General features: G+C 46.3%; 2 protein-coding genes across 2 annotated transcripts in view; one reads left to right on the top strand and one right to left on the bottom strand.

Moving 5' to 3' along the window:
• Positions 1 to 16,618: 16,618 nt before the first annotated feature.
• On the bottom strand, positions 16,619 to 104,842 carry CNKSR3 (CNKSR family member 3). The gene is made up of 13 exons (XM_037520632.2): positions 104,752 to 104,842; positions 53,412 to 53,575; positions 44,196 to 44,398; positions 43,571 to 43,658; positions 36,438 to 36,479; positions 33,865 to 33,984; positions 31,462 to 31,521; positions 27,648 to 27,716; positions 27,257 to 27,403; positions 25,755 to 25,879; positions 22,136 to 22,344; positions 21,547 to 21,636; positions 16,619 to 19,301 (listed from the first exon to the last, which is right to left on the bottom strand). The coding sequence occupies exons 1-13, from the start codon at positions 104,801 to 104,803 to the stop codon at positions 19,009 to 19,011; spliced, it is 1,662 nt and encodes a 553-aa protein (XP_037376529.1). The 5' UTR covers positions 104,804 to 104,842; the 3' UTR covers positions 16,619 to 19,008.
• Positions 104,843 to 135,763: 30,921 nt separating this feature from the next.
• The window catches only part of LOC119253005 (E3 ubiquitin-protein ligase RNF113A-like), a 7,619-nt gene continuing 6,384 nt past the window's right edge, over positions 135,764 to 136,998 (top strand). Inside the window, 2 exon segments of the mRNA XM_054697943.1 lie at positions 135,764 to 136,145; positions 136,148 to 136,998. The exon segment at positions 136,148 to 136,998 is cut by the window's right edge and continues 445 nt beyond it. Of these exon segments, the coding sequence (XP_054553918.1) occupies positions 135,797 to 136,145; positions 136,148 to 136,668 (870 nt within the window). The 5' untranslated portion in view covers positions 135,764 to 135,796 and the 3' untranslated portion in view covers positions 136,669 to 136,998.

Raw genomic sequence — 136,998 nt, 5'->3', positions numbered from 1 at the left:
AGGAAGATCTGGTGGACACACAGGATGGAATATTACTCAACGATAAAAAAGATGAGCTCCGGCCATTTGCAACATGGATGGACCTGGAGGGGTTTATGTTAGGCAAATAAGTCAGAAGAAGAAAGACAAGTACCAAATGGTTTCACTTACATGTGAAATATAAAGAAACAAAATCAAAGGTCATTCAGAACCAAACCAATGACAAATCCTGGAAACCTGACTGTAGAATTTAGGCTACCAGAGGAGGGGGTGGGTTGAAAGCAGGGTATGGAAGGGACCCAATGGGCTGTGTTGGAAGAACGATGGGTGTGTTGATGATGGGTGTGGTGTGGTGATGTACTGTGGGGGGGTGTCATCCTATACCCTGAATATATACACTGTTGAAAATCAATGCTATTGGGCGTGGGTAGGGAAAGGGGTGATTAGCGAGGGGAAAAGAGGGAGAAACAAGGCATTTGCCCTCAGGAGCACTATCTTTCCTGTTGCACATCCCCATTCATTTTCTACTGACCGCACATCCTTAGAAAGCCAGCCATGCCTACCACCGGGGAGGCCTGCCGAATAGGAGAGATAGCTTCGCTGTGATTGCTGCAAGGCTGGTGGGGTAGCAGGAGGGTTCTTGGAGCCACCTGGCAGTCCGGAAGGCTAGGAAAGGAAGTCTGTGCTTTGGTGACTTTTGCCTCTGGTCTCGCGATATTATCTGCATCCTTGCTATAGTCTAAGGGAGGACTATAGCATATCCTTTTTCTTTTTTCTATTGTTCAAAGAAAAACGTATTTATTCTCCTTGATAATTAAAACTATCTTTGCATTTTATAGACTTGACTTTACATTGACTAAAGAAAAGGATAAAATGACTGCCTGGTAGTCAAGGGCTCCTGCTAATCTCTTGAAACTTCTATTCAACTAATGTTTGTTATATTGTCTATGCTGCGCTCAGATTTAGTTGCTGCCTTCGTATATACGTACTGTGTATTTTTATCACCCGTGTCTCTCTCTTCTTTCTGGAGTACTTTCACGCTTCTTTCTTTATTTTAAGAAGTCCTACCCTCAGGAAACAACTGTTGTTGTTTTGGGTTTTTTTTGTTTGGTTGGTTTTTTCTTGACATCTTTAAATTTGTTTTCCATGTGTGCACATGTTCCCCTCACCCTCCATTAAACCATCGGAGCCCTACCCTCTCTGCCTCCTCAACAAATCCTATTTCAGGCCACCCTGGTGGTGCAAGGGGTTAAGTCTCATCACTATGAAGCCACTGCAGCACAAGTTCCATCCCCTGCCGGCCAGGGAGCTACCCACATGGCGCAGCAGACCTCTCCTCTCTCACCCGCTGCCCCCTTCAGCAGTGTATTTCAGTAAATCCACCTGTTCTGGTCCCCACTCTGTCTCTAGCAAATCCTCTCACTCCCCCATACCCCAGTTCTTCTATGCATAAATAAATCAATCTTAAAAAACACACACAACAAATCCTATTTCAAGTGCCATTACCTTGTAAGAGTTTTATTATCTATGATGTTTCGAATAGTTGGTAGTGGTTACCTGAATTTCTGTGTTGAAGAAGAAGTTGGGGGTTCTTTCTAAACTTTTCAGGAATGCAAGTTCAGTTTCTTCTGCCTGCAGGCATGTGATGAATGACAACTTAAGAGGAATTTAGCCTTGACAGCCCAAGTTCCAACCAACCTCCGCATTTTTCAGATGAATATACTTTGCTTAGTATTTAACTCCTCAAAGATTAACCCTTGCTTACTTTGTTCTACCTTTTGAGCCCACTATTAATAAGGTTGTAGGAATTTAGAAACAAACATCTTCTTGTCTCTTCATTTGTTTTTTTTTTTCTGCTGTAGCTGCTGTACTTCTTACAAACCAGTCTCCCCAAAATCAAGGTTCTTCTATGACCTTGAGTTCCTAAACCCTAGCAAAATATTATGTGGTGAAGAAATGCTTCATTTTCTGTATTGTGTTTCATCTCAGATCCTATTATGATCATTTTTAATGATGAATTCTGATTCTGAGATAAAACTCATTACTTGGTATATTAGTTATCTATTATTGCTGTGTATCAAATCCTCTAAAATTTAACAATTTTTAAAATCAATGAAAATTTATTTTTGCACCTAGTTGCTATTCAAAATGTGGCGATGGTCAGTTAGGTGACTAAGGATTTTATATGAGGCTACTATCAAGATATCATGTGACTGGAGCTGACATCTGAAGACTTGGCAGGGGGAGGATCCACTTTCAAGTTAGTTCACTCACATGAATGGCAGGTCAGAGCTGGGAGAAGCAAGAACCCCAATTTCTTGGCCCACGACCCCCTCCACTGGACTGCTTGAGCATCCTCGGATCCCAGTGATGCAAGAGAGAGCCAGGTGGAAGGTACTACATCTTCTATTACCTGCCTCAAAAGTCACATATTGTTTTTTCCACAATGTCCCTATTAATGTCACCAGACTTCTCTAGCCAATGTGGAAAGAAATTACCCAAAAGAATGACACTTGGTGATAAAGATCATCAGGGAGTATTCCTGTGGGCTGGCTACTTTTTCTGCCTAATACTCTTCCTTCTAATAGATTATAAAGCCAAAGATCCCCAAAGCCTCAAGCTTGATATTTTGTAAACTATTCCAATGTGCTAAGTAAAAAAGCAGAAAACAAACTGTTATATTTCCTTGGATACTTCACTTTTTTGCAGGAGATCTCATCTCTTTGGAGTTTATTGCCTTACATCCTTTTTGAGATGCCAGAAGTGAATTTCATCTCATCTATTCCTGTCCAAATATATTGTGCAGATCTTGAGAATGTTCAAGTGATTATATAGGCTGATAACCTATAATAATAAACTTGCAATAATACAAAGCTGGACGCAGAGTGATAAAATGAAGGAAGGGAATGACACCTCATGACTGAAGAGTGAGGAACAGGAAGGTGATGGAAACACTGGGGTCAGGGCAAAAAGTTGTTATTCAAAGTTTCCTAAATCTTCTCTTGAAAGTTGTTTGCTTTAGTTATTTCCCATAGAATAACAAGCACACGTCACTGAAAAATGCTGCTGCCCTTCTGCTTCTGACAGTAACTGTCTTCATAGAATAATGCAGACCGTATTTTGTTTTGTTTAGCTTGGCTTTCTGGAATGCCTGATAGGATAACCCCACAGAGTGTCTGGAATTCCCTTTCGATCTTTTAAGGAGGTAGAAAGCCGTAGCCTAATTATAAAACAATATTAGCCTGGTCACTGCTAGGTTCACAGCAAAGCAGTAGGTTGATTTATATAAAACATTGTTGAGTTGCCAAACCTTTGAAGAACTGGTGGGTTTTCCCACAAGGTGGGAACACCATCAAGTCATATTTTCTAAGCCCCCTCCTCTTCCTGAATAATCAAATTCATGAGGCATTTATGAAAGAATCTGGCACCAGAATGTGCCAGGCCTTTGCCCAGAATTTCCAGATACCAAGAAAGCTGAGATTCTGTCTTCCTAGAGCGAGCAGATCTCTGCTCAGTGTGGGAAATTCTTGGCCCAGTGTAGGTTTTCAGGGTTTTTGTGCTCTTTTAATAAGATGGAGAATCCTGTGACACAGGATCCTGCCAGGAGGCCACCCTTACTCTGCCCTCTACCTCCCCCTCCTGCTTTCCTGTGAACAGCACACCTGGGGAACCTGGGCGTCTGGTTCCTGGAATGGGGTCCCTCCAAATCAGGAGATGCCTCGCACCCTTGTCTCAGGTTTCCCCAAACCCACTCACCACGTGTGTGAGTTTTCTCCTTTCAGATTTAGCCCCTGGGTCCTACCTACTGCCTTTTACAGCATAACAGCCAACAGCAGTGAATCTGAGGCCTACACAAGGCTGCACCCAGGGCTCAGCCACAGCTGGAGAGCTGGGAGTGGCTCTCCTAGGGGTAGCCAGAGAATGACCTCCAGAAAGAGGAGAAGCAACTGTTTTCTTGAATGGACTCTGAGGTTTCATGCATCCTAGAACTTTCTTCTTTTTCTGAGGAAAAAAAAGTAATCCTACCCCATCCAAACTAAAGACTCACTCACTTTTCCCCTCTTTATATGCACCAGCTGCCCTTCTGCTCTCTCATCTGCCCCTCAAACCACACAGAAGGCTTTGAAAAGAACGCGGCATGATGCATAGATTCATGAAGGAGAACACTTATCTGCTCCTTCTTGAAATACCTAAATTTCTTAAGGACATTTTCTGTGTTTCAGATTAGCCCTCCTAAAAACTTGCCATTTAGAAGCAATTTTAAAGCACTTGTGGATTGCACAGATTCATGTAAAATGATTAGCACTCCGCCTCCGTTGGGCCTCTTCCCAACCTGGAACTTACTTCCACACTGTCCTTCTCCCTGTCTGTTCTCTAGGACCAAAACTGACAATTTGAAAAATTTCATTTTTCTTTCTGAACATCCCGAGAAGTCTCAAGGCAAGTTTCTCCTGCGAACCTTCTTTGCTTGATACAGGAATTACCACGACCTAAAAATTTAAAAACAACCCGAAAAAGGCCTCTGAACAAATATGGTAATCGTGAAAACAAACAGACTTCATTCTGTCTGGAAGAGAACTATGAGCAATGTGCTGCCCGTTGCAGTGACGGCCCGAGTGCTCAGGTAATGTCCATTTGTCTCTTAAGATCTGCTGTTCGTGAAACTCCTCCTGACCCCGGCCTCAGCTTCAGCCTCAGGAAGCTTCCTTCACAGGCCTCTCCCTCAGTGGGACTCCATGGCTTCTGGCTCGGTCCTGCCAATTGGAGGTCTGACTACTGACGAGAAAGGTCAGAACACAGTCTCCTCCATTTCTTTAGCTTCTCTCTCTCTCTCTCTCCCCCCCCTCTTCATTGACTGTGATCTTTGAAAGGCCATGAATCCCATGGGCCTCCCCTGCCCTCACTACTCAGGCATCCTCTCTGGACTCCAGAGACTTCTCCCTTCCCTGGCCGCCATGTCTCTTGCTGGTCCTGGAAGCTTCCCCCTTCCTTGTGGAATCTGAATCTGCCTCTTTTGTAAATAACCTGTTCTTGAGACTTTCCCCCATGGCCCCATTTGAAGGTGCCAAGTTTCACTGTGGGGGTCGGGAGGGGGGGACCACATACTACACACAACTGACATTTTTGGCCTTTACATAAATACATCGAGCATTTTACTCTTTTCCAAATGAGAAGAAAATTATAAAAGAAAAGAATCACTAACCATAGGGTGCACAACTTTACATAGCTAATGCAGTAATTTAGGCATTGCCACAAAGAAAATTAAAGAAAGATGTTTTATTGTGTACATTATTTAATTGAGACCATCGGAAAGGAATGTTAAGAAAAGCAGGCCTGATTGTCAAGTTCAGGGTCCAAGATAACCACAGATTGCTGCACAGTTTAGACATGTGACCATTTCACAATGGATGTTGTGCACACGAGTATGTAATAATTTTACTGTTAATGAAACATGAGAAACTGCCAAGCCTTGAAAATTGGAAACACACGTATTCGATTTTTTATTAGGCTTTATTTAAAAAATAATAATTTCTATAGTCAAGTCTAGCCTACATTGTTTTTTTCTATAACCAAATCTATTGTACATTATTTTTTAACATTTGAAATAATGGTTCAGGAATAAAATTAGCCTGAAACATAATATTTGAATTTTTACAGGCGCTCTTGATCATTTTTCTCCCCCTCAAATAGGTTTTAATTAGATTTTCAAAATAACCAGCTAATTTCCTGGGTATAAGGAAGAGTAAGTGTTCTCAGATTTGAAACGCAGCTGCCATTCTCATTTTACAGAAGAATAAACTCAGGAACACAGAGTCGAATAAACTCTAATCTTTGAATCCTTATACATCATTATCAAGGGCCCACACATCCTTCTACTTTAGTTCATTTTAAAAATAACAAAATATTCTGATTAAAAAATAACAGAGATGTAACACTAATACAATGAATACCCAGGTACCCACTACCCTAACCAAGAGCTAGAATATTGATGGTTGGTCACAAATCTCCTGTGCCCCTCCCATCCCCTCAGGACCACCCAGCTCTCAGCCCCTCACCCCTTGCTCCACCTCAGCGCCTGTTCAGGCCTGACCCACTCGCCCAGCTACTCAGTTCCCCACCCAGAGCTGACTGGGGCTAGGTGTCCCCTTGGATGTCAGCTGTGCAACCAGGCCACGCCTCTGCCCAGAATTTCCAACTTCTTTTTTTTTTTTTTAGATTTATTTATACAAGAGCTGGGGTACAGAACAGAGGTGCGGGAGAGTGAGAGGATTCACCAGAAACAGAGTGGGGAGCAGAACAGGCAGACTGACTGAAAGTACTGCTGAGGGGAGCAGTAGGCGAGACAGAAGAGGTCTGCCTCACCATGTGGGTATCTCCCTGGCCCGCCGGGAATTGAACCAGCACAGCAGAGGCTGTCGACAGCCTCACAGTGCTGTTCTCAACCTGCTGCGCCTGTGGGGAGACCCAGATTTCCAACTTCTCCAGCAATTTAGAAAGTCCACCCACGGGTGTGGGCTCCAGCATTCTGGGCAACCTCCAAAGAGGTCTGGGTGACCCAGCATGCAAGCACGTCCACTGAGCAAACTCTGCCTAATGGGAGGCAGGAGCTGGAAGGCACCAGAAGCTAAACTCCCTCTTCATCCTCACTGCCTCCTTCCAGCTTTCCCGAGAAGCCCTACCCAGTGGGACACGACCCCTGGTGAGCCATGTGCATGGCAGCTCATCTCCCTGTGTCACCTGGAGATGCTGAAGACCACTTGGCCTGCTGGTCTTTTTGCGCTGCCATGACAAAGTACCCCAGAGTGGGTGACTTGCTCACTAGAAATTATTTGCCCGCAGCTCTCGAGACCAGAAATCTGAGATCAGCAGGGGGGTTTCTCCTGAGGCCTCTCTCCAGGGCTTGGTGACCCTGTCTTCTCGTGGCCCTTTCTCCATGCACACACATTTGTGTCCCACCTTCCTCTTACAAGGACACCACTTACACTGAATTAGGATTGAATTACTCCACTAAAGATCTTATCTCCAAACATGGTGACATTCTGATACTGGGGATCAAGACTCCAATATATAAATCAGGGTGGAGTGAGGGGCACGGGGAGAAGGCACAATCCAGTCAGTGACTCTATCGCTTCACATCTTTGGCCTCTCTCACATCCTGTCTCACTCTGGTTGCCCTGAGATTTTCCACCAAATAAAGAATCAGCACGTGTATTCCCGACTCCAGCTCAGTTTTTAGAGGATTGGGTTAATGCAACTACCCACTAACTACATCTACCTGTGGGTTCTTTCTTTTCTCATGTTCTTGCTGCCCCACCAGAGGTCACCAACACCTGAACTTGGTGATATCATTCTCTTTCTTTTCACCTGTTTCCGAATGTTGTGAAGCACGTTATATGTTGAACACTGGCACTTCACTTTTCCACTCAACATTTTGTTAACAAAATTCATCTCTTTGATCTGAACAGTTTTAATTCATTCGTTTTCACTTACAGTCGAATATTCTGCTGTACAAGTAAAACACGTGAACAGGTTTTTGTGGGTGGGCTTTGGGTGGTTTGAGCAAACAAAGGCAGATGGCCAAGTAGCACACTTGCCAGAACTCCTGGAAGTCCCTTGTGGGGAACACTCAGGAAAAGAAGCAGTAGAAGGAGTGCAGGTGCCCTGTGGTCAGCCTCTCCAGGACGGTAGACAGAGGCCTCACTGAGTCCAACCTCAGTCTCTAGGAAAGGGTCCCTAAGGGTTCCTAAATTCTTTAAGGCTTGTAAGCCACGTGATTAAGGACAACACATTCCTTCCCCTACCATCATCATGGCTCTGTTTGCATCTGAGTGGAATCACCAACTCGCAGCAGGATTTGTTTTACTAACTCCATGGTGGAGGATGACCCACCTTTCCCTCAACTGCTAGCACCAGGAAAATGGGGTCTAAGCTTTGCAGTCAATCAGATTCCATTGTCCTAAATAATAGGTGAAGACCCTCTTCCATGGAGTAGTGCAGGAGCCCGACCACTTTTCTAAGAGACCAGCTTATAAGGGATCAGACTTTGCTACATTAACATTTGCCTCTCAGTGGTTACCATTTTCTCCTCCAGACTGTACGCCAGGAGGACTGCCCCATCGCAGGGACTCTGGCATCAGTGCTAATCCACCTGACACCAGCACTGCACAAGCAGCCCCACTCACGCGCCTCGTGCATCCTCCTATTTGAAGTTACTTCGCTTTCGTCATTCAGCTCCATACAGAAGCCTGTGTCCCTGTGGTCTTGTTCTCTTTGATGACTAACAGGGATCTTTGCCTGAGTATGCGGGCCATTTGCTTCCCCTTTTATAAAAGGCTTTTTTGTTCATTTTTGTGATTTGTCTTTTTAACCAACTTGTAAGAAATTTTACATTCTTGATGCTAATCCCTAGGATTTGTTATCTTCTCTCAATTTGTACCATTATTTTTATTTTCTTTTGATGAAAAAGTCCTTAATTTTAACGTAGTTGAATTTATCAATTTTTTTTCTTTTAGACCTTTTTATTGTCCTGTAGAATTGTCCTTTATTGTCCTTTCTGATCGCAAGTTCATAAGAATATATAAACCTCGGGCCTCCCCGGTAGCGCAGCAGTTGAGCGCTGGGTTGCAAAGCTGCCTGCAGCCTCTGCAGCGCCGGTTTGATCCCCGGCTGTTCCCAGCGGAGGGTCCCACATGGCGCGCAGACCTCTCCTGCCGCCCGCTGCTCCCCTCAGCAGTGTTCCTCGGTCCTTCTGCCTGCTCTGCTCCCCGCTCTGGTGAATTCTCTCACCCTCCCGCACTTCTGACTGTACCCAGTGCTTGTATAAATAAATAAATCTTTAAAAAAAAAAGAATATATAAACCTCAAAATGATGCATGGACCAAAGAATTGAGTGAATTGAGTTGGTTGGAATTGAGTGATAAAGAAAAGACTACGTGCCAACACTATGAAGTATGGCAAAACTTGTGTTTCAAGAGACACTAATGGTCTTAAGTGTTAATATTAGAAAAGCTATATATTAATGAGCTAAGCATTCAACTTAAAAAACGTGGCTGAGGCCATGAGTCCCCACCAATCTCCCTTTCCCAACCTCCCCAGCAGTGAAAGTCATGTCTAGGCCAAGTTGGCCAATGCTGCCATTTCATTTCTCACATCTCACCGCCCCTGTCCCCCACCACCTTTCAGATGGAAAATGCCATGGTAAGCTTGAAGCCCAAGTTGGAGAAACCATAAGACAGGACGGCCTGAGCCCCTGAGCTCTGAGTTGGAGGCGGACCCTCGTGGAGGTCACCCCATCTGAACACGCACCGTGGAGTCTGCCTGAGGGAAACCCGGTCTCTTTGTGTGTTGTCACTGGGCTATTGGGGCTGTGTTTTACTGAATCAGCTTCATACAAGAGTTGTGCTTGTTGTTTTGTTTTGTTTTGTTTTTTTAACTCTAAGGGAAAAGAAGGAAGGAGAAAATAAAAAAGCAGAAATCAATGTAATGGGAAACAAAGAAAGCAAAAAGCTCAACAAAGGGGCAGCTGTTCCTCCCTGAACCTAAGCAAAGTTGCCAGATCCCCGCCCAGCCCTGCCTTTGGTGTCCTAGCCAAGTGGGTTTTCAAAAGAACGCAGAGACCCTACATATATGAAGCTGTGTGGGCTGGATTTACTTGTCGCTTATTCCTCCAACTGCCAAGTAAATTAGCTATATTTTCTCCCATCGCTGGGAGAAAAGTAAAGGATGGGAAATGGACAGCATAGAGAGCAGCCCCTGGGCGTGGCCTGGGCTGCAGCAGGAAAACATGAAGGGAAGGAGCAGAGCAAGAGGAGGGTCAGAAAGAGCAGAGTCTGAGAGTAAATGTGAAAATGGGCCAGAGAAGAAAGGAAAGCAGAGTGGGGGAGCAGGGTTTCCTGGGGGCTCAGGAGAATGCTCCTCCATGCAAGGAGAGGACAAAAGCACCGAGTATTGGGTGCACCAAGTATTTTCCATGACCAGGAACAGAATTCAATCCCATTTCGCATGCAATAAGTGTAGTCTACATTTTTAGTTAATTCTCTGTGACAAAAGTGCCCAGAGGTGAGGATGCCAGGACTTGTGATCGGCAAGTTGACTTAGTCTATGCAGTCATCAGATGTTCCTTCCTTTCAATTTTCTTCTTTGTTGATCTGCATGTGCTCAGCTGAACATCTCCTATGACTTGCCATTCTTTTTGGAGTGTAGGGTGTGGGGGGAGCAGTTTCTGCTTCTTTTCATGTATCAACAAAGCAGAAAACCACACACTCAGGAGAGCCCAAAGTAGCAGTGAGCAGAAGACAAAATCATTCTAAAAGGACTTTCTTGTTTCCTGACAATGTCAGCAGCATTGTTGGTTGTCTCTGAAACTCAGCAACACTGTTCTCAGTGGTTCCATCCTTCTGCCCCTCCAGATGAAGTTTCTTAGTAATATTTCACTCTCTACTCAACAGTTTTAGTATTTAGACACTGGGTTTTCTCCGGTCCAAAATATTCTCCTTTAACCAAAAGTCATACAACCGGAACGTTCTTCCATCTTGCCTAAATTTATAGGAACATTTTTTCACCCCTACTCCCCACTATTAATTTTTCTATGGCTAATTTGAGACTGCCCGTGTGAGTCGTAAATGGGTCCGCTGTCGTCTTCTGAAAGTGCTTACATTCTCAGCAGTAACTGTAATCCTGTAACCAAAGAAGCTGTTGTTGATGGTCCAGGTTTATTCTTCCTATAAATATGATGGAGTTCTGACACCTGGCACAATGTTTTTCTTTAGACTAAGAGCCAATATAATGAAATTCTATATGCAGTAGTCTGCAAAAAAGAAACTTAATATAGTCATTTTTCACCAAAATAAACTTTAATAATTTTTTCTAAGTTTTCCCTTACTTCACAGTCATTAATTTTACCATCTAGTTACTTCAATAATATTTGCTCTACCTACCATGTAAGTTATACAGGCCCTGATTTAGGAAGGCTCATAATCCAAGCTGAAGAACCAGACATCTACTTCACAGGATGAGTCAATGCTTTAGAAAAATAGGAGGCACTGATTGACTCTGCCCATAGTGGGGTTTAGGAGGGCCTCATAGGGATGACCATGGGAGTCACCTTGGTGACTGGACCTAGTAGGATTTAAGAATCCATTACCAAGTGTAAATAAGAGGTTGAAGAACATTAGCTCAAATGAACTGGCTGTTAGATAAAACCAATACACAAGCCAAGTTTACACTATTGTCCAAAGAGCATAATTCAAGAAACATCTTTGAACACCCTCTCAGGGGTATTAGTGGCATTCCTTCATTGAGGAGAAATCTAAAAAGGCAGTAGCACTTCTTATAAAATATGGTCCTCTAAAGATTAATTTATAATCCATTAAAGATTAACTTTAATGTTCTTCCATTTATTTGTTTTTATTTATTTAATTGCCCTAAGAGCAAAAGGGAAAGAGAATCTTGAAAGATAATTCTTCTCCAAAATCAGGTTTTAGTTTTGTTCATGTCATTGATTGGCTAGTTTTCTTATCCTTTGCTCATCTGGCCTAAATGCTTACCCAACACCTGTCAGTCCTTGGCATTCCAGGAGCACAATTGATATCAAATGTCAATTTAGTCAATCCATCATGATTGTCTTAACTTCCCTCTCCAGGAATTAAAAAGGTTTTCTGATGAGTAAGACCAAATTTGAGGTTTATCACCTGGTTAGAGTAGTGCAGGTGGGAGATTTAGGGAGGGAGACAATTAGTACAAAAATGCAATGGTGTCTCAGGGCACCAAACAGGAATTGGCTCCTGCTGTATCTACTAGTGTGCATCGTATAGGCTGTCGATTGTGTAGGTTTTTATTTTAATGTGGCTAAGTATTTACAAATTCATAAGGCTCCATCTAACAGAGGAGAAAGACAAACACCTTAGTACAAACAGGAAGGGTCTGGGAAATTCACAATATAAGATGTAACCACAGTCCCACCCTGGGCTCATGGCACAGAACAAATCTCAACTCCTGGGCAATAAGAAGTGGACCATATCGAATACAGTTCTTCCAGAAACAAGTCACAACTGCTGTGTCTGTATTAACATTCACTAAGCATTCACGGGTCTGTTTTTCTCACGGTCTGGCTGGCAACACATCCATGCTGGATCCAGGCACACCTCTCTAAGGAAATGAAAGCCGAGCCTCAGCCCCATGTTGTAGTGCCCTCTGCCTGTCCATAGGTTCTCTCTCCCTATTTCTCCCTGGACTTCCCAAATCCTTAGTTGGGGAGACACCCAAGGCCAGTTCCGTGCAGCTTCCACAAAGGCAACACAATCTATTAGTTCTATATTTTCATCAATGTTCCTTTCCATGAGAATTTCCAAAACAGTTACCATTTTATATGATTCCCTTTCTTTAAGCCATATGTGAAACACAGGAATAAGCCAGGGTGGGAGGTAAATGCCATTCTAGCCAGCCAGGAAATGGGGAAACACGTTCAGTTTCCTTTGTTTTCATGCATCATTTTATCGAAGAAAGATGGGGGGCGGTTAAAGAGGGACACTGCACTAATGATAAATCAAGTCAGTGTCGAAATAATGCTCGATTATTGAGTTTATCCAACCAGAGACAGACTTCTCATTGCTTGCATTCTGATGCAGACAAAACTTCTGGTAACAGATCTGCACCAGTAAAAACCTTATTTCCATGCCACGGATCACAAAGCAGCCTCCCGACAGCGTGACAACTGCATTATTTGCTGGTATAGATAAAAGAATGAGCGATTCCATGTTGACCAGCTCCGCCTTATGTACTAGAGATTAAAATGTCATAAACCTTATCATCAGAGTCCTAAAACATGTAGTGTCGGAACTGAATATTACCTCAATGAACATAATTCTAAAACCCCACTGGCAGTGGAGCATTCCAACAAGAGTCAACACGTAGGAAGCGCTGTGTGCTGTGTGTGCTGGGTAATACTAACAAACATTATCTCCATTATTCCCCACTAAGCCTATAGAGTCTATTATTAGCCCCATTTCATAGATAACTGGGGAGCAGAGATAAGTGGCTTGTTTCAAATCACAGAGGCTTTAAGTGATAATGCGGAGATAAAGATTATCTGACTTCAAAAGCAGAGGCTCCAATTGCTTCCAATTTCCAAAAGTCAGATTTCTAAATTAGTACTAATTCCTGAAATCCCCCCCTCTTCTTATCCTAGGACAGCCTCAGTAGAAAGACTGAAAAGATCTATGTGTAAGAGACAGAAACCGACACGTAGAACATTCAAAGGACGGTATCTTACTTACTGCACAAAGTAATTTTATGTTAAACTTCACTTTGGAGGCTCTTTCGCGTTTCTTCACAATCATCAAAATGTTCAGACTAAGATATTTCAAAATGATGAAGGAACCTCTCGTAGGACAAGGTAAAAAGTATCAGGCTTTTCTGCCCTCCCGCCATTGGGCTTGATGGTGGATCCCTGTGGTCCTGAATGCATGCCTGAAGGCGGCACCTGGAGTAGGGTGTGGGCCTATGTGGCTGGGATTCACCTGGGCTGAGACTGGGCTTTTAAGGGCGGCGTCAAGGCTAGCCAGCGGAATGAAGAGAAGAAGCAGAGAAGCAGGAGAGCAGAAAAGCAGAGAGAACACGAGAGAAGGCGGCAGAGTCCAGAGAGAGTGAAGACTTGCTGGGGGCTGGGAGTCCTGCCCGCCTCCTGGCCCCCCAGCACCCCTGCCTGCCGTGTGCCTGGTAAATCCCAATAAAAGCCTGCAAAAGCCACCGAGGGCTCCAGGACTCCTTTACCCGGTCTGCCGGATTAGAAAAGCTGCACTGTGTCTTCCTGCCCCTACACTCTCAAGACCAAATCCAGTCTTCACCCCCAACAATATTGTTCAATGGTAAATGCCTTTCCGTGGGTCAGCTCAGAGGAGGAACAAAGAGGGGAAATGTCATCTTTTCCAATGTTTAATCATTTCTGCACCAATGTGAGGACTTAGATGCTCCAGGAGAGAGAAAATGAGACTATCCCTAGCCTACCGTGGTCCTCGGGCTACACACGTGATCACTCCCATCTTCTTTGAAACACCTTGGAGGTTTCTTTCTCAGTGGCCTCCTCAGTTTGCGGTTTCACGACTTTTCAGAGAAACAAGCAGTTTGGTGAGGAGAGCTTGGGAGACCCAGCTGTGAAGGTGAGCGAATGTTCGGGCTGGGAAGGTCTTCCCCAGGGCAGGCTTCCAGGGTTGGGGGGTCCAGGAGAGAATGTAGGACGAAGCCACCTTCTTGGGCTGTGGCGCAGGAATTTCACTCCCAAGTCTGCTACAAAGGGGCAGCCCCTGATCAGACTCAACCCCTGATCAGACATCAACCCCTGATCAAACTCAACCCCTGATCAGACTCAACCCCTGATGAGACATCAACCCCGAAGACGAGCATCGTAAACTTTGCATAAAGTTGTAGAATCTGCCTCAGGATGATGCAGTGACACCCAGAATTAGTCCCAGGGCACCACACCATGTGCATTTGTTTCTACGTAGGAGAGGCAGCCTGGCGGCCTCCTGGCCTCAGCGATGGTCTCTTGTGGATTATGAAGAGTATCTCCTCTTTTCTAAGCAGTGGTCATACGTCTCCATTGCAGGGCACTTTTGCTGTAGCAAAATGTCTACACATACACACACACACACACACACACACACACACACACACACAGTTTGGGACACTCCTCACATGCCTAAAACTAGAAAAAAACACCACCTGCCAGCAAATCTAAAGTTGATGGAATCACTTCACTTGTGCTAAGCCTCACTTTTGTCAAACCTTGTCACACCAACACACAAAAACAAAACCCTAAAGCTTAATTTAGCAGTTGAGAAATTTCCAGAACATTACAACAAAATTAGTATTTTCTCTACTCCCGTGTCCCACCATCCCTCTGGGAGTCCCACCAGTACAGCATGGGAAGCCGCTCATATGGTTGAAGAAACATCAGCAAGGTCAGCTTTTGAGCATTTTTTAGGTCAGGTTTTAACTGATAGATTTTTAAAATACTCACCCTTCAGGTGATCGGCAGGAACATATAAAAAAAAAAATAGAGTAACTCCAAAAGTGAATAAAATCAAGTATCATTGGCCAATCAAAAATGGGCATGCAGGGCCTCCCTGGTGGTGCAGGGTTGAGCTCAGTGCTGCAAAGATGTCCGCAGCCCCTGCAGCGTGGGTTCGATCCCCTGCCAGCCAGGGAGATACTCACATGGCACAGCAGACCTCTCCTGTCTCGCCCGCTGCTCCCCTCAGCAATGTATTTCAGTCAATCTGGCTGTTCTGTTCCCCACTCTGTCTCTGGTGAATCCTCTCACCCTCTCGTGCCTCTGGCCTGTACCGTAGTTCTTGTATAAATAAATAATCTTAAAAAAAAAGGCATGCAGCAGCATGTGCCCACCGGGCGCCCATCTCTATACCGTCCCCCAGGAAGGAGTGCACAGAGGTCTCCTCCTGCAGGGGGTGATGCGCTGTTTGTGTTCCCAAGGGCAGGAGCAAAATATGCACCACTGGCCTATAAAGACAAATCACAGGTCGGAGATGTGGAAACATCCAAACCCCATGGCACCGTCGCGTTTTCGCCTGTGGCAGCCAACAATATTCTAATGTCAAATAGATTTACTTACTCGAGCTCTGGGAATGAAAAGATATGTGTCAAGTAACCCTTAGGGTTTCCTGAGGACCAACAAACTGAAACTTGGGGATTTCAGGCAGAAAACAGGCGGCAACAACATCCCTCACAAAACAGAGTCTGAAACTTCAGGTTTGCTGGAGAAAGAACTAAGGCAAGAGAAGCAGCGACAGAAAATGGACAGACACAGAACATGAAGACTGAAATACCCCGTCTGCAGTACCGGATTTCTTTTAAATCGCCTGTTCTCCGATGAATGGTATCGCCCCGTAGAGGCAGGTTTGGAAAAGTGCGGGCTTCTGCGATGTCCACGATGGCGAGGCCGGTGACTTGCATTGAACAGGTGGATCTTGATGCTACAATAGCCCTGTGGATAAGGCCCCTCCCGACAAAGACCTGCACCCATCAGCACAACTTCCAGTCGCCCTGCTACACTTAATTATGCAGACGGAAACCCAGTTTAGAATCATCTGAGGCTATAATCTAATTTCATTTTATGTATAAACACACAGGGAATTTTTAGCCCAGTTTTAACATGGGTTGGATTTTTCAGGAATGCAAGTATTCTTTAAACTGAACATTAAAGTGATTATGAGCAAGAATGTCAGAATCAGACTGCTTTGATTTTAATCCAGCTCTGCTGCGATTGGCTACTTATTCTTGTTTAACTCCCTTGTGAATATGGGAATGGCATCGCCCACCTATTAAAGTAGTTTTGTACCTAGAAAAATGCTAGGCACTCTATGCATGTAGCTATTACAGATTTCTGCTTCGTGTAGAACTTCATCAAGAAATGGCCGCATTTTACAAAATCACATTGCTGACAGCAATCCCGTTGCTGGTGTTGAGTTGCTAACACGGCAAGCCTCTATTGGTCTGCATTTGTAGATGCCACAGCCTGGTGATTTTATAGAGGGACACAAGTCTGTGCTTTGTTTCATTATTTCATTATGTCTCATAAAATAGTCATGCTGGAGCACTTACATATTAAAATAATTATGTCATTATAAAATACATTTGTGTTTTCTTATATTTCAGTAAGCACATTAAATGGATACCTGTGTCGAAAACTGACTACATCACTATTATCTTCACTTTGCAATAGTAAACAGGGGTGATGCCTTCATGTGTGAAGACAGCTGTCATCATTCATGGTTTTCAGTTTATTGTCATGATGTTATAAAATATTTATTGGAAAATGGGGTGGGTATTGGGTTGGGTCTGGAATCACCACTTCAAAGTATCCGCTCAAAGTGTGTCATCATTCTGCACTTTCTTTTGATAATACATGCCAAACATTAAACCTGGGTTACTACTGAGGCAAGCAGTTTCCATTTCTAAGAAATTAGTATTAAAATACTGTTTATAGACCTCAACAGTAGAGATACACAAAATTTTTTTTAGCTGCAATCTATTTCTCCAACACAATACAGGAGGAAATGCCAAAGAAAAATTAAAAGGCAGTTGTTGGGGGCGGCGGGGTGCGGTAGGCAGTCACTGAAGGTGAAGGACCCAGAAGTTTCTCTGGTCTTTCTTGGGGGCTTCAGAGAACAGTCTGAAAAACACCATTTGGTAGGGTCAAGGAGGTCAAATCAGCCCATAGTTAATACTGACTTCTGGAAATTCACTTTGATCACAAGTGGCATTTTCTCCACTGAGAAGGGGGTAGCCTCCGGCTGAGGTCTCCAAAGCTATTTAACTCATTACTCAGCTGAGCGACACCACTGATCCCTCGCCTAAATCCAGGAAGGGAGAAGAGATGTTGCCACCCGATTTTCCAGGCCTAAAGCCAGCTCAAGCGAACAGTACGTTGGGCGATGGCTGCCCCCGCCTTCCCCAGAGCTCCCTCCAGGTCCGGGGGGCCCTACTACCAGGCCTGCCCAGTCCCACCTTCAGCCTTATGCTGTGTTGTTCAGAACCCAGTGAGTCCCACAGTCCTGCCTCTTGTACCCCAGGTTTGCCAACATCCTTTCTATTTGCTGTGAAACACCGTGTCTCGCTGCGTTCCTGTAGAGGCTAAAGACAGCCAGCCACGAGTGATTGCTGGTTCTCTGAACCCCAGCAGGGGCGTTTTAAAGGGACGTATGTTGACTAATTCCAGGGAATCTCCAATTTATTGAATTTCAGGAGGTTTTAGCAAAGTAAACAACTTCAGGGGTGTGGGAGGAGGATATTTTTTGAGTAGGCACAGTTCTGCCTGGGAATTCGCCTCAGGTAATTCCCTGGATGTAATTTTACTTTACACATGGTTCCTCATTGCCCCATTTCCAATGCCAAAAAAATCCCAAAATGCTCGCGAGGATTTATTCTGTTTCTTAACAACGGAGGCCATGTGGTCACCCCGAGAACTTGACAACACCTGGGACACTCTGGTCAGCTTCACGTATGACGCAAAACAGAAACATTTCCATTCCACGTGACTAGGAGTAAGAAAAATATACAACTATATTTAAAACACTTAAATTAACAAGATAGTGCTTTTCCATTCTAACAAAATATCATACATTCAGTTTAAACAAGAGTTAATATCAGACACACTTTCTCAAAATACCTGATGCTAGTTGAAAATGAGTGACTGTGAGCCTCGCCAGAGGTTTCTAACTAGCAACATGTGGATAATTTTGAAGAACTGTCTGTTCTTTTCTAGAAGATAGACATTGAACAGCTCAACATGCAAACTGATGACTCTCCCCTCAGCCTAAGTACTGTGGCTTCACTTCTGGATGAGACTTTGGCTGTCAGCAAACCTTATAGCTTCTTTTTTCCTTAAGGACAACAATACAAAATGCTATGACGCCCCTCAAAATCACCATCAGCTTCCTCGCCTGGAATAAGCACCCCCAAACATGTTCACGGGTTTCCATTTTCAACTGACCTACACAGAGATGGTTATAAAGGGGATAAGAGGTGTAACAGGCCTGGACTTCGACTTCTGCTTTGCAAGTGCATCGGATGACTTGCCACGTGTCTTTGATATTTCAAAGTCAAAGCCGCTACAGTTACAAGTAAGTATAGAACTTGGAAAAAAAAAATCAAAACAAATGCGTTTTCTCCACTGGCTTTTCGGGTGAAGAAGTTGGACCACAAACCAACACAACTTCCGTGTGGCCATGGCCATGGCCACTGATTTCTGTCCCAAGACCTCTGCCATCCGGCCGACCCGTTTCACCGGGTGTCTCTGAGTTCCCACTCGGTGTCCAAACTCTCCCTCTCTCTCCGTCCACGTGCACAAGCCAGCACTTAAGATCCTCGGCAGTGGTTCCCATCCCGTATACAACTTCCAAAAACAACGCGCTGCGGTGCACAAGGCGGCTGCATCACACTGTGGCCGAGTCCTGGGGGCGCTCGCGGGGGACACAAGGCACTTGGTGGCGGGGGGCAGGCGGGGCGCAGGGCTCAGTGAGTCAACAGTTTGAGGCGCGTGAGCCAGCTGGCCAGCAGGGAAGGTTCTGTGGAGGAGGACTTGGCCCCTGAGGAGACACATTTCTTTTTGGAGCCTTCCTCCTGGAAGGGGATGGTGGCGCTGCCGTGCAGATCCGCTGTCACGCAGCAGTGGCTCCCACGGATGTAGTCTGCGCCCCGCACCAGGTGCCGCTCTGGCCTGGAGAACCGGCACGGGGGAGAGGTGCTCTCCTCCATGATGGGGGGGATCCTCTCATTGCTGAAGTACCGGCAGAGCGCGTCCTCACCTGGCAGGAGACAAAGCCCACCGGGCATTAGAAGGAGGAGGCACAGGGTCCCGGCCACCTTTGATGTCCCCGGGTGCCTGACCCCGCCAGGCCCTGCCCTCCCACCCAGCGATGGGCATCAGGCCAGGCCAGCCCCGCGGGTGTTTACATGGCAGACATGGGGAAGATCCATCACCCCTGAGAAGTAGCACAAGAACAGAGCAGAATCAGGGCAACCCCATTTATTTTCACCAGTGCAGTTTTTTCATAAATTCATATGCAATCAAAAAGCAGAGAAAAAGTCATGGAATTCTAGAGCTCAAGACCTGCAGCATGGAGCACCCTTAAGGAGTGTTATAAAGTGGGGTGCCTTTGGTTATGACCCTGAATGGAGGGCTGGCTCTATTCACCTTTAATCGAGGGGATTCAATGATTTTCATGCTCTGCAATGCTTGAGACATTTCTGAACAAGGAGAATGACCCCACCCTAAAAACAAGAAAACCCCCTGGCTTGAGGGGAAAGGGTGTTTAAGAAACTGAAAAAAATCTACACAGCAGGGCACACTGGCAACATGTAGTGGTCTCTGGATCCAGAAATTTCACTCCAAAAAATTGTGTCAGGATCTATGTACAAGGATGCTTACTGAAGCATTCTTTATAACTCGGGAGGAAAACAAAAATAACCTAAATATCTAACAGGAGCAAAATGAATCAGGAGGAGCTACAACCACAAAGTGGATTGCTAACACAGTTATGTAAAAAACACAGGTGGTTTAGTATTACTTAACATCTACTTCCACGTGGCACCTTTTTACTGGGTGTATAATATGTCTCTCTGGGAGTGAAAAGGAGAAACAAAACATTCAGAGTGATTACTTCTAGGCTGGGGAAACAGATTACAGCTGAGTTCTATTTTCTTGTTCCTTCTAGCTGATTTTCATTATAATTGTTTTTGTACATCAAAGGGGAAAATTTACTTTTAAAATATGCCCATTTTCAAAAACCCACATATTCTATGAGTCTGTGTGAGATGTACAGAATGGGCAAATCCATCCAAGAAGTGGATGAGTGGGTGTCAGGATTGAAGGAAGGGGGATAAAGAATGATTGTTAATGGATCTGGAGTTTGTTTTTAAATGATAGAATGTTCTAGAATTAGATAACAGTGTTAGACACACAACTACATGACTACACCAAAAATCACTGAATTATACATTTTAAAGGGTGAGCTTTATGTTGAGTTATCACTCAATAAAACTGTTACTTTTTTAAGTGCAGAAACCTTTCATTCTAAAATGAACACACATGAAAAATGTGGACTGGACCAAGTGTTTCTTCCATTTACCCATTTCACACACTCTTCCCAGCCCACCCCAACACACACACTGACAATATGTAAAGGAAATAAAAGGCTAAATCAAGGTTTAAATGGCTAAAAGAATGGCTATGAAGATGGTGACAGCTCTGAATCTAAACAAAGGACAGCCCTGCCACCTGCTGACTGTTCCACACATTTTCACTTGTCAGCTAAGGGTGTCCTGGAAGGACCTCAGACAAGCGACAAGAGTACGTAGGTGACAACCTCGACCAAGTCCCAGGAGATGTCAGGGGTTGATCACTTTGGAAGTTGGGCCTCCAGAATTTTGTCTTCCTTTTACTATGTCAAGTACTGACTGGACTTGAACTTCTCCCCTGCCCTTTGTATCAGCACTACAAAAGCAAAGTTACAATGCCCCGCCGGTGTCGATAATCAAAAGTAATCTCACCCCAAAGTGAGAATATTTAAAAACATCCTCCATAAGCCTACTGCAGAAACCAGTCAGTTTAATCACAGGGTGAATGAAATACAAATTTCTATCCCAAAAGTAATCACTTTGCAACACGAGAAGAATTTGGGAGGGAAAAAAAAATCCATGTATGTTCATCAAAAACCAAGTAGAATAATAATAGTAATCATAAAATTTAGGATGAGATTGTTTAACAAATATTTCTATCTGTTTAAAAATTAGAACATTAATGTCTATGGCTATTCAAAAGCACATAAGGCTAAATAGGAGATGTACAAACACTAACAGGGTCAGGGAATTCTGCCATTCTCCAAATAAAGAGGATGAGGACATCAGCAGCCCGCCTGATGATGAGCTGGGAATCGGAGGCACTAAATCTTCCCTCTAGTTACCACAGCACACTGAGGAAAAACACTGAAATGAGGGCCTGGATCTCCTGATGCCCCGCTTGGTGCTTGGGGCTCGTGTGAATGAGCTTACCTTTCCTCCCGTGGCCTCGAGGTCTGGCAAAAGGGTCCACAATCCCCATCCAGCTCCCATCGGCAGGCATTGACAAGGGCCGGGGTTTGCCTTCCGAGGGAGGGAAGGAAGATGACAGGTTGATGAGTTTAGGGATTTAGAGAACCCCTTTTTTATTTACAATGTAATCCCTCCCCCATCTTAGCCCTCGCTTAAGCTGAAGCACTAACGTATTTGAAAATAAGGAAAGCGTTTTTAAGCATCGTATTTCCAGAGCCAGCAATTAAGACAGAGGCCGGCTGAACTTGAGTCTGTGGGTCTACACAGCAAAAACATTCCAAGTTAAACCCAGGCCCTGAAAGTTAAAACGGTAACATGATCTCAGCCCCTGGGCTCCGATGCCAAGCCGAGTAATGACTCAACAAGGCTTCACTTGAGAGAGATGAATAAAGGTCTCATACTTAGAATTTCATTGAGGTTTATGTTTTCCTTGGATTACCCTTGATGTCTGCCAAATTCATCCAACAAGTCCATATAAGGAAGGGGGTGGGGGGAGAGAAGAAAAGGAAAAGGCAAGCTGGCCGAACAAAACAAACACTCGGAAACTTACCATAAGATGGTGTTTTTTCTCTCATTTTTGGTGGCAGAATATTGGTTTCCACGGAATACCCAGGCAACTGATCGGAATCAGCGATGGTAAATCTCCGCCTGCGGCTCTCCTGGTCCAAGAAGGAATTTGGAGACTCAGAACCCTTCCGGCCAAGCAATGCTTGTTTACACCGACTGGATCCTCCGTAAGCAGAACTGCCCTTCTCAACGCTGGAAAATAATGGGCCAGAATTAAGTTGCTCACAAAGATTCCCCTGCATTCCAGGCGACGCAGACCTCCAACATATAAGAAAACTGAAATCCCCCTTTGCCACAGGCGCAAAAGGCAATACTTTTTCATTGCAGTTCTCTCCCAAATACATACAGATCCTACTACATAAGAGTAGACATCATGATCCCACTAAAGAATCCATGAAATTTCTTCCTCCTATATGTCTACATGGTACTAATGTTCCTTTGAAAAAATAACTTTGGTTTCCCTGTTCTGTCCTGAAATGGAATCTTCTATTTACCGCAGGAATCACAAGTTAAGCTCTGGGCTCTCATGCCCAGAGCAGTGTCTCTGCCAAGATCCAGCAAAGAAGACACTTGAGGTGCAACGGAGTTGCTAGATTTGAAAATTATGTCAAAAAGCACAAAGGAGCCTTTATAGTCACCAACAGAGAATGTCTATTTTCTGGACTAAGCACAGAAACTGGCAAAAGTTGGATCAGAGATTCCAACTTAATTTTATCCAAATGTCAGTTTCTAATAAAACATAAAGGCAATTTCAGCTGAGTCCAAGTTACCAGCTGGTTAAAGTTTTACACTTAGTAAATTCCATTAGGTGACCACTGCTAGACAAAATACAGAACCAGCTGAGTCCAAAAATATTCTCAAGATTAGCCTTGCCTGTGAGGTGTCCCAGGTCAGCCCCCGGCCTGCAGGCACTTCCCCGGGAATCCAGCTCCTTCTCCACTTTTAAACTGGTATGTGTAGCTTCCCCGTTCACAGAGTTTTCATGACTCAATACTCATTCTCTGAAACCATTTGCATTTTTCATTCCCTAGTGAATATCCTTCATTAATGGCGTGCATGCGTGTGTGTGTGTGTGTGTCTGTCTCCCCTAAGTAGATTCGGTACTGGTTCTCTCACTACCTACAGGAGTACCCTTTCCCTTGCTATTGCTCCTGTGACCCCTCACTGAGGCCAAAAGGAAAATATTCTGGGCTGGAGGGAGAAAGTGTTTTTTTTTTTTTTTAAAAAGATTTATTTATATATGCATACAAGAACTGGGGTACTGGCCAGAGGTGTGGGGGGTGAGAAGATTCACCAGAGACAGAGTGGGAAGCAGAACAGGCAGACTGACTGAAATACACTGCTTAGGGGAGCAGTGGGTGAGACAGGAGAGGTCTGCTGCGCCATGTGGGTAGCTCCCTGGCCAGCCAGGGATTGAACTTGTGCTGCAGAGATTGCAGATAGCTTTACTGTGCTGTGCTTAACCCCTTGCGCCACCAGGGAGGCCCCAGAAGTGGGGGTCTTCCCTACATTTTTACAGAATGATGCACACAGCAGTCAGCAGTGAAACTTGTGTTCTTTATGCACAGAGGCAATAACCATCTGTAGCTTAAAACACATTTTAGATCCCAGGGTCACACACTCCGGCCTGTGGCTGCGGGGAAGAGCCCTGACTACCAACCAGAGAGCCCACTGCCCCAGAGCTGACTGCTCTACATGTACAATAATGTTTTGGGCAAACTGAGACTCAGAAGAAGAGAATGACACTGAGTCTTCTTTGTACCCAGGGAAGAAACTTAAGAAAAGCACATTGCTCAGCTTAAGGCAAAAACTCCAAAATAAAGTAAAACACCAATGTAAGTTCAGCCCGAACTTTGTCCTATGAAATATTATAGTTTAGGCATGTACTTCTCAATTTATCCTTAAACAGTTGACTTAAGACATGCGCAGTTCTCTGGCATCAAGAACGACATCTGGTTTGGGTCAGATGGAACCCAGGCCTGAGGCTCAGTAAATGCATGTTGAACAAATGAGCCAGGTGCTCTAGTCCTACTAGCACCAGTTGATTGGAGTTATGTACATTTCATACCTAAATGATCCTCTACAGGCCATCTATCAGCATTATAACATCTAACTTTTAAGACAGTCATTATAAAACAATGATCTTTTGGGCCTCCCTGGTGGTCAAGGGGTTAAACACCGCACTATGAAGCAATCTGTGGCCTCTGCAGCACGAGTTCGATCCCCGACCAGCCAGGGAGCAACCCACATGGCGGGATAGACCTCTCCTGTCTCACCCGCTGCTCCCCTTAGCAGTGTGCTTCGGTCAATCTGCCTGTTCTGCTCCCCACTCTGTCTCTGGTGAATCCTCTCACCCCCCGCATCTTTGGCCTGTATCCCAGCACTTGTATGTATAAATAAATAAATCTTTAGAAAAATAAATAAAAAATAAATAAAATAATGATCTTTAAAATTTTAAATAAACACCCCCCACACACAAATCCACACAGCACAAAGATGGAGGGCCCCCACCTCCATGCACAGGGCTTCTTTTAAAGTCCTATGAAGAACACATCACCCCCAGCAAAATAAAGCTGTAACTTTAATCTCACAGAAGTATTTATTCTCTTCCTCCCTGGACCATATGTTTCCATAAAGTGCCCCAACCACCCCCAAACTACACAATGTCAAGACCGTGTAACCTGGACCTGACTCTGCACTTTCCCTGGAGTTTTACTGAGACGTAACTGGCACGTGACATGGTGTTCCTGGAAGGTGTATCACAAAATGCCCTGGCCCGTGGAGACCCTGCAAGCCCCACTGTGAGTCAGCAGTCAACACCCACCCCCTCTCGCAGTCACATCTCTCGTGTGATGAGAACCTCTAAGACCCACTCTCTCGGCAAGTTTCAGAGCCACAACACACCAATTGCTAACTACAGTCACCACCTGTACACACATTCCCTGAAAGTATTTATCAAAGGTCCAAAAGTTTGTATCTTTTGACCCCCTTTATTTATTCCCATACCCCCATGTCTAGGATGCCACATTTTTTTAAAAAAATTATTAAATTTATTTATTTTCTTATATTGCTGTTCATTTTTTTGACAGTATTTGACTCTCCCCTCAGGTGCAGTCCCCGTGGGTTCTCCCACCACCACAGCAACCATGACCATCACCACTGTCCCTTGTGCTCGTCCCTCCCGTTTTGACCCTTCTACCCACCCTCCCCTGCGCTGTGCCTCAGCTCTATGGTCAGCTTGCAAGTTTTGTCTTTTTCCTAACCCTTTGTTCGGTTTCTCTATATTCCACATGTAAGTAAGACCACCCGGTATTTATCTTTTTCTTCTGACTTATTTTACTTAGCATCATCCCTTCCAGCTCCATCCACGTTGCTGCAATGGCATGAGTTTATCTTTTTTGATTGCTGAGTAGCATTCCATTCTGTATATAGGCCACATCTTCTGGATCCATTCACAGGATGCCACATTTTAAACCCAGTTCAAGACTCAGCCCTGTCACACTGGAGTTCAGCTGCTTCCCCTCTTGAGATCTGCAGGGTCTTCCCACCACCACTTAGAATCCCCGCCCATGCATGCACACCATGAAAGTGACAGGACTCACCGAGGGGAGTAGGGGACGGCTGGAGGAGGAGGGATATACAGATCCAAGATGGCTGGCTTCTCCTTCTTCAGCGAGGTATCCATAGTGCTCTCGGGGGACTGGGTTGTCGTGGGTGGAGGTGAGGTCTGAGGTGGGAGCAAGTGCAAAGTGGGGAGGTTAATGTGGAGGTTATTCTTATTGCTCAGCTTCTCTCTGTCCCTCCAAAACCAACACCAGCCCCCGTGTAAGATGGGCCGAGCTCAGTCATGAGACTCTCCAACTTGCATTCTGTTTTGACACTCTCAGAATTAACTGGGGCTGGGAAAGACCAGCTGCAGAATGAGAAGTAAAGGCTCAGGAGCCAGGTGCCTCTGAGCAAATCCCTTAAAGATCCCTGCCTCAGTTTCCCTCCACTTGCTCAGGAAGAGGTGCTTCGCCTGCCCTGTCCACTCTCCTCTCTGCCTCCTTCCAGACCCAGCACTTATCTCTGCACCAAGCAGCTGGCAGAGCTGGGGCACAGTGGGCACTCAGGTATCAATGATGAATTCATAAAGCCTCTATGAGATTCAGTAACACATCCTGGGAATGTCAACAAAAATTGAAGCTGCTACACCTTCTCCTGAGCCATGCAAATTGAAGCAGCAGGAGTGTGGCTGATAGGTTCAATCGTTTAAAAAGTGATTTTAATTACAGGCCCCTCCTTGCTCCAGCCTCCAAGTCCTGTCATTTATTTTCAGCATCCCCGTAAGTGCACATGTGGGCACCTTTCCAGAGCCCCGGGCATCTCGAAGTGTCTATCGATGGCTTGAGATTCACTTTGTTCTTCCCTTTACATATGTCTGATAGAGTCATAGTTACAAATAAATTACAACCTCTGTCTTCGAAAAGGACATTAAAATGTCATTGCTTTTCATTCCTGTTTTAGGCAATGATGCTGAGGATGGAGGGTACAATTAGGGATTGGCCAGTGAACTCGGTCCACCCAAGTGTAGGCAATAAAGGAAGTTTGGTAGAGAATTTATTTAAATACTATTAAATAATAAAGTTCACCAAAAGTTGGTCTTCCCATGTCTGGCAATTCTACACAATGTGCACCATATGCAATGATACAGCTTCCCGCGGGGGGCTGGTCCCCAACACCCCCTTGGTAAACAGCTGCTAAGGACTCAACTGCATGTGGTCCCTCTAGGGTCAGTGCTCAAAGTGTGGGAATTTCTAGAAGTGTGCATCTGCAATGAGAGGAGAAGGACTTGAATGGCCCTTCTGCAGTGAGGACTGACCATTGAGGTCACAGCCTCTGCACTGGGGCGAGGCTGAGGAAGTGAGCTTTGAATCCCTTTACTTCCCACAAATCCAGAATTAGATGCGCCCCTAAATAGGATTATGTGGTGATTTTTATTATGCATCTATAAGTCCCTGATACCAGCCACCTCCAACTGTTCATCCTTGCTATTGAGGACAAAGCAGACCTTGGACACCACCCACAGGCAGCTACAACTGAAGGCTGGCAACAGGTAACACACCTGCACGAGGGGTGGCTTCCACCGGAGGTTCTTCAGGGGGGCAGGAGTGAAGTTGAAAGACCCCGAGGGGCGCTTCTTAAGCAGTAACACAACTCCAGTAGGATTCTCTCTCAATTTTTTCACCAGGTTTTTTAGCTGCCATCCCACCTTCAAGGAAGAAAATGAAGAGAGATTCACTCACAAGGAATGAAAATCAAACCTAGGAATGTACAACAAGGAGTGGGTTGCAAGCAGGGAGAGACGAATATATTCATCTCAGCACTACTTAAAGTGATGAGAAATTGGATAACAATGGCTAATTTAAAAAATGCCAGCAAAATGACCTTGGACGTAGTTAAAGGTTCTTGAGGGGAATGTTCAAGTCTCACAGGGTCTCAACGAACAAACTCACCACAGTTTGCCGATTAACTTGAATGACTTCATCACCAGCGTGGATCTTCTGAGATCTGTCTGCAGGAGACTAGAAACAAAGACATGATCTTAATTCTCTAAACTTTCCACTTCTTTCTTCCTACTTTGGACAATGAGCAATAAAAATAAAAATTTCTCAAGATCATGTACTTGAGCTTCCTGAGGCCAGTCTGCAGAACCTGGCACGTGAACACCCATGTCACCTATCTGAGGATGACAGGTTATAATGGGTCATCTCTCCCTCTCACAGCTCCTTCATCTCACCTACCAGAGAGAACAGGACACACAGCTGACTGACGAGCTGTGGAGAGAGCCCCTGGTTCACTAAAAGATACCTTACATTTATCCCCATCCAAATCAGTTTGTAAAAGGTGACCAACTGCTTACCTTGAAAAGCTCATCCATTTCCTTTCAAGTGATCATTAAAAGTAAATTTTATTTTGATTCAACCTTGTTTTATCACAATGCTATGAAAAATGGAAAAGACAGGACAATATACAATCTATTTCTTTAGGGAAAATGAATTTCACTTTTTTCTTTTTTCAGGTAAAATTCAAATGAGTGCAGTTTCATTACCAAAACACAGGTTTGACTTCACTTCCCCAAAATGACACTTGTCCATAAACTTGCAAATGTATGCACATAGACCTATACCGCCACAGGTGTGTGTATAGATAGGTTGGTACAATCTCCTTGTCAGTCATTTTGCCTATAGTATTGTTGTTTTAATCAAACCAGTACTGTTTATGTTTAAGATTATCTCTTATGACCAAAGACAAGGAAAGGTTCAAATTATAATCAAGTGTTATCTAGACAGAGTATTTTATTTGGTAACTTATGTAACTGGCTGAATCTTCAAGAAAACTTACAACTATCCTTTAAAAATAGCACCTTTAAACACAGGGAGGGAGAGAGCGACCAAACTCAAGACACACGTGCTGAATTTCTCACCCAGCTGCTATGCTAGGCTCCTCGAGAAATGAGCCAACTGCATCCCACTGTAGAAATCCTCCCTTTGACTTGTGCAGGTCCAATTCAGGGCACAGAACTGTGGCCATTAATTTTAAAAACACTCAAAACTGCAGTCATAAGCACTAGCAGTGCCTCTCCTGAGAGATTGGCAAGGTGGGCATCACAGGACGCTGGTCTTCTGAAATCCCTTTCTCTCAAGGTGCTTGACCAAAGAAAGTAGCAATGTCTGTGAGCTCTTTTCTGCCCTGTGTGTCAGACACTCAACCTGTCCTCCCCTGCAAGTGAGCTGCACTTCATGAAAGATGGCGCCGAGGCCAGAAAGACCCTGGTGATGGATGTGCAATCTTATAAAACAAGCCCCAATGTCCTGAGTTGACTCCCGTGCTGAGGCTCCCCGTGCATTCATTTCATGCATTCATTCCTCAGATGTCCCACCAAGGATTACGGCTGTGCTTGGCAGCACACCGGTAAAGGGAGAGCTTGATACCAAGAGTCTCCCGGGTGCGGAAGCTCTTGCCCATCTTCCCCATGAGCCAGACTGTTGAAAAATGATGTTGTTTGGTTTGCTGCAGGTAACCTGGGGAAGAAAGCAGCCATTCTTCAGCAGTGAATCTAATCGTACTTCATCTCTGGGGTGGGGAGTAGGAGAATGGATGGACTCCCATCAAGACTCCTGTCAAGGTCTTGAACAACATCAAAAGAGAAATCAGATAGAGAATCGCCAGCTACTATTCGGCTGACCTTGGCAATGTCCTGGCTTCTCACCTAACCTCCAAACAAATGGATTGGAGGCCCGAGGTGGCCTGCTGGCACTGCTTCAGTCAAGGGACGGCTCAACAGGAAGACAATTTGCCCAGGACTGCAAAGGCTGGTTTCTATGCACCACCCAGCACGGGGCTTCCATTAAAAGGTTCTGACTCTGATGTCATAGTGACCCTGAGTGGTGGCTGGAAAGCTGCTCTGAGCTGGCATTCTGCATTCTCTGCCCTTAAAGTGTAAAACAGCCAGCATTAAGTACAAAATATCCAGAGTAAGCCCTTGAGAAGTGGGCTCTTCACTAACTTCTCACTTCATCTTTAAGACTTAGCAGGAGCTCAGCATGTTCTGGGTACACAGTGAGCACAAGTTGAATGAACGAAAGGGTAAGTGACATTTTCAAATGGATGAACAGATGGAATCAGATAAGTGTTCCCTTTTTTGATCTTTAACAACATGGAAACCACCTCTCTCTGGGATGTCTTATGAACATCCCTGAGTGGGGACACTAGGATCAAATCTTTTATTCAGTCTATGGGTCTGGTAGGAATTCTGGGAAGTATAGCATTGCATTCGACATTTCACTCAATTCAAAAGCAGCCTTGTTTTAGCCTTTCATTCAATTCATATCCTTAAAACACAAAGCTGGGGGTATGGGGGGGGCATTGCTGAAGAGAGAAATCTGTGTGCCTTCTGGTAGTAATACCATAGTGAGCTACACATTTACCCCAGATGAAACTGCTTCAAGAAGACCAGAGAGACGTCTGATTGCTAAACAATGCAATCACCAAATTGCTAAATGCATAATCTCAACCTTTCCAAAACTAAAACCATCCTTCTGAATCCATCCAATTCCAAAACAAGGGGCTGAGTGGTACACGAGTATGTTCTTAGGACGATTCAGCTAAACTACGCAAAGTCTCTGAGAAGGGCTGTACATTGTGTGGCCTTTTCTTTTGCACCATCCCTGGTCCTAAAAACAAGATGGTCTATGATATTACTCTCTATCGGGTGACATGGTAAACGTTCTTAGTTGTTCTCAACAAAGAAGGCTTAAAAACACTACCATCTTCTACGCATCCATCTGGCAGAAACACACAACATATATATAATTCACTGACGTCTTTAACAATGTCATTGTTTTCTTACAATGTCACTGTTTTTCTTACTACAAAAAGGAAGCTATGTCAAAAACACTCACTAAAGATCAGGCCATTTTAGTTTATCAAAAGACCTATCAACACCCATTTTCCACCAAACAGATTACAAAAGGAGTTACTCAACTTCTTATTTTTTTTTTAATTATTTCTCCCTGTCTCCATTGATTAAATAGTGGGTTTATTCCAAAGACACAGGCTGCTTTTACACAGATCTGGAAAAGCTATTGAAACATTTTGAACTTTACATCATTGCCATTCAAAACTTGGCCATATAGTAAGTTATAAGAAAAAAATCATTCAATTGCTCTATGTTTTACAAATTCAAAATATCAGAAAAACCTTTCATGTAGCAGAACTTTTGAAAGAAGGGAGAAAACAGTAGAAGGAGCCTTGCTTTTTCTATACAAAGCACTGGGGGAAAAACAAAATTTCAGTACCATGCCAAATATTACAAAACACAACTCTATAAACAGAATCTGTGTCATGCAAATATCCCAAAACTTCTGCTTTGGTGACACATATAAATTCCTTTAAACAAACAAAAAAACATATTTCACACATATGGCCACAGATTCCAGTTCTTCTCAGAGCGATTCTCAGCAAAATTAGGTCATTTTGTTGTATTTATGGGTTGCAACATCCAGGAAGCACAAGGAATGATTAATACAAGAGTGAGGGGTCAAAATTGGGTGAGGTGTGTGAACAAGAGCAATCCAAGACAATTTAAATAATAAATTGACAACAGCTGGTATTCACTAGCAACAGAAGTAAACAAAACAGACAAGCAGGTCGCTCTCACTGCAGATAATAAAACAGCCTGCATACATTTAAATGCAAAGTACAGAACCTCCGCATCAAATCTGTTTAAACACATCACAGTGTTTGCACTGATGGCTACACACTCACGTTTTCCGTGGTCCCGGTGATCACGTGCAATCCATCGTAGGTTGATTTGATGTACATGCCCTAGAGTGAGTCACAGACACAGTAACTCATTACTCCAATATTTAGGAATACAGCCGCGAGTGAGACTTGAACTTACAAAACATTAAAGGCAGACCCTTCAGAACAATACTCATATTTAAACCACCTGAGACCCAGAGAAACAAGATCCGAAAGTGGTGAAGGGGACTAGACAACCCGCAATACCAGCCAAAGAAATGAGCGGTGAGATCTCCCTGGTAGTGTAATTCCTGGCGCAGGGGCACCAATGATCCACAACTCTGGGGACTTTGCACCCCTTTCAGACTCGCAGTATGAATGAGGCATTGTGAACAAGGCTGGGTCTCCCCTGCCTACCTCTGTGCCCAATGGCATCACCAACTATTCAGTTCAACTTGGCGTCAGCAATCATGTCTGAGTGACTTATACGAGCCACGAATAACCCAGACCAGGATTTACGAGTGAGGTGCATGAGTGTCGGAGTGGGAGGTGTGTCAGAAAGAGGAGCCCCTCCATGTAAGGGAAGCATAAAAATAATTCCATTCCTCTCTAAAAGGCCTGACAGGTGGATGCCAGATCACGAGAAGACACTTGTGAAATTTAACACATCGCATCTAAAAGCAAGCTTAAAAAGCTTAGCAAAAAAAAGCTTTTTAGCTAAGCTTTTTAAGATGGGGAAAGAGTACAAAGCAGACGGGACAAGCTAGAGGTGTACCCCCCGGATTGCATATAGTGATCCCGCAGCTCCTCCTCAGAAACAATTCTGAGCCTGATGTTGCCCTGCTCTGTCACGAGAATCTCCTCAAAGACTAACGCCTTCAAGGCTTTCCCCATTTCTCTCCTTTCTGGTTACTTTCTGGGGCAGAGTCGCCAGCTTCTTCCCACACCCAGCACTCCTCTCCCCGGGGCATCTGCTGGTCTAGCCAGCCTTCTGAAATGCCACCTTCATTTCTGCCCAGTCGGCGCCTTCTTCGCTTCCATGCTTGACAGTAATTCAACGACATCTCCCCGACCTCATCTACTGGAGTCCTTCACTTACTCTGCACACTGCGGTGTCAGGAAGCACGTGTCTGCTAAGAATGTGGGCTCAGAGACACTCAGTTGATCCATTTTTCTGTGTGAGCGAGAGGCTACAGCGAGAGGCTGTCTGCAGCCCACAGTCACTACCCATGAGCTCCTCCTGCTCCCCCCCCCGGCCCTCCTTTCCTTCCTCCTCATCAACAGCAGCAACAACAATTGCAGCCACCAACAATCGCACATGTTCTGTGCGTCCAGCAAGCGGTGCTCGGTATTCATCCTCTAACCTAACAGCTTTCAACCACCCTAGGAGACCGTTATTGTCCACGCCTAGCAGCTTGGGAAACGGACAGGTAATGAGGTCCGGTCTCTCGAGAACTGGGATTCAAACCCAGCCTTCTCTGACTCAAAGCCTCCAGGTTCATCAATGGTCTGATGGTTTCTTCACTTCAATTTCAGCAACATAATCCCAGCAGAGGCCTGCTAGGGCCTGGAGAGCTGGGCATCCGGGTACTGACCAGGCAGCCAGGTAGCGACCTGTGTGTATTCTCGGGATCTGCTGTTACACAGCTCTTGCATTAGTGATGAAACTTGTTTTTTTTTCATTTTTTAATGTATTTTTTACATCATTGTTCATTTTTGCACAATGTATGCATTTTTATCTTGGTTATAGTCCCCATACAATTCCCACCCCCCACCCCCGTAGTGTGTCTGTGGTTTATAGTTGCTTTTTCACTTTATTTTATTTTTACTTTATTATAATTAGTCTTTTTCCTGGTCCCTTATTTAGGTTTTCTAAATTCCTGCTATGAGTGAGACCATCCGGTATTTTTCTTTTTCTTTCTGGCTTATTTCTCTGAGCATGATCCCTTCCAGCTCCATCCTTGTTGTTGCAAATGGCATGAGTTTATCTTTTTTGATTGCTGAGTAATATTCCATTGTGTATATCCTTTTCTTCCCACCAGCTTCTTCTCACATTCCTGCTAAGTGCCAAGAGAGACGTCTAGGACGATGTTGTTTTGAACCCACAGAGCATTTTTCCTTTGTGTAAATGTTGCCTATCACCCTGCATTCCTCAGCCTTGTTTTATTTTTAAAACGATTAAGGCAATTCCTTCAAGATATGAGTATAGAGTTTTATAACTGTATTTATACTTATATTTTGAAGACAAAACATTATCAAGTGAGTTCAAGATGGCAAATCCCTAAATACATAGTGGAAGACAATTTCACTTAATGCTACCACTAGGACTTGGAGTATTGAAAGCAACCGAAATTTTATTTTTCAGTCTTTCATAAATGCTGATGGGTTATTATTTATAACTAAAACAAGTGTTGCCCACATGCTCACCAGGCCTTCCCCGGGCTTCACGTCTGGCAAGTGTACCTCCTCCAGACACGCACACTGGCTCATCATAGGATCCGCCGCGGATCGGATTGTTTTGTCGCAGATGCCATTCAAAACCTTGACCTGGAGTTGGGGAGACGAACAGTCAGGAAACGTTCAATCATTAACCGAGTTTATCTCAAGCTGAATTTTAAAGAAGTGCACTTCACCTATAATCTTCAGCTCTGGCTGGCAATCGTTTTGATAGCACTGGTCAATGCATGCATGGCATTCGGACTCCAGATATGAAACAGCACCAGGATTTCAGCATTGTTTAAAAAGTGCACCTCATATTCAGTTACGACCACTGAAGAGCACAAGCAGGCAGAAGCCCCTTTCAGCAGTTACAGAGAATCACCTGTTCCCAGTCATCTGTATGGCTGTTCAGTCTTTGCTTTCACATTCTCTGCATACCAAATATTGACAAGGTAAAAAAAAAAAAAAAAATTGCCTGCACCTGTTTTTTTCCCTTTTGAATTGCTTTAATTTCTTTTTAAAGCAATCTTAGGTTTACAAAAAATTGGAACTGAACGTGCAGAATTCCTGTGATTTCCCTCTCATCTCAACACAGGTAATAACAACACAATATAATTAATATTTTGCATTAGTGACACACTTATTACAACTGATGAGAGATCATTGAGACTGATGGAAAATATCAAGACATTTTTATTAACTGAAGTTTGTAGTTTACATTAGGGTTCACTTTTGTGGCATACAGTTGTATGGGTTTTAACAAATACACAATATCGTAAGATTGCAATATAGCAGTGTCACTACCCTGAAAGTCCTCTGTGCTTTACCTATTCATCTTTCTCCCTCAACTCTAGCAATTACTGATCGCTATGGTTTGCCTTTTCCAGAACATCAAATAGTTAGAATTATACAATATGCAGTCTTTTCAGATTGGTTTCTTTCATTTCATAGTAAGCATTTAAAATTCCTCTATGTCTTTTCTCGGCTTGAGAGCTCACTTCTTTTCAATGCTAACTAATATTCCATTGTCTGGCCATACCAGTTTGTTTACACGGACACCTACTGAAGAACATGTTGGTTGCCCCCAGGCTTTTCACAATTATGAACATAGCTGCCACAATCAAATATTCTGAGCAGGTTTTTGTGGCTGTAACTTTTCTATTCATGTAGGTAAATTGCCAGAAGCACAAGTGCTGGATCGTAGGGTAAATGCACGTTTAGTCTGATAGCGGCCCCACCAGCTGCTCCTGATGAAAGCTCCTATTCCTCCACATTCTTGCAGCATTTGGAGTTGCCATACCTTGAATAGCTGTGTGGTGCTATCTCGTTTTAGTTCTTAATTCCCTAACAAAACACAGTGTTGACTCTCTTCTCCTATACTTATTTGCTAGCCGTAGATCCTTTTTGGTGCAGTGTCTGTTCATATCTTTTGCCCATTTTTTAATAGGGTTGTTTATTTTCTTATTATTGAGTTTAAATGTTTTGTATATTTTGGATACAAGTGCTTAATCTGATACATGTTTTGCAAATAGTTTTCACCAGTCTGTGGCTTGTCTTTTCATTCTCTTCACAGTGCATTTCATGAGTGGAATCTCTGAATTTTAATGATGCCTACCTTAACAATTTTTCTTTTATGGATCATGCTTTTGATGCTGTATCTAAAAACTCACCGCCAAATCCAAGGTCATCTAGATTTTGTCCTGTTATTGAGGACTGTTATAGCTTAGCATTTTAAATCTGGGTCTATGATCTTTTTTACAACTGCCCACATTCTCTAAACACCAAACATAATCAAAGGAAGATTTCGGAGACAATATGACGATTTCTATTAAGTGGTCTCCATGTAGAACTCACAGGGGTTACATGTGGGTACTTCCTCCATCAGCACCATCTGACTTTTCCAAATTAAACACCCAAATAAATCAGGAAGTTCCAAAGGGTGATTTTTTTCCCCTAAGAGGGAGAATCTAAGAAGTGATACTTTTTACATTCCTTCAATTTGTTTAACCTCCCTATTTATGGAAAATATATTTTTAGCAGTTACATCGCTAAATTCCTCAACATCAAGAGGAGGAAGGTCTTATCAAAAGAGCACAGGCTGGCTTATGTCAAAAGGAGGAAGTGATGATGAATCGTTAGAAAATGCTCTAGAAACAGCCACAGTACACATACCCGCCTCCATCAGAAGGTTTGTGCCAATTGTTTTTTGATACAAATGGTCCTGATATAAAATCTGCAGATCGGTTTGTCCCTGATTAACAAGCTAACTAGCAATTTAAATATAATTATACTCTGATGAAATGTTTGGAGGGAAAAAAAGCAAAACAGAGGACCCCCCCCCAATTTAACTAATTTAAGCACAAGAATTTTCTCAGCAGTTGGTCCTGTTGTTGCCTAACTTTCATTCTTCTCTTCTCACCTTAATTAAGATTCCTATCCCAAGCACCAATATTTTAAAGTCTATCTTGAGTAATTAGTCAAAGTTCAATTATATCAATTCATGAGGCCCCTACTGCTGTTGGAAAAGGAATTTGGTGATAACTTTGCAAAGGTACACCTACCACAGCTAAAACTTTATCCTCCATTTCTGCTATCAGGCAATCCTAAAGAAGGGAAGATGAAAAACAAAAATAATGGAAGAGTTAATAACTTTCAAAAACGGTTGGCTTAGCTCGCTAGACATTTCCTGGCATCCAAGAAGCTCCAGGACTCCCCTCACCCCACCACCACCCCGAAGTCTGAAGTTCTGGAGGGACAAAGAGGGCAGGGAGGGAACAGAGGGGGCATCACACTCCTCCAGGGCCCTGTTTGCCCCAGACCCAAGAAGTTTATCACCCCCAGGAACCCATTATCCAAAAACCTACAAAAATCATTGAACTGAAATCTACCTACTGTCCAGTCTACGCAGAGAGAAGTAAACCAGAGTCAAGTTCAAGCAAACTAACAAAGACTCCAACGCAACCAGCTCAGCCAGCCTCAAGCCAACAAGCCAGGAGGCTTTAGCTCTGAGCTTGCCTATAAGAATAGCTTTCAAATAAGAGCTTGAGTATACTTAGCCACAAAAGTTTATTTTAAGCACCACTGAGATTAAATCAGATATTTCAGTCCTTGATAGATAAAAAAGTTCAACAAAACATTCATTAACACACTGCCAAGAAAGTGGTCTTGGGGTATGCTATTGATGACATTAAATAAAGGGCTGGAATGCAAAGCATTATTTACTCAGCTCAAGAACAAAAAGGTAGGAACCCCATGCACCCGGGTGACTGATTATAGAACTAGCCATTGTCCTGACTAAAAGCAGCTGCGGTGAAACCACCAACATGAAAATCTCACTGTCGACCTTCTAGAACTGTCCATAGGAGGTTTCGATCTGCACGCAGAGTCCATGCAAGAAAAGGGACACTGGACAGTCCGTAGGTTATTCGGCGCGATTAAACATAATCCCAAATTGGGGCACCCTAAGGAAAACACCAGTTGTTTCGTGACCATGAAAACTCTTGCTCAACTCTGCGGGAAGTGTCAGAGTTTCACTCCAATCAAAAGCCATTTTAGGTCATCTTTATACTACTACTGAGGGTGGGAGTGGAAATGGCTACCAACTTCCACCTCATGAGATTTTAGCACCAGACTTTCAGTGGCTTAAATGTCCTCACAAACGCTCTCCGCTAGGTGAGAATGTCAGAAACAATAATGGTAACTCCACCACGGCCAACATGTATGTGCCTCGCAGCTGAGAGAGAAAACACCCCTAATACAGATTTCAAAAGGCACCTTTATGGACAGGCCTCCGAGAGGAATCCAAGCTCCAGGGACGACAACTGCAACTCTCACTCAGTACACATCAACTTAAGAAAAATGCATTTCATGGGGTCTTATACCAGACATAAGACACACAGTGGGGGGCCTCCCTGGTGGCCTGGGGGTTGAGTCTCAGCACTATCAACACTACGGCCTGAGTTCAATCCCCGGCCAGGGAGCTGACCCACAGTGCGCAGCAGACCTGTCCTGTCTCCCCGCTGCTCCCCTCAGCAGTAGATTTCAGTCAGTCTGCCTGTTCTGCTCCCCACTCTGTCTCTGGTGGGTCCTCTCACCCCCCACACCTCTGGTTTACACCCCAGTTCTTCTACAAAATAAATATTTTTTTTAAAAAAAAGACTGACCATGGGAGCTTGCTGGACGGAGCCCACCGGTGAGCGGAGCTCCTGTCGCGCCACAGGGCTCATGTCAGCGGTGAAAGGGTTCCTGCTCACCTTCCGCACCGAGAGGTGGGCTCCCACACCCTTGAGGCTGGGAGGAAGCAGCTGCAGGCTGACTTTGCCTCCTTTGGCATCGAGGGAATGGAATGGGGAGCCGTGTGGAAACGGCCCGCGGGAGCCAGGCGAGGGGCTGGGCTGTCACGGCCCGCGGTCACCTGGATCAGCAGCCAGGCGGTCACCTGTCCCCTTCGCAGTGGCCAGGGCGGCGCTCAGCACCTGTGCCCTCTGCTGCTCTTCCTATGTCCCATCACTAGCACAGAGCTTTGCCCCGCGCTCTGCAACCTCTCTGTGCCTCTCGGGACAGCAGGGATGATTTCTAAAGGGACCAGAGGGGTGAGAAGTGAACGTGAGGACACAGGTGCAGCCCGTGGGGACAGGTGCAGGCCTCTCTGGGCACAGGCAGCTCTGGGCGCACATCGGTGGAGGCTCCTCCTCTCTGCGCGCGGGGCGGGCTCTCTTTGCAATCAGTTTCTCGGGCTGACCATTGCTCACGTCCCCCGGGTCTTTCCACACTCAGCAAAGGGCCCCTGCCACGGTCATTTCATCTCTCGTGACTCCAGGAGACATTGAGGTCACAGCCGCCTCTGCTGCCTTCATGGGAAACTAGCAGAAACCAGACAGGGTGGCTCCGTGCACTTGGGATGCGACCGTGGCTGCAGCAGGCTGGGAAGGCGCGGAGGCCTCTCGCGGGGAGGAAAGCAGAATCTGGATCCTTCCAGGGGGAGGTGCCCAGGTTATCATTCAAAGGAAGGAAGAAGCAAAGCAGCCAAGGAAAGAAGGCACAGAGTGGGGGGGAGCGAGGCGAGAAGGGACGCGCAGAGGCAGCAGCAGGGAGAATAAGGACTCGGGGAGAACCTGCTCCTGTCACTGGGAAGAAACATATGACCTTGTTCCTTCAACTCCCAGGCAAGAGAGAGGAAAGAGAGGGCCGGTGCCTGCCCAGAGAGTCAGTGGCCACAGCGAGAGCGCCCGGCCCACCCTCAGGGAGGACGGAGCCGGGCAGCAGGGGACGCCAGGAATTGCAAGAGTGTGGAGCGAATCAGGACTGGGGAGAAGCCCCCAGGAGAGGGGCCGCTGCAGGAGAGACCCAGGGCAGGAAGACGGGAGGAGGCTGGTGGGGCGCAAAGGTGTGCAGGAGAAGCTGCGCTTGCCTCTCGGCCTTCCACTGTGCCAGGGACTCGGGGGACACGGAAGGAGACACTTGAAAGAGACAGAGACGTGGGTGACGGGCCCGTGAGGAGGCTGACAGTGGCGGCCCCCGTCTTGATTTTGATTTTGCTCTTTTCCTTCCAGACTTGCCCGGCCCCTTCTGCCCCTGTCCTGTGGGCCCCCCAGAAGGTGCCTTAGGCTGTGGTGGGCTTTTGGGCCTCCGCGGCCCTGCTTTGGGCTGACCCTGTCTGGCTGGGCATTTGCCCACAAGGGGAGGGATAATTATGGGTGCTTGATTTGAAAACTATTTTCTTTCTCTTCTCTGTATTGCACACCAATTGTCTCGACTGCACCCCTGTTGTATGAAAGTTCCTTTCTATTGCTGGTCTTACACACTAGAGTATGTTTTATCCTGGTGTGGCGGATGGCAGAACCCATTTAGAACTGGCAGGTTTGGGGGTCCTAAGTATCCCTCATTCTGCCTGTTAACAAGTAGATCTTCTACCAAGAAGTTGAGATAAAAACTGCACTTGTCTCCAGTGTGGAGGGGCGTGTGTCCCGCCTGCTCCCCCGTCCTCCTGCTGATCACACCACACGTGGAACACAACTTGTAACTCATCCATCACGCTTGTTATTTCTCTCTGTGTGCACCAGCGTGACCGTGTGCCGAAGCACCTGTGTCCTCCAATCACTCCAGAAAACACGTGTTCATCAGGAGCTCAACATGATTTTTCAATCTAAGTTCATAAAATGATATTCTCGATCCCTAAAAACTGATCAAATTTAAATAAACCAAAATTGACCAGAACATGTGTGTTTGTTTCCTCCTCTTACACATCAAGTTTAGTTTCAGAAGCCAATAAATGGAAAGATTTTTATATTTGCTACTTTAGGGTATTATTTCTATAGTGGGGACTCTGCATCCATTATATCACTCTTTGGAGGTAAGATATTTTTTAATAGCTTCTATTAATCTCTATTTCTAATCTTACACAAATGCATAAATGTGGTCCTACACATGCTTTCTATAAATAAAAAATAGTTTTTTGACTTGGTTCCAATGTTTTTTTCCAAATCGCCCTTTGCATTTATATATTCCTTTGCATAGAGGCTTTGGGGTGTACATGTACTGTAAATATATACATGCGCTTCAGATTGTTACCATTTGTCTTTTTCCTTATTTTTATTGCTTAACAATAACCGATAGAAACCCCACCAAATAAGGCAAATATTAACATTTCCATTTTCCAGATGAGAGAATTGAGATTCCTGTTTAAGTGACTTGCCCGTAGTGCCAGGGCTCTTTCATGGAAGAGATGGGCTTTGGACCTATGGCTGCCTGTCTCTACAGCACATCCTCAGTGAGCACCAAAGGGCAAACAAAAACTGAAAAAAAATTTTTAATTGGTAATTTTGCATGCTTTTTCCTTGTTTTCACTTTTTTTAAAAAAAGATTTATTTATTTATGTATTTATTTATTTATACAAGCACTGGGTACAGTCAGCAGCACGGGAGGGTGAGAGAATTCACCAGAGCCAGAGCGGGGAGCAGAGCAGGCAGAAGGACCGAAGTACACTGCTGAGGGGAGCAGCAGGCGGCAGGAGAGGTCTGCGCGCCATGTGGGACCCTCCTCCGGTGGCCGGGGAGCAGCCGGGGATCGAACTGGCGCCACAGAGGCCGTGGGCAGCTTCGCAACCCAGCGCTCAACCGCTGCGCCACTGGGGAGGCCCCCCAAAACTGAAAATTTTAAATACACAAAAACAATTCCCCCAGCTTGGAATACATTTCTCAGGATCAGAGACAAATTCTCATCAGCTTATGTGTCAAAAGCTTTCTCTCATACGTTTACGCATCCACTTAGAAACCCCTGCTAATCACAGAGCAGGCACCGTGGAGGCCCAACAGTAGAAGCAAGTGTGGCAAGGATGCTCAGGGGCATCCTCCTGATGGGGCCAGACAGGAGGGTGCCCCCCGGGGCCTGTTTACCTCCAGCTCGCCACAACAGACTCTGCCGGGACTACAAGGAAACCACCACCTGAGGTGATGCAACAGCCGCTTCCAGCCAGACAAGCACAGTCACACTGGTCAGAGTCCTCAGGTGCCACCTGCCACTGAGGGGCAAGCCAGCCCCGTGTCTGAACTGGAGCCCACTCTCAAAGCCGCCTGTTCTCACCCTCCTTCCTGCTCCACTCACAGCTTGATATATCAGTATATTTTGCTTCTTTATCTGTTTGTGTTCTTTCCCCAAGAGGCTGTAAGTTCCATGAGGTCAGCGTTTTTTTAATTTTTCTTCATTTGGTAGCCCTGCTACCTACCAGAGCAGCAGACACACAGTAAGTGCTAAATAAATGTTTGCTGAAGGAGGAGATCAAATGTCCAGCAAAACCGCCAACGTCCTGCTAGAGCGCAGCGTAACCATCTTGTCAAAACAACTCTCCTTCTCCACCTTGCATTTCATCACTTTCTCCTCCTCGCCCTGTACCACTGCCGGGACAGAGCCAATGGCTCACACAACCCAAGACCCTTTACATGAAGCCCAGAGAAGCAAAACATTCCCACTTGCTCATTACATCGTGTAAGTCTTAACACTGTTCATTAAGTGGATTGCAAGAAATTCCTGTTAAAAAATCAAAATAGGCGGCAGAATACTGTGGGGAGAGGGAAGCAGAGAAAAAAAGGAAAATTCACAGTTATTAGAGATATAAATGCCGTCCCCACCAAGGCCAGGACTCAGTGGCTGCGGGCAGTGGATCACAGGCGGCATCAGTATCTTTTTATCAAAATTCCTTTAAGATCCTACACCAGAGCAGAGACTCGGATCCACCTCAGCGGTGCTGGCGTCTTTCTGAGAACACAGTAAGCACATGATGGGGTCACATGCACCTTAAGTTCCAGCTGCATCTCAGCATCAGTAAACTGTTTGACTCCTGGGTTCCAGGAACAAACAGAAAGCACCAGCTTTCCAGAACTGCACTGATTTTATGGCACGGTCAGGGCCGAGGAAAGGATGTTCCTTACGTTTTGCCAAACAGCAGCGGAAACAAAGGTGGAAGAGCAGAATTGGAGAAGCACGTGGAACATGAAGAGAACAAGCACTTCCTTTCATTTTATGGCCATGATTCAGCCCAAAACTATTTCACACATGACTGGGACACACCCGGCAATGTGACCGGAAGTGACCTTAAGAGCTGACGGTGTAAGAAAATGTTTTCAAAAGTTCAGGGCACAGAAGCTGGTTAAGTTACAGATTGAGGGCCTCCCCAGTGGCGCAGCGGTTGAGCGCTGGGTTGCGAAGCTGCCCGCAGCCTCTGCGGCGCCTGTTCGATCCCTGGCTGCTCCCCGGCCACCGGAGGAGGGTCCCACATGGCGCGCAGACCTCTCCTGTGGCCTGCTGTTCCCCTCAGCAGTGTACTTTGGTCCTTCTGCCTGCTCTGCTCCCCACTCTGGCTCTGGTGAATTCTCTCGCCCTCCCGCGCTTCTGACTGTACCCAGTGCATGTATAAACAAAACAAACAAACAAACAAACAAATAAAAACATGCCTCTATTAAAAAAAAAAAAGTTACAGATTGACTGATCTTCATCTTCCTGATCCATGAAAATACTCAGGTCTGGCTAGTGAGCTGGGGAGGAAACTAGCCTGCATCACTCCCAAACCAGAACATTTGTCAGTGTAAGAAGCAACAAGGTCCTTATTTTCTTTGCCTCGTGACAAGTAACATGAGGCACTGGCTGTTCTGTCAGCCAACATCCTGAAGTGTGGAGATTTGGGGCAGCGTCCCCTCCTGAGCCATTTAGAGGTGGATAATGAAGCGATGAACTGCTAGAATTATTTGTCACTGCGTCGTAACCTAGCTCATCCTAACTGCTAACGACAACCACCAGAGGTCAAAATGAAAAGAAAATGAAGTAAGCAAGTACTTAGAGTAAGTAAGAAAGATTTGGACAGAGATGATAGCAAAATTGAGTTGCTCTAGAAATTCTATTTTAAAAAAAATTATGTGTGGTAACCTTTTAAAGAAAGTACAGAACTATGAATTCAATTATTTTAAGACAAAACAAAGCACAAGCTTTCTTTGATGCAAAGACCAATGGTCATTTTTCACAGAAACTAAATGCAGTGAATCTTCCTTAAATCTTTTCATCTCTCTCCAATTTTGGGGGGGGGGGAAGTGGGGGGAGAGACAGAGAGAGACACTGGCACTTCATACGTGGGTGTCAACCCTTTGAAGACCAGGAAGAGAGAAAGAGGAGAAAAAAGTCAAGCAGGCGACAGTGATGTACTGACCTTCTGGACTGTCGTGGTCAGGTCCAAGCAAAGCTGAATGATTTTGTTCTTCGTTATTGAGAAGTCAGTGATCCCTGTAAATGGAGCCCTAGCAAACAACAAAATTCTCTTGAAGAAAAAAAAAAAGCAAGAGGCAGGGGGACCCCCTGGATCCCACACTGTATGCTGAGAAGAACAGCTACACAACAGCCTAGTTAAATGAGTGGCTCCATAGCTTTTCCTCTCACATAACACAAAATTGGAATCTAAATAGAGAAAAAAGAATGAGATAAAAAACAGCAAAATTGAGACTCTCCCTTTGGAAGTCAGCTAATAGCCTTCATTCTGCCCAAACACCCCATCATTAATGTTTAACCTCAGAAAACACGTTAGCACAGCTTCACGCTTCGCTCAGCTAAGGTTAATGTGTTCCTGCTCTTCCCCATCGAAGTGCTTTCCAAAAGGAACCACATCTCCCACTACCTAGAGCTCCTGGAGAGTTCCAGTGGGAAGAGCCAGAAAGGGCCAAGGGTTCATTTCCCTAAGACAAAGGACAGGATTCTCTGCATCTTGGGTCCATCAGCAGAAGTTAGTAATCACGCCCCCAGCCCCTCCTCATGGGGCAGCACAGGTGCCCCTGACTTACCTGTCCAGCCACGCTAGCAAGGCCTTGGCGGCGCCTATGAGCTCCACCACAGAAGTCAGGAACTCATTGGAGGGCTTGTGGGAGGTGTTCCCGTCATAAGTGGGGCTTTTCCGTCGGCTGCTGATATAATTCTGTAAATTATGGGAAGAGGCTCGCAGTTTCAGTACCAAGTTCTTCATATTATCGGTTTCCAGGCCATAATTCTGTAGAAAACAAAATCAAAAGGAAAAATGTAAAACCATCGACAACATCCAAACTCTTACCATATCTCAAAAGCTTTCTCAGTGGCATGAATAACTCCTACAATAGCCACAAAACCCTGCGCAATTCACCCACAGCTGTGATCTCACCCACTCTGGCTGCGTGGGCTTCTCTCTGCTCTTCCTACAGCCTGCCCCTGCCCCAGGACTTTGTCCATGCTAATTCCTCTACCCAAAATGTGTCTCCTAAAAATCTTGCCACAGGCAAAGGCAGTTCTTTCTTAACACTATTATCCCAAATGTCCCCTCCTCTTCCAGGCTTCCCTCCTTAGTTCCTTGTAGGGTAGGTAAAAGGTAGCAGGCTTTTCTGCCCTCCCGCCATAAGGATAGATGAGGCAACCCTGAGGTCCCGAATGCATGCCTGATGGTGACACCTGGAGTAGGGTGTGGGCATGCGTAGATGGGATTCACCTGGGCTGAGAGTGGGCTTTTAAGGGCGGCGTCACGGGGACGCCAGCAGAAGCCAAGAAAGAAGCAGAAAAGCTGAGAAGCAGAAGCAGCAGAGCAGAGACCCAGAGAGAATGCAAGAGAAGGCCGGAGAGCCCAGATAGAGTGAAGACTTGCTGGGGGCTGGGAGGCCTGCCAGCCCCCTGGCCCCCCAGTACCCCTGCCTGCTGTGTACCTGGTAAACCCCAATAAAAGCCTGCAAAAAACCACTGAGGACTCTGACTCCTCCTTCACCTGGTCTGCTGGATCACAGAAAACCTGCACCATGTCCATTCCTGACCCTACATTCCTCAAGCTTGATCCTGCTAACATTTAAAAGTCCATCATTTGTTTTGACTGGGGGAAGATTCCTACACATTGCAAGATGTTCAGCAGTCTCTTCCCAGTGATATCAGCAACACCCCTTCCATGCTGGGCCAGAACGTGTCTCCAGACATTGCCAAATGCCCTCCAGGTGACGCTCGGTACCTGCCTGCCACTCTCGGAACCACCTTGCTCGCTGTTGCTCCCTCCCGTGGACACTGGTCTGAGAGAGCCGGGCTGTCAAAGTGTGACTCGTGACTACGCCCCAGCCCAGCAGACAAAAAACGGTCACTGGAAGGATGGACCCCATCGGGGTCTCCTTACACAGAACCGAGCAGCCCTGTCAGCCCACCTGAAGTTAATTTCACCTGAAATGAGTGAGTCCCACCTGTGCTCTTTCTGGATAATGTTCCACTTGCCTAGGTGCTTTTAAAAATTCAGTTTTGGGCCTCCCTGGTGGCATAGGAGTTAAAGTCTCAGCACTATCAAGCTGTAGGGTAAGGTAAAATGTCAGGCTTTTCTGCCCTCCCGCCATCAGGATAGATGATGGATCCTTGTCCTGAATGCATGCCTGATGGCGGGCACCTGGAATAGGGTGTGGGCCTACGTAGATGAGATTCACCTGGGCTAAGACTGGGCTTTTAAGGGCAGCGTCACGGGGACGACAGCAGAAGCCAAAGAGAAGCCAAGAAGAGCAGAAGAAGCCAAGGGAGAAGCAGAGAACGCCAGAGAGCCCAGATAAGAGTGAAGACTTGCTGGGGGCTGGGAGGCCTGCCAGCCTCCCGGCCCCCCAGCATCCCGGCCTGCCATGTACCTGGTAATCCCAATAGAAGACCTGAAGAAAACCACTGAGGACTCTGACTCCTCCTTTACCCGGTCTGCTGGATCAGAAAACCTGCACTGTGGCCAGTCCTGCCCTTACAATTGGCTTAAGTCGGCAAGATGATCCATGCAGACGGGTCTGGAGCCCTCCGAAGACCTGGAGGGACTAAGGAGTAACAGACTGTTTCCCTGTGACGATGCTGGAGGCGTCATGGAGGCACAGGAGATGGACGAGGTCCAAGAGCTGCAGGATGAGACCTCGTGTGGAGGAGACGCCCGAGAGGACCAGCCAATGACCCCTGAGGCAGCAAGAATCATCGGCGAAGAGAGGACCACGATTCCGAGCTCGCGGGTGCTGATTCAGGGAGAGGCCAACGAACTTGGCCTAATGGACTTGGACTGATGGACTCGGACTGATGAACTTGGACTGACAATCCCGCCAGAAGGCGGAGGACCTTGGCAGGTTATGCTTTTTTTGAGAATCTGGGAGCGGCCACTGGACCTTGATGGCCAAAAGCAGCCTGTGCATGCCCAGCAGCCAGGCAGAGGAGAAAAGCCAAGTGAGAAGGCAAAAGCTGGTGCTGATGCTAAGTTTGGGAAGCCTTGAGCGGCTGTCAAGCAGCCTGGGTATGCTGAAGCCCTGTGAGTCTCGTAACATCACCTGTGGGTGATGCCCTGCTCATTCTTGAGTGAGGGTGAGGAGCTGAGGAACCTGTCCTTGGGGGACGGGTGGGGAACGTGGCTTGGGGTGGAGCCCAAGCCGCATGTGGAGTTTGGATCCCCGACCCATGTGCTTGTGCCGTGGGTTGGCCTGAGTGCAGGGGTCTGCGAGTCGCATGGGTGGCTGTGAAGGTCGAGTGTTGGAGCGACTGTAGACAAAAACCCCGAGGGTTGGCGATTACCCCCAACAGAATAGAATCGCCAATCCCAGAGCGAGTGCATCCTGGGGGTGGATGCTGTGTGTGGCTTGTAGCCGAGACTACAGCCAGAGAAGGCCAGGAAGTCTGACGGCTCCTGGCGTGTTGCAGTAGATGCCGTGAGTGGTTCCCCTCCCTCGTATGAGCAGAGCCTTCGGCAGCAGATTTGGTGGCTCGTCGGCTGGTACCAATAGTCTTTTGCCACTAGGTTGGGGCCCTGCCTGGACTTATTTGTGTTCTGTTGTATTTTGTTGTTATATTGTGATGTATTTGCTTTTGTGGGCCATGGCTGCATTGTTTGTTTGCTTTTTAAGAAAAATGTACATATGAAGACTATTTGGCAGAAAACCCTGAGGGGGTGGGCTGTAGGGTAAGGTAAAATGTCAGGCTTTTCTGCCCTCCCACCATCAGGATAGATGATGGATCCTTGCGGTCTAGAATGCATGCCTGATGGCGGACACCTGGAGTAGGGTGTAGGCATAGGTAGATGGGATTCACCTGGGCTAAGACTGGGCTTTTAAGGGTGGCGTCACGGGGACGACAGCAGAAGCCAAAGTGAAGCCGAGAAGAGCAGAAGCAGCTGAGAGAAGCAGAGAACGCCAGAGAGCCCAGATAGAATGAAGACTTGCTGGGGGCTGGGAGGCCTGCCAGCCTCCCAGTCCCCCAGCACCCCTGCCTGCCATGTACCTGGTAATCACAATAAAAGACCTGCAAAAAACCACTGAGGACTCTGCCTCCTCCTTTACCTGGTCTGCATGGGATCAGAAAACCTGCTCAGTGTCCATTCCTGTCCTTACACAAGCTATTGCCAGCCACTGTGGCACAGTTCGATCCCCAGCTGGGGAGCTGACCCACATGGCGCAGCAGACCTCTCCAGTCTCCCCCACTGCTCCCCTCAGCAGTGTATTTCAGTCAGTCTGCCTGTTCTATTCCCCACTCTGTCTCTGGTGAATCCTCTCACCTCTGGCCTACACTCCAGTTCTTACATGCATAAATAAAATAAATTTAAAAAAAAATTTAAATAAAATATAAACTCAGTTTTGTGTCGCCATAGTGCACTAGACTTCCTTTCAGATACAGAACAAACCCCAGGAAGCTACATGTAAAACTGGGATGACCTTGGCAGGCAGGGAGGTGATTTCTGTCACCTGTACACAGCCTGAGTGGTGATTGTCATCTTAACAAAAAAATGGAGATATTTCTGGGTTATATTACACTGTGTCCATAGCAACCCAATGGAAGAATATTCTATCACTTAAAAATCGGGAATATTGAGGCCTCCCTGGTGGCGCAGGAGTTAAAGACAGCGCTATCAAGCTATTGGTAGCCACTGTCGCACGAATTCGATTCCTGACCAGCCAGGGAGCTACCCACATGGCGCGGCAGACCTCTCCTGTCTCACCCGGTGCTCCCCTCAGCAGTGCATTTCACTAAATCTGCCTGTTCTGCTCCCCACTCTCTATGGTGAATCCTCTCACCCCCAAACTTCTGACCTGTACACTAGTTCTTGTGTGCATAAATAAAATCAATCTTTAAAAAAATTAAAATAAAAATCGGGAATACTACAGTGTCTGACATGGCTGAACAGTTACTCTACGCTAAGTGCTTGACAAGCATTATCTCTGTAAACAGTCTGTGAAGGTGGAAATACCAGCCTCTGATTCAGAGGTGAGGACACCTTAACTAAGCTCCAGAATGGCACCGCTAAGCAGTGGTGGGGGGATTTGTGTCTAGACATCTGCATGGGGAGCACCAGTTGAGATCCTCCCTGCCCCACAGTGCCCACCCCAGAAAGGGCAAAGTGCTGGCACAGAAAACGGGTGGGCACGGCGCAAGGGAAGGGACAGTAGCCCTGATCCTGGATCCAGCACAAGCTAACAAGCCGCTTAGCTCCCCAACTTCAACCCCAAGGGCCCTACCCCCCTCGCAGAGGGGACCCTACCTCACAGAGCTGAGACGAGCAGCCTCCATGGCCCCTCCTTCCCTCCGGCCTACATCTGGGGTGCCCTGGGGAGGGGCAAGGCAGGCCTCCAAATCAAGATCTATATAAAGCAGGAGCATACTCGGGGGAGGGGGGGCGCTCATGAGAACAACTTTTTTTTTTGGCAGGATGAACAATAGGTAAGTAATGACAAAAACAACAAAAGACTTGAACCTGAATGAAAATGCTAATACCCACAATAGCCAAGTCATGGAAACAACTTAAAAGACCATCAACAGACAACTGGATGAAGAAAGTGTGGGATACACACTCGGGAACCCTACTTAGGCATTTACAAAGATGAGATAATATGGATGAGCCTGGAAGGAATATGTCAGGCAATAAAAGATGATTTCACAAACTGGCAAAAATAACTCAGACTCTGAAAATATGGTGTTCACAGAGGGGGCTGATGGAGGGGCTGGGAGAGTAACTGAGCTGCAGTTTTGGGGGAGGGCGAGGGAAGCGTGTGCACATCTTGAGGTGAAGTTATGCGCCCCAAATTATACAGTTTTGTAAATGAACGCAAATCAAAAAATTTGAGAAGACAATGCTAACTTTACCCAGATTTTCTTTGAAGTTTACATGCCTGTTTTTTCCTCATAAAATAACAAATACTTTTTCAGAGACTAGATGGAGTTAAGTATAAATATAAGGGGGAAAACCTTCCCAGGTCCACTCACTAAGAACTGTCTTTGGTAAGCTTGAAAAAAACCTGTAAATTTCATAATAAAAATGAATTTCTATATTAACAGTCCTGTCCTACATAAACTTTGTATTCATTCTTTTTTCCTCACTATGCTTTTTTCTAGAGACTAAAATATGCCATTGTCCTTCAATAAAGAAGACAAAAATAAAAAGATGGATTTTCATCATGGCTTTTTAAATTCAGAATCAAAGACTCCCAAGTGCATGGAGAAAGGCCACAAGACACAGCTTGTTTGGAAGGACTTGGGACTCTGATTAAAGGGGAAATGTCCCCTCAGTTAACCAATTACTCGGCCTGCCAACTCACATCCAGAGTTTTGATCTAAAAAGCAGGAAAGTCAGCTTTCTACAGCCAATGTCACCATAAATTACGGGAAACTTTTATTACTATACAGAACATTTACCCCTTAAACTCAAAGAAGATTAAATATATTTTAGTGTTGCAATAAGTTTAAAGCCTGAATCTTTTACAAGAAGTCTACCACTTTTTTTACTGATTAAAATAAACAGGGAGTGTAGCTGCTTAACCATTTTTCATACAGACCCAATTAGATTTATTTTTCCCCAAAACAGATCACGTGACTGGGAGGGTGAATAGATGCTGCTATAATAGAATATGATTTTGGAAAGAAGGCACAGAGTTGGGAAGGAAAATTCCTTTTCCTTCCACCCCATTCCGCAATGAGAAGAGAACAAGAAACTGATTATATTAGCTCAAAAGAAGCTCTACTACAGCAACATAATCAGGAAAGGATTATTGACTGAAGTGCCCACAATGAAAGACAGAAAATGAGTGAGTTCTCAGACAGAACAGAAGAAAAGGAAAGTAGCAGAGGCCTCCACTTGTGGTGCTTTAGATTATATACATTTTACCAGAGTACAAAATGTACACAACTCTCTACCTTCCTCTCCCATTTTACTACTGGCCCATGATCCAACAGACCTGATCAAGGTGTGTCAGAGGGACACAATCAAAGTCACCCCCTGCCTGACTTGGGTCAAATAAGTCACAGCCTAAGAAATATACTTCACACTTTTCCCTCATCAGCAGATCAAGTCAAACACAAATTGCCAGCAGAGTCCTCTTCCTGCATGTTTCCCCCCATAAAAAAAGAGCCATATTTTGAATGATTTTCCATGGATCAGTAATCTCAGGGGTACAGAGTATGCATAAACAGGGGTACAGACACTGCAATTATGTCGCTTAATGCACCTTCAGGGGCCCATTCTGACTGTCTACTTTCTGAGCCTACTTCCACCTTTAATACACAGGGGACTTGAGCCTGGTTGACTTGGCACAGTATCTGGTTACAATTACACTTTGTTGCTCTCATCACACCCTGGAGACCAATGCTATTCACACAACTTTCTGTTCTCTATCTGCTGGTCCTATGGCCCCAAGCCACAGCGGCTATGGAGCAATTGAAACACAGCTAGCAGAGCTAAGGAAGTGTATTTTATTTCATTTTAATTTTCAATAGTCACATGTGGCAATAGCTATTCTACTGGACAGAGCAGCTCTGGAGTCTGTCCCAGAGCTGCACCAGAGAAAGCAAAATGGGGCTCACACTCCGAATGCAATCCTGGGGAGATATGCACATCACAGGAGCCCACTCCAGCCCGCCAAGATCAGTGTTCACAAAAGACTCTCCATCCACCACCAGGCACTGGTGGCGCCTACCTGCTCACCGGTTTTGAAATCACAGTCAGTAGCTGTTCTTGTCTTTAGGAAACCTCCTAGTGTTTTTGTCTTGGCCTCCCTCTTCCTTACTTGTGATTCTATTCATTTCCTGTCCATCATAAAGTCAACATCCACTAAACTCAAGTTTACATAAAAACCCGCTTCATAACACCAGAGCCAACTGAAAATACAAATTCACTCCTCAGGGGATGGATTGTTCAAGGCAAAGAATTACTACCCATTTGTAAATACAAAGATCTATTTGGTGTAAATGCACTAAATAGACAATTCATATAGGCATTACAGGAAGAATATTTTAACAGGAGATTAGATCAAGATGAAAGATACTCTACTAGAACTCTCTTACACCCTCCTCAACCCAGTACAGTCATGTTCAGTTGTGAACCCTCCTGGGACCCTGTCAAATGCATTCCCCGGCACCTCACTGCACACAGCACATCCAGAATGAGTCTGAGGTCAAAACTTTGGCTACAAAGGAAATTAGAAGGAAATCATAGGAGATAAAACACAGCCTCAGGTTCTGGCATTTGTCCAGCTTTGTTCTCTTTAGGCTAAGATGTGAAGAGAAGGGGGAAGGGCTGGGAAAGCCAAAAGGCAGCTGCTAAGTGTGGTTTCCCACCTGATGTGCACAAGGTGTTCTAGTCTGCTCTCTGCCCCGGCTCCTTTTGTGACTCTCAAAGTAAATCAAAGACCTAAGGATCGCCACAAAGTGAAAGAGAGAATCCAAATGAGCAGAAGTAACCAAGAAGCGACTTTTCCAGAAAGGCTAATGAAAATAGACTTAAACATAATTTACCTGATGAGACACATAAAATGTTAACAATGAACAGCAGGAGTCTCAGGCAGAGCCCAACACTTGCACATTAACACAGGGCCACCCCCGAATCACCGTGCAGATGGGGAAAACAGACACGCCACCTCCCTGGGGGTGAGCGCTCGCAGCAAAGCCAGGAGCCGAAAGCAAGAAGCCTGCCTCCCGGGCCAGCGCTCATCCCACTTGGCCACCGAGTCTCCCCGATGGCAGCTCATTTATCAACCACAAATAATTTCCCCATTACTTTCCTAAACAAGAGCAGCACATCCCAGAGCAGAGGACAAGGCTGTGTCCATTTTAAGAAGAAGAACACACACCGCCCGGCAAGTGTTATATAATCAACGGAACGCAGACCAGTAATGGCAAAATAATAGTGAGCACATTCTTTCCCACCATTCTCGGTGATGTAATTGTATATACCCCCGGCTCAGGTTCCCGGCATGACTAAGCCAGGCTGCAACCGCCGAGTCTGTCTGCATCCTGACAGTTAAGGAAACTGCATCCTCAGGATGGCACCGTGTCGCGCAGACGTGGGCCCCAGCCTATGCCAAGCAGTTGGTAATCCCAGCACCCTTGCAGGCCTTCAGCCCTAAAGAGCTCCCCACCCAGCCACAGGTGTCCCCGAGCCTCAGAAGCTGGCAGGATTTAACTCCCATTCAAGCCAAAGCTCAGGCATCTGCAAAATGTACATTCACATTTTTCCCAACTAGCGAACATTCCATGGGTTGATTGTCTCAAGCACGGTTATTGAAGCATCACCTAGAACTGTAAAACTCAAAATGCTTTTAATAGTAATGAAAACAGAACTGAAAATAAAAGCATTTCCCTTCGATTTAGAAAATGACATTTTTACTCGTTCCCATATTTTTATTTTTTAGAGGAGATAAGAAAACAGAACTAACACACACTTTTCTATAAAAGACAAACTTTTTTTCTAAAGGGTAAAGTAAATATTTTAGGATGTGGAAGAATACAGGGTCCCTGCCACAACTACTCAGCTCTACCCGCGGTGGTGAGGATAACCACAGACCATATGCAAATGAACGGGCAGGACTGTGTTCCAATAAAACTTTATTTACACAAATAGACACTGGGTGAGCTGTAGCTCCCAGGCCAGAGTCTGCCCACTCATTCTAGAAAATGCCTTGTTCCAGTTCATGCTTCACTTTAATGGGTCATTAAGAAAATGGCAACACGCTAAACAGCAATGAGGACTGAGGAGAGCAGGGTTCCCAGCACAGACGGCCTTTTCCTGAACTAACCAGTGCACAGAGAAGGTCCACAGCCTCCAACACGAGCTCCTGGTGCCCGATCCGGGTGACACCCAGCTCCTCGAGATCCTGGTGGGAAATCTGCAGCAGCTGTTCTCCGTTTATCTTCTCCCGCTCGAACTTGTGGACATACTGCTGCAGGCAATCATCCAGCCCTACCAAAAAAGCAAAAAAGGCCATTATTGTCATTTCGTTTCCCTGACCCAAAGAACTGCCCAGTGTCAGTCAATCTCAGGAATCACCAAATATGCTCCCGCCTCGGATTAACGTTGTGAACACATTATATCAACATGTCATGAACGCCTTGCGGTTTGTCCTCAATTTCTCTCTTTTTTATCAAATTTATCTGTGATCAAGCTTTCATTTTTTTATTTTATTTATTTTTTACATCATTTTTCATTTTTGCACAATGTATGCATTTTCGTCAATTTCTCATCTCAAACAGATTTTAAATGCACAGCTTAAAATTTTCAGATGTGGGCCTCCCTGGTGGCACAAGGGGTTAAGCACAGCACTGTGAAGCTCTCCTCAGCCTCTGCAGCTCGAGTTCTATCCCCAACCAGCCAGGGAGCTACCCACATGGCGCAGCAGACCTCTCCTGCCTCGCCCGCTGCTCCCCTCAGCAGTGTATTTCAGTGGATCTGCCTGTTCTGTTCCCCACTCTGTCTCTGGTGAATCCTCTCACCCCCCGCACCTCTGGCCTGTACCCCAGTTCTCGCATGCATAAATAAATAAATCTTTAAAAAAAAATTCAGATGGATCCAGAACAATTTTAGGATGGCTACCTTCCTGTTCTCTTTCAATTGAAAGAACAAACACTGAATCCCCACTGACTTGACACCCTAGTGATCACACTCAACACGGGTTTGTCTGCTTGTGAAGTGACTCTTCCTTTGGGACACCAGCCCTCTCCCAGTGGGGGTGGGGAAAGAAGAGGTTGTGGGGGGAAAAAGGATGTCTCCATAATATCCTATGTGCTCCTAAATCTAACCCCACCGAAAAATACTTTACTTCCACCCCTAGATTTTTTCACTGAAATTGAAAGAAGTCTTTTCTGAGCTTAAGCTTTCTTATGCTGCATTTCCGGCCCTTGCAAAAAATAAAAGTTCTGATGAATATAGAAACCAACAAAGAAGGTACCAACAGCAGAACCAGAGAAAGGCCATGTAAAATGGGTTAGCTTATGGGAATTTTTCCAGGTCAAACCTTACTGCCAACAGAGTTGTATTCTAAGACTCTTATATAATGATTAAATTAGGTGAGCCAAATAGAACTCTGGACTCTTTATTCCGGCACAGAGATGCTCCGGTCAACTTGTTTTCATGGTTTTACTGTAATAAAATTTTACCCTGAATGAACTGATCTATTCAAGCCTTATAATAAAAGCCACCTTCCTGTTTTAAAGGTTTTTATAAATTCAATCCTAACACAAAGGATGAAAACTCAATTAAATTAGAACAAAGTATATGGCAGGCAGGCTGCTGTCCAGTACACACACACACACACACACACGCTTCGTCTGCCCCTTTACAAAAGCTCTGTTGTGTGGATGGTCTGAGGAAAGTGGCCACAAGGACAGCATTGCTTTTGGCAATAAGTCAAGTCCGGGATCTTAAAATCTGACCTCCTGGACCAAAGGACAGTTCTGTCCCACAAACGTTCACCATTTGCCTCCTGATAAGATCCAGAAAGGAAGAATTTGCTGATAACCACTGAGGCTACCAAGTGACAGGCAGAGGCAGTGTGGAGAACGTGGACTTACAGTAACCAACTGGACCCAGCCCAGACCCAGTCTGAAGACACTCGTGTCTAGCAGAGGGGGGCTCCGTCCCAGAGCAGGCAGGACCCCACGTCAGCCAGCTCTACCCTGAGAGCCCCAAGCCACTCCAGCCTCTGCATGTGGGACTTGGCAGGAGGGGAGGCCAGCCATTCAGCAGGTGCTGAGACCCATGTCCCACCTGGGCCGAAGGGACAGCTCAGCCAGATCACCCAGTTGGTCTGCAGTGGGGCAGCACCCGCCTACAGAGGACAGCAGTGACCAGGCCCAGGGCCAGGAGCCGCTAACCACCCCTTACACTTTGTAGATGGAACCATGGACAGGCTCGGGGTGGGCAAGTGACCTGCCACAGTCCAGAGCTGGCATGATGCCAAGAAGGATTTTTATAGGCATTATCTTCAAGTTGACACTGAAGGAAGAGTTGGAATGCAAAGCAAGGTCTGTTGGACACAAGCTCTGTTGTACAACACAGCTGCTGAAACAGAACCACAGAAACACAGAGGTTCTTAGAAGGCACTCCAGGCCTCCTGGAGCTCAGAACACTGCAGGGGATGGACAAAGGACTAATTGTGGATTGTACCCACAGACTTCACCAGGTCTAAGCCAGTTCACAACCAACAGCCTACATTCCTCTTCAGCAGCCCTCTTCCCTTGCCCACCTTTAGGCATCAAAAAGGATTTTTGTCTTAATGTGTCATCAAAGTTTAGGTCAACTAAATTGTACATTTCAACCTTGTGATGACTGGATTGCTCTCCCCGAGATTCCTAAGTTGAAGTCATAACCCCAGAAGCTCAGGGCATGACTGTATTTGGAGAGATATCTGTCTTTCAAGAGGTGACGGAGTTCAAATGAGGCCATGGGATGAGTCCTAACCCAGCAGAACTAGCTCCTTTTAAGAGAAGATACACAGAAAGGCCAGGAGAAGATGCAGGGAGAAAGTGGTTATCTACCCATGGGGAGAAACCAACTCCACGCTAAACAAGGACCAGGAGAATTCACATTCACACTGATGTGTCCCACACATCCATCACTCAACGTACAGGCTCAAGGTGGGCGAGTCGTCACAGTTTCCACGTGCAGGATAAATCAGTCCATTCAACTTTCAGGACACCTTGCACAAAGTATTAAACGTCATCCCTGAATAAGAGGTAGCCATAAAGATGGAGCCAGATTTCCCTTTCATTAACTGTGAAAAGATTCACTGGAAAGACAGGATTTCAGAAGTAACTTCAGAGAAATAAGGAAATGTTTGGGGCACAGAAAAGGATGAGAGGGAAGGTCCAGTAAGGGTTAGAAAGGATGAAGGTTATAAATAATCCAAGGTTGAGAACCTGAAGAAAACATCTTCCTGGGCCTCCCCGGTGGCTCAGCGGGTTGAGCGCAGCGCTGTGAAGCTGTCTGCAGCCTTTGCAGCACCGGTTCGATTCCCGGCCAGCCAGGGAGACTCCCACACGATGCGGCAAACCTCTCCTGTCTTGCCCGCTGCTCCCCTCAGCAGTGTATTTCGTCAGTCTGCCTGTTCTGCTCCCTGCTCTGTCTCTGGTGAATCTTCTCACCCTCCCGCACCTCTGGCTTGTACCCCAGCTCTTGTATAAATCAATAAATAATTTAAAAAAAAAGAAAAAAAAGAAAACTTCTTCCTGAAAAGGGGCCCAGAATCATCCTAGGCTCCTGATGGAGTATGACTGACTAACCATGAATCATCACAAGAGCCTTGAGAGGTAGGAGAATTATGAATTAAATGATCCCGCTGTTATCGACCTAAAGTGCAGAAACTAGAGCACCTTCAAGACCTTCCCCTCAAGGGACACACACTCGAAGACTACATTAGGCTTGAAAGAGTAATGCCCCTTTATTATTCCAAAACATCATGGCCTATTGTTCAGGTACTCTATTGTATAGAATACAATTGAACATTTATAAACAGCTAAATTAAACTATCGTGTGAACCTGCCACCCCCAAAGGAGGGGAAAATCCCTTTTTAAATTCACTGGTTAGATTTTGCAGCAAACCACACACTTTTACCCATTTGTCAAATATACTTATTCGCCAGTTCTTTGCCTCAAGGAACTTAGAAAAAGACTAGCAGCTCTGAGCAAAATAACCCAATACAAGGAGATCAGACACAAATCATTTACACAAATTAGACATATAATTCAACGTGAAAGAATCATGAGGGTAAAAGCAGAAACATGCCCCCAGAACGGAAGCCACAGTTTGAGATAACCCAGACGTTCTCCATTGTCAGGAAAGCTGGCTGTCCACTCTCCTAACCTTCCACGGACATCCCAAGTGCAAAAAGAGAAGCAAGAACTCTCGCCCCAGATGGGGAAAGGCATGGGAAGGGCTTAAGGGCCTGAGCTCCAACCCCAGCCCCATGTATGGTTAACACAGTGCCCAGTGCCAGGTGCTCAGTTCCCTCATTTGCAAAACAGGAGTATAATAATAATACCGACTACATAAATCTGTAATGAAAACCCAATGTTAAATAAAGAGCTTAAAATGCCGTGAAACACAGTAAATATTCCAGGTATTTTGTTAAATAAAAAGTTACGATTTATTCAGGTTCTCAAAGCTCCAATTATACAAAGTAAAAACTCAGACACACACAAGGACTCTCAAAAGCTTAGGGAGCCCCCTTTATAACAAAGTGAATTGGACATAAAACATACTCTCAATAGCCAATGTTATTATCTCCCCCAGAAAATATCCCCAAATTTGGGAGCCTGCATAGTCATCAATTCTACCTAAAACTAGTTGAGAACTGACATGAGAACAGAAGCACCGTGAAAGCAGAGGCTTCCTTTTGTTTACTGTTGATGCCCAGCACCCAGAGCATTGCTGCGACTCAACAGTATTTGTGAAGTAAAGAAATGAATTCTTCACATAAAGATTAATGTAACACCAATGCACATGTCACCCGATTTTGTTCCAAGCAAGTGAGTGACTCATGATAATGAAGGAACTGATTGTGGTATCAGTTACAAGTATTTTCTGCTACACGTTTCAGTGTTTCAAGATTAAAGGAGGTCATGTGTACATCACAAGAGAGATAGCACAGACAAAACAAAGCTCCAGTCTTTCACAAGACATTTGCCCTGTGCTAAGAATTCATTTTTAGTAATTAATCTCTGCAAAAAGTGGAAAGGATTGTATATCCCAAGATTAATAATTTGGAGTAAATAATACAAAGATCTAGAACTGTTCCCTTTTCTTGATGGGACTGACTAGCTATGTTAGGGCAGGTGAGACCCACTGGAAAGAACTTCACATCACTGTGTTTTCGGCCTGTGGGTCCAGGTTGGCAAAATTTCTAATTCTGGGGCCTCACTCGTGGCCTAGGGGTTGAGTCTCAGCACTATCATTACTATGGCCTGAGTTCAATCCTCAGTCAGAGAGCTGACCCACATGGCGCAGCAGACCTCTCCTGTCTGCCTGCTGCTCCCCTCAGCAGGATATTTCAGTAGATCCACCTGTTCTGCTCCCCACTCTGTCTCTGGTGAATCCTCTCACCCCCCACACCTCTAGCCTGCACCCAAGTTCTCCTACACACAAAAAAGAAATCTCTAATTTGGCAAATACAGTGAACCCGGAGCAGATCTCACAGCACCTTACCTGGAACACTTCTGATCATTAAGGCGTGTTTTAAACAAAGACTTTTGGTATTCTTAAAGAAATGTTTTAACTCAGAATCAGTTTAGCCAGAGCTTGTCAGTTCACATTTCATTCAGGACTTTTAAGGGCCCTGAGCAACAAGCGACACAAGCAGGATTTGCGTGTTCTGTGTCCCTTGACTAGGAAAACCAAACACAGATCACACAACTTCAATTTAATCCAAATTTATGAAAGTGTTTAATACAATCCAAATTGATGGAGCAATAACCATATGCAAGGGACAGACCTCTCTGTGAAGAAGATGGCCTGGAAGATGGTCAGTGCTTGGTCACCTAAGCCAGAGAAAGCAGGCCAGGCAACGCGGCACTCCTGCGTTACTTCCAATATTCCCAGAACTTCCTACGCTTTCCAAAACATTAAATGACAAAGACCAAAGATCAAAGACCTTCAGCCTTCCCAACCTGCTAATACTTCAGATCCAAGATATTTTAACATCTCCCAAACTTACCAAAAATAAAAAACGAGGTTTCCAGCCAAAGTTCAATATGTTTTGGCTACTACCTGGACACAGCATGACGAACGGGCAAAGCAGACGGGCAGAGAAATGGCAGGTAGTGCAAGGAAGCCACCAACTACCTCCCTGTGGAATGACTTTCTCCTGTCATCTTGCTTTATTGACATCTGTAGTCCTTAATTTTATTTTATTTTTTTAAAGATTTATTTATTTATGATACAAGAACCGGGGTACAGGCCAGAAGTGTGGGGGGTGAAAGGATTCACCAGAGACAGAGTGGGGAACAGAACAAGCAGACTGACCAAAGTACACTGCTGAGGGGAGAAGCGGGCGAGTTAGGAGACGTCTGCTGTACCCTGTGGGTAGCTCCCTGGCCGGGGATCAAACTTGTGCTGTAGTGGCTAGGGATAGCTTCACAGGTTGCATCTTAACCCCTTGCTCCACCAGGGAGGCCCTATAATCCTTAATTTTAAAGCTAGTGATAAAACTGGTTTAAGTCCAGCTGTCTCAATTCAGGCAATGACACAATGATCTCACAGGATATTTACTTTTATTATTTAGCTTTGCAGTTTGGAAGGGTTGAGAATTCTTTTTGCCTGGTTGGAAAGGTCCCTGGATGACCTTTCCTAATGAGTCAAAGCTACAACCAATGCCTCTGGGAAACAGGGGGAGAAGGGAGGCCCAAGGGTCAACTGTCAGAGGCTAAAAGGCCAAGACTAAAGGGCCACATCACTCAATGTGTCGAGGCCCCTTTGGAAGCAAGTTATTCCTCGGGAAATGTGAGGACGCCATTTCTCCACAACCTCATCCTTTTTCCTCCCCACCGGAACATCCCACATCTTCTCTCATGAGAGAAGCTATAGCCACAAGCTCCTTCGTTAGCTCAGAATCTACCCTTTTCCCCGTGCGGATCTTAAGAGGACAAGGAATAGCATGAAACACAACGTGAACTCTACACTGATGACAAAACAAGTACGGGGTAACCATCAAAAATAGTAGAGCTAGGCCTCCCCCGGTGGCACAGCGGTTGAGCGCTGGGCTCCGTAGCTGTCTGCGCCCAGCCACCGGGCGAGGGTCCCACATGGCGCACAGACCTCTCCTGCTGCGCCTGCTGCTCCCCTCAGCGGTGTATTTCATCAGTCTGCCTGTTCTGGTCCCTGCTCTGGCTCTGGTGAATTCTCTCAGCCTCCCGCGCTTCTGACTATACCCAGTGCTTGTATAAATAAATAAATAAATCTTTAAAAAAAAAATAGTAGAGCTGATGTGTAAATCAATGCGGTTAACTACATGAAAAAGGCATCACAACCTGTAACCTAATGAAGAATCACATGTAAATATGTATTTGTCTTGTGATTTTTTAAAATACTTTTTAATCTTTATCTTAACCTTTGGAAATATCTACTTCTTATGTAGGTTTTATTATATACATTCTAGCTCAGTAGAATGTGTCTATTACTTACAGATAAATGTCTATCTATTGTCAGCGTGTGTGTCCACAAATCATTTACTTACGGAAAAGCATGATCAAAAATCTAGAGCGTCCAGACGTATGTACGATGACAGCCATCAGGTTCTGCTCTGTCACCTAAAACTCAACACTGGCCAAACTGAACTCCTCCTTATCATCAAGCTTGCCTGAGCCCGGCTCCAAGAGTCGCCCAAGCCAAAAGCTGATTGGTCCCCTCCTCCTCCACTTTGTTCATCCCCAAGTCTGTCAGGTCTTCTTCCAGGTCTCTACATTTCCTCTTTTTTAAAAAAAGATTTATGTATTTATGCACACAAGAACTGGGGTACAAAAAAAAGGAAAAAAATGAACTGGGGTACAGGCCAGAGGTGTGGGGCATGAGAGGACTCACCAGAGACAGAGTGGGGAGCAGAACAGGCAGACTGACTGAAATACACTGCTGAGGGGAGCAGCGGGCGAGTCAGGATAGGTCTGCTGTGCCATGTGGGTAGCTCCCTGGCCAGCTGGGGATCGAACTCGTGCTGCAGAGACTGTGGATAGCTTCGCAGTGCTGTACTTAACCCCTTGTGCCACCAGGGAGGCCCCACACTGGCCTATTTAGTCCTGGTTCTCAATCCAGTGTGGATGAATCAAGCTGGGGAAGCTCTGATTTCCCCAGTCACCCTTCTATGCTTCTGGCTAAATCCAATTTGAAGAAAGGATGCCACAGCTAAACCCAATGTCAAAACGGGGATGAGAAGACTCTCCTGGCTTTCTCCAGGTCTAAAGTCCGCTTCTACATAATCTGGGCTACCACAGGTTACCTGGACTTACAACGGAAAAGGATGAAGAGGGAAATTAACTGCCCAGAAACTTAAATCCCAAACATCCTCAGAGCTAAAATGATCAGTAAGTGAATAAACAGTCTTGAGAAAGAGACTGTCTGGTTTTCCATCCAGGTCTGAGTTGAATGTGAAGTCTGTTGCGACGGGGCTGCTGCCTTCAAGCAGAGACCACATAAAACGCCAGCACAACCGAAGATACGGCAATGAGGACCTGGATGTATGTCCAGTGAAGAACCAGCAAATCTCATGTGCAAGATTTATGGAATGGAGCAACTGGTTCTGAGAAGGGACCACTGCTGGCTGTTTTTAGGCACCAAGCTGAAAGGTCACTGCAATGCTGAAGACAAAAATCAAAGTTTATGCTTTAAACCTTTGGGGATAATTGTCCACACATCACTTCGGAAGAGCGACCAAAGCAGCAACGACAGAGCGAGCAGAGGGCATGGGTATTTTCGTTTCTAAAGCAAAGGGAACTTGTTGGTCATCAAGATCTTCTTGGACTGTCACTCCAATTAACCAAGAGATGTATCCAAGAAACAAACACCCTTTGGGTTTGCCTATGTAAGGAGATGATCTATCACTTAAGCAGAACTGGAAAATAGCAAACAAATCAATGAGTGCCAGGAAATTTAAGAAGCAAAAATAGAAGTACCTCGGTTCAGGATTCAAGTTACCCAGAAAACAATCAGATGAACTGCCCCATTTGTGGTTTCTGAACGGGTACACCATGCATCCCGCCGGCAGTGTGAACCAGACAACTGGCTTCCAAGATGGTGGCTTCACCACCTGGCCCCAGCTCCAGCAGGTTATGTGCAATATGGGATGCAGTAAAGGGAGGCCACACCATCATGCCCCCAGCACCCCCAGATGCTGAACAAAGCCAGGCCACAAGGGGATTTGTGCCCAGAGTGGGAGCTGGGGAAAGGACATAGTATAATCTGAAGATAGTGATAATCCAGAGATCCTAATGTATATCACTCAAATCACTAAAAAAGAACTAACATGCAAATCACAAGCAGCGGACAAGGGAACTGGAATTCTGAAGCCCCTTTTTCGCTCGGCTGGGGATGATCAGAATCATCAGATTCTCAACCAGATGATCAGAATCTGGAAAAAATAACTGCCCTCAATGATCAGCTTTGCGTCCACTTCCCTGGATCCCAATCTCACCCCAAAAATGTATGGGAACATGAAGCGGGGGCTGCCGGGAAGAACCTCAACCTTAGCTTCTCTGTCTGAGGTTGTGTACAGATACATGACAGCAGAGGTCAAACAAAAAAATGCTGAACAAGTTTCCAGATTCTTAAAACAAAAACAAATTTGTGGACATGAACACAAAGCATTGTGTCGCTCAGAAAAGTGACACATTCCAAGGCTGGTCATTGTAATTCAGTAACCAAACTATTGTATCCAATTCTGTAAGGTCAGGACCCAAGGGGGGGAGGGGAAGAAAGGAGAAAAGAATGGACTTCATCCAGCAACTCGTACTTGGCAAGCCTGATTTTGCCAAAACTACATAAATTCGATTTGGTCTAGAAGTTAAACATTGGCTACAGCAAGTGTTAAAGGCACACTTCACTGAACAAGGGAGCATTAACCAGTTCCTGCACTCCAGGCAAGTTCAAGTGGACAGCACCGTGGAGAATGAGCTCAGCACTGGACTTCAAGGTGACCAGGGCTGTGAGACAGGGAGCTTCGGTTACATTCGCATACTGCCCAGTGGAAATTTCCACATGCCCATCACCTCCGCTCCCTGGGCCCATCAGGATTTCCGTGGAAAAACTGCCACGTGTCTGACCCTTCACCCGCACCACTGCCCTCCTTCCAAAATGCACAGTGTAAACAGCAGCCCGGTGTATTACACTGAGCCCCAAGTTAATGGGGCGCCCACTGCGGTTCACAAAGCAGTTTCGAGGAAAGTGATGCTTCCCCAATCCCCACGGTGGCCCCGGGGGGGATGCCAGCCAGGTGGTGGTTATTCCCATTTGACTGGCAAGGCCGCCCAGGCCCGGGGTGCCTGCCCCAGGACATCATGCCTGAGAGAGGCAAAGCTGAGGCAGGACCCAGACCGCCACTGGGCACCCAAATCCTTGCGGGGTGGAGGGTCCAATGAGGCAATAAAGAAAGGAACAGATGGAAAAGTGGCTTCTTAGTAAGTACACGGACCCTCAGGTGTGGTTCCAGGACCGTGCTGAGCATCGTGGACACGGGACAGATGCGGCCGAGATGCAGGATCAAAGGGCTGTAAACGAAGCCACAAAGGGCCATTAGGCCCATTTCACAGACCAGGAGACAGCAAGGCGGGGGGCGAGGACCATGGACTGTGCGGGCCCCGCCCCATGACTTCCGAGCTGTGGGACTTCGGGGAAGTGACTTAGCCTCTCTGTGCCTCCATTTTTTTTAATCTACAATATGCAGAGGATAAAAGCACCGAGGCTGTGAGATTTTCTCAATGACTAAAGATGTTCAAATTTGAGAGTTTCTTTTTTCTTACATCAGTATTCATGACAGGACACAGTAGGGGCCATGGAAGTGCCAGTAAAAATTAAAATAAATAAACGAACCTGGGGCTCAGGGAGTCTGTTTGCTTTATTTTTGTCAAACAGTAATTTTATTCTTTTAATCGTGGTAACACCAGAATCCCCCCACCAGGGATGGCCACTGGAGGGTGCTGCCACCAGATCACCCCTAGACCCCACCCTAGTCCACTGCTCTCCGTCCCTCCCCATGGGCGCCCTCTCCCCAGCCGAGCGAAAGGTGCTTCAGACTCCCAGGTCCCTTGTCCGCTGCTGGTCAGCCCTCAAGTTCTTGCTCAACCTGGTCGCTGCACTCACAGGCTGACATTCACCAGCCAGGAGACCCTCCTGGGGGCCGTGACATCGGGACTTTGCACACTTGCATTAACTCACTATCCGCCATCTGCTTCCCGCACCTCTGAAGCACAGAGCTGGAAGCCACGCCTTGTGCACCACCTGCACAACGCTGGTCGGATGAAAGAGAGAAGAGAAGGCAGGCCCAGCTGAGGCAGAGACCACAGCGGAGGGGTGTGTGTCTATGAGGCTTGACAGCCCCGAACCTGTCACTTCTCGTGAACCTGTCCACGCCCCTGCTCCCCTTTCACGAGCCCCCTGTGCCCAGAGCTGCGGACATTCTCAATGAGGAACTGGAAAGAGACACCCCCGCCCTAGAAGCTTCCTGTGAGATGGGGGAAGAACTTGCAGGTTCTCAAGACAAAATTCCCACAGGCGTGCCATAAACTGGCTTGATGGACTGTCAGTCTCCCGAGGGCTTAACGCTCTCTCCCTGCCCTCCAGAAAAGCCAGTGTGACTCCACCCTGGGGACCAGCAGAAATGCCCCCACGTCCTGTGCGTCCTGTGCTCCTTGAGTGACTCTGATCACACAGACCCTGCCCCGGGAAAGTCGCCTTTGCTCTGTGCGGGCAGCGTATGTGGGCCTGAGGCTCTCATTTCTGCCTGACAGGTGAGCTTGGCAGGCGTGCAGAGGCGGAAAGCCGATCCCTGGCTCCTGCACCGCGATTTTTCCAGGATTCTGACATCTGAGGGCGCCGAGGCACCCCTGGCTATACAGCACACTGCAGAGAGTGTGTGTTTCACAACTTAAAGGTTTGTGGCACCCCCCTCCCCGGTCCAGCAATTTTCCCAACAGCGTGTGCGCCCTTCCACGGCCACGTGGAATGAAGGTGTGCACATGGTTTCCTAGAACGCTGCTGCACATCCCTGATGGCAGGACGGTGTAAACAGAACGTTCACGGGCCCCATGAACCCTTCGCGTGGAAACGCCCGACCTGTCCTCCCAGACACTGCCCACCCACCTCCCCCCAAAAAACACGCTCGTTTTCACTGCCATCACCCCATCTTTCCACTTTCCTGTTTCCTGTTGGGGAACGCACGTTCACGTGACACTCGCTTTATGGCAGAGGTTTGCAACCAAACCCATAATATCCCCCGGAGCGCCTGGCCCTCTCCTCACCACTGCCAGCCAACCCCCGCTGACAGGAAGGTCAAGAGCGCCCAAGTCACAGCCAGGCCCCATGCACAAGGCAGGTCACGCACTGTCTGGACACAGTGACTGACATGTAAAAAGGCAGTTGCTTTCAAAGTTGACTAATAAAGACAAGATCAGACAGGCCCAATGGAGAGATTTCTTCCGGATGTTATTGACTGAGAAAAACCAGATGAGAAAATGTGTATGATGTGATCTTGTTTTGTTTAAAAAAAAAATGGAAGAAAGTCATGGATAATGCATATGTGGATATTATTAAATGAGTGTAATAAAATTGGGGGGGAGATTAATCGGGACCAGTAGAATTTAAAAGCATTATTTTACTCCCCGTTTTTGTCTTGTACTTAACAGAATGAGGGGTAAGAACGGAGGGGGCCCCGCATCCTGAAATACGGAGGCAGGTGCTTTCAGGGGGGGACAGGGACAGCAGAGCAGATGGCTACTCTGTTTCCACTGAGAGCCCCAAAGAATCTTGACGGTCATTGCCAAGTTCACGCTGAAAAGAAACAACAGCTACTGAACCCTTGGCGTGGAAACTCCCAACCTGTCCTCCCAGACACCACCCTCCCACCCCCACAGAAAAATGCACTGGCTTTCACTGCCATCACCCCATCTTTCCACTTTCCTGTTTCTTGTTGGGGAAAGCATGGCACCTCCAAAACAAAACAAAAGCTTCCTAAAAGAATGACACCATCTTAGACCTATTTTCTTAGCAGCACCTGGACACGGCTCGACAGCACTCGTGGGGGGCGATGGGGCTTGGAAATGCCTCAGGAGTTCTCAGGAAATACCCACTGTGCAGGTGGGCCTGAAGACCAGCCTCCTCCTCTTGTGTCCAGTCACCTAAGCAAAAACTACAGGTCAGAGTCCCAAGACGGACCCTCCCGAGGCTCTCTCCTTCATGGAAAGTCTCACATCTGGGGGGATAGATTTCTGCTGCAGTGAGATTTATTATTATATTTGCTATTTATTTGCATATAGTAACTGTAAGTGGGGGGGGTATACATAAACACAGGCATATGCATATTACCAAAAGGTAGAGCACGACAGGTGTGTGCACCAGAGAGGACCAGAGCAACTCCTGGTCTCGGAGTCTGACCCTCTACGGAGCAGAGGAAATGCAGGGGTACACATGACACGAGGTGCTCATTTTCCAAGAACCGTCTTCTGCCACAGCTCTACCTGGGTTTCTCGGGTCGTCTGGTCTCAGCTCCAACATCATCTCCCACAGGGTCGCTCTCTGACCCTCCAGTCCAAAAAAGTCCATCCACATGTCCAGTTCCTCCCATCACAACATCCCTTCCATCACGAAGCCTTTTTATTTTCTTAACACATCATGATTAGGAATAACCTTGACTGTACCGGTCACCATTTCCTGTCTGTCTCTTGCCTCTGAAACGCTGCACCCTAGGAGTTAGGGTCCTGACATACCATAGCACGTGCCTTTGCAAGTGTACAGTTCAGTAGCCTTTAGCAGAGTCACGAGGTTGTGCAGCCACTATCCAATTTGAGAAAATTCCCACCACCCCCAACAGAAACCCCACTCCCACCAGCAGTCACCTCTCCACCCAAGCCCGTAATCACTCATCTATCTCTATGGTTTTGCCTTCCTGGGCATTTTCTATGAATGGAATCACATAACACGTCACCTTGTGAGTTTGGCTTATTTCACTTCGCAGTGTTTTTGAGGCCTATCCATGGGGTAGCCTCTGCCAGTGCTTCACTCCTTTTTATAGCTAGCATTACAGTGTACGGATATGCCGAGTGTTTAAGCCATTCCTCATGAGCTGATGAAATTCAGGCGGTTTCTATTTTCGGGCTCTTGTGAATAATGTGCTATGGGCATTTGGGGACAGGTTTTTAGATGACATAAGTTTTCATTTCTCCTGGATAAGGCCTAGGAGTAAATGGTCGAATGTTCTGAAGAGCTGCCAACCACTTCCCAAAGGGGCTGCATGGACGAGGCTTCCATTTTCTCTAAAGTGTCACCAACACTTGTTATTATCCATCTTTTTGATTATCACCGCCCTAGAGGGTGTGCAGTACTATCTAATTGCGTTATAAGATTTTAACATAGGTCCTCTGAGATTAAAAAAAAAAAAAAAATGACAGCAGGAAAACCCCAGTTAACAGCAAGGATGCATTTGCAAACTTCAGTCATTAAAACTCCCTTTACAATTCTGAGAAATTTGAGTGTCATTATCTACCATTGTGTACTTAGTATTTTAAAGTCAATTCATTAATGTTTTTAAAGTCTTTAAATCACTGCTGTAAATTCATATCACCTGTCATAAACAGAAAGTGTCAAAAAACAAATATAATGAAGACAAAGCCAGGTGAGTTGGAGAGAATGTCTTCCAGGGCCTGCTTCTTCATGCTGAAGGGAAACTGCCAGTAACGGACCTTGAAGAAAAGCAATCAACACACACAGCTTCCCCTGAGCTGCTGATCTGGTCCAGCAGCCAACATCCTCTCCTGCGGCATCACGGACACCAAAACGAGCTCCACAGCGACAATTACACTGGGCTTCAAGGGACAATCCCTGAACAGCGGCCATGTTCCGAGAGCTCATTGCCCCTGGCTGAGGGATGCCCCCTCTCCATGCTCGCAAACTCCTGCTGCAAATTTCCACGAAGCCGGTCCACACTCCAGCCGCAAGCAACTGGCTCTTCAAGTTTCAACAAAAACAACTTTCAGAGCAAATATACATAATACAAATTAAAATAAAGGCACCTGACCTGGGGCAGACAAGCCCAGACAGCACCACCCACAACATGACAAGGTGCGCCATGGGCTCTGCCCGCAGCTCTGGCCAAGCGCCGCCAGGAGCACAAAGCCTGCCTGTGCTCGGAGCCCAGTCAGCCCCCCTCCCCCAGCCCCACACACAGGCTATTTATACACAAGTCAGATGAAGCAGTCAATGACAGCATATTTGGGTACCTCCAGAATTGAAGACTAATTATCATCTGTCATCAGCCAAGCTTCATAAAATACTAAATAGCACATGACATTAAAAGAAAACGAGTATTAAATGTGAAGATATTCCACTGCCTCGCACTTGGACACTCCCTCCTACTCAGGCTTCAGATCTCAGCTCAATCATCCCTTCCAATGGGAACGCTTCCCGGTGCTCACCACTAATCCCCCTTATTATGCACCGCTGAGCCTTTACTTTCCCTTCCCAGCACAACCCTCTATAATTTCATGTGCCTGGCTGCTGCCTCTCCCTCAACACAACAGGAGCCATGAAAATAAGAACCAGGCTGATCTTGTCCATCTCTGGCCACCCGTGCCTCCTCCAGTGACCAGCAGGTGCCCCATAAAAGCGCAGGCGTAGATTCAAGTACTTAACTTCCTAGTTTGGAAGTGACCAGGAAGAAAGGAGGCTTTCAACAGCTAGGGCAGTTGGTGGCACACAGTAGGTCTGCATGAGTGAGTTCCAATGATGTCAAAATTGGGCCTCCCCAGTGGCGCAGCAGGTTGAGTGCAGCAGCACTGTGAGGCTGTCCGCAGCCTCTGCAGTGCAGGTTCGATTACCGGCCGGCCAGGGACATGCCCACATGGCGTGGCAGACCTCTCCTGTCTTGCCCGCTGCTCCCCTCAGCGGTGCTTTCGGTCTGTCTGCCTGTTCTGCTCCCCACTCTGTCTCTGGTGAATCCTCTCCCCTCCCGCACCTCTGGCCTGTACCCCAGCTCTTGTATAAATAAATAAATCTTAAAAAAAAAAAAAAGAAGAAGAAGAAGAAAGGATGTCAAAATTGTGTGATGCCCTGAAAGGCTTGGTCAGAAGCACTTGGAACAGCACTAAGAGTACATTTCAAAAAGGCACGGCAGGGCCTCCCCGGTGGCGCAGCGGTTGAGCACTGGGTTTGCGAAGCTGCCCCCAGCCTCTGCGGTGCCAGTTCGATCCCCGGCTGCTCCCCAGCCGCTGGAGGAGGGTCCTACATGGCGCGCAGACCTCTCCTGCCGCCCGCTGCTCCCCTCAGCAGTGTACTTCGGTCCTTCTGCCTGCTCTGCTCCCCGCTCTGGCTCTGGTGAATTCTCTCACCCTCCCGCGCTTCTGACTGTACCCAGTGCTTGTATAAATAAATAAATCTTTTAAAAAAAGAGCTTAATAAATTAAAAAAAAAAAAAAAAAGCACGGCAGGCGCTGCCCAACGTGCCCAAGTTCCTGCTAATGAACTGCCAGCAGGTCCCTTCCGCACAAAGCCTCCTTTCTTCCTGGTCACTTCCAAACTAGGAAGTTGAGTACTTGAATCTATGCATGAGATTTTATGGGGCACCTGCTGGTCACTGGAGGAGGCACGTGTGACCAGAGAGGGCAAGAGGCATGAAAACTTACACTTAGTGAGAGCTTCCAGTGTGTCCCACGTCCCCCACTTCATGGACAAAACCCCCTTTGTTACCACCCTGTTGCCACCGAGACTTGCAAAATTTTGTAACTTGCTCAAAAATCACACAGCTGACCGGGGGTCGTGCAGAAACAAGGATCCTGTTCTCTGGGAGCTGAAGAAGATACGCTGAGGCCATGCAGAGGGAACATGCAAGCTGACACAGGCTTAAAAGAAGAAACATCAGCTGAATGGGGCAGGGGAGGCTTCAGACTACAATGACGAGTGAGAGCTTGTTCCAAGTGACCGTGTTCCACATGCTCAAGCGCCAGACACACGCTAAATCGCCTCATCTCCACATCAGCGCCGCAAGCTGGGCGTGGCTGTGTATGCCCATTTTCTAGAGTAATACAGCTTCAAAGAAGCGACCAGCCAAGGTCGGTCGGGTGGCTGGGAAGTGTCTGAGATCTGAACCCCAACCGTGCGAACTCCTACCAGAGCCATGGCCCTTCACCATCTCCTGCCATCATGCAGGGAGAGATGGGTGAAGAGCGAAGCTCGAAGGAGGAAGACGCCATTCGGTGCCGGCATTCTGTGTGTTGACTACACTGGTGAGCAGGTGGATGGCAGCCCTGCTGGCTGCAACTTGTCTGGATGGAAGACAATGTGGAAACAGTGGGTCCCCAGGGCGGGGCTGTAGCCAAATCTCCTGGGTGCCAACACTGCTGAGCGCTGCAACCTGGGGCAGCCACTGACCAACCCTGTGTCTCAGCTTCCTCCACGACAAAATGACAATAGTGACAGTTCCCACCTCCCAGGGCTGTTATAAAGAAAAATGGGCTGGGGCATCCCTGGTGGCACAAGGGTTAAGCCTCAGCACTATGAGTCTATCCACAGCCACTGCAGCACCAGTTCGATCTCCAGCCAGGGAGCAACCCACATGTGCAGCAGACCTCTCCTGTCTCCCCGCTGCTCCCCTCAGCAGTGTATTTCAGTACATCTGCCTGTTCTGCTCCCCACTTCGTGTCTCCGGTGGATCCTCTCACCCACTGCATCTCTGGCCTGCACCCCAGCTCTTGTATGCATAAATAAACAAATCTTTAGAAAAAGAAAAAAGAAAAATGAGCTGGTATAAATGAAGTCCCCAACGTACGTGGCACACAAGAGTAAGTGTTACCTATTAATAAGCTCGGAACTAATGAAAAACAGAACAGGCAGCAGTGAGAGCCCACACCAAAGGACACAGCGGGAAGAGCTCGGGGACAGGAGAAGAGTGTGCGACACAGGCGGGGCTCACGCGGCCCTGGCCCCAGGAAAGCCACGGAGCCACCCAGTGTGCAGTGACGGGAGCCCAGCACGTGTGGTGATGACGTCATGAGAAAGTGCACGAGCTGATGACAGACAAGAAACGCCACATGAAAGGTAAAAATTAATCGAAGATGACATCAGGGTGTGAACTAGGCTGACTGCAAGAATTCAAGCTCTCACAGACAGAAAATGGGGACGGGTGAGGCTGGACAGATCTGAAAGAAGAGAAGCAGAGGTTGCTGAGCTCGGGCAACTCCTCCTGCACCTGCTGCGTTTGTGGCACCTGCAAGGGAGTCAGCCGGTAGGCACCGCCTGGGGACACTGGGGTGCTTCTGACCAGGGCCCCAGGAATTACTACTGACCACGCATACACTAGGTTTACACCGTGCTGGTCAAATGCAAGCTTGATTATTCAGAGGAGCCCACAAGATCAGTCTTGCGATCTCCCTTTCTTTTTATGAGAAAGTGAATGTTACAGGGACTAAAACGGTGGTTGCTGAAGACGACACAATTAGAAACTGGGAGAAACTGGGAGAACTGGTCTCGAGCGGTTCGAGCTCATCCACCTAGAACCCACTGTCTGCCACTGGGCGGCCAGGAGAGAAGTGAGAAGCTGAGCAAGCTCTGAGCAGGGCACAGAAGGGAAACCGGTGGTACACCAGGCCCACCCGGCACTGCTCTCCCTCGGCCAGCCCGCCCGCCTCCTCTAGCTCAGCAGTCACATTTACTGGTCAAGATCCAGCCATAATGCCCCCCTCGCCATGCAGTTTTCACGCCTCATCCTCCTTCCCCAGCGCAAATGGTAACCTCCCCCCACGCCTGACCCGACTCCCGGCACCCCTGCACCCCACGAGCCTGATGAGTGAGCAGATAAGCTCGTGGCCACCACGGACACGGACCGCCGCGGACCTCCCGGTGACGGACCAGCTGACTCCACGCCGCGCCCTCCCTCGGGGTCCACGTACACTGCCTGGACCTTTGAGCCGAGGGTCCGGCCTCTGGAAGGAGGACTCTTACCCAGCCATGGGAGGACTCAGCCCCCGCCCCGGCCACTGCACCCCTGAGAAGCCCAAGTACTGTTGTTTCACCTCTACTATTCGCCTCTTCCAAACTCAAACTTAAATTCCTAGGAAGAAGGCAAGTCCCCAATGTCCTGTGTCTTCCACATAAATGGTGGATGCCCAATAAATAATGATGCGAGATGAGGAAAGACGACCTTTAGCACAGCAACACCTCCAGGGACCTCCCCTCACACACCTGGCGACCCAGAGGTCAGCCAAGAGGCTTCTAGGGAAACAGACTTGGATATAGCTGGGCACTTCTTTTTAAACTCTGCAAATCCAGCAGTATTGCCAGTAGAAGCGAGATACAATCTTTTTGTTCCAGATATGGGTGGTTTAATGTTAGCAAGATCTAAAAAACAAAAATGAGAACTTCCTCTGGAAACCTGAAGCTATGATGGAGGCCGAGGCACAAAGTGCATTCAGTTGATGGGCACAGGGCAGGGCTTCCAGACAGCCCCCACCCACAGCCCATTCGCGCTCTCCTTAGAAAGCAAAGCAGCTGTTTTGTTTCCCAGCTTCCCAGGAGTCAAGCTGAACAAATTCAAGAAAGCCCCAGCCCCAAGCTGCCAGAAGGATCCACTACCTAAAACCAAGAACAGCATCTTTGAAAACACGCCATTCTGATGTCACCAGACGAGAGTCTCGGCGTCACGACACTCCCCAACAATGATGCAAAATTCATTCTTTCCTAAGCGAGCTCTGCTGAATGCACTGGTGATGAGCACAAAAAAGTAAATCTGTCTTAGAAAGATGTCCATCCAAAACAGAGAGAAAAACAAAGAAAATGTTCAGGTCTTAAAAGGACGAAGTCCATCAGCAGGAAAACTGTGTTTGTGGAACAGTTCATTCCCTCATCAAGCCCAATAAACAGGATGACACATCACATCCTTCTTTCACTTGCAAACAACCCAACTGCAAATCACGAATGGCCGACAGCGATGCTGAAGTTTATTAAAACCTATTCTTCTGTAAGGAACCTTCTCGTAGCAAAGCAGCCAAAGCATTTCAATGAGAGCGATGACTCACGAGGACCTCTCAGATCTTTTCGTCACTGAATTATCAATAAACGGAGAAAATGATCGTACAACGTTGACACTGCGGCTTCTGCTGGGAGGCGGGGGTTGCTCCTGGCAGAGCTGGGGAGGACGCATTCGCAGAGCTTTGCTGCAAGTTTTAGTCGAGTTTCAGAACGTCTCAACTGGACCGAGGCCCGCACAGCTCATGCAAGTTAACCAGGGAGGCGGGGAGAGAGGGGCCCTCACACGCCTTCCCCTGGCCTCGGAAGCGCCAAGGAGCCGCCTTCCTGAAGTCCTGCGAGCGCCCACACTGCTCCTCTAACGTGTAAATTCACTCACGGGACGGTCGAGCCCCCTCAGATGTTCGCCAGCACACGGGGGTGAAGTCCAGAGTCCCGACATCAGGCAGCCGTGGACACTGTGGGCGTCAATGGGGGCGCAACCACATGGAAAAGTCTCTGCCTCAGGGGACTTCCAGGACAGAGACAGAGACAGAGATGACAGAGATAAGAAAGAAAAGACAGGGCCTCCCCTGGTGGCGCAGCGGTTGAGCGCTGGGCTGCGAAGCTGCCTGCAGCCTCTGCAGTGCCGGTTCCATCCCCGGCCACCGGCGAGGGTCCCACATGGCTCGCAGACCTCTCCTGTGTGGCCCGCTGCTCCCCTCAGCAGTGTACTTCTTCAGTCTGCCTGTTCTGTTCCCGGCTCTGGCTCTGGTGACTTCTCTCTCCCTCCCGCGCTTCTGACTGTACCCAGTGCTTGTATAAATAAATAAATCAATCTTAAAAAAGAAAGAAACAAGAGACAGAGAGTCAGAGACAAGAGATAAGAGACAGAGATAAGGCAGAGACAGACAGGACAGAGATAGACGGGCAATAAACGCACTGACCCGGCACAGGTCAGGTGTAAGCACCTGGGAGAGAAAGCGGGAAGGGGACACATGTCACCAGGCAGAGCAGGTCTCTCAGCTGCAGGAGCATTCCCCGAAGAAATGACATGCAAAAAGCCTCCAAAGTTGAGCCAAGGTTATTGGCCAAGCTCCCCTGACCCCGCGTCCCACACCCCAGCCTCAGGGAAGTGGGATGCCTTCCCCTAACAGACCGAGCTGCCTCCCACACACACACCGTCGTGTCCGCCCTCCCATGCCCAGCTCCCCTCTGACGCGGTAGGCGCCTCCTGACCCTCCAGTCTCACCCGAATCCCCTCCTTTCCGGCCTTCCTCTGGGCACCACCACGCACCGCCACCCACCCCAGCAAGGGGCCTCGCTGCTCCCTGCTGCTACCTACACGGCTGATTTTACTGATTTAATTATGTTTGCTGAGGTGCTGCTAGTTTAAACACTGCACATGACTTGGAGGTACAGCTTCTCGCCTTTGCAGATGCACGTCATTACACCACGCCACCCCGAAACACAGTCATCCTCCACTGTGGTCCACTGGCCCCTCTCTGCACCCCATTCCCCCCCTCTGGTAGCCTCAGTTTTACAGTCAAATTTCTAGGGTTTGTTTTGGTCTGGTTTTGCTGTTCCTTTGTTTGTTTCTTATATTCCACATGAGTGGAACCATCCAGTGCTTGTCTTTCCCCTTCTGACTTACTTGCTTAGTATAGTCCCCTCCAGCCCCACCCATCTTGTCAAAAATGGCAAGAGTTCATCTTTTTAACAGCTGAGTAGTATTCCACTGTGTATGCAGACCGCATCCTCTTTATCTTCTTCTGCCACTCGTTTCCATAACTTAGCCATTGCAAATAGTGTTGCAATGGACAGCAGAGCACACATATCCCCTCCGATTAATGTTTTTCTCTTCTTGGGACAGATACCTACAAGCGCAACTGCTACATCATGTGGTAGATCTATTCTTAATGTTTTGAGAAACTGACAGTGTTTCCATAGGAGCTAAATTGGTCTCCACTCCCACCAACTGTGTAAGAGGGTTCCTTTTTCCTAGATCTTTTTTTCCATCATGTCCCCTGAGCACCCAGTAAATGGAAACTACCTAAGGGTTCCTGTGAGACCCTCCTTCCTGTGTTCATAGAACCTGGTCCTTCAGGAGAGCTGCATCTTTAGGTTCTCAGGGAGTGAATGAAGGAATGAAATGCAGGTCCTCTTTTTACAATGCTGTCTTTGAGAAGCTCTGCCAGCGAAGAGAGCATAAATCCATGAATGTTCCCATTATTTAAAACTCCCTTTAAAAAACTGCCTTTTTTTCCCCTGAAAGCTAGATGTTTTCAAGGTCCTTTTGGGTTTTCCCCCCTATAAAATCATCTTGACACCCAGCCATGTGCTGTGGCAGGCGCGGGGAGCAGCTGTAACTCTGCAAGTTACATTATGCCTTGGAGGAAGAGGCCCCTCGGCCAGGACACTAAAAGGACCAAAAACGCAAGAGAAGAGAGCTGGCCGCCGAGAGAGAACTAGTCTTCCCTTTTATGACCTGTGATCATTTCCACAAAACATGTTTTAGGAAGATACGTTATTAAAAGGGAGGAGGGACACATGTTCTTTTTAAGCTTTTCTGTTTCCACAGCTAATTTCTTCACTTTTAGTTCACTCAGCCTACATCTTCTTCCTCTGGGCACCAAGCAGAAGGGCAGGTGAAGAGGGGAAATGGGCAGAGATAGGAGCCAAGCTTTCAATTAAAAAAAAAAAAAGCAAGGGTAAGAACTTCAGAGTCCATTGTTAATACCTGAAGAATCCGCCCTGCTGTTTTGCAAACGGGCTGGACCAGACTACACTCCAATCAACAGAGGATTCTGTTCTCTTACCTCCTCTACCTCCTCACCAGTACTTGTTGCTTCTGGTCTTTGGATGTGAGTCATTCCTAGCAATTCCACTCCTAGGCGTCTAATGGAAGAAGGCAAAAACAAAATTTGAAGGGATATCCGTGCGCCTGTGGTCACTGCTGCCCTATTCACAACAGCCAGGCTACGGAAACAGCCTCAGTGCCCACGGACAGATGAGCGGATTGGGAAGATGTGGTGTGTACGCACCATGGAATACTACTCAGCTGTAAAAAGGGAGGAAATAGATGAACTCTTGCTGTTTGCGACAAGATGGATGGAGCTGGAAGGATTTATGCCAAGCGACATTAAGTCAGGAGGAGAAAGACAAGTATGGGATGATTTACTCTTATGAGCAACATAGAGAAACGAAACAAAGGAACAATGAAATCAAATCAAAACAAACCTAGAAATCTGACTGAGGATAGAGACACTGGAGGGGGCAGAGATAGGGAACAAAGGAGACAAGAGACCAAATAAACTCTAGTGGGGGATTGTGTGGACCTGTAACCCTAAATACTAAATGGTGTTGTAAACTAAAAAGGTTGCCTCGATTTAAAAAAAAAAAAACAACTCGTGAGTCTGCGCAATAGCAACTCTTAGATTTTGATGGCACCTGACGCAGGTGCACACACCTGGGCCAGATAGTATCAAACACCCAAGGCCAAAGAAGGGGTGTAAGGTGCTCTGTGTGCACTTGCCTAAGCCAGGCACCTGGGCAGAGAAGTGGGAGCAGGAGGTGAGACTCTGTGTCGTCATGTGACATAGGCTTTTAGAGATGTCTGGGTTGACAGGATATTTACTGGAAATCAGGAAAATAAAAATGTTGCATTCATCAGTTACAAACATCTTCAGATTTTTTAAACGCAAAAGCTTCCAGGCAAACGTAAGAAGTAAAGTATAAATGGATTGTGGAGTAAAACTTGGGAAATTAAGTCCTCCTGGCCAATGTAGGGATGCACCAGGTTTTGCTTTCACGTGTTTATTTCATCTATAAAGCAGCTAAACATATTGCGTAATAGTCACACAATCAATCAACCAATACTTCTTCAAAAAGGAATACTTCCTTCAGTGCAGATTCCGTTACCTTTACTCTACTAGGCATTTTGTTTTCAACGTTGGGCAAATCAAAGTTTTAGGGTGTGTGCCTCCCATTTCGAGAGAAGGAGGCTGGATCCAGAGTCAAGTTTTAGCTGCAGCAAAACTCTGCGGATCTCGCCGCCAGCTGTCCCTCCTCAACCAAACTCCAGCTCTGAAACTGAAGCCCCTTTTAAAAATAACAAAAGGAAAACAGCTCAGCTGCTCCATCCAAACTCCAGCACAAAAGAAAGGGGGGGAAATGGTTTCCATATTTCACATAAACACAGATCTTACCGCGGGCGGCAGCGAGGAATGCGTGAGTCAAGCCAGGGCTGACAATGATTAGCGCACAAATCAAGCCCCTGCTGAAAATTAATACAGGATTGTGCCACCCAGCACCACGGGGACGGGCAGCCCCATTGTGCAATGTTTGTGTTTACGTGTTTCAAATGGTTTTTTTAAAAATAAAGCGGCCTTTTCCGTGGGATTCTAAAGTTTTTGTTCAAGAGGAAGCACCTGGAAGAGGCTCTCAAATGCAAAACTTGTGCCAGAGTAACATGAGATTTTGCACTTGCAACTTACTGTAACTGTATACGGCCAGACCCCTTCACACCATAATGAAGATTAGTTCTGCCAGTGAACAGATTCAGGGTGCACTGCACTGGGTGGTGGGGGAGGCTGGGAGGCAGATAAATCACACAATGGCTGCAACGCCCCAAGAGGGACTCTTGGTCAACTGTCAGGGCTCTCCTGGTCAACTGTCAGCAGTGGGAATTATCGTGGTCAGCAGAGCGGAGAATGAAACACCAGCGTGTCTGGGGCAGGAAGGATCTCATTTCGGGGCAAAAGAACACAAAATACACAGGCACCATCTCCCGAGCTTCTGCTCCAGAAGCTGAGCAGGTCGCTCCCCCCAGGGCCCCGGGAGCTCTCAGGTCAACCATGTGATGGGCGCCCGACCGTTCCCCCTTTGCAGATTCAAAAGCGAGCTCCGAGGACTGGAGCTCACAGTCATGCTGAAAGCGAATCGTGGAGGAGTGATTCCACGCAGGTTTCCTAGATGCCCCAGGGGCTCTGCCTTCTCCCAGAGCCGGTGACAGCAGAAGAGCTCCCATCCTGGAAGGACTTCCCCCTACAAGGAGGGTTTGGGCCCAGGAGCTTGCCTGAGCGGCACAGGTAGGGGATGCTTTGTTCCTGAGACGTCCTCTCGCGCTCCCACTGGCCGATGCTTCAGAAATGATGAATGTGGAATCTAAATCTAGTGTCTGCAGAAGCCTCATTAACCAGTGTGCATGTGTCCAGTGGTCCAGAGCCCAAGAGTGGACAACTGAATGGTGAGAGCAATTTCAAGCCCAACCAAGGAGATGCCCCATTGTCTTATACCCCAGAAACCCAGGTTATCTTGAAAATAGATTAAAATAGCTTATTGTGGCTGTGCCATTAGATCCAGAGATCATGGTTTCTTTAGAAAGCTGGCACTTGACCCCCTATCTTCAAGAGACGTGAAGGTTCTTCTATTGCTATTTGAGACCAGTTAGTTTCTAGAAAATGCTCCGTCACTGACAGGCTCTCTCTGCTCTAGAGTGATGCTCTTTTGGGTGGCAACTGGCGATGGGAAATATACACGATCTGATGCCCTCAAGAGCTGAGAAGGGGCCTCCCTGGTGGCCAGGGGTTAAAGTCTCAGCACTATCAAGCTATCACCGGCCTCTGCAGCACAAGTTCAATCCCTGGCCAGGGAGCTACCCACATGGTGCAGCAGCCCTCTCCTGTCTCGCCTGCTGCTCCCTCAGCAGTGTATCTCAGTAGATCCACCTGTTCTGCGAATCCTCTCACCCCCACACCTCTGGCCTTCACCCCAGTTCTTGTATGCATAAATAAACAAAAAAAATCTTTTAAAAAGAGAGAGAGCAGAGACAGGAGACCAGGGACAGGCTGCCCCATGATGACATCATCTCTAGATTTTATGATGTTGTCATTTATGAAAGAGAACCGACGGCCAGTGTCTGGTCACTTTGGGAGCCACAGACTGAGGTCATAACGACAGCACTCTGACAGCACCCCTGCTCCTGGGACCATCACTGCTGCACATGGGGGGTGGCCACAGGTGCCAATGGCCGGCTGGGGCTGGGCAAGTTCAGACAGACAATATAAGTTAGCAAGTTGTCCTCCTATGCTTCCCATGGTGGCCACAGCCCCCGCGTGTATCCAAAGAGCTGCACCATGTCTCCTCCCAAGGGGGCCCCCCTGCTCAATTCTGGGCCCCTCTTCCCAGCATTAGCATCCAAAGGCATCAACCTGTCCTTTGAAACAAAACTTGAGGAAACTGTCTTAACAGGCTTTGCAAAATTATGAAGCCAGTTTTGGAGGAAGATAAAAGTCCCACATTTCCTTATCTTAAAGATGTCAAAGATCACCAGGCCACCTCTCACTTCAACATGGCCCTGCATTAAAAAAAATAAATGTTAGAAATAGAACGGGAGGTACAGTCACAAATTCTCCTAGCAACAGATCAGTGCTCCTTCCCAGGCTGGCCTAAGACATTTTGCCAGGCCAGCCCGCCTGCCCTAAAACACCCTGTGTCCTCTGCTCAGTCCCAAGGTGGGCTGCCACTGCTCCTAAGAGCCACCCAAAGTCACCGATGAATTAGGTTTGGTGGTATAAAAACTACTTCTAAACATTTAAGGTCTATCTGAGTACAGTGAGGTGGAAAGATTAAGACAGTATTAAATGTAAAAAGAAAGTATAATCAGAGTCTAACTACACCCGAATCCATCCAAAGAAAAGAAAATAATTACCTATGAATATGCAAATGTTTAGGAAGATGCTCCTGCCAACTCAAACTGCAGGAGGGCGGGGCAGGGAGGGGGCTGTCTGCTCTAATCCTCTGCAGTTACATGGCTTAGCTATCTTCACAAGCCTTACTGGACAAACAAAAATAAAATCTGCAAACCACAGAAAGACAATGGGGGGAGGGATAACTATATGAAAACACATCACATTCCACAGCTCCCAAATGTTTAATCAGAGAGGACTTTCCATTCATACTCGTGATTTCCAAGCTCTCCATGAGGCTGCATTTCTGCCTGCCCCGTCCCAAGCAGCTGTTTCCGATCACTCCTTATCTGCTTCCTCCAAGGCGGTGAAAACCGAAAGGCAGCTCTGCCTGGTTCCAGAAGCTGGACATGCAAAGCTGCATCCACACCTTCACCCCGACGGCCGTGGAAAAGGACAGAACACGGTGCCTGCACCCTGCATTCCTGGGTCTAAGGCAAAGCATTATTCCTGAAGTGTCTCTGACCTGGCCTAAGCCCGAGCCTCCGGGCAGCAGACTAAGTCCCAGGTGTCATGACCCCACATCAGCACCCCAGCCGTCACTAGCATCCAAAGATGTTTAACAAACGGAGGCTCCCTCGGGAAACGTTTGCAACCTCTCCATGCTGAGCCAGGCTGGGCAAGTGTGAGTGGTGACCTCTGGGTCTGCAGCTTGCGGAGATCCCCGTCCTGACCACACCCTCCAACCCCGCCACAGACTAGTGCCAGTTTCTGAAAGCACTCCACCTGGAAGCCCCACCCCACCCTGGCAAACCCCCCTCATCATTTAAAAGCATCCTGCAGTCAGGTGTACACAGACAGACACACACACAGACACACACACACAATGAAAGGGCATCATCCCTCACCCCCAGAAGCCACAGCAAGCCCACCTCACACAGAGGGTCCATCCAGGCCTATGGACTGGACAGGGGCAGGGTGATGACGGCCTCACTCCCCCTGGGGGGGTGGACCCACAAGGCTGTACATTTTTAGGATTTGAGGAGATGACGGGCCAGGAACGGTGTAATCAGAGCTGCTCTGGCCTGGGCGACTGGAGAACTGGGCCCCAGTCTGGGTCCTGGCACTGGGTCCTGGCCTTGGGACCTCTGGGCTGTGGCTTCGCTACAGAACCAGCCCGAAGAACATGCACTTGGGCTGCATGCCCTAGGGTTCTCAGCAGCCCCACAACTAGAAGAGCAACAGAATCACAGTGCTGGGACAACCAGAAAACGCCCTCCCCTCATATACCGTTTCAGGGGAAGTCAAAAAGCACCCCCTTCTTCCTAATAAAGGCAGCCTTCTGGCTCAAAAACCTAAACAGAATTCCCATCTCAGCATTTCCTAACACTTCATATTTCTTCCCTGTGAGGATCCTGGCCTCCCTCATCTCAAATCTACCATGACTTTTCCCCACACCTTCCCCAAAATAAAATAAATTAAAATTTGAAAACAAAAATAAGTTGCTATTCTCTAAATTGAGGCAAAGGCCTCTTGTGCAAAGTGAAGCAAACATTTTTTTTCTTTTTCATTCAGGTAACGCTGGTTTACAGGCTGAGATGATTCAGGGAACAGACGCACACCCCCGCCCCCAGATGTGAATAACCATCCACACGGCACTGACCACCAGGGCACCCCCAGAGCACAGGCGCCTTCCCCTGTTTTTTTTTTTCCATCCCTCCTCCACCCCGCCCCAGTAGCCTCAATTCTTCAGTCACATTTCCAGGCTTTGTTTTGCTCGAACTTCAACAAAGGCAATCTGACAGCGAACCTGCTTCTTTCAGGCTGGACATAAGCTGAATTAGCCCCACTGGCCTGGTGGCTGGGCCTGGCCTGATGGCTTCAGGCCTTTGGAGGAGAATCTTTAGTTTGATTCCTGGCCCCTTGCTTTCCAAGAGAGTAAAACTGCCAGTTCCGCCAAAGACAGTGCTGCCAACCAGCTTGGATTTCAACTCTCTTCATGGGATTTTATATTTTAAGTTGATCTTTTCAACTTTTAAATTCAGTGTACATATGCGAACATTGAACACGTCAAAACATACTGTGCACAAATTAATGATGGATCCCACCTCCCTACACAGAGTCCTAAAACGGGAATGTCAGTGGCTGGGGGTGGGGCCGGGAGTGGCCGAGCAGAGCTACCTTATAACACGTCTTCTAAAGGATTACAGACGCATGAAACAGTAGGCAGAGATAAGAAGTTGGAAATTAATGTGGCAGAAAGTGTGTGTCCGATTCTCAAGGGGCCTTCTTGGGCTAATACAGATGTTTCCAGCTCTAAGACAACTGTATTCCATTAAAAATGGCTGAGATCCTGTTTCCGAAGCACTTTTCTCCTCAGCTCAAATAGGCCTTACAAAATCTTCTCCATCTATAGATGATTAAATCAGGCAAAAAGTTAAGATTTGTTTTTAACCCTCTGCCTTCCCAAAACACCAGGGATGAGTTTATCTCTAGCCCAGCCCTTGTCTAGGCCCTGGCGGCAGCCCCACGCCCAAGGTCATGCCTTCTCCCTGTGCACGTGGGACCCAGCAGTCCCTTGAATTGGTGACTTTGTGGGATTTTGAAATAAGGGAAGCAACTCTGGTGACTAAAGAACAGAAGTAATGCCTCGCTGACAGCTATTCCCACAGTGCTTAGGGAAGCAGCCCTTACGAAATAGACGTTGGCTCCGAGAAAGAAACCAGGCTGGTTTCCCTAATTGGGCTTGGCAAGAACGAAACCTTCCATGTGGGGCTGTTGGGTGAGATGATGACAGTGACGATTACTCAGCGGGTCACACAGAGCACCCGGACACGCCCGGAGAGCCGTCACACCACCGGTTATCAAACGCCACAGTAAGCAGGAAATGTGGCACATTCAATGGGATAAAACAAGAAACGGGCACTTGAAGCACCTGCCTTGGGTCACAACCTTCCTCCCCTGACTTTTAGTGACTGTTCCCAGGTTGGCATTAGCAGCTGCCGTCCTGGGACCATGTGTCAGTGGACGAACCTGGTGGAGAAATTTAAGAAATCATATCTTGAAGTTTAGGGGTCATAACTGGTTTCTCCCCCTTTCAATGCCATTTTTATATCCCCACACCATCCACCCCAAAGGCTACAGGGTCCTGCCTTCTCGTTGATTTGTCATTTTCCATTGGTGAGAGGTAAGGGAATCTTTGACTATTTTTTTTTTAAGATTTATTTATCTATACATACAAGAACTGAGGCACAGGCCAGATATGCAGGGGGGTGAGAGGACTCACCAGAGACAGAGCAGGGAGCAGAACAGGCAGACTGACTGAAATACACTGCTGAGGGGAGCAGCGGGCAAGACAAGAGACGTCTGCTTCGCCATGTGGGTTGCTCCCTGGCTGGCCAAGGATCGAACTCGTGCTCCAGAGGCTTCGGATTGCTCCATAGTGAGGTGCTTAACCCCTTGCGCCACGAGGCCCCCAACCATGATTTTTTAAAAGGTGATTCAAATTTCTCAGTTCCATAAGAGCTCTTCAGGTGTTACCTTTCTCAGACCAAGAGTTTACTGAAGATCTTTATTGTTAGGCCCTAAATTGAACAGACAGACACCATCCCTGACTATCTCAAGTGCAAACGTTAATACCATCATTGGACTTTGGGATAAAAATAATCACTTTTAAAAGAGAAAAAAAATATTAACTGCCGGGACAAGAAACAGAACAGCCCTATGTCTTACTTCTCATAACAATAAGTCACTTTCACTGTGACTCTAAATCTGTAAAAAGCAAACAAAACTAACAATTAACAATAAGATCTACAGTCTGCAACCTGCTTCTATAAAAATTTTTACAACAACATAGTTATCTAGTTATTATGGATGATAATTGCCTGCCTTAACCCACAAAATTGTTTTTGAGATCTGATGACAATTAAATCTTTATAAAAATGGACTTTGCCCCATTAATCACTTTCCGGGAGTCTACCACAACTACATTTGATAAGATAGATTTTTCTTAGATTATTAGATTTCTCCCTGAATTCCTGAGGTTACTTATAGGGATTTATACCTTTTCTCTTTACATTATAGGAACATTACAAAATGTTCCTTTTCTCCTTGACTTATTAGACCATGATTTTAGGATATTGTCTTAAGTTAATTTTAAAATCAGAAAATAGGGGAAAAGCACCAATACACATACCACCTTGAGAAAAAATATTTTTGGCAGTAGCCATTCTAGAGCTTTTTTTGTTTGTTTGTTTTGTTTTGTTTTTTAGGATGAAGGAGAAAAAAAACACCCTCAGGATGTGTGGGGGGGTGGCGGGTACTAATGCAAAAAGAAGTTACAAATCAGAATTTCACATTGCTAAAATATACAGAGAAGAATGATAAATGAGTTGAAGTAACACCTAGAAAAATCTTCCAAGGGACTGCACACTCAGAAACCATGGGGCAGGAGGGTGGAGAACAGAAGCCGAAAAACTGGCTGGTTTTGTAAAATGGCAACTGTTAAAAACTAAAATTTTACTTTGTTAAATGATTTTTAAAACCACATTCCACTGGATTATGATTGTGTACTGCCAACATGGAAGCTTTCCCAGAACTGAGTGTATGTTTAACCCTGGGAATGATGTGGCAAGGTCACCCACCCACAGCAGTCTGGGGAACAATGCAGCAGAGAAGGGCCTCGCCCTGCAGAGGTGGGTTCTGGTGGATTATATATCCTGCATCACCCAGCTGGAGCCTAAGTCTGCCCTGTGTGTTCTTCCAGGGTTCAGGACCTTCGCAATGAACACCATGTGGCTGCTTCTGAATCTGGTATAGTCAGTGTGATTCACTGCAGCCTGTCTGCAAGGCTCGCAGTCCATATTTTCAAGATTTGGGTGTGAATTACACCGAGTGGAATGCGGGGAAGGAGACAGGATACCTTCCTTGTTCATCATTAGGAGGGAGTGTTCTTCCTAAGCCTGGGATGATTTCTGGCCCCTCCTGGAGAAAAAATCCCTACAATTGGCGGGCTTTGGCCCACCCACTAGGGTGAAGACTCTTACCATATAAAGACTACAGTATATGTTGAGCTAGAAACAACCATTAATCATTAATCAGCCATGGGCAGCAGATCACAGGTGATCTGCAGGTTCTGCTAGCACAGAACACTCACCGCTCAAGGTGTGACCGCCACACTCCCCTCAGCTCTTACCTCCTAATGCTCCCAACTCCCTGCACCTGTTCCTGTCCATGCCTCACCTGCTACCCTTCTCTCTCCCTTTGTGGCAGCTCCAGCTCCCAACCCTTTTTTAACTCAAGCCAATGTGTCAGCAGTTCCTTCTCTTTTTAATGATGAGTTTTTAATGTTAGGCTAAGAGCCTTATCAATTCACATTTTGCAGAGCAAAAAAATAAATATCCAGGAAGTCAAGTTAATTTTTGTGCCAGGCCTTAAACTGATATTTCTCCTTGACATTAAGGGGTTCCTTCTAGCAGCAGAGTGACCAGTACAGAGCCAATCCTCCTAAAGAGAGTAAAGTGCCTTCCAGGTGGAGCTCTGAATCTAACCATAATGCACAGGAGTCTTTAAACGTAAACACACACTCAGTATTCCAGCGGGATTGTTTCTAGAACCCCTGCAGATACCAAAATCGAAAAATACTGAAGTTCCATATGTTCTAAGATGACGTATCATGGACATATTACCTATATGCAACGTCCTGTCTGCTTTTACGCTTCTCTAGATTACTTATGACACCTACCACGATGTGACTGCAATGCAAGCAGCTGTCCTACTGTGTTGTCTAAGGATAATAACGAGAAAAAGAAGTCCATCCATGTGCAACAGACACAGTCCAAAGTGGGAGAGTAAGACACAGTGTGACTTCTCCACCAACAGTTAGCTGAATCTGCTTTCCTGGTGTGGAGCCCGCAGATGGGAAGCAAACCTGACTATGCAGGTGGTGAGTGGCCACGTATGCATATATTTATCATGGATGAGCACCACCTGCTACTCCACAAAGGAAGAACCCCAGGAGTTGGAAGTCCTCCATTGGTCTCCAGCTGCTCTGGCCCCCTCCAGCGCATGGTCACCCGCCCCAGGATAGCACCACCAAGTTACCTCCATTGCTCACGAAAGCCAAGCTCTCTCTGGCCTCATAGTTTTCTGCTAGAATATTCTCATCTTCTGCTCTAAGCCTGGCTACCTCCTGTTCCTCCTATAGGTCTTGATTTGTTTTTGTTTTTTTTTTTTGTTTTTTTTTTTTGGGTTCATAGTATTTTATTTTATTTTTTTTTATTATAATAAATTTTATTTTTATATTCCCCCATACAATTGCAAACGCCCCATTCTGACCCCAATCCTTCCCCTCCCGCCCCCCACCCCCCAAAAAGTGTCTCTGGTTCATAGTTTTTTGTTGATTTTGATTTTCACTTTCTTATATTCATTTTCCTGGTCCCTTATTTAAGTTTTCTAGATTCCTGCTATGAGTGAGACCATCCGGTATTTTTCTTTTTCTTTTTGGCTTATTTCGCTGAGCATGATCCCTTCCAGTGCCATCCATGTTGCTGCAAATTGCATGTGTTTATCTTTTTTGAATGCTGAGTAATATTCCATGGTGTATATGGACCACATCTTCTTGATCCAGTCATCTATTTTTAGGCATTTGGGCTGTTTCCAAAGCTTAGCTATTGTAAACAGTGCTGCTATAAACATAGGGGTGCAGGTGTTCTTTGGAATTGATGTTTCTGTGTTCTTTGGGTAAATACCTAGGAGTGGAATTGCTGGATCCTATGGAAGCTCTATGTTTAGTAGGTCCAGAAATCTCCACACAGCTTTCCACAGTGGTTGGACCAGTTTGCACTCCCACCAACAGTGCAGAAGAGTTCCTTTTTCTCCACACCCTCGCCAACATTTGTTGTTGCTAGTTTTTTTAATATGTGCCATTCTCACTGGTGTAAGATGGTATCTCATGGTAGTTTTGATTTGCATTTCCCTGATGACAAGTGATGTTGATTTGAATGTCACCTCCGCCAAGAAGCCCCTCCTGCTGTACCCACACAAATCTGAGTTACATGCTGCTCTGTGCCTGGATGCCCTGTGGGCCCATCTGTGCTCGCTGGAGGGAGAGGTTGGAGAAACAGGGAACCTGATCTGCTCACTGCACCTAAAGACATTACCAACGACAGGTGCTCAAGGGGCGATGCGTAAAGCTGAGTTTTATCTCTGTTGGCACAAATCACTTCCATTTATGGGCCATATATGACCTCGTGGCACTCTGCGAGTTCAGAGAAATCTTACACTATGTAAAGGCAAATCATTGGCAATGGAATTCTTCTCCAGTTTTGAATCCATCCCTGACAATCTCTTTTACATAAAAGGGTAAACTTCAGAATAACACAGAACTCAGGTAGAGTCCAACTGGGCCTCATTTCCAGATTTTTATCAAAAACTGGTAAAAAGAAAAATAGAATTTCTGCCGAATAACTCTTCTCTGTGAAAGCCACTGGTGCGGTCACTCACTGTACGCATGCCTTTGTCAGGATCAAAATAAAAGATTGTGTAACCTACAAGGTACTGTTACCCGGGTAGTAATATGTCCCAGTGCATCAAACAGCTAATTACCACACTTACCTATTCCAAAAGCTGATTATAGGTACGTACAGTCTGTGCTCAGTGAAGGTGCTTTAAGCTTTTGGTCTCTTTGGGTATCAATTCCTCTTCTTCCACTTGCTCTTTTTTTTCTTTATCCCCAATTGCTCTTGAATTTACTCAGACTCTTGCCCCCACCCCAAGCTCCCCAGAACTACCCCGTCGAGTCCACCAACGCTCTGCACACAGTGACTCCATCCATCAATTCGCAGTCCTCGTCTTCCCAACATACGAGCAGTATTTGGCCCATGGACCATGCCTCCTTCCAGCCCCCTTCACCACCCGTTCCTGGTTTTCCTCTACTCCCTGGCAGCAATTTCACAGCAATGTTTGCTGGCTGCTCATTTCCAGACTTTCGAAGGTTGGAGCACCCAGGTTGCCTCTCTTTTGTGGTCTCCCTGAGCTGTCATTTGGTGACATCACCCAATCTCAAGGACATAACACCATGTATTCCCCAATGGTCACATTTTTGTCCCAACCTCCTCCATTAATCCAGACATACAGAGCCAACCACCCGCTGCACTCGCTGCACCCAGGCACTGCAAGTTCAAGAACTGATATCACGATTGCTCCTCTCCATAGATGGCAACTCCATCCTCCCAAGCTCCCAGACCGGAAGCTGCATGCGCATCCTCTCACACCATGTCCAGCCTCTCAGCAAATCCTACTGATCTTTCAGAGCACCCAGAGCACAGCCACCTGGGGTCCTCCGTCACGTCCTAACATGTTCCCTGATGCCTCCCTCGCTCCCTTCAATCTCCCCAAAACAGCCATTGTCTTCTTAGAATTTGAATCTCTTGAGACATTCCATTCCACGACTCAAGACCCTCCAAAGACGTCCCCAAGACACCTGATGAATGCTGAAATATCTGTGATGATCCCCAAGGCCCTGCAGTAAGTGCCCCTTTGTGATCTTCCCTAACTCACTCAGACCACAGTGGCCGCCTTGTTCCTTCAACACAGCAGGCCCGCTCCTGCTCCAGGCCACTTGCTCTTGCTCTCCCCTGTGCCAAGAACATTCTCCCATGTGTTGGCTGCGGGGCTCCCCGCAATCCTGCCCCGCTCGACCCGTTCCCTCCCTGACCCCACCACAGCCCTTGCCCTCAGCGTGTGTCTGGGAGCTACATGTCCTCCCCACTGGAACATCAGCTCCGGGAGGCAGAATCACGGTCTGTTTTATTCACTGCTCTCTGTCAGCGCTTGCTGAGTGCATGCAAGGGAGGCAGGTGCAGTGCAAGCAGACGAGGTAGCGGGAGGCCAGCGAAGAGAAGAAGATGTGAAGAGTGACAGCCACGTTTCTGCACGGGCCCAGGTGTTAATGGGCATAATGAGAGGTCCCCTGGGTCCCCCAAACCTGTCTACTCTAGTGGGTTCTACCATCCGCCACGTCAAGAGAAAATATACTCTAGTGTGAAAGACCTTCAGCAGAAAGGAACTCTGATATAACCGGTGTGCAGCAGAGACAAGCAGTGCGCAGTGGAGAGGAGAGAGAGAAAGAACAGAGTTTCCAAATCAACCACCCAAAGTCACCCCTCCCCTGGTGGGGACCTGCACAGCCAAACACGGTCGGCCCAGCCCAAAAGGCCGCCACAGCCTAAGGCACCTTCTGAGGGGGATGCCCACAGGACAGGGGCAGAAGGGGCCGGGCAAGTCTGGAAGGAAAAGAGCAAAATCAAAATCAAGATGGGGGCCGCCACTGTCAGCCTCCTCACGGGCCCGTCACCCACATCTCTGTCTCTTTCAAGTGTCTCCTTCCGTGTCCCCCGAGTCCCTGGCACAGTGGAAGGCCGAGAGGCAAGCGCAGCTTCTCCTGCACACCTTTCTGCGTCCCACCGGCCTCCTCCCGTCTTCCTGCCCTGGGTCTCTCCTGCAGCGGCCCCTCTCCTGGGGGCTTCTCCCCAGTCCTGATTCGCTCCACACTCTTGCAATTCCTGGCGTCCCCCGCTGCCCGGCTCCGTCCTCCCTGAGGGTGGGCCGGGCGCTCTCGCTGTTCCACAGGGCCATGGCCCTTCATCACAAACTCCATCTCCAGGGCCAGAATTAATGTGGACGACACGTGGCATCCCTTGCAAGGGCCCAGCAAATGGAGTTAGCGTGGATTTAAACATCGCAGAGAAGAGATTAACAGGTGTTTTCAGATGTGTCCATCATGCGCAGCACTGGGGGAGATGCTATGAGAAAACTCACTGATGACCTCACAGCTGAGCCGATTAAGTCAAAAATCTGTTCACTTTACCTGAGGAAGTCGCCAGAGATCACATGTATTTTTAAAGGCTGGCAAGGCCGATGGTGAGGAAGAAAGAGGGTGAAGTCTGGCCTGTGGAAGGACCTGCCACCCCTTCCCTTCGGTGCCAGGCCCCTTGGAGAACCGCACACACCCTTGGCTCTCTTCCCGTGGGTCCCCCTATTCACCCGCTGGCTTTGGCAACCCACGGGAGCCCGGAACTCAGGGAACCGGCTCAGCCACCCCACAGCCACTGCGGCTGGGCCTGTCAGCCGGAACTGCTTATCTCCCCACGCATTGGACAAGGCCCTGGGGATTACTCCACCGTGTATTCTGCATTTATCAGCGCTGATTTTATATCTGTATTTGCATGCTGTTCTGTAGGGCTCTAATCATTTCTCCTTTATTTTGTGTGCGATGACTTAGAATGAGCTGTACAGAAATACTGCCGGGTGTCACACTCATGTATATTGCATCATTTCACACTCGAGTTTAAGGAGTTGAATTTCAGCTAACACTACCCCATTTTAACACATTTCCCGCGCCAAGCTGCATGCTATTTACACCTCATTAAAACATGAGACAATTATAGTGCTACAGTAAGAGAGAGCACTGTTTCTTAAGTGTATGCAAGATGTCAGTGCCATGCAAGCTGGATCGTCTACAAAGCCCCACAGTTCTTGGGGTACAATCTTTAAGGTGCGCTCTCTTGAACCCACAAAGCAACTCCTCCCAGAATTCAGCACGCTTTTAAAGGCACCCTCTCCATGGAGATTAGTGGGATAATTCACTAAAATTCACTCCTACCTCCAAAGCCCTCCCCGCCTGCTATAGTTTGTCCACCATATGCCTCCTTCCAAACATCTGTATTATTTCCTCATGATCCAGTGAATTCAGAACAAAATCCTAAAAGTCAGTAACTCTCCAACTGGGGTCCCCAGACTTTCTCTGGGCTGCCTGTCAACACGCAACTCCCAGGCCCCACCAGACACTGCCTCTCCCTCTGGGGGCCAAGGCCCCGCTGGGCACTCATGTTACCAATATACGAACTAGAAAAAGTCTCCTGTTTCTCTCGTCCACAGGTAACCAATGTTGGCATTTTGATGGACTTCCTCCTAGTCCTTGAAGTTTCATATATGCTAAAACTAGAACCTAAACATTGAAACACCATCCAAATCTCATCTAATCCTAATTATATATATATTTTTAAGCCCATCTTTTCCCACTTACAAAAGCCCAATCAAATAATAAAATGAGAAAAGAAATAGCATATTCTTCAGGATTTTTTGTGCCCTAAAATTACAGGTTAAACTTAAAATAGATCAATTTGTTACACACTGATGAATGTTTTCTGTTTGCCCTCCAAACTTGCTACCAGGCCAAACTTATGTTTGTGCCCCTTAGAGAGCAGCTAGGCAAGAGGCCAATTTCTGGAATCAAACATGTCTTGATTCAAAAACCGCACTGACTAATTATGCAACCCAGAAAGGTCCAGACCAGTTTTCCTTAACACTAAATGAAGATGATAATGTCTGCCAAGCAGGCACTGTGAGACTAGGTGGGTTAATTCACTAAAATTCTAACAATTCAAATACACACACACACACACACACACACACATCCATACATACTATACCTGAAGACTTTTCACTTTCAGAGCAAACTAAAAGGTTAAAAATACTTCTGTTGAGAAGCTATGTACGTCACATTTTGGAGTGGGTACTACTCCAATTGAAGTACTAAAGCTCATTCTTTTCTTGTCTTTCATTTCCCAATTCAGAGCACCATGAAGGCAGAAAAATCTGAATCAATTGAAACCAACTCATTCAAAATGGGCCCCACAAAGCAGCACAGAAATTTGGTGTGTTGGCTCCATCAAGTATTTCTGGCCTGACAAACCAGCATGAAATTACATGCTGCAATTTTAGAAATGATGGAATTAGTTAAAAAGCAAAATTAAAGTATTGGTGGCAAACAGATTTACTATATAGTTGATGAATTACTATGCAGCTAATGGCACGTGCATTAGCACATCTTATAGGTATGTTTCTCACTTAGACAACTCACACCTGACTGTGGTTGTCCAGAGGGAATTTCATACTGGCCCATAGATGTGTTTTATTTGGCCTACATCAAAAAATGGACAGTTTTCTACAAGCTGGGAACTCTGTCATAAGTTTCCATATCACCAACTTCATTTCAAAACAGCAAAATAAAAACAAAATCAGAATATCTGGAAACTGTAAAAACAAAAATCAGAAAATCAGCAGAAGCTGAGCAATAAATGTGTCTTTGAGTTTGCCACAATCTCCACCACTCCCTAGTGTGTCCCATGGCCCCACATTTCAATTTCTGACATTGTCTTCTTGGTCCCTGTAGACATCTGCGTTTATAAGTCCTATTGCAAATCTTGGTGCCATTCTTGGTCTTCAGTATTCACTTCTGTAGCATCTTTTTTATTTGGGACTCTCTCAGCCTTTGTCAGCAATGAGGTCTCAAAGCCCATTGCCTGTCTATGTGCTTCAGTGTCCCTGTACTAAGACCAAAGAGGATTTCGCCTTGAGCTGCAACTTATTTCCCACTCTAAGGATTTCTCTTTCCTGCTTTTCTTTCCCTCACTTCTCTCTGCATTTGTGTGCAATGTTCAAAGCCAAAACCTGAATGCGAAATAAGAGAGAACAACTATCCACTGTCTCACAAAATGCAGCGAGGGGAGGGTGTTAGATTCTGCTCCTCTATTAGATCAAGGTCTGAAAATCCCACACAAAACTTAAACGGGTCCCTTCAGACTAGAAAACATTCTCCTCCTTCTGTGTTTTCCTGGGGCTGAGTCCTTGGAGAGCTACACAAAAGGATCCCCAGGGGTTGGGGTGGAGCAGCTGGCTCCCGGCCCATGGGGATAACAGCTTTAGATCTTCCCTGTCCCCTCTGTGGAAGGGACACCTACAGGCCTAGGTGCATTACCTCATCCGCTGAAATATCTATGTAGCAATCATCCCTACTGGAAAGTCCTTCCTACTCAGTCAGTGTGTATTAGCTAAAAACCAACTGCAGATAGGAATTACGGGGGATAGCCTGGCTTACCCCATTTATTTTTGTCTGCTCCACTTTGGTGGTAAAGACAGACCAGTGACCGTCAAACTTTAGCAGACAAGAGAATTGCCCAAGGGACCTAATAACACAGAGTTTATGCGTCCCACCCCAGAAAATCTGATTCTGTGGATTTGGGATAGGACCCCACGACTTCCATGTCTAGGTTTCCAGGTGATGCTAAGGCTGAAAAAGTAAGTTCATGAACAACCGTGACAGGATGTTCGGGAGGCGCCCCAGGCATATGGCTGGGCGCTGGGGAGTTCATGAAAACTTCAATTTAAAAATGTCAGGAGCCAGGTACAATCGTCATGCATTTACAGGTGCTCGTGACATGTCCCTAGGAGATGGTGTGTCCATCGCCCAAGAGTCTTTTTTTATAGACAGGCTTTATGGCTTTATGTAAGAGTCTTCCACTTGGCCTCAGGGTGCTTATAACAAAGCCAGCTCCCTCCATGTGTCTCGAGACTGCTTACTAGCAGGGAATTTTTACCTTTTTTAAACACTTATGACTAACAGTTTCAGGGGTGCATGTAGACTGTGTCTCCATCAATGGCACCGGTCGTCACGCCAGCCCCTTGGGATGAGTGTGGATGCTGGGTCTGGTCCTCGTGAAGCCGTGGTGGCAGCTTCCACGGCGCTGCATGAAGACCAGCCCCGGCCACATGCCAAGGGCCTGCCTCCTTCTCAAACACCCTGTTCTTGTGGTGTCTTCTCCTGGCCCTTTAAGAGACTGAATGTAAAGTCACACTGAAAACATGAAAGATTGTTCAAGTAAAACAAGTTAAAGTTAAGCTGGAAACACGCTCTCTCCTAAACCAAAGGCACTGAATGTCCCCTCCGCTGCCAATCTCTGAAAATAGGAAATAGAAGGTTTCCTTTCACGGAAAGGTTTTCCTCAGGAAAGCATGATTCAGACGATTACAATCACTGCCTTTTCTGATCGATGACACGTAGGGGTTTTCCTCTGAGGATGAACAGACATTCTCCTTAGGACATGGAGGGTGGAGATGAGGGGGTTGAGAGTGGAATGCACCGGGAGTAAGCTTCCAGGTTATTCTAATATAAGACTACCTACCTTGTCTCTCCCCTGCTGAGAAATGGTGCATTAAATGTTTTTGAAGAAAGGCATTCACACTCCAACCTGCTGAAAAATCTCTCAAAATACCACCTACGCGACCAAAAGGAAGGTGGCTCTGTTTTCCAAAGCAAAATCAGGAAAGTCTGTCCGTGTTGCAAACTGTTCTCAACCACATCTCTCCACCAGTTCCTTGGACTCAAATACTATTTAAGTCTACCATACAGAGTTTTCCATTTCTCACCATCTGATCCGTGTTGTGAAGAAGTGTTTTGCTCTAATAAATACAACCACATTTGCCCTTCTGACCCCAGGTTAAAAACTGTTCCATCAGCCATCTGATGGCAAAGAAAACAAACTAGGCTAAGTTCACTTCCACAAAACCCCTATTCATAGATGAGTAAACAGCTTCAGAAACTGTAGCTCTCAGAAAAATGTGCCAGTAAAGAACAATGATTTGAATGAAGTATGTGAATGCAAGACAGATCAGGCTCTCTATTTCAAATGACAAGAGAGTAACCAGAATGAGGGGAGCTCTCTGGACACTGGCAGGCAAAGAAAGGCGCATGAATACACACCCCCAGGACGCCAAGCGAGCGGTCATCCAACTCTACCTAGAACTTGGCTTCACAACTCCTGGAGCAACCACTGCCTTAGTCCAAGGCACCATCATCTCCAGATACTGCAACGCCTCCCAGCTGGAATCTGAATTTATTTCTGGCCCACAATTACAAATCAGATCACATCGTTCCCATTTTCCATAGTTACTAGAAAAAATTTGCAAACAGGGCCTCCCTGGGGGTTAAAGACTGCACCATCAAGCTATCGCCAGCCACTGCAGCATGAGTTAGATTCCCGGCCAGAGAGCTACCCACATGGTGCAGCAGACCTCTCCTGTCTCCCCGCTGCTCCCCTCAGCAGTGTATTTCAGTAGATCCGCCTGTCCTGTTCCCCACCCTGACTCTGGTGAATTCTCTCACACCCACTCCCGCACCTCCGGCCTACACCCCAGTTCTTACATGCATAAATAAATAAATCTTTTAAAAAAAAAATTGCAAACAACTGACCAAGTCTTGTAAGATCTTACATGGGGGAGGGGATGTAACTCTGTATCTTTCTCACCCTATCCCCACTCACCACAGTCCTTGTTCTTCATCATGCTACCCCCTTCCCTTGCTCAAACACTCCAAGCTCATTCCCACATCAGGGCCTATACACTAGCTGTTCCCACGCTACAGTGCTCTCCCTTCTAATTTTCCGATGGCTGGTTTCTTCTGGTTGTTTCCATCCCAAATGTCACCATTTCAGTGAGGCTTCCTTGATGACTCCATCCAAAGGAATCCCTTACCCCATCTCTCTCCGTCATAGCTCTGCCGTGTTTTCTTTCTGGAGCTTATCATTGTGGATGTTTTCTTGGTCATCTGTTTTGTTGATGCTGTTATCATTGTTGTTGTTTGTCATCCACCGGATGACGGGGTCCTTTCTGGACCTTGGCACCTCAAGTGCAGCCAGATTTCGAATTTCTTGTCAAAGTAAAGCTTCCTCCCAAGCCCTTTCCAAGAAAGCTACTAATCAGCCTTTCTATGACACCACCTTCCTCTAAGAACAACAAGGGCCTTGAAGCAGTGAGGGGAAGTACCCAGGAAACAACAGGAAAATGCGGAAGATGGGGGTGCTAGCCCCTACCACGTATCCACCGTGAGAGAGGGGACAGGACTGTCATAAATTATTAGTAAGCATGTGAAAGGTGGCGACAAGCCACAAAAGCATTATAAATATTTGAACAAAAAGAATGCAGTTGTAGCACATGTGAACATAGAGTTATTATGAATTAATCATCGGTAATTAGTGTGTGAACTTTAATATGTGTTACAATAGGCAAAGCATTTCCTCTATGTTACCTCTTCAGTGCTACCTCAAATGCTGGGAGTTGGTTATCAGCAGTTCCACGTGACAAATGAGAAAATAAAAACAGGCTTGGAGAAGGTAAGGTACTTATTCAAGCTCTCAAACCAGTTAATGCCAGGCACAGAATTCGAACTCCGTTCTATTTGAGTCTCCAAAAGTCTCTTGCTTATCAAAGCTGCGCCTTCCTGGTGGCGCAAGGGGTTAAGACGCAACCTATGAAGCAATCGCAGCCACTGCAGCACGCGTTCAATTCCCCCGGCCGGCCAGGGAGCAACCCATATGGCGCAGCAGACCTCTCTTTACTCGCCCGCTGCTCCCCTCAGCAGTGTGTTTCAGTCAGTCTGCCTGTTCTGCTCCCCACTCTGTCTCTGGTGAATCCTCTCACACACACCCCACCCCGCATCTCTGGCCTGTGCCCCAGCTCTTGTATGCATAAAATAAAATAAATCTTAAAAAAAAAAAGCTGCTTGCACTTCTCTCCCAAAGGAGTTAAAACGAAGAAGCTGTGAGGACTCAAAGGCATGCAGGAAAAAATAAGGCCATAAAAACTGCAGGTGTTGTTTAAGAAGGTTGGGTGTATTTACACATGGAGATATGGATGTGTGTAGATGTGCGTTTACCAAATAGAAATTTTATTGTATCAGGCAACAATCTATGGCACTCAAAATAAAAATAAAATATTAGATTGCGAGTCAAAAAGAGAAATGACTGATTCCACGAATGACTGGCATTCTGAAGCAACATAACACAACCAACTACACTGACATAAGTGACCGGCAGTAAGTCTCTCAAATGCTAACGTTAAGTTCACCTTCAGTGAACCAGAGCACTGCTTAAGCTGTGTGCTTAGAAAAAGGAAAAGAATGTGTCCCGTGTGAGTGAGTCCTGATGGGATAATCAGGAAGCACAGTGGTTCTTTGAAGTTGCCGCTCCCCGCACTTGTCTGTTAGGAAAGAAACTCTACCCACTTGGCCAGAGGAGAGACCGGAGGCTGGAGAGAACAGAACAGAAAGAAGCCTGTGGGACCTGGTCCCAGCTGCTGGCCCTTGGACACTGGAGGACGCACAGAAGATCCCAAAGCCAGGGCTCCCCCGCCAAAGCCGGGATCCCCATCTGGGGAGGCAAGCCTGGCTGTGCAGCCCCTGGCTTGTGAAAAGGGCATCAAATGAGAAGCAATGAGAAAGAGCTCTGCAGCACTCGTGAAAGTGGAACTTGGTTTGTTCATGAAAAGCCTAGGTTTTGGCAAAGCCAGTGGTGAAAAGCCCAGAAATAGCAGGAAATGAAAATGAAGAGGGAAAGCAAGGGGAGACCCCAAACTATATTTCCAAATTTTGAGACCTCCCCTGGTTAATTACTCTTGAAATGCTATTCAGGGTCATGTCCCATCAACCACGAAATCTCCCTTAAACATCAGCTAAGTGGGGTGAACCCATGTGGCCATGGACAGCACATGGTCCAAAGCCCATGTCAGCCTCCAAGATCCACCCTCAGATCCGGAGAACAAACTGCACCCGCAGTGCCCACTAACACCTCACACCTCCCTTTCCAACACAGGTCTTTAAAAGAAGGTTGTTACGAGAACTCCCAAGGCCCCAGACATATGCAAGAAATCTCAGGGGAGATGTTTCATTTCGTTTACTGGGAACTACCTGATGCTGTTGCTAGGTGGTGCTTCTTATAAATACAAGCACACACCCTAAGATAGCTTTTTTTTTAGCTTTGCTTTAATTCAGAGCCAAGCTAAGCATCCTCAAAGTTAAGTGTCGTCATTCAACAACTTAAATAAAGCAGACTGATCGCATGCCAGATCAGAGAGCAGGACCTATGAGCAAAGTGTGAAAACACTGTGTGCTGGGGGGGGGCGGGGGTTAGGGAGCGGGGGGACCCTCCCACCGCTGTCACCCCAGAATCTTGTTAAAATGCAGACTGTGCTTCAGTCGCCCTGAGCTGCTGCATCTCTGACAAGTTCCCAGGTGATACTCAGGGTGGCAGAGCCAATGGCAGGAGCCAGTGCTAACACCCATGCTCCCGGGAAGTCCATCTGGCACCCGAAAACCAAGGTCATATTTATTATTGAACGTATTTTTCCAGAGGGGGATCAGGATATTGGCAAAAGGGAGCTCTCACGGAGTTAACCAAGCACCTCCCTGACCAGCTCCAACTCCAGCCCCAGTTCCGGAGTGGCTGGTAAATGTCGAGGAAATCTCTTTGGAACTGACTGTGCCCCTGAATGACAGGAATCCACAATGACACACACCTGACCACTCAGGGAGACTAACTTATGTCCTGGAGCTATAGGATAAAAGAGAAGGGGAAGCAATAAAAGCGAGTAGCAATTTATTGAGAGTCTACAGTCAGGGGCGGAACAGCAATTCAAATCTGGAGATGGCTTCCAGAGCCCAGACTTGGGCCCCAACTTCACATGGAACGGGGCTTGGGGAGGGGGCGGGTAGAAGTGGTGGGGGAGAGGCAGCGTGTAGGAGAACTGCTACTTCTAAACATGGAGCCCCAGCACATGCCCTCTTTAATAAGAGCTAACAAAGGTGCACCCACCTCCTAGGAGTTTCTAGAACTGAATGAGGGAGTTCTTTTTTTTTTAAGATTTATTTATTTATGCATACAAGAGCTGGGGTACAGGCCAGTTGTGTGGGGGTGAGAGGATTCACCAGAGACAGAGTGGGGAGCAGGACAGGCAGACTGACTGAAATCCACTGCTGAGGGGAGCAGCGGGAGAGTCAGGAGAGGTCTGGGTTGCTCCCTGGCTGGGGACTGAACACATGCTACAGTGGCTGTGGACAGATTCATAGGTTATGCCTTAAACCCTTGTACCACCAGGGAGGCCCTGAATGAGGGAGTTTAAATAAAGCTCTCAACAATGCCGGACCCCTTCCATGAATGTTTTTCTATTACTATGATTAAGAAAACTGTATGGGGCCTCCCCAGTGGCGCAGCGGTTGAGCGCTGGGTTGCGAAGCTGCCTGCAGCCTCTGCAGCGCCGGTTCAATCCCCGGCTGCTCCCCGGCCACCAGAGGAGGGTCCCGCATGGCGCGCAGACCTCTCCTGCCGCCTGCTGCTCCCCTCAGCAGTGTACTTCGGTCCTTCTGCCTGCTCTGCTCCCCGCTCTGGCTCTGGTGAATTCTCTCACCCTCCCGCGCTTCTGACTGTACCCAGTGCATGTATAAACAAAAACAAACAAATAAAGAAAGAAAGAAAGAAAGAAAGAAAACATGCCTCTATATAAAAAAAAAAAAAAAATTATTAAAAAAAAAAAAAAAAGAAAACTGTATGGCTGGAGGCCCTCCCTGGTGGCGCAAAGGGTTGAGCAAAGCACTGTGAAGCTGTCCGCAGCCACTGCAGCACAAGTTCAATCCCCAGCCAGGGAGAAACCACGCAGCAGACCTCGCCTATCTCCCCGCTGCTCCCCTCAGCTGCGGATTTCATTAGATTTGCCTGTTCTGCTCCCCACTCTGTCTCTGGTGACTCTTCTCACCCCCCGCACCTCTGGCCTACACCCCAGTTCTTCTATGTATAAATAAATCAATCAATCTTTTTGGGGAAAAAAAGAAAGAAAACTCTATGGCTGGAGTCCAGGAGACAGACTAGCCCCGGGAAGGAGTGGCGTGGAGAGAAGCGTTCTGAACTCTGGCCAAATGGTGGCCTCACAGCTGCCCAAAGGAAGGGCTCTCCCTTGCCAGCGACCGCAGCAGTGAAAGGAGAAAGTGCAACCTAACCAGGATCAGGGTTCCCAAAAGAACTGGCCAGGAAGGGGGGCTCCAGAGCAGAGAGGCCCCCCACGGCTGACCTGCCACCGCCAGGTCTCCAAGTGAGCGTGGAACTGCAACCCCGCCGTGCCCCACCGCAAGGAGCTTGGAGACGGTGGACACGCCACACGCAAACAACCACGTCAGGGAGGGGCCAGTGCTGGTGGCCACGTGGCTACAGGACAGCCTCATGCCCCGAATGCCATGGCCCAGGCCACGCACCAGAAAGCCCCTTACTCATGGCGGGCAGTGGGGAAATGTTACCCCTGCCAGCAGCACCGGGTGGCCAGGGTGACCGGCCTCTGCCAGGACGGAGCAGGGCTCTCTGGCTGTGCTCCCTCAGCAGCACGTTGATTAGATGCACGCCTGCTCCAGGCTGACCAGTAACCAGGGCAGGATGCCCGCCTGCTCCAGGCTGACCAGTAACCAGGGCAGGATGCCCGCCTGCTCCGGGCTGACCAGTAACCAGGGCAGGATGCCCGCCTGCTCCGGGCTGACCAGTAACCAGGGCAGAATGCCCACCTGCTCCGGGCTGACCAGTAACCAGGGCAGGATGCCCGCCTGCTCCGGGCTGACCAGTAACCAGGGCAGGATGCCCGCCTGCTCCGGGCTGACCAGTAACCAGGGCAGGATGCCCGCCTGCTCCGGGCTGACCAGTAACCAGGGCAGGATGCCCGCCTGCTCCGGGCTGACCAGTAACCAGGGCAGGATGCCCGCCTGCTCCAGGCTGACCAGCAGGAGGACAGGACGCGGCCGCTAGGACGAAGCAGCCTTCCGCATTGAAGACACTCCCCAGTAGCCCGAAAGCACAAACGCCCCTCAGGCGGCCGCGTGTCACTAAGCAGCGTCCCATATTTAAGTCAAGCTTAGAGACAAAGGCCTCCTATAAGCTAAGATTTTACCCAAGAATGCGTAACAGGAATGAAGACACTTTCTAAACCAGGGCAGAGCCCAGGGCTGGAATAAGTGGGGAACAGGGACGTGCGCTCTAGTTTGAGAACTGAGCGATCCACCCCGAGCTGTAAGCTACTGTGTCAGAAGCTACCAGCTGCCTGTCAACAGCTACCCCCTCCTTCCAAACTCCAATGTTTTCAGAGTCACAAGGTACCCAACTTACAAAAAAAAAAAAAAGGCTGCAGTAACCAGACTCCCTTGCTGGATGAGGGGGTCACCAGAGCACATGTAAGCCAAGTCCCTGTATGCCAAGTCCCATGATGGAGCTTCTAGGAGCACTCGTCCAAGGGGAGCACCTGGCTACCAGCATCTAGTCTGCTGTGGGTCTTCTCTCCCTCACCTCGAACAAGAACATGATCCTAGATCGGGATCAAGCGTCCTACATTGAGGATTAAATCCCACATTGAGGATTAAATTGGAAATGAAGCCACAAGCTACACCACATGCGAGGAATGGCTGAACACGATGGCAGAGGAGCTGGGACCTGTGGAAGCAGCATGGAGACCCCCTAAGATCCTGAATCCCTATCCCCTGACTTCAGTTACAAGAGAAAAGTGAAGCATCTATTTGGCTACATCACTGTTTTCTCTTTTTTTTTTTTTTTTAAGATTTATTTATTTATTTATACAAGCACTACGGGAGGGTGAGAGAATTCACCAGAGCCAGAGCGGAGAGAAGAGCAGGCAGACTGATGAAGTACACTGCTGAGGGGAGCAGCGGGCGGCAGGAGAGGTCTGCGCGCCATGTGGGACCCTCACCCAGCGGCCAGGGATCGAACCGGCGCTGCAGAGGCTGCGGGCAGCTGCGCAACCCAGAGCTCAACCGCTGCGCCACCAGGGGAGGCCCAATAAGTGTTTTCTCTTATGTCCAGCTCACCCTATTCTTATATGATGCAAGTTGTAGGAGATCATTTGCTTTGCAAAAATCTTTACTGAATTATTTGAAAGGTAAGGCGCCATGAACTAGGAATTAATTTGATTTGCAAATTGCCTTCCTGATAGATACAGAATATGTAGAAGGCCCCAATACGCTGGACAACTCTCTTCCACTAACACGGGACATTAACAACTCACACCGTGGGAACCGCAAATGTCTACTCACCACCTCGGAGAAGATTCTGGCAATGCCCTAGCCAAGGTCCCGGGAAGACGAGGTGGAGTGCAGCCAAACCACCTGGCTCAAACACTGCTCTGCCACTTACCACTCCTGTCACCTCCTGTCACAGTACTCAACCTTTCTGTGCCTCGGTTTCCTTCATTACAAAGTGGAAATAATTGCTCTTATTTCAAAGGGAGTTGTGCATTTTAAATAAGTTAATACTTCTACAATGTGCCTGCCACATTGCTAACAGGAACTGAGGATCTGCTAATATTACCAAATGAGTGACAGCATTGCCTAGAGATGAATACAAGTGAAAGTTATAAAAATAAAAAATAATAACTTAAAAGTCAGATGAATTCATTCGGTAGATATCAACCTTCTTCCCAATGCTGCCTCTGCCTAATCACAGCAACAGGAGTGCAAGGTGGAGGTCGTGGCCAGGATTAGGCAGTTGGAAGCCTGAAGTTTGCAGCAGGACTCATGATCACCATTCCACACTCACGCAATACCAGGAGTGGCACAGTCTACATGAAGAACAGCTTATCAGTAGGATGTATTTATAAAGTAGGGTTTGGGTACAGAGGTTAGCAAAGAGCTAAAAATAGTCCTATAAACAAACCAGCTTGCATAAGTCAATAGCTTATTAAAAAGTCAATACTGTCATACTACAATGAGAAATATTCAAGTAATGTGCCATGCAATGTGGCAGAATTTCGCCTCTTGCCATCTAAGAACCAGTCACACATTTGCTCCTTTTATCTTCTTCAGATTTTAACACAGAAAATATCCAGGTCATTCAGTGAGGCTGTGCTTAGGGTCCCAAAGGGCATGGCATTCTGTGTAAAGTTGCCAAGTGCCAGCCGCAGGTATGTAACCCAATCAGTGTCCACAGCTTCAGCTCCAAGATACTGAACCACCTATAATTGCTCTCACAGGGCAGTAGGAAACTTTCCCTAGATGAAAGCTGTCTCGACTGATTCATAATACCCCAAAGCAACTGGATACCAAAAACATTTTAATCTGCTCTTTTTTTAAATGCCAAACAAACAAAACAGGAAGTGCATTTACACTTTCCCTCTCGCAGCCCCAAGAGGGACCAAAAAGGGAAAAAAAAAAACCAGCAAATCTTGAGGGTGTGAAGATCTCACTCCATAATCTTGTGTGCCTGTTACCATTTTTCTGGCTGTACATTATCAAGTAGGCTGGCAGAGCCTCAGAAAAGCCAAAGGGGGATCTGCGTAACCTTTTCTCTAGGCTGGAGCAGTCCTGCCCAGGGGAAATGCAGCAAGCCACAAATGTGAGCCATGATGACAATTTTTCGTTTTTGGAGCCATATTTAAAAAGGTAAAAAAAAAATAACAGGTGAAGTTAATTTTCGTAATAAATGTATTAGCCCGATGTAACCGAAAGACTCATTCCAAAATGCATTAAGTATAAAAAATTGGTGCAACTGTTTACATTCTTTTTTTCCCAAGTCATCACATACATGTGTGCTGGCCACTCACAGCCCCTCACAATTCTGAAGAGGCGACTGTGACAGCTTAAGAGCCACATAAGGCCCCTGGCTACCACACTGGGCAGCGCGCACAACCCTCCCTGTCAAAAAACTGCTGAAATCATCAGTTTCTGAAACTGCCTCTGTGATGGACACACAGGTAAAAGGGATTAACCAACTTAGTCTGGGCAAGCTGCCAGATGGACAACTCATCCCATTTCAAAACAGGGCAGGGCACTTACGCTTTTCAAGTTCACATTTCATGCCAAACACGAAACACGGAGGACCCAATTTTACTCTACCTGGGCCATCCTCATCACCCCTGGACAAACATTTGTTTTCAACTTCATTTTAAGGACGAAGACATTCTGGTCCTGAGACAAACTCCTTAGGAAAGAGTGTGTCCCTCACCCCATCCCCCAGGAGTGAGAAATGGTCAGCCAGCCCAGCGACCCTCCCAGACAACCCATAATCCGCACCCCCCACACCCCCGACACCCCAACCCATGCTCCTCTAACAGGCAAGAGAAATGAGAGGCGCAGATGCTCAGCTTTCACGACGCCCCAGGCACGGGGGACAGACAGCCTGACAGTCGGCCTGGCCTTCCCAGGGTCACCCGCCTCCCCGGCTTGCTGCGATGCAAGGCCAGGAGCAGGGACAGGGTCCCCGGCCAACTGTAAGGCGCTGCCCAACGCTGCTTATTACTGAGAATAATCTGGAAGAGCAAATAGAAGAAAGAAAGAAAGAAAGAGTAACTTGCAACAGAGAGGGCGGGTGGGAGCCCCGTGAGACTTCTGGCTGCTCTGGCAGACCTGACCGCCGCGGAGGGGCAGGAGAGGCCTGAGGAGCCTCCATCGCCTCCTGTCCCTACCCCGAGAGGCGCGCGAAAGCCCGAGAGGCGCCTCCTGTCCCTACCCCAGCGAGCCAGCTCAGGGTGCAGGATTCTGCCCCCGAGTCTTCTCCTCATCCCAACACTGTTTGACCCAAAACAGTGGCTCGAAACAGTTAGATTCCTCGGTCCTCGGGGTTCCAGGGCGCCTGCAGCCACAGCGCCCCCGGGAGCCGGCGCCTTCCCGGGGCAGAAGCCGCCGCGTCCCGGGGAGCTGAGCTCCAGGCTCTGGGCCGGCGCTGCGCTCTCGCCTCTCCCGGCGGCTGCGGCGGCCCGGCCCGGCCCGGCCCGGCCCGGCCCGGCGAGCCCGGGGGCGCGTCTACCCGCCCCGCCGTCTCCCAACAAAAGCGCCTGTGCCCGTGCGCCCCGGGACCGTGGCCGCGGCGCGGGCGAGGGACCCGGGCGAGGCACCGCGGGCGCCCCTCGGGCGCCTCGGTTTCTAGGAGGCGCTCCCCCCGGCCCGCGCGCCAGCACCCCCGAAGCTGCACCGGAGCGAGGGCGCACAGGCCACTCCGAGGAAGTTTGCGCCGTCTCCGCGCTCTGCTCCCAACTCAGCTCTCCCGCAAGAGGGGCCGAGCACCCCCCAAAACCCAGCTCCGCTGCACCCCGCCCCGGGGCCCGGGCCCGCTCACCTCTCGTCCAGTCCACCACTTGCTTGGGGCTCCACCTGGTCACGGGCTCCATGGCGAGCGGCCGGGGGTGCGCGGCGCCCGCGGCTCCTGTCCGGAGGGCGCGCCCGCCGCGCGCGGGTCGGGGCTGCAGGGGCGGCCAGCGGGGCCCGCGCGGCCTCTCCCCGCACGCGGGGCGCCCGCGGCTCCTCCCCCGGCCGCCCCCGGCCACCCCGGCTCCTCCTCCCCGCCGGCGCCGGGCGCAGCGGCCGCTCTGGGGCCACGGCAGGCGCGGCGCGCGGGGCTTGGCGACCCCAGACCCCGGCCCGGGCGGGGCGCGGGACCCCGCGGCCCGGCCGCCCCCGCCGCTCCCCCGCGCCCGGCCCGGACCCGCCTCGGCGCTCGGGCCGCGCCCCGCTCCCGGCGCCGCTCCGGGGTCCCCGTCCGCGCGCAGGGCACCCCCAGCGCCTCCGCGCCCCGGGCCGCAGCGCCGCGCGCTCGGGTTACAAAGTTTCAGCGCCGCCCGCCGCGCTCGGAATAAAAGGGGGGGCGGGGCCGAGGGCCCGGGGAGACTCGGGGGCGGGAGCGCGGCCCCGGCGCCCGGGTCCGGTTACTTTCCCTCTCCCGGGCCCGGCTGTCCCTCCTGGGGGCAGCTGCGGGACGCGCGGGGGGGCCGGGCCCTGGGGGAGCAGGACGGCCGGCCTCGGGGTGAGCAACAGACGCCCGCCGGAGAGGCCGGGGGACCCGCCTGTTCTGACCCTCCTGAAAGCCTCGGGTGACCGCAGCTCGGCGGCCGAGCCTCTCCGGGGTTTAAATTTCTTAAAGAAGCAAAATTGCTTTCGAGTTTGCTTGGCGCGGGGGCGACCTCGCTGCTCCCCCGAGACGCGGCCCTGAGCCTTCAGCCCCGCGACGAACAGGCATCGCCACCCCTGGGGAAGTTGGGGTGAGACGTGGCCATATTATGATACTCATATTTGCGACGTGAGCTCAGGCCCCTTTGGATTAGTCACGCGTCGTGATGGAAAGTTGTCAACCAAATCAAAGATAAAAAGAAAAGGCGAGTGCGCGGCTCAGGGACAGGGCCCCGCCACGTGCAAAGGCATGGGGCTATTCACGGGGACCCTGCACTGGGGGGAAATCCTAAATCCAGTGGCCACGCCCCCCTCCTGCAAGCCTCCACCTCGAGTAGCCCCTCTCGGGTTCCAGGGGGCTGTGCCTCACACTCCTAGCTGGGGATTGTGAGCGCGTAATAAACCCTGCCTTCAATCACCATCTTTAGGGACATCAGCCTCCCTTGCAGACTGTTAACCCCTTGAGGGCAGCACCACCCTGATGGCACACAACTTTCTCTGCTGTCCCTCTTCCTACCACCTCCCTGGTAACACCCAGCACAGAGTAAACAGTGAGGTTGGTGTTAATTCTTTCCATCAGCATCTGTGAAGGCCTCCTATGTGCCTGCCACTGCATTCATTAAATATTTGTGGAATTGGTGTGATAAGTACTATTTTTACAGGTCGGTCTGGATGCACGAGTTGGAAAGATGGCTAGCAGCCGGCCTAATAAGCATCGTTGTAAATTAAGTGATAAGCAGAAACAACTTAGAGGCAGCATGTTTTTTAAAGTGAAAGCATCAGGCTCACCTTCCTTGCAACAGCTCAGAAACAGGCAGTTATGGAATACAAAGATCTGTTTGGTTTTGTTTTTGAGCAACAGTGATTGGCAGACCAGGAAACTTGGCTAAGGCAGTGACATCATTCCAGGTAGAGTAAAGGTTAACCATTTTTATGGCACTGCTGGGGAGAAGGACCTTGACTTTCATTGCTGCAGAATATTCTATTCGCACCTTCAGTTTCAGCAATCATGCTGCTTTGTCACCTTTGTTATGATTGGGGCCACCAAGCATTAATCTGAAAAACCAGGTTATTCCTGAATATGAAAGGGAAGCTATCAATAACTGCCTGGGATACCATGAAGAGATAGGACCATAGGGTCCCTGTAATGATGAAGAAAAGTCAAGTGTTAATGATATCACCATAGACTTTTACTTGATGTTTTCACAATGTTTACAAATTCATTTGCATCCGTCATGTATTGGCAACTAAAAAGCTAAAATTCAAAAACAAATAAAAAATATAAAAAAATAAAAGCTAAAATTCTGGGAGTCAAGCAAGAGTTTGCAAAATTTCATCCCACTGAGTCAACACGCTGTGGCCGGTACCTAAATACATCATCACTGGGGGGCCATGCCAAGATCTCCAACCTGGGAGCCCAATTAACTATCTAAATGAATTAGCGTTCTGTTTACACTTCAAGTCCTGAAAGCTAATTACTATTTAAATAAGGCCTTCTACCTTAATTACAGCTGTTAGCATGTGAAAGTTTAAAGAGGCCTGCCTTCCAGTCTCAAAGGCAAACTCCATGTCCTCCACTGGCCCATCATAAAGGTAGAATCTAAGATAAATAGCTTCGGAAAGTTAAGTATATACACGATGATCACTTTTTATTAGTTCATTTTTCTTCTCTGTGAGCAGTTGATCTGTAACTTTGTCACTAACCTGTGCAGCCATACAGATTGCCAAACAGCAGCCCTCTCAGGTGCTTCAGAAAGCAGAATCCCTCACTGGCACCTTGAGGTTTTCCACAGTTCCTGACACATGACAAGGAACAAGTTGGATCAAATTTGTAAGAATGGGGGCCAGAGACCAAGTTTCCTAGATTTCTCCTTCCAGTTCCTTCATCTTTCTGAATTTGGCTGTTCCTGCACGTTTATGTCAGTTATTCAATCGACAACATATTTATTCAGTATTAAGCAGGACACAGAGAGGATTCAGAAACATGTCCAGTAAATAGCCTTTATAGATCAAAGGCATCATGTGCTTTTCTGCAGGGGGATTTTCTTCTGTCATCTTTAATCAGAGGAAAGTACCCTGGTTGACCTAGACAAGGAAGGGAGTTTTAAGGATTCATGTGATATTAACAGCTTGAGGTGGTCCCAATTTTATTCATTTTTTACATTTGAGACCTAGGAATGGAGCATTTTGCATTAGTAGATATATTACTGTAATTTGTATGATAGACAAAAGAGGCGCAGATTAAGAAAACTTTTAAACTAATTGTTAATCTGTAGAGTATTACAGATTACTTCAAAATAGTATTTTGCAGAAAGAAAGCAAAATAAAGTAAGCTGCTACAAATATTGAAATTTATCTCATAGCCTAAGGTCCTTCTCTTAATTATCATTTTATTCCATAATATCATCTTTTCATTATTTTTAGAACATTAAAATTATTTAATGTTACTGAAATTTATGTGATACCACAAAAGACCCTGACTATTCAAAGCAATCCTGAGAAAAGAGAAGGACAGAGTGTTACATTCCCAGACTTCAAGCTACCCTACAAAGCTCTAGAAGCAGAATAGTATATTATTAGAGTGAAAATAAGCACACAGATCAATGGAACAGAACCGAGAGCCCAGAAATAAACCCACACTTCCATGGGCTTCCATGTTACTTACAACAAAGGAACCAGGAAAGCACAGCAGAGAAAGGAGAGTCTCTTCAACAAATGGTGTTAGGAAAACTGGACAATCACATGCAAAAGAATTAAACTAGACCCCTGTCTCACCACAGACAAAAATATGAACTCGAATGGATTAAAGACTAGTATGTAAGAGCTGAAATCTTAAAATATAAAAGAAAATATAGGCAAAACACCCAGAGATACTGCCTTCTGAGATGTCTTTGAGGACTCAACTCCATTAGCAAGGGAAACAAAAGCAAAAATGAACAAATGTGACAACATCATACTAAAAGAGTTTCTGCAGCAAAAGAAATGGTAGTTAACACAAGAAGATACCCTACTGAATGGGAGAAAATATTTGCATCAGATGCATCATGCATCTGATAAGAGGCTAATGTACCTAAGATCTGCAAAGAACTCATACAACTCAACAAAGAAATAAATAACCCAATCAAAACTTCAGCAGAAGGGCCTCCCCGGAGGTGCAGGGGTTGAGCACTGGGCTATGAAGCTGCCCGCAGCCTCTGCAGCACCCATTCGATCCCCGGCCACCAGTCCCACATGGCGCACAGACCTATCCTGCCGGGCCCGCTGCTCCCCTCAGCAGTGTACTTCATCAGTCGGCCTGTTCTGCTCCCTGCTCTGTCTCTGGTGAATTCTTTCACCCTCCCTTGCTTCTGACTGTACCCAGTGCTTGTATAAATAAATAAATAAATCTTAAAAAAAAAGGAAAAACTTCAGCAGAAAAGCTAAGAAGACATGTCTCCAAAGAAGATGTACCGGTGCCAATAGGCACATGAAAAAATATTTATTATAGGGGAAATGTGAATCAAAACATGAGATACAACCTCACACCCATAAGATTTGCCTGTGTCACTAGTACCAGAAATAAGTACTGGTGAGAATGTGGAGAAAATGGAATCTTTCTACACTGTTGGTGAGAATGTAGACTGGTCCAAATCCTTTGGAAAACAGTATGGATTTTTCTCAAAATATTAAAAATAGATCTACCATACAATCCAGCAGGCCCTTTCCTAGATATCTCTGCTAGGGAAAACCAAATTCAAAGGGCTATATGCTCTCCTATGTTCACTGCAGGCTATTTATAATAACCAAGTTATGGCCACAGCCTCAGTGCCCAGTGGCAGATGAGTGGATTAAGATGTGGTCCATACATACGCACAATGGAATACGCCTCAGATATAAAAACAAAAGGTGGAAATTTGTCATTTGGGACAGCGTGGAAGGAATTAGAGGGAATGGTGCTAAATGAAATAAGCCAAGAGGAAGACAAACACGGGGTGACTTCATCCATATGTGGAATATAGAGAAACAAAGCAAAGGGACAGACAAAAACCAAATCAAAACAAACTCTAGAAATCTAACTGTAGGACAGGAGGGGAAGGTATGGTATGACAGAAAATGGGGGAGGGACTAAGGTGGAGGTGGTGGTAGGCATGGTGTGGTAACATACATCTGTAGACATGAGTACCTACACCTCTACGTCATATGCAGTGTTGCAAACCAACATTACCTCAACGAAAATATTAAAATACAAGTAAAAAACGTATTTAATGTTGTCTTCACATGTAATTGTCTCACGCATGCCTCTTTTATCTTGAGAGATCCCAAACAATTCTGGGAAATGTTGCTTGGGAACTACCCCGAAGTTAGAACTAAATCTTATCTATGACATTACCTCACCGCAAAGTCATCGGTTAACTAAATTATCCAAGCTGTTGCTGATCTTGTCTTTCATTCAGCTCCATTTGGTCTGAATGCTTCAGCCCCTAGTAATGTAATTATCTCCTAAATACATCAGGTCCCCTATCAGGTAATTCAGGTAGTGAAGTTCTCAAACTTTTTTTTTTTGTTGCTAATCTCCTAAGTGCTGCCTACTGACTTGAATTCTTCTCATCATTCTTTCATATTAAGTCATCCTAGAGCAAGAGAGGTGGGATTGGCTTTCTTCTGGAAAGCCAAGAGATCAATGCCATTGGATAAATATTCCAAAACCTCATGTATTTTCAATCATACTAGCAGAAGTCAATTAAACTTTTCCTTGTTCAGAGAGTCTGTGTCCCACAAAGTTAAACTGTCAGAACAATTGGTGCAAATCACATTAGGAGAAGTCAGTTGAACTTTTCCAACAAAAAAGAAAAACATTGGCACTGTTGAACCCCATTTTTCTGGGCTACCTAGCTGTAGTTTTGAAGAGTTAGAGGAACCAATACCTGCAAAAGAACTGAGCTGCCTTCCTCACAAGTGCTAAACCAGGACTGTGCTATGCACAGAAGGAACAGTCCTTGTACCCCATGGATTTATGCTACTTGTCATTCCAACTCTCAAGTTACAGAGTCCAAAGAGAACAGAATGCCATTTGCACCAATTGTTCTGAGAGTTTCAGTTTAACTTCATGAGACTCATAATCTCTAAACAAATAGAATATCAAGAATTTCAGATACAGTGATTTTTGCTTCAGATATCAATTGCATATTGATAATGACAAACAAAAGCTCAAGGCAAAAAAAAAAAATTGAAGTAAGTCATTCCATACCAAAATATAAAACTATAATTCAATTAGGCTAAGTAAAGTTTTAACATTAGAAATAACACACCGCTTTGAATGCCATAAAACACAAAGCTAAAACTTTACAAAATTCTTTAAGATGTTAACAAGAAGAACAAAAAGCTGTTGTTTATTTACTCTTTTGTGTTGTTCTAGTTTGAGTTTGGCATAGTAGAAATATTTCAAAAAGCCATTTCAAATCAAGTAGAAAAACATCCAATGTTCCAGGCTGTAATTAAGCAGCTTTAACAAACTTTGAATTTCGTCTAAAATATGTTTGGTTTTTTATTCTTGGCCTACAATTACATAAAGAAGAGGAAATTTTCTTTTATTTTTCATCTATCAAGGATATTTAAATTCTTCAGAGTATCACTCCAGTCATATTTATGCTTCCCATCAGTGATCCTTAGACATTTGAGCTTGTAATGGATCTTATTCCTTAATTTTCCACAACTGGCCTCTTGTATTTTGAAATACTATAATCATTTGGGATGGAGCAAAGGTGGGGGAAAAAGCGAACATATTCGAAAAGCAGGAAGTGTTTCGGTCTGCTTCAACATCAAAAGGGAAGGGGTGAAAATTAATACCAAGCAGAGCTTTCCTGAAGGGAGTCAGACGATGCACTGGGTTTTAAGTGCACTCCGACTGGTCTAATTAAACAGGACAACTCACACTTGCTGCCAGAAGAAGTCACCAAAATGGTTATTAAAACCCACAACCAGCTCACAAATGATAGCAACTGTCCTTGTTTCACAGACCACGGTCCACTCTGGAAGCAACGCCCAGACCAACTCTTTTATTTTTTTTTTTTTCCATTTAAGCTCCATATAAATTTTGCTTTGTGTTGCAGCAAAAGGCAGTTCTACCCATTCCTTTGCCACATTGTTTCCTTCTCCTGAGCTTAGTCCCAGAGAAACAGCTGTCCATGGGGGTTGGCAGGAGGAGGGGAGTCCCAGGGGCTGGAGAAATAAGTTCAGGGGTCAACAGAGCCTTCTTGTGGTTAAGCGCCTGAGTCCCAGAAAATCTGTGCTGCTGAGTGGAATGAAATCAAGGAGGCCGGGGCATGACCGCAAGGAGGTCAGCCCACCCCTCACTTCTGTCCTGCTGCAAATGCTGTCTCCTGTGGGTGCCACAGAGTGGCCAGCCAGGTGGAGTGGGACCCCAGTCTCACCTGCGGGGACCCCCAGCAACACAGTCAAGGAAGCCAGTTTCCCTATGTGTCCCCTTTTTCCAGGGCCACCTCCTCCTCCTCTGTGTCCATGTTGTGTTGTCAGGTAACTCCAGGCTGCTGGAGGGGCTGACATAAGATGCTCCTTTTCTTGGAAGGATTTGTGTTTTGAAGGAGAACTCTGAGGTCCCAACTACCTTGACTACGCCAGTCTCTTCTCCAGCCTATAAGTGGTCTTAGGACCTGCCCAAATCCCCAATATGTTGGGGATTTAGGTCCAGAGCAATCTCAAGATTCATACTAGTTTCAAAATTCTCCTTTCTAACTGTGAGGTATCTGTGGTGGAGGGCAGACGAGGGGGGACGCAGTTGCACATGGGGGACCCACGATTCCTCCCTGTCATCTGAGCCTGCAGGGTTCACCGTGATTGTAAAAACTCACTAGCTGTGTTGGTTTGGGAGAAGTTGCCTTTGAAAAGAGGAAATAGATTAGTGATAAAGGCAGGGAACAGATGCAGGATTCTGAATGTTGTTTAGCCATTTTAACATACAATGAAGATAGGCAATTTGTCAGAAGTTACCAATAATAGAATGATAGCAAATCATGCTCGGAGCAGAGCAGAAGGACTTCACTTCTGTGCGCATTAAATTAAAATGAAAATATTAAATACACACAAAAACACTCATTACTATTCTAAGTCATCAGATGCCAACTCCCTCCTCATTGAGAGACTGGATCCCCAAGAAGGAAATGTCACCTGGTGTGAAGCGAGAGCCCTAGTTTCATGCAGGACCAAACTGCTGTCTCACTTCTGGCCCCCTTAACCCTGCCTTCTGCCTCATGTCTGAGGTCTTCTTCCTGCCCCCAAAATACCTCATTGGGAGCAAGTATCTATTAATCAGCACTTGATTTTTTTTTCATGTTGCACTCCCTGTGTAAAATGTCATGTCTTCTTGGGAAAATGAGTTCCCATCCTCCTCAGCCTGTGCCTCTGAAGAGCTAGAAGTGTCTCAGCTGGTCAAGATACCAAACTCCCCACCACCACGATGGGGGAAAATCCTTGATCTACACCCTCTTTTCTCTTTCCCATCTGGCCACGTACAGAGATGAAATCTCCACATATCTGACACGGTCTGAAATAGGACTGATTCTCTTCTATATGATGTTTTTCTTAATTCTTCTTTTGATAGCGCTTGTCTTTTAGCTATTTATTATAAAATTGGGAAAATTCAAAGAATGGCTTTATCTTCAGTTAGTAATCAATCCACTAAAAAACTTAAAAGCATTCTTTGCTGGGGGGCAAAAAAAGGTCTTCTGTGGTTGACAAGAGTCCTTTATCTTTCCCCACAAGCGCAGTCACATTTATGAAGACTCCCCAGAGGCTGCCCAGGGAAGACTGCCCAGAGTGGAGGACCTGTCATGGCAAAGGTTGAGCTTGATGAATTCCAAGTTCACCATTTCAGGCAAACTCTGGAATCATCTCCACAAGCGACCACAAGGGAGCCTCCCATTGTTCCAGTTCACTGTAAATATTGAGATCAAGTAGTCAAGGAGTCTTCCTCTCCCTCATTTTTCTATGGTTATTTATAACCTTGGAATGATCATCTGCAATTTCTCATCACGCTTCTGATAAGAGCAGCAATTTTAAAATTTCATTCTACTGTACAGCCTCTGTGTACAGACAAGTCTCAGTGGGTTCCACACTGGCACGACTTTTGTAGATTTTAGGTAAGCCACCAAAGGTAACATATTTGAGAACCTGAGGGGGTTTTATTTTACTCTTGGGCCATGTAATTCCAGTGTTGCAGTCATTTACACAAATCATGGTCAATATAATTATGCTGTAATAATATATCATCCTAAAGTCATCAACTAATACTAGATTTTAAAAAACTGCTAATGTTTCCTTAATAGAAGCAGCAAAGCAACAAAATTAGTAAGAAAAGAATAAGACTCAAGAAACCTAATTTTTTTTTTAAGACTTATTTATTTATTTATACAAGCACTGGGTACAGTCAGAAGCGCAGGAGGCTGAGAGAATTCACCAGAACCAGAGCGGGGAGCAGAACAGGCAGACCGACGAAGAAATACACTGCTGAGGGGAGCAGTGGGCGCAGCAGGAGAGGTCTGTTGCGCCATGTGGGACCCTTGCCGGTGACCGGGGATGGAACCGGCACTGCAGAGTCTGCGGGCAACTTTGCAGCCCAGCACTCAACCGCTGTGCCACCAGGGGAGGCCCATGAAACCTAATTTTTCAATGATTCTTTGTTTAAAAATAAACAACTCTCAACTCCTAATCAGGCATTAGATAGTGACAGTGATAGGTATAAACCAAGACCTACTAATTTTGAAACATCCCATTTATTTGTTATTATATGTTGTAGTATAATTATGGTGGTTTTAAAACATTTCTGCAAATACTTTGCTATTTCCCTTTCACAAAGTCCAGCCCAGTTCACTTTCCTTGAGCGAGGAGCTCATCGCAACACATAGGGCAGCAGTGAAGATACATGACTTGGGACTGTGTCTTAAGGGACATGTGGCTTCTGTCTGTCTTCCTCCTGAGTCGCTTGCTATGGGGCAAATCCACCTCCATGTGGAAAGGATCCCCAAGCAGTCCTGAGGAGAGGTTCGCATGCTCAGGAATTGAGATCTACTGTCAATGACCAGCACTAACTTGCCCGCCATGGAGTCAGCTACCCTGGAAGCTTCAATGCCTGTCATGTCGTCAGATAACTGCAGCCTTGACCAATGTCTTGATTGCAGCCTATTGAGCAACCATTAGCTAAGCTGATCCTGCATCCCTGACTTACAGAAAGGGAGTGAGATAATCAACCAGTATTGTTTAATGCTGTTAAGGGGAGTTATGTAGCAATAAATAATATAGAACATTCGAGCCATTTCTATATTAAAATTTCTAACACTTAAATAAACAGTGTCACTATCTCAGACATTATACATTATCCATTGTCAATCCCATTCCAGTAGAATGTCAACTGCTTGGAAGCAGAACCTTCTCTGTCCTGTTCTGTGCTGTGCACTTCCAGAGAAAATCAGTGTATGGCGTATACTAGGTGCTCAATAAATATCTTTCAAATGTATGAATCATTTGATAAATTTGTAATAATCTCTGTCAGATAAAGAAGTAAAGGATAGAAAAGACTTTTCAATGGTTATTACATCAGCAGTAAACTAAATATACCAGCAAAGAACTTACTTGGTAATAATATTTATATATTAGGTGGGATAACCCTTATAATGTTTAGATCAAGTTACTATATATATGCAGTATCTATGACATCTATTTGTTGACAAAAGAAAAAGGTTCAATTGGAGATAATATTCTGTAATCACTCCATCTGGTATTAACCAACGAACAGCTATGAAAAGAGAGGGTTCTATAGAACAAACAAACAAAAATAAAAACAATAATCACACGCACTACCCCAGAATCTAGCGGGGGTGGGGAGTGGGGGTTGTGGATGCAAAGGTCTATATAGAATGAGATTAACTCTATTGATAACTTAAAAATGCTGAGAGGCAGTAACATGAGTGTAGTGGGGTAATTGTTCTAAGAGCCAAAATAAATAATAACAGTGTTCATTTTTAACACTCACAAAACTGTTGCCTTCCTGTGGATACTACAGAGCAAGAGAGGTCAAGCCCATTGGTTTCTCAGTAGCTTTCCTATTTGCATCAAAAGACCCATCGAATCAATCTAATTATCTTTTATCCATGTCCAACTAAATCACTTTCTACTAAGTTGACTCTTTATCCAAGTTTTACAGTTCCTCTGTGTTTTCCCATGACCATCACTCATATTCATTGGACATTAAAGAAATGCTTAGTAAATGACTGTTAATTTTGGCCATGTAGGTTTAAACCAGTTTGAAAGTCTGTGATTATCTTCTTATCAATTCAACGAGGAATTGAGTCCCTATTAGCCACTTCTACTGTTCTAGGTTGATGTAACAGGAATAATACTTTTTAAATTAGATAGTTTTCTATAAGAAAAATATAATCCATCCCAAGAAATGGTACCCTAGTAAGCAAGATCATCAGTGAAATCATAAATAGGTCAACATTGCATACAAAGAAGTTTAATGCAAGGGCTTATATAGGTTATTTGAGATAAAACCAGATTGGCTTACATGTCCTGAAAAAAACAATCCTAGAAAATAAGAACAGAACAAGAGAATGAAGAGAGAAACATAAGTGTATAAATAAATCAGTGTACAAAAAATAAAGTGTATAAATAAACATAATAGTGGAACTGAGTGAAAAAATGATGATTGATTCTCTAGGAATTACTCATGCCTAGGGAAAGAGAATAGTTTGGAAGCAGAGTGGAGGTGGAAGGTTGAGGGGTGTGTATGTCACCAGTAATTATGATGATGGAACCATTAGGAAAACAGCCGTGTTTTCCACTTGGTCAGTAATTTTGGAAATTTCAATGCAGATAAACATGATACAGTCAGAAGCGCGGGAGGGTGAGAGAATTCACCAGAGCCAGAGCGGGGAGCAGAGCAGGCAGAAGGACCGAAGGACACTGCTGAGGGGAGCAGCAGGCGGCAGGAGGGGTCTGCGCGCCATGTGGGACCCTCCTCCGGTGGCCGGGGAGCAGCCGGGGATCGAACCGGCGCTGCAGAGGCTGCGGGCAGCTTCGCAACCCAGCGCTCAACCACTGCACCATTGGGGAGGCCCCAGATACAGCTTTCAAACAATCATAATATCGTGGGGCGAGAAAAGGAGGGTCATGATAATCCCAAAATAGAGTGATGAAATTCAGCATCATTAAATAATTTGAACATTGCCTGCTAAGCCCCCCCTCCACACCCTGAGCGTTCCTGTCCTCTACTCTCTTATATCCTATCCCTATCAACATGCTCACGTGCCAGGCTCCGTGTCTCTATGCTGACTTGAACATTTAGCAGTGAACCAAACAAAACATCCTGTCGAGCATAGTGCAGCTTGCTAGTAATGTGGAGGAGAAAGACAATGAATAAATTACGTAAGGAAAATAAATATTCTATATGACAATTCCCCTTTCATTGTTTTTACATGAAACAAAAAAGTTTTAATGACATTTTTAAATGAAGGGGTAAGCCACAGATATAGAGCCACATGCTTGTCACTCCTCAAAAGTATCCCTCCCAAGGGGGTGAGGGTGCTGGGGCATTTATATCCCAACCCTTCTCAGCTGCCGGCTGAGGATGGATTCTGGGGAGAGTTAATTTGCTAGCCACCTCGGCCAGAAAAAGCCTTCAAGCAAAGCACGTAGATGCTGGCAGAAGGTCACAGGCCCAGCTTCTTTTACATGGTAAGGGCTGAGGGGAAGGGTGGGGCATATTGTGCTACAAATTTTAATTACATGTGCTGTCTTATAGAGCGCATGACTAACAGACATACTACTGACCAGGCCCCAGGGGCTGGGACCCTCCCTGCAGAGAAAAGCATCTGTGGAGCTTAAAGGATGTGACCCCATGGAGGCTATGCACCCCCTTCAGGCCATCCCCTAGAACTCCAGAATTTTCTGCCTGGTATGGACAGAATTGGGCACCCCAAATTGAAAAAATGTTGTAATCCTAATCCCCAGGGCCTCAGAATGTGACCTCAGTGGGTCTTTACATAGATAATCAATTAAAATGAAGTCAACAGAGTGTCAGCGGGACTGGTGTTCTGACAAAACGTGGGGAGTTTGGCAACAGAGACAGGCAGAGGTAAGGGGAAGATGATGTGAAGAGACCCAAGGAGAGGCCTCCTGGTCTGCAGAAGGAACCAACACTGTGGACATCTTAGTTCAGCATGCCAGTCCCCAGGGTTAGGGGACAATACATTCATGTTTTTAAGGCACCGAGTCGATGGTACTTTATTATGGCAGCCCTCAGTGTAGGAAACAAATACACTGCCCAAATGTCCCCAGGTCTGTGATCGGGGCTGGGGCAGGGCTGTTCCTTGAGACCAACCCCCCAAGGGTGGCAGGCTGCCAGTGTGCCCTCCCTGGTTCCCAGGAGTGGCTACACATAGGGGCTCATATGCTTTTGTCACATGCTTTTGTGAAAGTCCTTTTTTTTTTTTTTAATTATTATTTAGAATGTTTTATTATTTTGTGAGAGGTTAATTTTTCATTCTTATACATTTCTTTTTTTTTAATAATAAATTTTATTTTTATATTCCCCATACAATTGCAACCCCCCCATTCTGACCCCAATCCCTCCCCTCCCACCCCCCACCCCCCAAAAAGTGTCTCTGGTTCATAGTTTTTTGTTGATTTTGATTTTCACTTTCTTATAGTTATTCATTTTCCTGGTCCCTTATTTAAGTTTTCTAGATTCCTGCTATGAGTGAGACCATCCGGTATTTTTCTTTTTCTTTCTGGCTTATTTCGCTGAGCATGATCCCTTCCAGCGCCATCCATGTTGCTGCAAATGGCAAGTGTTTATCTTTTTTGAATGCTGAGTAATATTCCATGGTGTATATGGACCACATCTTCTTGATCCAGTCATCTATTTTTGGGCATTTGGGCTGTTTCCAAAGCTTAGCTATTGTAAATAGTGCTGCTATAAATATAGGGGTGCAGGTGCCTTTTTGAATTAATGATTCTGTGTCCTTTGGGCAAATACCTAGGAGTGGAATTGTTGGATCATATGGAAGCTCCATCTTTAGCAGGTTGAGGAATCTCCACACAGCTCTCCATAGTGGTTGGACCAGTTTGCACTCCAACCAAGCAGTGCAGGAGAGTTCCTTTTTCTCCACACCCTCGCCAACATTTGTTGTTGCTAGTTTTTTTAATATGTGCCATTCTCACTGGTGTAAGATGGTATCTCATGGTAGTTTTGATTTGCATTTCCCTGATTCTTTTGTGAAAGTCCTTTAAGTATGATTTGGAACTAGGGATGAGAGAGAAGTGGGTAAGTCAAGGGCCAAGGTCAAATCTCCAAGACCACACTCTTCCAGAACAGAACTCTGGGGACCCCGGGACTTCTATATCCAAACTTGGTCGCCCAAGGGATAGAATGATACTTCAGTGTCAGAGAGGTGTTAAACGTTTTACAACCTCAGGAAACTACACTAAACAAATAAGCTCAGTGAATGCGTGTTGGACAAACAACTTTGAAAATACCCAGGTGTAGAAATGAAACCGCCAGCTGCCCTGCCCTGCGAATTACATCCTCTCTCCAAAAGGAAGCACTGCCTAGACGTGTACATCAATCACTTCTGTCACTGGATTTATCACCCAATCATTCATTTCTGGATACTCTAGTATGGTCTTGTTCGATTTTTCGGTTTTTTTTTTTTTTAACTTGTTTAGTCTCTTAATATACAATCTACAGCGTTTCCCTCTTTCTGTTCCTCTTCCTTCCAACTTATCTGTTCAACATTCCAGATCATTTGATATGGAGTTTCCCACAGTCTGAATGTCAGCGACTGCATTTCCATGGTTCAGTTCAACACATTCCTCTGTCCTCTACATTGCCTGAAAATTGGCAGCTGGACCCAGAAACTTGATTAGATTCAGATTCAAGTAAGACCTTTGTGGAGTGCCTGTAAGTGTTCTTGTGTTTTTCTCATCAGGTGGAATATCTTCTGTTCATTCTTTTTATGCTGGCAATGACTGATGGTCAGCCTCTAAGTCTGTTAATTAATTGAAACTTACAAAATAGAGGTGGTTGAGTTCTACCATTTTTCTCTCATTTATTAAGTGAGTTAATTTTCTAAGATGATGCTTCCTCTCACCGATTTTGCTACCCAGTGTTATAACTCGTATGGTGAAGACAAGATAAATGCTTAATTTTTTCCCCCATAGGCAATTTTCAAAATAATAGATTTTTTTGTTGTCCTTAGAAGATAACTAATTTATTGTTATTGTTTCTTGTTTTTATTATATTCATTTGTAAAATCATGGATTTAAATACATTTGATAGATTTTGATTCATTTCAATTATTATCTTCATTGATACTTAAATTTCCCCATCTTTGGCCAGTGAGAGCTTCTTCAAAATGACTCAATGAATCCTTTTAACATCATGTCAGTGTGATTTAATCCTCAAGGTAATTCTATGATGTAGACAATACTCATTACTCCAGTTTTACAGGTGGGTTTAGAACAAATAAATACTTTGCCCAAGGTCATACAGTAAATGATGGGAGTTGGAATTCAATCCACATAATCTGTTTACAAAACTTGCTCTCTTAACCACCATGATCACTCTTGATTGATGAGAATGTGTCTGACTCTGACTTTACCATTTTTAGCCATGTCAGATAATTTTTATTCTATTCTGGTTTTTTTTCTATTCTATTCTCTATATTCCACATATAAGTGGCACCATACAGTATTTATTTTTCTCCTGGCTTATTTTGCTTACTGTAATCCCTTCCAGCTCCATTACATTGCCACAATTGGCACGAGTTTATCTTTTTTGATCGCTGAGTAGTATTCCATTGTGTGTATATACCACACCTTTTTGATCTACTCCTCTGTTTTGTGGCACTTAGCTTAGCTATTGTGAATAGAGCTACAATAAACATAGGAGTGCAGGTTTCTTCTGGAATTAGTGTTTTTGTGTTACCTGGATAGATATTTAAGAGGAAGTGCTAGGTTGTATGGCAGATCCTTCACACTCTCCTTAGGGGCTGGGCCAATCTACATTCTCACCAGTGGTTAAGAAGGTTCCTTTCTCTCCACACCCTCGCCAGCAATTGTTTCTGGTTGTTTTAATATGGGTCATTCTCACTGGTGTGAGGTAGTATCTAAAAGACTTGGATATAAGACCTGAAACCCTAAAATACGTGGAAGAAAACATAGCCAAACCCTCCCTAAGTTTCAGAGCTGCCTTTGCTGATGTGTCTCCAGCAGCAAGTAAAACAAATGAGAATATAAACAATTGGGCCTACATCAATCTAAAACACTTCGGCACAATGAGAGAGACTATAATCAAAATGAAGAGACACCCTACTGAATGGGAGAAAATATTTGAACACCATACGCCTGACAAGGGACTGATATCAAAAATCTACAAAGGGCTTAAACAACTGAGCAAAAAGAAAACATAAATAAGTCAATCAAAACGTGGGTGGAAGAGCTAAATAGGCACTTCTCCACAGAGGACATACAGATGGCCAACAGGCACATGAAAAAATGTTCATCATCAAATATTTTATTTTCATGCTCTCCTGGGGTGAATTTTTAAGTGAAGTTGTTGCAGACTAGACTGAAGTCAAGCAATGAGCACAGACTTGCCACTAGCCGATGTCACTATAAGGTGAAGTTTTTTAGTGGCGTGGTTTGGTGTTGGCCAGGGTTAGAGGCAAATCAGTGTAGTATGCTCAGCACCATGATGTCCCCAGAAAATTCCCTGACACTGTTTGGCTTTTTTTTTTTTTTTTTTTGGTTGTTCCCCTTTCACATACGTACATACATATGCGGCATAAATTGTGTTTCATTTTATTGTTATTATTTTGGAAGTGCTGCATCTTTTTCTGCCACCCCTCTCCTACCATCCCTTCTATTCCCTGTTCCTCTCCCTTCCCCCTCCCTCCTAAACTCAGAACCCTCTAGGTGTTCACTGATGTCCACTGGCTTTTGAAAATGGTTTACATTATTGAGTGTCTGCTATGCAAATGTCCAGCATGCATTATTATCATTCTCACTTGCTTTATTGCATGTAATTTTCTCAAACTTCCTCCATTTTGTTGAAAATGGATGCTTTGGCTGCATTTCATCCTTTCTTATGGCTATATAGTATACTCCACGGTGTGGCTATACCACAGCTTCTTGATCCAATCATCTGTCAATAGACATTTAGGTGGCTTCCATGTCCCACTTATTGTAAATAATGCTGCTATAAACATTGTGGGACATAAGGGTTTTTGTGTTGATGCTTTCAGATTATTTGAGTATCTGCCCAAGAGTGGGATTGCTGGTTTGTATGGTATTTCTACTTGGAAAGATTTTTTAGGCAAACCCAGATTGCTTTCCGTAATAGTTTGTACAAATTTACATTCTCACCAATGTTATAAGTTCCTTTTTCTCCACATCCTTTCCAACACTTGTTGGAGATCTTTTTAATACATGCACTTCTCATGAGTATGAGATGGTATCTCATTGTGGTTTTAACCTGCATATCTCTTACAATGAACATTTTTCAGATTTCAATATTTTTCAATTTCAATATTTTTTGTTCAATTTCTTTGAAAAATATTGCTGGTGTTTTAATGGGGATTGTGTTAAATTTACTTATCATTTTGGACAAGATAGTCATTTTGATTATAGTGATTCTCCCCATCCAGGAATATGAGCTAAACTTCCATCTTTTTTTTTTTTAATTATTTTATAACATTATGTAAGCATCAGGTATAGATTTTTTTTTGTTTTGTTTTAAAGATTTATTTTTATTTATTTATGCAACCACTGGGTACAGTCAGAAGCGCGGGAGGGTGAGAGAATTCACCAGAGCCAGAGCGGGGAGCAGAGCAGGCAGAAGGACCGAAGGACACTGCTGAGGGGAGCAGCGGGCGGCAGGAGAGGTCTGCGCGCCATGTGGGACCCTCCTCCGGTGGCCGGGGAGCAGCCGAGGATCGAACCGGCGACGCGGAGGCCTCGGGCAGCTTCGCAACCCAGCGCTCAACCGCTGCGCCACCGGGGAGGCCCAACTTCCATCTTTTTACGTCAATATCCAAGTCCTTTCATAACATCCTTTAGTTATCATTATACAGGTCTTTTACCTCCTTAGTTAGGTTTTATGAGACATTAAATTCTTTTTGAAGCAACTATAAATGAAGCAATTTTCTTAATTTCTTCTGTTTCATGTTCATTGAATGTAAAAAGACTGGATTTTCATGTGTTCATTTATAGCCTGCCACTTTACTTTATTCGTATTATTTTTAATAAATTTTTATGGAGTCTTTAGGATTTTCTATATGTAATATATAATCTGCAAATGGTTATATTCTCACTTCTTTTCTGACTTGGATTCCCTTTATTTCCTGTTTTTGTCTGATAGCTCTGACTTGCGCTGTTAAATTTGAGCCAATCCTTTTAAGGGGGCCTAAATACCAAACAGAATTTTGAATTATAATTCTCTCTTCAATATTAATTGTATCTATAATACTATGATGGGCAAAGCAGAAGTTATGATAGCCAACATTCAGACTAAATGGACTCTATTGAGGGCTGAACTATGTTCCCCCCAAAATTATGTTTAAGTCCTGATCCCTGGTACCTGTGAATGTCATCATATTTGGGAATAGGACTTTTACAAATGTAGGCAAGTTAAAATGAGGTCATTAGGGTGATCCCAATCCAATATGAGATGAGAGAGATGCAGAAACAGAGACACAATGGAGATCAAAGCAGGGACTGGAGTGATTGACCCAGAAGCTAAGGAACTCCAAGGATTGCCAGAAAGCTCCAGAAACTACACATGGCAAAGAAGTATTCTCTTCTACATGTTTAAGGAAGAGTATGTCTTTGAAGACACTTTAATCTCAGTCTTTCAGCCTGAGAATTAGACTTTTTAATGACCTCTCAATGAGCAGATCATGATTGTAATTGCATTTCCATATCTAGCTAATGAACCTTCAGAATCACCCAATAAAAGGAAAACTAAAGAATGATTATTGACTTTCAAAATAAGACTTAGATTCATAATAGAGTGATAACTATGATTAGTAAGTAAAAGAAGAGGAGGAGGAGAAAGAACAATATATGTTTCTATGGGCCAGTGACAATAATTATTTTACTTTCTTATTTAATAATCTCATTAATCTGAGGTAGGTACTATCAATAACTTCAATTTACATGTTTTAAAAATGGAGATTAAAGAAGTTAAGTAATTAGGTAATTAGACCAATATTACATAGGTTGTCAGTGGCAGACTAAGGCTCTAATCTATATAAATCTTCCTGATTCTAAAGGTTTTTTTTTTTTATGATTAACTACATATTTAAATTGAGAAACTAATACATGCACATGGTTTAAAAAAATAAATCATGCACTCCAAATGGGTGATGTCCATTTTTTTATACTCCAGATCTTCTGTTCCCTATTCCCCACTCCAAAAAAGCACCAATAATGCAAGTTTTTTAAATATATGTTTTTAGAAAGTCTGTAATGCTCTTTACTTTCAACAAAGATGGCTGCACAGAGCACACAATTTCTATACCTCATAATTATTTTCTGTAGTTACTATAATATATTACTGATTTCTAAATGTTAAACTCCTCTGATGGTATGGCAATTATTGAATTTACCCCTGAAAGATCACATTGAAATACACAGAGGTATAGTCATGAAAAACAGTATAGCTATAGAAATCCAACATTTTGGAGTAGTGTGATTTTGCAGTTGGCACTCACCTCTCAGTTTTCTTAGGCCTCATCCTAACAATTTAGCGCAATGATTATCAAAGCCTGGTGTGGAGACCTGGTATGTCCCTGGTGCTGCATAAGGTCAAAATTATTTTCATGATACAAGTAGATGTTGCTTGACTTTTTTGCAGCAGAGTTTTCCTCAAGGCTACATAATGTGTGATACTGAGCAGACTGAATGAAGAAACAGATATGATTATTCAGCTGTCTTCTATCAAACCAGACACTGAAGACATTTGCAAAAATACAAAATAAAAATGCCATTCTTCTCCTAAACTTTTTGTTTGGCATAGTTATTTCTTATTGAGAGAATATGCTGTGTGGCTAACTTTCTAATGACTATATTAAAAGAATTATAAATAAATATCCCACAATTTTCTTGGTTTTAATTTCTATTATGAGTCAATATTGGCAGATAGTGCTCACATAAAATTACATAAGGACTCTCTAGGGTTCCATAATTTTTAAGTGTAGAGAGAGATCCTGAGATTTCAAAATTTGAACCCATTCATTGGGTTCTGGTTACTAGATTATAGACACCTGCTCAGTAAATTATAAAAATATAATCCTGGATTTACTTAACGAAAAATAATCTAAATTTGAAATTACAAGTCAAGAGTAAGAAGCAAGAGAAAAGTTCATAAGAAAATAACTGTTCCCTAACTGTTAAGAGTGAGCCAAGACTATTTGTGATCTAAAAACTATTGATACATCTTTTTAAAACCCCATTTAAAAATTAAATGAGGGCCTCCCTGGTGGCGCAGCGGTTGAGCGCAGCGGTTGAGCGCTGGGTTGCAAAGCCTCTGCGGCACCGGTTCGATCCCCAGCTGCTCCCCGCCCACCGGAGGAGGGTCCCGCATGGCGCGCAGACCTCTCCTGCCGCCCGCTGCTCCCCTCAGCAGTGTACTTCGGTCCTTCTGCCTGCTCTGCTCCCTGCTCTGGCTCTGGTGAATTCTCTCACCCTCCTGCGCTTCTGACTGTACCCAGTGCTTGTATAAATAAATAAATAAATCTTTAAAAAAAAAAATAAGTAAATAAAATAAAATAAAAATTAAATGAACTCCCTTATTTATTTTTTTAATTTGTTTTTTTAAGATTTATTTATTTCTGCATACAAAAACTGGGGTACAAGCCAGAGGTGTGGGGGGTGAGAGGATTTACCAGAGGCAGGGTGGGGAACAGAACAGGCAGATGGACTGACACACACTGCTAAGGGGAGCAGCGGGTGAGACAGGAGAGGTCTGCTGCACCATGTGGGTGGCTCTCTGGCTGGCGTGGGATCGAATTCATGCTTCAGAGGCTGCGGATAGCTTCATAGTGCTGTGCTTAACCCCTGTGCTACCAAGGAGGCACTCCCCCTAATTTTAAAATTAACAAAGAGCAGGATGAGTGAGGAAGCAGTTCAATATATAATAATCTATAGTAGAATATTTTATATGTGACATTAAGATAAAACAACAGACCTCAGCTCTCTCAAGAGCAAGAAGACTCCTAAGATTGCTCATAGAAGCAACATTTGATGCCAAATGTCTGCACAGTTGAAGCATTGAGGGATTCTTACTGATCTTTTAAATTCATTCTAAATAGAGGTTGATGATGTGATTACAATGAAAACTGTAAGGAAGTGATGTCCCAACATAAAACAGGAATTTTTGAGGTTTTTAAATGGCAACTAAGATTCTGGCTGAGATGACAAAGTAGAACCACAAAGACGGGGGCGCGGGGTAGTCGGGGTGTGCGTGTGGAAACCACCTCGCTGATCATGCAGAGACTAAGACTAAGACACTCTCCAGACGCACGACCAAGGGCGCGAACACGGTGCGCCAGCCCTGTCCTTTCTCTTTTCCTTCACTTTCTCAGCAGCTCCTTCCTCCCCCACCTTCCTTCCACTTCTACCCCAGCCTCGCCTCATCGCCCAAAGTTCTCTATTTCTTGACCTGAGTCCACACTCACATTATTGGCATGCAGCCCTCCCACGTTACCCCCTTGGTTCTGGGGTCCCGGGAGCTGGTGGAGGGGTCTGCAGCTTGAGTACTTGGGAGGGTGGAGGAATCATGATGGGCGTCCGAAGGCAGAAGTTGGCTCGGGGACATAGATGGGCTGCTATAGAAGGCAAGGGGGTTCCCAAGCCCCCCTGAATAAATGCAGTCAGGTTGGGGGACGATGCAGACTGAAAGGAAGGGCGGGTTTTAGGGGAAGCATTCTGAACTGATTGCAAATACCAAAGCAAGACATCTGAAATCTGTGTGTTTTATAAAAATATTATAAAAATTAGAGCAACTTATGTCAGTCGCTAGTCATGGATGCTTAATGAGCGGGCACTGCTGCGGCAACTATGTCATTACTCTGTGTGTCTGAATTTGTCTTTACTGCTTCTTTGACAAGCATAGCGCCCGGCTGCATCTGGCCTTCACAGGTCACCACATGGTATGCTCATCACTTCCCTGCCCTGAGCCAGGGCCACAAGGCCATAAAAATAGCCCCAGTCAGAAAAGGGACCGCAGCTTCAACAGGAAACCCTTCTTGCTGAGGACTGGCACAGCTAGTTTGCGAAAAGTGGAGCTATCAATGAATGCACCGTGCTGCCAATCAGACGTGCATTCCTGATTCTTCTATCCGTTGTAGCTTTTTCTCTTCCTTTTCATTCCATCAGGTATATTGCCCTGTAAAATGTGGTAGTGGTACTAGGAATCAAAAATTAAGGAATTAAAAAAAAAAATACCAGCTAAGTCTGCAGGGCAGTGTTCAAGATGCACCAATAGTTGCTCATCTTTAAACTGCAGGAGGTTAATAGAGAGACGAAGACACAGAGGAGGTGCACGCATGCACACACATACACGCACATGCACTAATGAGGGGCTGCTTCTACGACAGCCCTGCAGAGTGTGCTGGGGGCACAAGAATACGGGTTTGGTGGGATGGGGGCAGAGCAGACAGGGGGGCAGAGCAATGCAGGCTTAACTTAAGGTCACCGGGGGAGGGGCTCTCACAGTCCTGCAGCTGGTGGTCAAATTCTCATGGGTGCACATCTGTGGACAAGATAAAGCAGTGTCAAGCATGAATCATAAAACTAAGAGGCTTAGCCAAAAACACGAACTATTTTAACTTTCTTGTGGGTGTACATTTAACACACATAGAAGTTCTGCCTTCATTAATATTCATAGTTTACTTTGTGGATATGACCTGAGTTCTAAGCAAGACTTTCTTTTTATTATTTAGAGCAAAAAAAGCTAGCCTTTTTCTGGTTTGCTCAGTAGCACACAGTTAAACCTGGTGTTCAACACACAGGTGCTGTTACACAGCCACGCACTGATGCCGGACAGGAATCACTCAAAAAGTAGAAGCAGGGGCCTCTCTGGTGGCGCAAGGGGTTAAGTCAACACGATCAAACTTTCAGCAGCCACCGCAGGATGAGTTTGATCCCCAGCCAGGGAGCTGACCCACATGGTGCAGCAGACCTCTCCTGTCTCCCTGCGGCTCCCCTCAGCAGTGTATTTCAGAAGATGTACCTGTTGAGCTCCCCGCTCTGTCTCTGTTGAATCCACTCACTCCCCCGCCCCTGTAACTCGTGCCTGCACCCCAGTTCTTTGCATAAATTAAAAAATTAAAAATAAGGGTAGAGGCAGCTGGACTAGTGAAGACAGTCAGACAGCAGAGTGGGGGTAAGGAGGGAATAGATAACCAAAATGAAAATGCATACATTGTGCAAAAATGAAAAATGATGTAAGAATTATATAAAATAAAATAAAATATTATAAAAATAAAAAATTAAAATAAAAGCAGTTTAAGTGATTGCCAAAAAAAAAAAAAAAAAAGAACTGCAATGGCTTTGACCTCTGGTCGTAGTTGCAAGTCAAGAGTCTGTGTAGGTCAGCAACATCTTGAGTGTTGATGTCCGCCTTAGAACTTAAGCCAGGGAAGTAACACCACTCATGTCACCATTGTGTCTGTCCATAGCTTCTTATGATTCTTCTAACGATTGCTTTTAACAGAAAAAGGTCACTTTCAAAGAAAGCCCATACAGAGAACGTGTTGGTGATGATCTTTTTCCTACCTGCTAGCAACAGGTATTAATTAGTTCCTCACGTCCAGAAGCCTAAAGTCAAAAACCCATTCCGGATTTCTAATTTCTGTGCAAGAAAGCTTCTTTAGGGAAAAGAGCATTAACAGTTGGACTATTACAAATACAGAGGTTGCAAGCTTCTAATTTAAATTTGAAAGTATGTGAGCAAAAGGAGGGAAAATAACAGTACCTCAGGAAATGTCACACGTGGTTTCATTAAAACAGCTGCAGCAATTTATAGAAAAGAAAAACTGAGCTCAGTATCACAAAAGATTAAGTTAACTTCTTTTGTTAATGACTAGGTGCAAATACTTGTGCATTTTTATTGTATAAAGAAAATAGGAAACACGATAGAAGTTGAATTCACTTAACAGTTTCATCCAAAGTTAATGGGCATTTAAGAAAATAAAAGCATTTTGGGCCTCCCCTGGTAGTGCAGTGGTTGAGCGCTGGGTTGCGGAGCTGCCCGCAGCCTCTGCAGCGCCGGTTCAATCCCCGGCCGCCGGGCAAGGGTCCCACATGGTGCGCAGACCTCTCCTGCCACGCTCGCTGCTCCCCTCAGCAGTGTGTTTCGTCAGTCTGCCTGTTCTGTTCCCCGCTCTGGCTCTGGTGAATTCTCTCACCCTCCCGCCCTTCTGACTGTACCCAGTGCTTGCATAAATAAATAAATCTTTAAAAAATAAAAAATAAACCAGTTTGCACTCAAAAAAAAAAAAAAAAGAAAGAAAGAAAAGCATTTTAATGATGATATTACATATGTATTAGCTGAGGGGGGGAAGTGCTTAGAAGGAAAATACCTGAAATTTTCAGTAACTTTTTAGGACAAAAATGATTTTTGTTGACCCTGGACTCCATGCAGAAAGACGTCAGTCTTGGATGAACCCATTGGCTTCAGCAAATACTTAAAGGGGGAAAAAATGTCACTGAACCACCAAGTCATCAAGGACCTAAGACGTCACGTTCCTGCCTCTCTCAGCCTCCTCAGCGGCGGCTTTCTAAATATTATCCCTCTCCTCCTGCCCCAGAGCCAAGTCTTACCCACAAGCCCTGCCTCTCAGAGAATTCTCTTTCCCAGTTCACCCAGACAGCACCATCTATAGGGAGGGAATCCCTTCAGCTTCCTCTAGCCCAATTTCAAACAAAGTCTTTTCCTCTTTGCATATATACAATCCACTGGCTTCCTACCTGCGCCGGGGCCAGGCATCCGGCAAGAGCCTTAGCGCACGAGCTGATTTAATCCCAAAGACCATTCTCTGCTTTACAGAAGAAGCTAAGCAAGGTTCAGGAATTTGCCAATCACAGAATATTTCTTCATTTATATGTTCCTCCTCTGTGTCTCAAAAGAGGAAAGGGAATTTGAGGATTTCGTATTCTACCATTACTCTTCTTTGAACTTTACAAATAGAGCAGGTTTGCAAAATGTTTTACCCATTCCAAGCAAGATGGGTAGGAAAAAATATATATAACTTCTTTAATTTGGTCTTTTTCCTAAGTATGAGTAATAGGAAAACAAATTAAGTGAATGCTCAAGTCTGTTAAAAGCAGAGTCCAGTCCAATAAGTTAATAGACCCTTTAGGGAATGCCAAGCCTTTCTCAGGAAAAAAAAAAAAAAAAAACACTGTCTCTCAAGGGGCCTCTCCCTCTTGTGCTTCTGTCTTGGAATGTTATCACATAGGAGCAGAGGTGTGGGACAGAAGTGCCTGTGAGGTTTGGGGGAGACATGAGGGCTTTCAGATCGGCACCCATGATTCCAGAGTTCCTTGCCACCCTGACTGTTGGCAGAACCTGGGAACGGGTCCTCTCGGCTTGTTCAGGATCAGAAGGGGAGTGAGGCTGACTCCCCCACCCGTGGCTCTGGCCAGCTCTTCTCCCTGGACTGAGGGCCCTGGCCCCTGCCTGCCCCTGCCAGGGGACCCTTGCCGTGCCTCAGCAGGCCCACAGCAGGCCCCTGAGCCTCCTTCCCACTTGGGAGCAGAGGCTGAGCTTCAGAACCTCCCCACCCGCTGTCTTGTTCTGGGAGTGGCAATGACTCCCTCCTTGCCCTTGGTGTAACCCACTGATTTCATGAACTCCCCCCCACCCCACCCCCCCGCACCCGGCCCTTTAGGTCTACCTGTGGGCTTGTCTCACTCTCCTTTGCACTCTCTCTGGGTCCCTCCTCTCCCCGGCTCCCCGCAGCCAGAAAACAGGTGGATTTTCCTGTTACTACCCTGCAGCCTGCCCCCCCACTTCTGATTCCATCTGTAATTGGGAGCAGGGGGGCTCTCTCTTATACTGTGGGAGAATTCTAAACGCTCAGTCTCCACGCTAAGTTGGTGGTATGCTACAGAAGGAATTAAAAGAATTTGGGAAATATTTTCTCAAGACAGCCTGGTTTGTCTGACATGAATTAGAGCAGATGAAGTGAATTTTATACATTTGGATTGATCCTGAAGTCAACATGAGGAGCCATCAACTGTGATAAGCATGATGATATATTTTTCTTTCCAAGGTCGCTTTGGCTACGGGGCAGAGAGAGGACTAAACAGTGGTGCTTCCCAGACATGAAAAATAGTAATTAGTTAGTCCTCCAAGGCACAGTGAAGAAACAGGAAGAGGTGGCTCCTGGATCTGTCTGCTTGGGTGAGGGCAGAGAGGAGCACACATCTGAAGCCTGTGCCTGTCCGGGGCTTCACGTGGTTGTCTTAGTAAAGTAGCAAGTGCAAGTCTGGAAGGCAGGAAGCTAGTTAGTTAAAAGGCAGTTAGATTCATTCGAGCAAGAGGTGGCCGTTATCTAAACAGTAGTTCTGCATGGCAATGGTTGGGGAGCCACGAATGGATCTGAGAAGGATGTTGTGCCTGGTTGAATAAAGGGGGGGGGGCAATTTATGGAGACCTGAAGGTGCTTCAAGGCAGTGGGGAAGAGGTTAATTTACTAGGGGCTGCTGATGCGTTACTTACAATTTTCTTAATATTATAAAAGATCTTGGGGATCACATTACCCCATCTACCCATTTTACAGACAGAAATCTGTTTATGGAGTTCCTCCTACCTTTCAAGCAATGACCTAGTTATACTACACATATCATGTCATTCATTCACAGGTAACTGCGGGGGTAGCTCTTGTTATTTCAGAGTAAAGAAATGGAATCCCTAAGAGGTAAGTAAACTTGCCTGAGTAACTCATAAATTCAGCTGCAGAGCAAAGAATGGGATTCTGATCTCTTTCTTGTCAAAATCAGTTATTTCCCTGCTGTCCTAGACCTCTTTAAGGAATACAGTTTCTTTCTAAACATTGCAAGTATATATGTCATATTTTACAACTTCAAAAATGCTTGTGTTCGTGTGTAAAAAGTCATAGAACCAGTAAAGTCACCATCAGACCCCCAGTTTGGCCTCATCTCCAAGTTTCCTTCATGCCCCAAGACTTTCCTATCCTTTTTTCCTTTTTGCATAGAACAAGCGGGGTGTAGGCCAAAGGTGTGGGGGGTGAGAGGATTCATCAGAGACAGAGTAGGGAACAGAACAGGCAGATCCACCGAAATATACTGCTGAGGGGAGCAGCAGGGAGACAGGAGAGGTCTGCTGCGCCATGTGGGTAGCTCCCTGGCTGGGGATCAAATTCAGGCCATAGTGGTCATAGCTCTGACATTCAACCCTTAGGTCACCAGGGAGGCCCAAGACTTTCCTATCCTAAGCAAAGTGCATCTGGAAAAACCAAGACTGCAGTTTGTTGATGACCGTGGAGGCTCAACATTTTAATTTCCCAGTCACATGTGTACTTCCAAAACCTCCCCATTAGCATAATATTACCATACTATCTTTTCACAGACTTCGGGGCTCTGGGGTTCTGCACCCTGCTTTATCACAGAACATCTACATTTAGTGGAGTAGATGGAGAGCATTGTCTGCAGGTAAAGAATGGCGAAAGGTGGACAGCTTCAGCTCTTCCCAGAACCTCTTCAGATACAGGCTGCTACTTCCTTGAGTCCTATTCTAGGAGACACAGTTTTAAGACTATGACAATGATTTACTTCTATTTGAGCCTGATGTCTTCCCCTTCTCATAATGAAAGACATAAGATAATTCTCCTCTATTAAGGACGCATACTCCTTATGTGCTCATGTGGTCAAATGCCCAAACAAAATCAGAACGATGCAATTCTGTGTTCACCATCACCATGCCCCGGCCTGGGGGCATGACTCCTGTCACTCATCACAAGTCATAGTTTGGGGGGCACATCTGGGTTGAGATATGCTTAGTGATATGACTTCATTCTGAACCAAGAATACTTTAGATGCATTAGGGTTTCGCTAAGCTAAACCCCTAATGATGTGTTGTTGGTATAAACAAATGGCAGTGTTACCACCAACACTGTCAAATTCCTTAGATGCCACAGCACAATTAAGCGATGTAAGTTGTTGTAAACTAATTACATTGTGCGGATTAATGTGTAATCCTGAAGAGCAATAACAGTCACGGTAAGCCTGAACTCTGCTTGGTTTTTGTGGGGGAGAGAAGTAAGATCAGTCAGGGAGAGAATTCCAAAGCATAGGCTTTCGTTTCTTGCACAGGCTTAGGTGACAAGTTAATGTTTTGGTAACTCAGGGGAGGTAGCACTCCTGAATTCTTCAACTACAGCTGCTGTGCCCTGGGAAACCCATTCCAGCCTGGCCCTGGCATCCTACCAAAAGTGTTTTCTGAGAAGAAAGGGGGTGGGTCTCCTTATGCGATTTCTTCTATGGGTAAACTGGTAAGACTGTTCTTGCAGTTGCAGTTATTTATTTGTCCAGGGGAGAAAGGTTTCCTTCTATTTGTCTTTGATCTGAGTGAAAAATACTCCACCTATATTCTGACCATGGATATAGCTATCAAATCAGAGTAAAAAACAAGTTATGATTATTGTTCTACAGAAATATTTTCTACATTTTACTCCTGCAGGGGGAGGGGGAGAGAGTCCCCCTTAGTTCAGCCACAGTTTCTCCATTCTCCTGCCCCGGAGTCCAGCTGCAATGAGGCAAACAGCCATTGTGCAAACAATCCAAGCTAATTGTCAGACAGGGAGAAGAGGCATTTTGAAACACTGGGATATGTTTAAAGCCAGAAGTCATATTCTCTCCACACATTCAGCATAATCCAACTGCTGCCCGATCCTAGGGAAGCATTTCGGAGAGATGGTTTCGTCCTTTGGTGGCTTCCATACGTACTAGCTTCACAGCATTGGCCCTTGTGCTATTTATTCCTTTGAGACCCAGCTACCGCTTCCCTTCCCAGCTTTGTCCCTTGCCACCGGCCGTGGGCACACTGAACTTTTGCAGAATGCCAAAGAGGCCCTTTGTGCCATCCCTGCTATTATTGTCAGTAATGCTGCAATGAACATGAGACTGCATATGTCTCTTTGAATTAGTGTTTTTCTATTCTTTGGGTAAATATCCAGAAGTGGGGTAACAGAATTGTATGAAATTTCTATTTTGAATTTTTTGGGGAATCTCTATATTGCTTTCCATAAAGGCTGCATCAATTTACATTCCCACCAACAGTGTACAAGGGTTCTCTTCTCTCCACATCTTCCCCACTACTTGTTTCTTGTCTTCTTTCACAGGAGTAAGGTGATATCTTGTTATTGATATTTTCATTTGCATTTTCCTAATAATTAGAGATGAACATATTTTCATGAGTCTTTTAGTCATCTGTATATCATCTTTGAAGAAGTGTCTATTTTTAAATCAGGTTGTTTTTCTATTGTTGAATTTTATGAGTTCTTTTATGTATTTTTTGATATTAGTCCCTTGTCAGTTGTATGAATTGCACGTATCTTCTCTCATCCAGTAGGATGTCATTTCATTTTGATGCTAGTTTATTCACTGTACAGAAGTTTTTAAATTTGATGTAGCCTTATTTATCTTTGTTTTTGTTTCCTGTGCTAGTGGAGTTGAATTCCCAAGGACCTCTCTAAGGCTGATGTCAAGGAGCATATTGCCTGTTTTCTTCTATTTATTTTATGGTTTCAGAGCTTACATGCACATCTTTAATCTATTTTGAATTTATTTTCATGCGTGGTGTAAGATAGTGCACTAGATTTATTCCCTTGCATGTGGCTGTCCAATTTTCCCAACATCTTTTTTTGAAGGGACTTTCCTTGCTCCTTTGTCATAAAACATTTGTCCATATGTGTGCGGGTTCTTTTCTGTTCTCTCAATTCTGTTCCATTGTCTGTATATCTATCTTTATTCCAATATCAAGCCATTTTGATCACTATCACTTCATAGTGTTCTCTGAAGTCAGATAACATGATATCCATATTTTTGTTCTTTTTTTCTCAGGATTGTTCTTATTACTCAGTTCCAAATAAATTTCATGAGTTACTTGTTGCATTTGAACAATACCATGGAGATTTTGATAGGGAGTGCATTGAATCTGTATCTTACTTTAGGTAAAATAGCCATTTGAAAGATGTTAATTCTTCTAATCCATGAACATGGGCTATCTTTTCATCCCTTTGTGTATTCTCTTTTTGTCTACAACCTCTTGCAGCTTCCAGTGTGCGGGTCTTTCACCTCTGTGATCAAATTTATTTCACGGTATTTCATTCAGTCGGATGAGATTGTAAGTGGAATTGCTCTCCTGATTTCCCTTCTCTTGGTTGGTTGGTTGTGTGTAGAGCCACACCACCTATTTCTAACTGTGTAGCTGTCAATTTCTTTATATTTTTAGTTCCCATTTTAGTTTTAATACGCACTTCCTAACACATTGCAAGCTATACCATGTACTGCATGCTTTTCTAGTGAGGGTGCATGAGCAGAAGCTATTTTTCATGGCAGGAAAATGCCTCCTGAATCAATTTCCCCTACACCCTTTGACAAGCAGTGACGATTAACTGACGCCCCTCACCTCTCCATCAAATGCACAGCCATGACTAATATTCCCTTGCCCCTGTTAGTGAACCTGCAGGACCAGGCAGCTCTTCCGATGACCAAACGCACGCCCAGGACGAAGAGCCCAGGCCCGCCAGAAACACATGCCCAAAGCGCCCCCCCAGCCCCCCCCCCCCCAGTCCCAGCCCCAGTCCCCCCCCAGTCCCCAGCCTCAGTCCCCCCCAGCCCCCAGCCCCAGCATCCCCCCAGACCCCTTGCAGACAGCGGCTTCATATCCTTCCCGGCAGGCTCCGCGGCAACCTGCCGGCGCGCTGGTGCACGTGCATCACACGCGTCTTCTGAGGCGCTATGGTAGCCCGCGGGGCTCAAAAGTGCTCCCTCGCGCTCGCGCTCTTCCCACCTGCTTGACGGCGGGTCCTCCCCAGCGTCTATCTGCTGCGACCCGCGCCGGAGCGCCGGGCAGTGACGCGCAAAGCCCTTGACACGGGGCGCCGCGGCCGTTGGGGAACTCGGGGCGCAGAATGGCGGAGCGGCCTTCTCCGGGCAAGTCCGCCGACCAGGCCTGCGCCTTCCTCTTCAGAAAGCCGGCGCGCAGAGGGGCGGCGGGCCGGCGCCCGCGGGGCCGCGACCCGGAGCCGGGGGACGGCAGCGGCGACGAGGGCAGCGCCGTGGTGCGCCCGCAGAAGAGGCGGCCGAGCCGCGACCCCATGATCCAGGGGAGCCGGGGGCGGCGGGGGGCGGCGGGCGGCGGGGCGGGCAGCGACGGGGAGCCCGAGGGCCCGGCCGTGGCCTACAGGTCCACGCGCTCGGCCAAGCCGGCGGGCCCGGAGGACATGGGGGCGACCGCCGCGTACCAGCTCGACGCAGAGAAGGGCGCAACGCGCAGGCCGTCGTGGGGCGCAGCCGGAGGCCCCAGGCGCAGCGCGGGGACCGGGACGACGACGACGGGCTCTATCGCGGTGTCAGTGGTTCCCAGGAGTACGAGACGCCCAAGTCCGCGTGGCCGGGCCGGGCCGCGGCGGGGAGGGCGAGGAAGGGCCCGCTCCGAGCCCCCGAGCACCTGCGCGCCACCGTGCGCTGGGACTACCAGCCCGACGTCTGCAAGGACTACAAGGAGACCGGCTTCTGCGGCTTCGGGGACAGCTGCAAATTCCTCCACGACCGCTCCGATTACAAGCACGGGTGGCAGATCGAACGTGAGGTCCATGAGGGCCGCTATGGCGCCTGCGACGGGGAGAACTATGAAGTGGGAAGTGACGAGGAGGAGAAGGCGTTCAGGTGTGCCAGCTGTCACCAGGCCGCGCAGCGCCCCGCCGTCGCCAAGGGCAGGCAGAGGTGCTGCCAGAGCTGTGCCAGGCGGCGCTTCCGTGGCACCCCACGCTCCTGTCTGTGACCAACCACCCTTGTTTGTTACTGTTACGAGCTTCTTACTGGAACCTCTGGCCTGTTCTGTGGATATTATAGTGCCATCTGCAAGCAGTGGTAGTTTTGCTGTTTTCTTTCCAATCCGGGTAACTTTTCTGTCCTTTTTTGTCTAATTGCGCTGGCGAGGCCTTCCAAGACTGTGTTGACAACTGGTGGTGAGAAGAGACATCCTTGTCTTGGTCCTGATCATAGAGGAGAAGTGTCATGTGGAGTTGTCCGTTGTCAAGGGGAGTGTGATTGGCTGCGTGTTTGTCATATGTGCCCTGTGTTATGTTGAGGTATATTCCTTCTATAACCG

This window comes from Talpa occidentalis, unplaced genomic scaffold, assembly GCF_014898055.3.
Source record: "Talpa occidentalis isolate TD23 unplaced genomic scaffold, MPIMG_talOcc4v2.1 talOcc4.2, whole genome shotgun sequence".
NCBI lineage: Eukaryota > Metazoa > Chordata > Mammalia > Eulipotyphla > Talpidae > Talpa > Talpa occidentalis.
Note: the sequence above shows the minus strand (reverse complement) of the source record. Positions and strands in the feature narration are given on the sequence as shown.

What these genes read in the sequence shown, in the direction of transcription:
- CNKSR3 (XM_037520632.2), bottom strand. Translation starts at nt 104,803, where the DNA reads ATGGAGCCCGTGACCAGGTGGAGCCCCAAGCAAGTGGTGGACTGGACG. An exon ending in TGGACCTTCTCTGTGCACTG is followed by an intron (nt 44,399 to 53,411) that starts GTTAGTTCAGGA and finishes TGTTTTCTACAG; the next exon opens with AATTATGGCCTGGAAACCGA. An exon ending in GCCGTCCCCTACTCCCCTCG is followed by an intron (nt 22,345 to 25,754) that starts GTGAGTCCTGTC and finishes ATTATTTTCCAG; the next exon opens with CGTTGAGAAGGGCAGTTCTG.